The sequence below is a fragment of the Leopardus geoffroyi genome, chromosome B1, assembly GCF_018350155.1.
Source record: "Leopardus geoffroyi isolate Oge1 chromosome B1, O.geoffroyi_Oge1_pat1.0, whole genome shotgun sequence".
Lineage (NCBI taxonomy): Eukaryota > Metazoa > Chordata > Mammalia > Carnivora > Felidae > Leopardus > Leopardus geoffroyi.
The window spans coordinates 6,351,730-6,486,731 of NC_059327.1; the positions used below are offsets into that span (position 1 = coordinate 6,351,730).

At 48.1% G+C, this 135,002-nt stretch overlaps 3 protein-coding genes and 4 long non-coding RNA genes across 8 annotated transcripts; 5 read left to right on the forward strand and 2 right to left on the reverse strand.

The window, feature by feature from the left end:
- Positions 1-1,866: 1,866 nt before the first annotated feature.
- XKR5 (XK related 5) lies at positions 1,867-28,830 on the reverse strand. Of its 2 annotated transcripts, none has more exons than XM_045451961.1 (7): positions 28,272-28,830; positions 26,180-26,363; positions 17,361-17,545; positions 16,078-16,287; positions 13,990-14,159; positions 8,107-8,218; positions 1,867-5,781 (listed from the first exon to the last, which is right to left on the reverse strand). In XM_045451961.1, exons 1-7 carry the CDS (start codon positions 28,537-28,539, stop codon positions 4,670-4,672), a joined length of 2,241 nt encoding a protein of 746 aa, XP_045307917.1. In that variant the 5' UTR covers positions 28,540-28,830; the 3' UTR covers positions 1,867-4,669. The 2 variants fall into 2 exon arrangements, with proteins under 2 accessions (XP_045307917.1, XP_045307923.1); XM_045451967.1 differs by lacking the exon at positions 28,272-28,830 and adding an exon at positions 27,423-27,730.
- A 76-nt stretch (positions 28,831-28,906) lies between these two features.
- LOC123584270 lies at positions 28,907-32,420 on the forward strand. The gene is made up of 3 exons (XR_006705290.1): positions 28,907-30,943; positions 31,066-31,259; positions 32,252-32,420. It is a non-coding gene; the product is annotated as an uncharacterized LOC123584270 (long non-coding RNA).
- An 855-nt stretch (positions 32,421-33,275) lies between these two features.
- Positions 33,276-113,497, forward strand: LOC123584273. Its single transcript, XM_045451986.1, is given in 6 exon segments — positions 33,276-33,715; positions 45,827-45,972; positions 87,874-88,009; positions 112,393-112,477; positions 113,160-113,303; positions 113,306-113,497. Coding segments are annotated over 6 exon segments (684 nt in total). The 5' UTR covers positions 33,276-33,601; the 3' UTR covers positions 113,365-113,497.
- Positions 34,057-36,418, forward strand: LOC123584287. Its single transcript, XR_006705299.1, has 2 exons — positions 34,057-34,321; positions 34,600-36,418. It is a non-coding gene; the product is annotated as an uncharacterized LOC123584287 (long non-coding RNA).
- On the reverse strand, positions 38,907-52,455 carry DEFB1 (defensin beta 1). The gene is made up of 2 exons (XM_045451996.1): positions 52,318-52,455; positions 38,907-39,721 (listed from the first exon to the last, which is right to left on the reverse strand). The coding sequence occupies exons 1-2, from the start codon at positions 52,373-52,375 to the stop codon at positions 39,573-39,575; spliced, it is 207 nt and encodes a 68-aa protein (XP_045307952.1). The 5' UTR covers positions 52,376-52,455; the 3' UTR covers positions 38,907-39,572.
- On the forward strand, positions 58,770-60,147 carry LOC123584290. Its single transcript, XR_006705302.1, has 2 exons — positions 58,770-59,252; positions 59,289-60,147. It is a non-coding gene; the product is annotated as an uncharacterized LOC123584290 (long non-coding RNA).
- A 153-nt stretch (positions 113,498-113,650) lies between the features above and the next one.
- On the forward strand, positions 113,651-119,755 carry LOC123584289. Its single transcript, XR_006705300.1, has 3 exons — positions 113,651-114,373; positions 116,957-117,062; positions 119,738-119,755. It is a non-coding gene; the product is annotated as an uncharacterized LOC123584289 (long non-coding RNA).
- The last annotated feature ends 15,247 nt before the right edge of the window (positions 119,756-135,002 follow it).

Consider the following 135,002-nt stretch of genomic DNA (forward strand, 5'->3'; position numbering starts at 1 on the left):
TGGTCTCTGTCTCAGAAATAAATAAATAAGCATTTAAAACAACAACAACGAAAAGGAACTGGTCAGCTGTCTGGGGTCAAAAGGAAGGAATACAGAATCAAAACTAAGGCAAAAGTGGCCAACACAAGAGCCAGAACCATCGGTCAGGGAACCCCACTGACAAGTCTGTAGTTGAAAGGAAGCATCAAACCTCTCTCTTGACTTAGAGAAAGGTACGTCAAGACATGACATCAGCCCTCTGTCTTCAGTCATAAATGCTGAGGCTTTGGGACATGATAATGTTTCTGGATTTGTAAGTTCAGAGCCTTGTTAGATGCGCACTAACCCTTCCTGCTGTGGTAAAGCCCGCAGCCTTGACGTCAGGGGCCGTGGGACGGAGGGACAGGGTGCCAGTGAGGGGAGGGCAGCGGCCTGCGGCGGCGATGGACTTTCGTGGTACCCCTGCCCCACGGAAGTAGGTCATGGCCACGTGACTCGTTGAGGCCACAGAGCATGGGCGGGCTGGCCCATGGCACGTGTCCACCAGCTCCTCTGGAAATTTTGCACGTCCGCCCCTCCTGTCCCCTGGGATGCGGAGCACGTGTCACTTTGACCGGCAGCCTGAAGCAGAACCCCGTGGGTGACCGCAGACCCCCGAGTGAAAAGTGTTTGCGGTCTCTGGCCCCCGAGCTGTTCCTTTGGCCCTGCTTTGAAAGAAGGAACTTCACCTAATCTCATCACATCTGATTCTACTCCAGTGGTGCAGTTCCGTGCAAGTTACAAAGCAGCTGTGACATATCCAGGAATTTTCTTGGTTCTAGGCTCCCTTCTGATGTCATAGGAGTGCAGGAGACGTAAGACTTTCACTCTTATTTTTACACCTTTTTCTTTTAAGTTGAGGGATAGCTGACACACATTAGTTTCAGGTGTACATCATAATGATTTGATGTTTGCATCTATTACAAAATGATCACTGTGAGTCTAGTTAACATCTGTTACAACTTTTTTCTTTTTTTTTTTTTTAAGTTTATTTATTCTGAGAGAGAGAAAGAGAATCCCAAGCAGGCTCTGCGTTGACAGAGCAAAGCCCCACGGGGGGCTTGAACCCATGAACCGTGAGATCATGACTGGAGCTGAAACCGGATGTTCATTGCTTACCCGACTCAGCCACCCAGGTGCCCCAATTTTTTTCTCCTTTGTAATAGAAGTACCTTCAGAGATCACAGAGAGATAGTAACCATCAGCCCAGAATCTAAGCAACTAGGTAGATAGAAATAACTGTTTTCTTCTCCTCTCGTATGAGGGTGAGGAAGACACGGAGAGGAGACGTATTTACAACGGCCGTAGCTTGTAACTACGGGAGCGACAAAAATTCAACTTCTGTAGACGGCATTGGGTCCCCGTCCTCAGCACAGGTCTGACCAAGGCAGTGGGGGTAGGAGAGCCAGGCCCAGGCGCTCCCTTCCTCCCAGTCACCACGGCACAGAGCCCCCGGTGCGGACCGGACAGACTGGCTGAAGCTGGAGTGCTCGCCTGGGTGCCCCCTCGGGGGCAGAAGCAGCAAGCCGGGCTGCTCCCCCATTCCTCCTCAGTTTCTGGAACTCTAGCCCACATCGCTGCAAACAGTCCTGTTGCTGGACTCCCCATTACCCCACGCGAGCATAAGAGAGGACGTCAGTTTCTGAGAAGGTCTGGGTCTTCTGCTAACAAGGCAGGGGGTGGACAACGGTTTTACAAACACCCACGTCCAAAGTGGCTATTCAGTGGGCACCTGGCTGGCTCAGTCGATAGAGCATGTAGGCCTTGAGCTCGGGGTCGTGAGTTCGAGGACCACACTGGGTATAAAGACTACTTTAAAAGTAAAATAATAGAAAAGCAAAACCAAAATGGCTACTCAGAGGCTATGTTTATGAGAAGTCATCCCGGAAAAACCCTTAGTCATCCCGGAAAAACCTAGAAATTCAATTCCCCTTCACAGGTGTTTATGAGTGCTTGCTGGGAACCACTCATCCCGCCGGGCCTCACCAGGGCCAACAGGTGAATTAGAGAGTCTACTGCAAGCAGCTGACAATCACTGTAGAAACGTGGGAATCCACCCCAGTTTCCAGCAGGTCCTGGATGGCTCAGGCTTTCCCTGCTTTTTAGAAACAGCAGTAAAGGTAGTGTTTGTCCGGTCCGTGGTGTTTACGGATCCTATGTGGTTTGTCGCATCCAGTGTGGTTTCATGCGATAAGAAGGAAGAAATCCAGAAAACCAGCCGGGCGGGTGCAACTGCAGACATAAATGCTCTTGGAGCAAATATTATGGGAGGGACACACACGAGTTTTGATGTTCTGGATGATGGCCATTTACGGAGGCAGTGGTGTGGATAGAACAGATCCAGTATATAATGCTTAGCTTAGCGAGCAGCTGTAAAGCTACTACTAATACTCCAGTGAGAAAAGGTCAGCCTCTGACATCCGGGAGCCCATCTGGCGCCCAGTCAGGCCACGTGTTCTGCTGGAAACCAACGATCTCGTACAAGATTAGCCGCAGACGAGGCCATGTGCGGACGGTGGCCCGAGACAAAAGCCCCCGTCCCCTGAGCCCCTTCTCCCACCTCTTACTGAGCCGCCCCCATAGGGTGCACTCCCCCTCGATGTGAGGGGTCGTGAGCCCAGCTGGTTCAATTCCAGGTGGCCCCTGACGCTCTTGACCTGAAGGGCTTGGGCCCTTCCCTCTGAAAGTGTCACACTTGTGCCGAACACAAAGACGAGAAGTGCAGTGAAGCAGACCCCTGTGCCTCGTGACCGCGTCTGCAAGGTAGTGTGGGCACCCGGTCCTCGGCGAGACCTTGGCACGGGAGGGGGAGGCCAGAGTCCCGGCTCGGAAAGCACCTTTTATCGTCCTGAGCAGTCGCCGATGCTGCAATGCACACCGTCCTTGACCAAACCCTACTCAGCCTCCCGTCAGCCTTTCACCTAGGCCTGCCTGCGTGTTTCTCTCTGCTGTGTCCGGTTTTAGCAAGAATCCTCCAAATGCTCCATGGCTGACCACCTTCTGTATGTAGATGGGCAGATTCCGCAGACCCTGCCACCCCCAGGCAGAGTCCAACGGCCCGGCCTGCCTCCAGTAGGAGGCCTGTTCGGCTGCGTTGGTCAGAACCTTCCCTTACGTCTCGGGCTTCCTCAGTACATTTCCGTCCACTGACCTCTCCCCTGCTCCTGGACTCTCGGTTCCCACTCACCCGTGCTGCCTCTGGAGCTGAGCCCAGTTGTAGACTTCTCTCTTTCCCCCATTGCAATGGTCCTCAGCACCACCTGTCTGCGTGGCTGGAGCTACTGTCCAGCTGTGGTGTTTCTTGGACACTCTCCCGCCGGGCGGTGGCCTGAGGCCCCTGTCGTTACCTGTTGTACCAGGAGTTCTGAGCCACCGTCTGCTACGTCCCGCTGGAATACGCAGCCAGCAACAGGGTCGCTGACGGTCCTACAGCTCACCACACTTCCTCTTTGGGGCTTGAATACTGTCCCTGAACCCAGAGGTGTTTGTGAAGGTAGAAAGGACCACATGCAAACATGTGGGGACCGCCTTCTGCTTCGGTGGCTTATGAATGCACTTAAAAATTTATTTTTAATTTTTAAACTTGTTTTTTAATGTTTATTTTATTTTGAGAGAGAGAGAGACAGAGAAAGTGGGGTAGGGGCAGAGAGAGAGGGAGAGAGAGTATCCCAAGCAGGCTCTGTGCTGTCAGCGCAGAGCCCGACTCGGGGCTCCGTCCCCCAAACCGTGAGATCACGACCTGAGCTGAAAGCACGGGTCGGACGCTTAACCCACTGAGTCCCCCAGGGGCCCCTATGCCTGCACTTTTTACACCAGCTCTGAAGGAAGGTTTGCAGAAATGACGTGAATGCCTGCCTACAAAGAGCCCAGTTTAGGGGAAGAAGAGAAAGAAATAGAGAAGGAAATGGACAGCGGCCGCACTTCTCGCCCGGCGAGTCCAGACCACAGGTAGTGTCCCCCGTGGAACGGAGCGGGGAGCAAAGTGTGGGGGTAGAGGAAATGGAGTGTGAGGTCCGTCCGGGCTGCTGGCTGGCCGGCCTGCGGGGCGGGGCGGGGGTCTGCAGGGTCAGCAACGAACGTAGCATTTTTTTTTTCTGCCAAAGGAATCTCAGGATGACGTTTGCATTCTTCCGCTATGTTGATGATGAGAAGCACAGCTTTCTCATCTGCTTCCAGAAAGGGCTTGCATTATCTTATCATGGAGGTCCGTAAAGTGATACAGGGAGAATACATTTTTAAGGGACTGATCATCCCCTCGTGTCAGCAGAGGCAAACTGTAACGAGAACTCACAATGAAACGGAACCCTGGGCTTTCTTTACCTTTGACTTTCGTGGAAGCCACCGCAACGAAACTAAGGTTAAATTAAATTTAAAAATCGGGATCATATCGTTGGTAAAAGGAAGCGGCTGATTTTGACGGGAAGCCCCTTGCCCCACTCCCACAGCGGGACAGGAAAGTGTGTTCTGTGCACACGTGTGTACGGGGAGCTCGCCAATAATCTGGTCCAGCTCGTTCATGCTTCAGTTGTGCAAACAGGTCCGGGGGATACACGGAAGGCAGAGGTAGAACTGGGATTCTCCGGTCTCAAATGTCAAAGCCCAGGGACCAGCGTGACTCGGCCGCCTGTCGCCTTGCCCGCCGGGACTGTGGTCACATGGAGAAACTTGGCATGGTCCTCGGCCGGGCCCTCCCGCCGCAGTCCCCGTGGGCAGGCTCACACTTGGGGGTGGATGTGAGGCAAGGCTCGTCTGCGGGCCTCAGACTCACCTCTGGTAATGCCATCCGTGTCCCCGCAATGGTGGGAAGATTCGGGTCCCCCATGGGCTCCTGCTGTCCCCCACGCTCGGAGCCGCCCAGGGCTCTGCCGGGCAAGCCTGTGCTGGGGCGGAAGCTGCCGGTGCGGCCCGGGCCCAGGATCGGGCTAATGCTGGCCATGGTGGCAGGGAAGGGCCGAGTGGCCGGCCGAGCGGAGGGCTCCGAACTCCTCCCAGACAGGGGTGTCTGCGAAGTCGCCTGCCCGGCTTCCCGCTGTGGGGATGTGGCCCCCTCGGCCGTGGCACTAAAGTACAGGGTGGTGCTCTCCTGTCCTGCCCCTCCTCTCCGGTCACCTGCACCCCTGCCCTGCAGCGGAGAAACCGCCTCGGCTCCTTCCCTGGGGCTGCCCTCCCTGGGTGCAGCTGACCACCGCCGGCCAGGAGCTTCGTCTGGATTGTCGCTGGCCAAAGAGACGTAGCTTGAGGTGTCCAGCAGGTCGGCCTCTGCTTTCTGGACAACTTGAGACTCACAGCCCTTGTCTGAGGAGAGGGCGTCGTGGGGTGACGATGCGAGCTCCTTCTGGGAAAACCTGGGCGTCATCTGATGGTTGCGGTGTTGGCTCAGTCCCCACTCAGGGGGACTGAAGAAGCCAGGACCGTCTTTTCTGAAGGCTGCGTTGATCTTAGACACATTTCCTGTTTTGAGGGCAAGTTTCACCAATAGCCAGTGATGGTGACCAAGGAAGGAATCTTCCTGAACGATCTGGCTTTCCAGCCCACCCTCTGGGGGTCCCCACTGTGGGCTAGGGGCCCTACCCAGATGTGTTAACTCACAACTGTCCCCCGGGCTTCCTGGCCTCTCTCCAGCTGTGGCCGAGGCCCGGGGAGAAGATTCTCTCTCCGCTCTATCACCCACTGCAGTGCCACGGACCTCTGTCACAAAGCCCTGCCAGATGTCTGTGGACTTAGGGTGTAGCAGGCTGTAATAAACTACCAGCGAGATACTGCCTAGAAAAGAAGAAAAAGAGGAACATAAGGTCATGTTCTTTGAAGTCCTGTATCCTCCCCACGGCTTGAGAATTCCAGAGTCTGGAATTCTGGACAGAGGAATATAATTGGGATCTCAAACGTGATCTCTTGCTGGAGAACCAGATCTGGATATTTTGGGGGCATTTAAGTAGGCTCTGGCTTACGCAAGCTTGCAAATATTCCTAAACTGAAAATCCTAATAGCCAAGTCAATAACCTTTGATTCTATGACTTCTCGAGGCACCCTAGATGGGGGGGGGGGGGGGGGCACACGAGTGTGTTATGTGTGTTTGTGCTGCGTGTGAGGTGTCTCGTAGAAATGCTCATTTCACTTTCAAGTGACTGGAACAAATATTCAGAAGGCAAAACCATCCACACGCCGGCTGACGGACTCCAATGCTCGAGGAGGGGGTGGTCAGGATAACCTCAAAAACAAGCCCCAAGGAAAGGCTGACCACAGCCATCAAGGAGCCCGTATCAAGGAATTTCCATGAGCAGCAGCAACACTTCCTCTGTGCATAAACATCTTAATCACACTGTTGTCAGTGCGATTTATTTTGATCAGAAGTGTTGACGACGGCAATAATTTCTTTAGCAGAGCATTCCAGTAGCCTCCCACGTTATTTCCAGTTTCCTGTTGTACTAGATCAAGCGCCTGGTTTCAGGGCACTCATTATAAACAGCAAGAAGTCTGAAGCCGGAGCGGGGGGTCAAAGCCCCGGAGGGGCTGGCAGACGGCAGGGTGATGGAGCTGGGGGTGGAGGTGGGGCTGACACGTGGTCCCGTGGATTCTCCCCGAGGACTTCTGGGGGATGAGGCGTGGGGGGGTAACAAAGCGGGCCTGCTGCGGGGGAACGGAGACAGCATTCCCGTGGGGTGAGTGTTGGCTCTGCCGTGGGCACCCCTCAACCCATTTCTACCCGCTATTCTGAGTTCTCACGATGCTGGTGGGGGAGAGGTCACCCTTCTTTTATGATGAGCCACCCAAGGTCAGAAAGGGGAAGTAACTCCCCTCATCAGCCAAGTCCAAAGTACACACGTTTCATGGGTAGCCTTCTGGCCAGGCCATGTCATGCGCAGGGTTCTGGGTTGCGGCCCCAGGCTGGCATACAGTAGGAGCTCAATAAATGTTGGTCAAGGGCGCTCAAGATGTGACCCAGCGCTGCCAGCTTTAAAGCCTGTGGGCCTTTGGCTGGCTCAGTCGGTTGAGCGTCTGGCTTCGCCTCAGGTGATGATCTCACAGTTCGTGAGTTCGAGCCCCGTGTCGGGCTCTGTGCTGAGAGCTCAGAGCCTGGAGCCTGCTTGATCTGTGTCTCCCTTGCTTTCTGTCCCTCCCCTGCTCACACACTCTCTCTCTCTCTCTCAAAAATAAATAAATAAATAAACATACATTAAAAAAAAAAAAAAACGGTTTATAAAGCCTGTGTGCCTTTGACTAGAGCTCACTCACCATCTTCCCACTGAGGACGCCCTCCGGGGCCACTTGGGAGTCAGGGGTTCGGGCAGCTCCGGAAAGAGGGGGAGAAGGATCGGCAGGTGTCTCTGTCTGAGCCCCGGGGCTGACCCTTGTCCCCAGCTCCCTAGTCACTGTGCCCTGGGTCACCACTCTGAGAATGAAAACACCTTTCCTCCCTCCCTCCTTTATTTTCACTTCCCAAGAGCAGACAGGAACTCCCTTTCCAGCTCACGGCCATCTGTGAAGCCAGGTTAACGCGGCAGGCACGGCGTGCTCTGAGTCATACACTCATTCACAAAACCAAGCTGATGATCTGAAACTGCCAGGCACCGTGTAGACACCAGATGGGAGTAGGGTGTGAGTCCCAGCTCCGCCACCTACACCGTGTCTGACCTTACGGCACATTATTTAACTTCCTCTGTGCCACGCTGCTCAGCTCTGAATTGGGGGTAACTCAGCACCCACGTGCTAGAGTTCCTGTTGGCACACAGCACGGGGCGTCATGTTGGGGATCCCTGCTCTGCTCCCCGATGCTGGGATGCTGAGGTGGAAAGGAGAGGGCAGTCACGTGCTGGACCCCAGCCAGAAGCCCAGGGAGGAGGCCCCGCCCATGAGTCACTTTTGATAGAAGTCTACAGTGTGGGTCCGGATTTTCTCGGGTTCCGGATGAAGTCCGCATTCAGTGTCTGGGGCCCTGGTGGGGGCACAACCGGAGGCACAGTGAGCTCCACTCCTTGGTCTCCACCTCACGCTCCTGAGCATCACTTCCTGCCCTTGGAGTCAGTTTATGGTAAAGAAAAAAGTTGGGGGCGGGGAGGGAGGGAACGAGAGGGCAACGTGGGGCCTTACCAATCAGAAATCCAGACAAGACTCCAGCTATGGTCCACAGGCTGGTCCGGGAGGCCCCCTGGAGAAAGTCAGTGGCCAACAGCAAAAGGACGATGTTCTCCAGCAGCATAATCTGTGGGACCGAAAGGTAGAGTCAGCACCGAAAGTCAGGTGCACGTGGCCTCGGGGACGCTCACCCTAAACTCTGCAGCAGTGTCCTTCAGTGTTGGAGCCTCTGTCCTCAATGTCCACTGGGGTCCCCACGGCTGACCGGGCCACCCCCTCCCAACAGAAGCAGGGTCAAGGTCTGAGAGAGCTTCTCTGGCAAAGGGGGAATTCTCCCTGTTTTCAATGCAGCTCATTAAAATGTCTGCAGAATCGTAAGTGCACGTGCAAGGTAAGGGCATAGCCCACGTGGCCCGGTGGCTCCCTTCACGGAGTCAGGTGGGCTGAGGGAGGAGACTTTTATTTCCGGTTTTATACATTTCATGTTCTCACGCTGAGTGCATGTGTGTCTGAGTTTTATCGCGCAATAAATAAAAGTATGCGCAGAGCTCATAGTGCCATCGAATTCCAGTACGCTAGATCACAAACTTTGATAAGAATGTTAGTATTGTTTGTTCAATTATTTGCCTCTTTAGAGGTGAATTTGGCCCGTGGCCCAAGGGAACAGCAAGGAAAGCCTTCCTCCGCGGTCCAAAATGGCGGCCACTCTTGCAGAAGGCTCTTTGTACCCCCCATCCGGGCTGGCTTCTTAACTTTGGTTGCCAGTTTTTATATATTAAAATATATTTCTTAAAATAAGTAAACAAACTGGACATAATTAGAAGATGATACATTCCCATACTATACAGGAGGCATTAAGAAATTAAGAAATTCTAATACTGGTAGGCCAAAAGTCTTAGGAATCTTTGCCATGCTCATTCATGGGCCCCATTTTAACTCCAGGAAAGTCAAATATGGAAAGAACTAAAAATGTTATTAAGAGCTACTTAACAATCCTAAGAATGCCCACTCTCCCCAGGCCTTTAGGCTCTGGGCAGCAGGGTTTCAAAGGTCTAGCAGGCATATTGCAGCATTGAATGACATTACCCACCAGCCCAGTCCACAGACCGTGGGGTCTGTCTCTCTCTGCTCCTTACATTAACCACGTCTCGTCAGCTATCTGGTCTGTGGAGCCAAATTCTTATGTCTGTCTCAAATTCATTGCCGTTTTGCCTATCCTCACTGCCACCTTCATCGTTGTGATCCTGTCACTACCTATCCGGGTCCTATGGTTTCCTGTCCGGGTCCTTTGTTCCCTGTCCACAATCACTCCTCCACACCGCTGCCGGGCGATCTGTTTCACCTACAGAGCAGACCTTGTCATCTCCCCCAACACACCTCGAGACAGCCCCATCTCAACCCAGGGCCATCGAGACCCCATTCCCTGACAGTGTGGGCGATTCTGTTTATAGCGCATCCTGAAGTCTCCTTTCCAGAGTAACCCTCCAACATGCGGTTCCCACCGCATGGTGGGAGATGTGATGGCCATTACGGGAGACCGTAATGGCAGATGTGATGGGCCAGCCTGCCTGGATGCTGTCTGGATGCCCGGATGGTAAAACAGTATTCCGGAGTGTGTCCGTGAGGGCGTTTCCAGAAGAGGTTAGCGTTTGAATCAGTACACTGAGTAAAGACCAGGTCCCTCAGCAGTGCAGGTGGGCCCCATGCAATCTGTGGGGGGGGGTCCCCAACACACACGTTGAGAGACCTGAACGAACACTGACACAGTTCCTAGCCCCTCAAGGCTGTGTCCCGAGGGTGAGGACCTTGGCCCTGGTCCCGTTTCTGCCCAAGGAAGCAATGCTGCTTGGAAGACTTCCTCTTCGTTCCAGCTGAAATCTGGTGAAAGGCCGGTAGCCCCTGAACCCCCTCTTGGACCTGTTGCTTTATAAAGCTTGTAAGTGTAGGGGTGCCTGGGTGGCTCAGTCGGTTGAGCGTCCGGCTCTTGTTTTCGGCTCCGGTCGTGATCCCACTGTTTTGTGAGTTCAAGCCCCGCCTCAGGCTCTGAGCTGACAGTGTGGAGCCTGCTTGGGGTTCTCTCTCTCTCTCTCTCTCTCTCTCTCTCTGCCCCTCCCCTGCTCAGGCTGTCTCTGTCTCTCTCAAAATAAATTTAAAAAAAAAGCAAGCAAGCAAGCTTCGGCATACAAATCCTTTGTCTGCGTCTCTGAGGTGTAAATCGTCTGCAATCCAGAAGGACGGTTTCTTTGAGCCTTGAACATTCAAGATCACCCTCCAGGCCCCCCGGGGGCGTGGGGGCGGGGCGGGGCTCGCTCTCACTTGCATGAACTACAGCTTTCTGTCATCCAGATACGAGAAGTGGGCGCCTCCGCCAGATAAACGCCAAGCAGAACACCAGATGTCACAGTCCCATTAACCACCTCTCTCCCACCTTTGATAAATTTCCTTTCCCCTGACCCTGCTCACACGGCCCCTCCGCGTCCCCATCTTCCCTTTAAAATGCGCAGTCACGTCCGCACAAACGGACTGAGGTGGGCTCTGCTGGACCCTCTTCCCTGTTGCGGTGGGCTTCCTTAGCTCTATTTTCGTTGCCTTTATTTACTTTTTAATTTTTAAAAATATTGATTTATTTTGGAGAGACAGAGAGAGCACGAGCAGGGGAGGGGCAGAGAGAGAGGGAGACACGGAATCCAAAGCAGGCTCCAGGCTCCGAGCTGTCCCCACAGAGCCCGACGTGGGGCTCGAACTCACAAACAGTGAGATCATGACCTGAGCCAGAGGCGGACGCTTAACCGACGGAGCCCCCCAGGCGCCCCTCGCTGCATTAACTAGTTTCTTCCACACCACCACACGTATGTCCCTGACACTCTTTATTTGGCTTCTGTCGCATTTGCCTCAAATGCTCCTGAGCCCTCGCCGCCTTCAGGCCACGTTCATCTCCCGAGACCCGGCTCGAAGGTCACATCTCGTACAGCCTTCTCTGGCATTCCTCCCTCAGCCTCCGTACTCCTGAGGGGGTCTGGTGACGTCATTTCTCTGGCCCCCGTGGTTGCATTCACGGGTCTGTGTCTCTGGCCGCTGAGAGTCGACTTTTGCACACCCCGGCATCTGAATCCATTTCTGGCGCACGGAGGAAGCCGCGTGTGCAGGCTCAGGTGAGCGAATCGATGACACGTGAACCAGGGCAAACCTGGCTTCCCCGTCACATGTCACCCAGGGGCCGGCTTCCACCGTGGGAGGGAGAAGTTAAGGTGAATGGTTCTCGATGACACCGAACATCAGCACCACGTGATGCGGCTTCTCAAACGCTGATTCCAGGGCCCCACTCACACCTGTTGGCTGGAATCCCTGACAAGGCACCTGGGAATCTACCTCGAAGAGGCTCCCTGAGCGCCTGTGACAATCGCCCAGGCTGAGAAGGGGTCGCACAGAGGCCCGAGGCCTTTCCAGCTCAAACGCTCCTGGCTGCCCTGCCCGGCCACAGCTGGCCTTGTAGCAGCAGACCAGCTGGATTTGAATCTGCCTCTGTCTGACTAGATGCCTGGCCATTCTATGCCTCAGTTTCTGCATCTGTAAAATGGGTTTCGGTTCACCCGGCGTTGTGAGAAATAAAGACAGTTAATGAGCTTAGAACAGCGGCTGGTGCAGGATGATCCTGCCCGAACCGTTAGCTATTCCTAAGGATTCCGTTACGATTCCCAGGGTTGGAAGATGAGAACAGGAGGTCACAGGGGGACAGGAACACATCGTGGCACAGAACCTACAAGATTACAAATGCTTCGTACTCTTTTTTTTTTTCAACGTTTATTTTTTTGGGACAGAGAGAGACAGCATGAACGGGGGAGGGGCAGAGAGAGAGGGAGACACAGAATCGGAAACAGGCTCCAGGCTCCGAGCCATCAGCCCAGAGCCCGACGCGGGGCTCGAACTCACGGACTGCGAGATCGTGACCTGGCTGAAGTCGGACGCTTAACCGACTGCGCCACCCAGGCGCCCCCAAATGCTTCGTACTCTTGTTGAGCGAATCAATGAGAGAAGAATTGTAGAAGTTCCTGCTTTGACCTTGGAGACAGCTTTCCATGATTTAAGCAAAGCCATTAGCCATTGAAAACCAGAGCTACCCCAAGCCCCCAGGCCCACCCCCCTTAGCAAGTGGACTCCCAAGTACTCTGTACTCTTTCGGCTTTTGGAATAACAACAACAGACGAGGAGGCAGCATTAACATTCTCTTTGCCGACACTGCACTTTACCCCAAAGGAGTGACATTCCGTGGGGGCCAGGACCCGTGTCTCTTTCCCAGGAAGGCGCCTGTTGGGGAAGGCGGTCCAAGAAAGGACAGATGGCAGGCCTGACATTTGAGGGGTGTTGGCAGGAGGCTGGGACCAGACGCCCAGGGATCAGGGCGCGGCCTGGGCAACCTCGCTGGCCAGCCTGTGGCCCTGGACGTGCCTGGTCACCTCCGTGGGTGGAGTCCCTAGCTGTGATAAGCCTGCAGAGGTCTGTGAGGCAGAGCAAGGGGGCTGGACGATAAATACATGTGCACCTCAGGACTGTCCACCTTCTGTCTTTCCCGCTTAATTGCCCTTGCCCGCGGGCCCAGTGACAGAGTAAGTGGGCTGGGAAGGACCGAGTTTTCCTTTCCCTTCTTACGTAGCAGCCTCTCAGACTCCAGGGGCGAGGCTGGCGAAGGTGTGACTGTGACACAGCCACGCAGGTGACCTCTCTCTGGATGCTGCCAGCTTATCGGCCACACCCGCAGGGGCATGGACTGCTCTGCACACCCTCCCTCTTCCCGCACAGCGACATGGGTACCGTTATTCCTGGTTCTCAGACGGGGAGGTCGAGGCCTGGAGCGGCTCTATAACTTGTCCAGCACCACGCATCCTCACCGTCTGTGGACCCCGTAGCCTGCAGGGCTGATAAGCCGTTCGGGGCTCCCCTAAAAGCAGGAGGTGACCACACCACCGCTGTCTCCTGGACACCTTCCTTCTGCTCACAGCTCCGTCCTAGAGGGTCCGCTCCCCTGAAAGTCTCTTTCCCTTTCTATCATCAATAATGGCCACGACGTGTTGGTTATTCGGTGCCAGGTTAGGTATTTAATCTTCACTGGGGGCCCTGAGAAGTAGGTGGATCTTATAAAATTATCACAGCCACGCTGAGAGACCTTGCTCCTAATGTGCGATGGAAAAACAGACTCAGGGTGTTTCAATCCTTGGCCAAGTGGGTTGGTGACAGTAAATGGCGAACCACGGTCCCACAGAAAGTGCCTGATTCCAAAACCGGTGCTCTGAGGCGCTGGCCGCATTTTCTCTCCGTTGCTCTTTGCAATGCAGCTAAACTTCCACCTTCTAGAAAGGGCGCCTCTGCTCATCCGACAGGAAGTGATCCCCACCATACTCGTGAGTTCAGACCGCTGGTCCTCCAGGATTTACCCACGTTCTGCCTCGTCGTTCAGTTATTTGGGAATGGAGCCCATCCCCTCTACTGGGCTAGAAGCGGCCCAATGACAGGCATTCTGTCACTATCGTGGTTTTCCCACCGTCCTAGGAACACGCCTGGAACTCAGTAATGACAGAGCTACTAGGACGCTGTGTATATGACATTGACATAGGTGAGCTGTGATTATAGTTATCAGATGTAGACAGTGTCCAAAAAACACAGTTCTTACTACATTAACCACGTAGGAAAAACTGGAGGTCAGATTGCGATTTATAGAGCCTGTCACTGTCACGACAGTGATTCCTTTTAGAATTTTTCCTAAGACCAAGCTATTCCTCCTTCAGTAGATGTGCATGCACAAGTACACACACGCCTGCATGCACACACTTACACCCGCGTGCACTCTATACATATGAAATTTGTAACATTAGCAGTAAAGAAAGCCATCATTGCCCCACTTGCCGTATAGAACATGGCCATCCGGTTTCTGGAAGGGCTGTCCCAGAAGTTGAGGTAGCAGAGGATGTACGCGGCCCCCACGAGCAGGTTGAACAGTCTCCAATGGCAGGTGCTGTCGATGATGTCACTCTGCTGTGCCACAAGCCAGAAGGTCATCACCAGCCAGTGGGCACCTGGAGGGAGGCAGGCCGTGGAAGTCAGGGTCCCGGAGGGGACCCGGGGAGGGGGAGGGGCACGGACATGGAGACCCGGGGCTCGGAGCCGTCCTCTCTGTCCTGACCACACCTGACTCAGCATCCCAGAGGAGAGATCACAACCCAGGAGAGATTCACAGGGCACAGAAAACCAGCAGCTTTTGTCTTTGCCCGTAGTATCTCATCTGATCCTCATAAAAGGTAGTTGAACTAATTTGGGGACAAGCACACAAAGGCTAGCTTCAAGGACACTTCCCAAACACTATGTACTGACTCTCTTCCAGTTCCAGGAGGTGCCTAAGGAGGCTGTTATGAACCTCATGGCTCACTATTTTTTTTTTTTTTTTGAGAGAGGGTGCAAGTGAGCGAGAGGCAGAGAGAGAGGGAGAGAGAGACAGAAGTGGGTCTCGTGCGCACCTGATGGGGGCTTGAACTCAGGAACTGTGAGATCAGGGCCTGAGCCATAGTTGGCTGCTTAACCAACTGATAAGCCACCCAGGCACCCCTGGCTCACTATTGTTTAAATTACTAGTTCAAGAGGTGAAAACATCTGCATCCAAAGGAAAGATCTGTATGTGGTCCAGCTATAATTTTTATTCCCCTATTTTAAGATGAATAATATCTTACTGAAGTTTGAGCTGAATTTGTTTTAAAAAAATGAATAAAAAAGATCATCTCTCTCTAGGAGCACAATTTCTTTCAAAAATTTCTCCTTCCTGCCAACAGGTGTATTAATGTTTGTTCCAGGCTTCAGTGTAAATATCTGTCAGTGTCTCCTGTTCTCTTAAAACATGAGTACACTGTTCCTTCTTACAGAGTGCATTGCCTGATGGCCAGAAGAGATACCTCTGCTTGGTGGGGACACCGAGACCCCCGCAGGGCTCCCGCAGGGTCAGGCAGACCCCATAGTCACTCTCACATCCACGTACCTAGACTGAGAGAGGGGGGTGACAGGTGAGCCCAGTGGAGATGCCCTATTTGAAACAGAGAAGATGTCCAAAATCAGCATTCAGAAGAAACGGAGGGCGGTCAGAAGCTGGGCACTGTACATTTTTGTGTTAGGTCAGGACAAGCGGAACCCTACACCTCCCTCCGGTTTTTCTACAGAAAAGATCTCAGGCGTGATACAGGACATGGTCTTTCGAGGAGCTCTCACAGCGGCTGCAGCTGTGGTCTGGAGCTGGCCGGGCTGAAGACTGGGCTATCTAAGCCACGGGAGTGTGTCTCCAGAGAGAAGCGCCATATGCGGCCCCCTCCCCATACCCTCACGGGGGGTGGAGTCTACTCCTCCGTGCTCTTGACTCTAGGCTGGCCATGACTACTTTGACGGGCAGAATACAGCAGAAGCTGTGCTGATCCAGCGCTCGGCCAGTCTGAAGGGGACCGGCAGCTTCCCTCTGCTTTCTCTTGGAACCCCCGCCACCCTGTCCACAGCCCAGGCCGCTCTGCTGGAGAGAAAGGGCATGCGGGCACCCACCGTGAGAGCGAGACCACCGTCTGTGCGGCCAGCCCAGTGGAGCCTCCTTATGAATCCTACAGCACCCACCTGAGGCCCCCCCTGAGCAAGAACCCCCCAGGTGCCCAGTGGGGCCCCCCAGAACTGGGGATGATGGTCGTGAATGGTTACTTTAAGGCATTAAGTTCTTTATATGTAAGTGATGAATCACGAAATTCTATTCATGAAATCATTATTACACTACATGTTAACTAACTTGGATTAAAGTTAAAAAATAAATAAATAAAAATAAATAAATAAATAAATAAATAAATAAATAAATAAATGGTGGGGGATAAAATAAAATGCATCCAAAAAAAACTTAAAAAACCAAAAGGCATTATGTTCCGGGGTGGTCTGTTACACACAGCAACAGCCAGCCACAGCATTCGCCCTGCTTACCTCCAAACACTAAAACCCAGACGCGGTGAGCTCCGAAGAAGAGAACCAGACTCAGGACGCGGGCTCCCACCATGCCCATCCTCCAGAGCTGCTGGCAGAGCAGGGCGGCCCACGGTGTGAAGACGTGACCCGGCTTCACGAAGCCCATGAAGCAGGCATAGCACACCAGGGCCCAGGACAGCGCGGACCAGGAGCACAGGGCGCTCACGCCTGGAAGGCAAGCCGACAACACCAGTATTTGTGGGCCGTCTCACGTCCCCATACGGCCCGGCTGCTCACGGGGCATCCCGAACCCAGCACCCGGATGGGCGGGGAGTGCGGCAACTCTGTGCACAGACACGAGCACACACGCCCAGGAAGAAATGAGGACGCACGGGAGGCGGTTCCTCTGGTTCCTCTGCACAGCCCAGTGCGTGCTCTTTCCTGGCAAGCGAGTGGGGCCCTTCCTTTCTAAGCCCTTTAAGAAAAGAGCCCGGGCCACTGATCCTTGCAGCCCTCTGTCCGAGCTCTGTTGGTAACGAAGCAGCTGTAGGAGAATTCCTGAGCAGGGAGCTCCATCCCAAACGTACTTTGCTGGGCAAACTCTCTCTCTGGTCCCAGCTTTTGGCAGCGTGACAGGCGTGCGGGACACGTGTGGGGAGTGTTTTCTTGTAGCCAGTGTTCCTTCATGTGGGGGGTTAGTCAGAGAAATAAAGCCAGAACACAAATCGTGCCAGGCCCCACGATAAAGATGGACAGAAGGACGGCACAGCCTTGAGTTTTAGGTACTTCGTATAAGCACATACAAATGTGGGCGCTCAGCAAAGAGGGAGGAGGAGGAGGAGGCTGGCAGAGAATCAAGAAGTGACCAGGAGAAAAAAGAGAGAGAGAGAGAGAGAGCCGATGCCACAGAAAACGTTGACTGGTAACACTGGTGACGTTTCGTGGGCCAGACTTGTTCTTGGACGGTTAGGCCTCTGGCTGTGTCAAGTTAGGCCAGGGCCTGAGGACACGGGAGAAACCGAGGCACTGATGCCCCTGAGGAGCAGCGTGTGGTTCCTTCCCAAGGCACGTCTGGGTCATGTGACTTCGCGCAATTTCTGCCTTGTGGACTGACCCCACGAAGAAAGCCAACCTCAAACAGACACCTGTTTTAGCTGCCATCTCATGCCAGGGAGCATGGGCGGCCCTAATCCTCCCAAGCAGGGGCCGATTTGGGTTGCAAGTTTTTTCTAAGTAAGGCATCCGTTGTAACTCCCCTGGGGAAGTCGGGGGGTCTGCGCTCGGGGTTGGATGTGTCTCACCTGGCACAACATCTGTGAAGTCCGAGGCGAGGAAAACATGCGTCTGGAGGAGCAGGTGGGGCCCGGTCTGCAGGAGGGCTTCCAGGAGGCGGAGGGCGGACAGGTCGGCCTCCTGCAGCAGCAGCTGGCCTCGGCTGGAGGCTTCCCGCTCCTTCTGTAGAGCGGTGGATGCGGCGTCCCAGTGCCTAAGGATGAGCGAGGGCTCGGGGTGCAGAGTCAGACTGTGACAGCTTTAACAGGATGCCTCACCCCCTTTTCTGGCCTATCATATACAGCATCCTAAATTTTGTTTTAATACATGTGTACATTTTTTTGAGAGACAGCGAGTGAGCATGAGCAGGGGAGGGGCAGGGAGAGAGGGAGACAGAATCCAAGCAGGTTCGGCACCGTCAGAACAGAGCCCGACGCGGGGCTTGAACTCACAAACCATGACATGATGACCTCAGCCAAAATCCTGAGTCGGACGCTTGACCGACGGAGCCACGGAGGCGCCCCTCCCATGCGGCATTCTAGAGAACACCACGCTGAAGCGGGCAGGTCTCACTCAGGTGCCACGGTGGGTGACTGCTCTTCACGGGTGGCCGGGAGGGCGGGGGTGGCATGACGGGAGCCTGGACCCGACAGGCTGGCTGGGGACTGCTCAGAGCCCTGTGAGGCGTGGAGCTAACCCCGGCCTGCGTCTTCCACCCCAGGACCTGCTGGGATGGTAATTAATTCACCCAACAAATGCATATTGCAAGACACCATGCTGTCCTTGCTTTAGAGCATAAAGAAATGAGAGAACTCTCGTCCTCGTCCTCACAGAACGTGGAACTTTGTGCGCCTCTGAAACTGAGACGGGCACAGAGCTGAATAAGGAAGGACGGTGTGTGGGGGGGGGTGCTTCGCTGGGGACCGGGCAAGAGAGACGCCTGGAAGGTGACGGGAAGGTGGGGCTCTGGTGGCCCTGCGAGGTAGCTCAGGCCCTGAATTTCAGGTCATGGGGTTTGGATTTTGCCCTGGAAAAAGGACTCGGCAGACCTGTGTGTGTGGTGTTTGGGGTATGGCTGACCGTGTTCCTGTGTGTATGTGATGGACTGAATGTCTGTGTCCTTCCAGAATCCCTAGGCTGAAGTTCCAGCCCCCAGTGTGATGGTTTTAGGAGGCGGGGCCTCCGGGAGGTAATTAGTTTTCAGTGAGGTGCTGAGGTGGCCTCCATGATGGGAGGAGTGCCCTCACGAAAAGAGGAACAGCGACCACTCTCTGAGCCTCTGCTCACATGCACCGGGGCCAGGCCATGTGAGCACACACAGCAAGACGACCGCGAGCCAGGAAGCCAGGCCTCACCACGAGCCGAATGTGCGGACAACTTGATCTTGGGTTTGCAGCCTCCGGGACTGAGGAAACAGGTGTCTGTTGTAAGCCACCCTTCCAGGCCCTTACAAGTACGTGTGTAGGTGTCGTGTGAGCTGCAGAAAGAAAGATCAGGAAGACCGCTCGTCTACTAGTCCCAGCAATAACAGCTGCAGGCTTGAGTGAGAACAGAGAACGGGGGTGGGAAGCAGGGAGCAGCTGGAGGAGATCTGGGGGGTGGCCGGGGACCTGGTGACGGATAAGGGAGCTGCTGCACGGCGTGTTCCGGACAGAAACAAGCCAGAGTTTCCGGGGGGACGCCTGACGGGCCGGGAGGATATGCCGTCCTCAGACGGGAGGCATCTGAGGACGGGGACACGGCACACAGAGGCACACAGACAGCAGTGGCCCAAGGACAGAACCCTGGGGACCGTTCCCACTGAGAGGCCTGCACGAGAAGAAGAAGGCAGGCCAGGCTGGGAGGACAGAAGCAGGAAGCGAGGAGGGCAAGCTTCCGAAAGGACCGCACAGCGGCCAACATCAAGTGCACAAAGCTAACAGGACGCTGCGGGTCTGGAGACCTCCGACCGCCAACTGCCTGGTCCCAGGAGTCGGGCCTGGCCCAGAGGACAGCAAGAAGGGGAGGCCAGTCCCCAGCGGTCCGCAAGACTCCGCGGTCACAGGCCCTGGGGACACACTGGCTCCCCCAGGCTGGGCGACCTTCCTACGGTGCACGAAAAGCAACCAACACAGAAGAAAATAAATCAGGAAACGCTCCCGTTCCTGTTTTCCATAAACCCGTCCCAGAAACCTCTGCCGATACTGCCCTGTTACGAAAGCTGTCTGCACGCTGATATGGATCACCATCCTTTACCACCGGGCGCCGTGGACTTTGGGCTTCCACACAAGGGTCTCCCCCGTGCACCAGTGTCCCTCCCTCATGAGCAGGACACCTGACTGTAGCAGGTGTCCACCAACTCTAGAGGGACGCGAGCCTGTCTTGTCCGAGTTCAGAAAAACCGGAAGTCATTTCAATTTACCTGCTCCTAGCTCAGAGCACGACACACCTTCACATCACCTGAAAAGCTCCTCTCCAAGGAGCTCCCGGGGGCGCTGGCCGCAGGCCACAAGCCTCCCTGTCATCTCTGGCCAACATGTCCACGGTCAGGGCCGATGGGGCTCCTCTTTGAAACAGCCTTATTCACGGTCCTGAGGGCCCAGGAGAGATGCTTAAGGAAAAGTTTTCCTTTTTCACGATTGGGAATCCTGGATCGGACTGATTTCTTACTGCGCCTTTGAAGCTGTGACCTCTGACAGGAACACAATGGTAAGAAAACAACAACAAAGAAAGCCACAACTGTAAACATCAGGGGATTATAGCTTCCCTTTCAGTCCTGAATCATCTGTCCCCGAAGCCTTCACTAGTTCAAGGAGCATTTTCATTGGGCTTTCACCACCTGCTGGAGCTAACAGGAGGCACAAAAGGAAAGGAAAGATGTTCTCTAGAAGCCCAAGGCTCAGCCGGGGAAAGAAGCCACGTACACCTGGAACGTTTAAGCCGGAAGAAAATCCTGTGGAAATGAGCAGTGTGAATGGTGGTTCGTGTTGGAACCAGTCCGGGGACCGGGGACGTGGTCAGAGAGGGCTCTCAGGAAAGGAGCGGTGCATGCACCTTGGACAAGCAGCCCGGGAGCGGGGTCTAAGAGAGCGTCTGTGGGCTGGTGGGCTGAAGAGGGCCCCTGAAAGGGCGGCTGCATGACGGGAGCAGTGAGGCAGGGGCCGGCCAGCAGGAGCCTGTTCGGGTCTAGCTGAGGGTTTGGGTTTTGTTTCTAAGAAATAAAGAACAGCCAGGGGGAATGCAGTCCACCTGGTGTTCCGAACGGGGATCTGGATGCCATCACAGAGTCTGGAAGTCAGACAGATCACTGGAAAGCCGTCGGGGATGCCCAGGGTCAGAGCTGAGGCCAGGTGGGGGCGGCCGTGGGCAGGAAGAGGACTGGTCAGTAGCTCCCGTCACATTCCGTCCCTGGGGTTGATGCCTCCATCTGGGTCCCCCTCGCTCTTGCCCGGATTTCCCGCAGCCTGCCGGCCTTTGGTCTCTCCCCAGCATGTCCCTTTGCCTTTACTGTCCCCACAGCCATCTCCCTAAGTGCCTCATTTGACCGTGTGTGTCCTTTGCTTACACCTTTCCAATGGGTCTCAGACGCCTGGAGGGTAGAACCCAAATTCCTTCCCTAGTGACAAGTCCCTGCGGGACCCAGCCCAATCGGTCTCCCATCTAGAAAATTCTTGCCTGTGCTCACATTATGGCAAAGTGCTAGTTGACCAAGCACAGCATCTGAGCGAGCCCTTCTGCCTCTCCATGTGCCTTGGAAGCTGTCTGCTGGGTGGGCCGGGCCTCTGCGTCCAGGCGGATTGGGTCGGCCACCTCCTCGGCCCTGACACTAGGGCTCCCTCGCCAGCACCCAGTTCTCAAACTTGAACTCTAGTCACCTGGAGGCCTGTTTCAGTACAGTTGCTGGGCTCCAGGCTCAGATTTTCTGGTTAAACAGGTGCGTTTGGAGAATCACAGACAATCTGCTGTGCTGTGATGTGGGTCCGGGCACAGATGGACGACTGGGTTTTTAAGGAGTTCCCGGTGATGATCCGTGGCTGGTGCCCAACCGGCCGACAGCCACTGCTACCGCGGGAGCCTCCCCCAGGCTGTCCCCCAGGGCTGCGAACACCTTCTCTCTGTTCTTCTGAGTTCCCGGCTTTCGGTTATGTCCCCAGCCAGGCCTCAGAGACCCCATCTCAATCATGGGTATCTAGACCCTTTCATCACACACGTCACCGAGTGTGAACAAATGCATACTGGGCGGGTCGAGCTGTGTTGGTGATGGTGTGAGATTTCTAGTTGCGTCAGGAACAAACGCTTTAAACTGACCTTTGGAAAGACAGTAGTAGTTCAGCTAACGCAGGCCTTGGGAATGAAGTTTCCCAGCAAGCTGTGCTCTGTCCTCAGTAACAGCTTAAGTAGAAAGTCATACATATCCACCTCATCCAGAATAGTCTGTCACAGGCCTACAAGCTCGAAGAGTACGCACACTTCTCTCCACTTTCACACTTTTTGGCGATGTTAAACCTGAGATAGCGAGCAGCTTGAGGTCATGGCTATGGCTATATTTCTTTTAAATCTTTTTTTAAATTGGGGTAAAATACACATAAAACTTGCCACCTTAACCATTTTAACTGTACAGTTCAGTGGTATTAATAATTAATACCACTAATATATACCATTAATATATGAGGCGCCTGGTGGCTCAGTCGGTTAAGTGTCTGACTTTGGCTCGGGTCATGATCTCAGGGTTCGCGAGTCCAAGCCCCGCATCTGGCTCTCTCCTGTCAGCACAGAGACCACTTTGGATCCTCTGTCTCCCCCACTCTCTCTGCCCCTCCCCTGCTTTCATTCTCTCTCTCTCAAAAATAAATAAGCATTAAAAAGTTTTTTAAATGATTAAAGTAATAGAATTTAACACTATAATTTGATAGATCATTAATAATTTGTAGTAATTCATAACGCTGAGCAACCATCACCACCATTCACCCTCAGAACCTTTTTATCTTGTAAAACGGACACTCTGCACCCATTAAACACTAACCTCCCCATGCCCTCCTGTCCCCCGGCCCCTGGCAACACCATTCGACTTTCCGTCTCTACATGACTCATATAAGTAGATTACACACTATTTACCCTTTGGGGACTGCCTGATTTTACTTGGCATAAAGTCCTCAAGACCCATCCATGTTGTAGCACTGAAGAATTTCCTTCTTTTTAGGGACTAAATAATACTCCATCAGGTGTGTAAACCACATTCCACTCAGCCATTCATCTGCTGACTTGCTGTGCTTGGTGGTCCTTCCTGTTTTAGCAATTGCGAATAATGTTGCCATGAACACGGGCATGCAAATATCTTTTCCAGACCTTGCTTTCAACTCCTTGGAGTTCAATTTCCTAGGGAAATACCCAGAAGTACAATTGCTGGGCCACACGGTAATCCTGTTGAACTTGTGGAGGAAAATCCATCCTGTTCTCCAGAGTGGCCGCTCTGGTCTGCGTTCCCACCAGCAGCGCAAGAGGGTTCTCCTTCCTCCACATCCTCGCCGACACGTGTTGTTTCTTGTGTTAATTTTAGCCATCGTGACAGGTGTGATGCGGTACCTCTTGGCGGTTTTGATTCCCATTTCCCTGATGACGAGGGAGGTTGAGCATGGCTGTATTTTACCTACTTTTAAATATACGTAACCTTAAAATTCACCTCAACTTCCCTTTTAAGAACTTGTAGCTTCCGTTAAAGAAAAATTTCTAAGCCAGGACAGGTCCTAAGGTTGGGATGAGTTACACAGTCCTCCATTGTTTCATGCTGAGGTTCCAAATGGATTCACAGGCTTAAACATTTTTTAAAAAAGATGTCCGCAACATGTATCATCACAGTGGAAATGTAAAAGCTAAATGGAGAAAAGTGGCTGGTTTTGTTTAAACAAAGGATCACAAATGTCAGGGTCACTTGAATAGAATCAGACTTCCCATCAATATAGTATATATCATTTGGAATAAAAAAATACATATATGTTTTAAGCTCTTGTATTTTTCATAAGCTACTTTGCTTCAAGAGGTTTGTGTTTTCTTAGTTTTCCTGTTCTTAGCAGATTCTTCTGCATTAGGTTATAAAGTCACTTAAAGTGTGATCCATTCTTAAAGGCCAGTCAGGATTGTGCCAAATGCAATTGTTTTGGCTCCCCCTACAGGTGCTTCGGAAAACTGCACTTTTTCTTGAAAGGCCTCTTCACAGGCTTTAAGACAGTCTTGCAAAATTTAGGGTAGACTTAGAATAAGGACCCCACCTCACCCAGCTTTCTCTCTGGAAACCCAACTGGCCCATCCAGGATGAGATGCAGAATGGCTGCTTTCTACTTCTCCTTTCGAAGCTTTCTTCTATGGAGGTGGATTTCTGTTTGTGTGTTTGGATCTCGGAAACACGGCAAAGCTCATAGCTTCTGCTTGCACGGGCTGTTTATGAGACAGGGAGTCAAATTTGTGGCTCACCGTGAACAACTGTCTGTTTTCACTCTGTCCTGTTTTCTAGCATTATCGTTCCTCTTCCTGGCTTTTCTCATGTCTTTTTATTTTGTCCTTGTAAATTATGTGGTTTTTTTTTAAATTTTTTTTAACATTTATTCATTTTTGACACAGAGAGACAGAGCATGAACAGGGGAGGGTCAGAGAGAGAGGGAGACACAGAATCTGAAACAGACTCCAGGCTCTGAGCTGTCAGCACAGAGCCCGACGCAGGGCTCGAACTCACAAGCCACGAGATTGTGACCTGAGCCGAAGCCAGACGCTTAACCGACTGAGCCACCCAGGCGCCCCTGTAAATTATGTGGGTTTTTAAAAATTCCCTTTAAACTTAGCTTTTTTAAAATAAAAAGAGATACAGATGACAAGTTGTCTCTCCTGAGGTCTCACTTTCATGACTCTCTTCCCTTATCCATTTTAGTGTTTAAAAACACTAGTGTGTACCAGAAACTCTTAGCACCACTTACGAAATGTTGAGGGAGCATGGGGGAGAAAAGAATCCGGAATCACAGGCGACACCAGCAGAGTGTCGTGGGCCTGACCCAGCCCCATCCCTGAAGAAAACACTGGATCGGATGGGCCCAAGGGTCCCCACACAGCCCCAGAAAGCAGATTTATCGGACAATTATTCTGGAAGCTTCTCTCAAGTGACTGGCATTCACTGAACTCTCCTTTTGAATTATCAAATGTTCGGTTATCTAACCTCAAGGTCACATACGTGAGGACCTACAGGGCACCGCAGCCCTTAACGGGTTTCCTACCAGGCTGGGCTGAGGGAAGGCGCTGAAAATACCCACTATGGTGGATGGTGCCCAGCACAAAGGCCTTGAACACAAAGGCCCAGCTTTGGGCAAAACTGCCGTGGCCGCAAATGTGCTTTTGGTGCCTTCAGAGACGGAGGGCTCCAGCTGTGAGCGGCCCAGTGAAATTTGGGGCAGTTGCTTAACGTCCTTACTAGAAGCGCCCGCTACGTCCTATTCGAGATCCTGCACTGGGTGGAAAGGAGTCATTCCTTTCTGAGACTGATTTCCCTATGAGGAATCATTCCCTCTTCAGACTCAGCAGAGAAATCAGAAAACTTATTTCAGCTCCTCCAGAGAAAGCCTTGGGGGAAGGCTGAAGGCATAAACCACCCACAGCCTCCAGAAGCACAGCCCAAGATCTCAAACTCGCACTGACTTCCTGAATACCCTTCCAATCCTTGGCGTCTATAACTTAATGAACACTTGAGCTGCATGGCTTCACTGGTATGATCCCCGAACTTTTCTCTCTTTTTAAAAAAGTTTATTTATTTTGGGAGAGAGAAGGAGAGAGAGGAAGGGGCAGAGAGAGGGAAAGACAGAATCCGTGCTGTCAGCATAGAGCCCGATGCGGGGCTTGAACCCACGAACCATGAGATCATAACCTGAGCTGAGATCAAGGGTCAGGTGCTTAATCTTCTGAGCCACCCAGGAGCCCCATCTCCCGTTTTTTTTTTTTTTTTAACATTTATTTATTTTTTTGAGACAGAGAGAGACAGAGCATGAATGGGGGAGGCGCAGAGAGAGAGGGAGACACAGAATCGGAAGCAGGCTCTAGGCTCTGAGCCATCAGCCCAGAGCCCGACGCGGGGCTCGAACTCACGGACCGCGAGATCGTGACCTGAGCTGAAGTCGGACGCTTAACCGACTGCGCCACCCAGGCGCCCCTATCTCCCGTTTTTAAAAAAATTCCTGGCAGCTATGGGATTATGAGGTGGCTAAGAGCTGAAATTTGCCATTTACCTAAATTCCCTGCCAGATCGCTCCTGACCCTCCAGGTATCGAGGTACTCCCAGGGAAAACAGTATCTTACCTGCAGAGGTGAACCACAGGTAAGGCTATTGGGCACTAACTAGGTCCATTGAGGCTGCTTTTTTGTGGGAAAAAACAAAAACAAAAAACTAGCTCCCAAATGGCTTCATCCTGAAATGAAGCCTTGATGCAAACGTAACGAGGCCAGTCCTACTGCCTAGTCTGTGGTTAAATCTACATCACCTTCCTCACCTAAGGTAGTAGGGGCTTAAATGCAACTTCCCGAAGCCCGTCACTTTCTACGGCTCCAAAGCCTTGACCAACAAATGGAAACAAGAGCAAGACAGAATTCAGCCAAAGCAAAGAAAAAGCTTTCAAAGAGTCACAGCTGCTTCTGGAAGGAGCCCTCTGATGATAGAGATGCTCAAGGAAGGGCCAGCTGGAAGAGGGGATGCCCGTATCAGAGCAAGGGTTCAAAGCGGTGGTCTTGAGCATTTTCCCAGCCCTGAACTTTTACGACCCTAAGGGCAGACAATGTCCACTCCTACTGCATGTATGAAATCAGGCTCCAGAGGTGAAAGGAGGCTGCCTGTTCTTACCGCTTCCACACGCCGAGCTGAAGCAGGTGTAGCATGACCAACAAGCAATGACCTTGATGTCCATCTGCTCGGAACCACAGATAGCTCAGGCCCTGGACCAAGAAGCCAGGCAGCAGCACAGAAAGGGCCAGCCACCCCCAGAGGGGCTGTCCCGTGATGAAGTAGTAAACCACGGAGCAGAGGCCTGCAGACGAAAGAGGAAAGACGAGGGTGAATGGAAGGCTGGAGGAGGAACGAATGACCGCCAACCCTGCATCCCCAAAACTCAAAGGGCTCTCCACTCGGCCCAGCCCAGGAGCCGGCAGAGCCCGCCAGAGTTCTGGACAGGGGTGAGGTGGAGTGAGGGCACCAGGAAGTTCCAGCGGACCCCAGAGATCAGACACATGGTCACACAGAGGGGCTGTCGGGTTGCAGAGGACAGCACACACCAAATACTTGGCCCCTACCGTGTGCATTAAAAAGTGCTAATCCTCAGGGCACCTGGGCGGCTCAGTCGTTAAGCATCTTTGACTCAGTCATGATCTCACTGCTCATGAGTTCAAGCCACACCTGGGGCTCTTGACAGCTCAGAGCCTGGAGTCTGCTTGGGATTCTGTGTCTTCCTTGCTCTCTGCCCCTCTTCCATTCATGCTCTCTCTCTCTCCTTCAAAAATAAATAAACATTAAAAAAAAATTTTTTTTTTAAATGCGAATCCTCCTCTTTGGGGATTTATTTTTTTTTAATATTTGAGGATGCTAGGGTAGAGTAACAGAGGAGAGTTAGACAAATCTAGGTTGGGATCTGCAGTCTCAGTCAATGAAGTTGGGGGGGCGGTGGTGGTGCTTGAAGCTTCCAGGGCAAGTAGATACACTAATTCACTATAATCATTTTATATGATCATTGCTTGCGTTTTCCAATACTAAAGTTTAAGATGGATTTATGGGCACATAATGCTGTGAACTGTAGTGGAATTGCCCCAGGTCCAGACAGGACCCTGCAGGTCTGGACCGAGGGGGCAGAGCGGCTATTCCCTGCCCCCCCCCCCCCCCCCAGGCTCTGTCTGGGAGTTGCGACCACCCTGGGCTTCCTGCTCCCCACCCCCTCGTCCCACCGAGGCAAACAGGGTCTCCGGTACAAAGTCTCTGGGTCTCAGGAGGAGTCACCGCCCTGCCTAGGTCCAGCAACGCTGTGGCCCTAGTTTGTTCCTGGCTGGGCGGGAAGGAGGGACCAAGGTCTGCGGGACCACCGAGGGTGGGTACTGACATGGGGGTCCTGTGTCTGATGCCTGCTTGTCGCGGCGCTGGACCCGGGACATTTGCAGCAGGCCTCACTCGGGCTCCTCCCGGGTGCGTGGCCAAAGCGCCTTTGAAACAGCGCAGCGGGGACGCCACAGAGGGACCCACAGGGACAGCGGTTCAAGCTGAGACCCCGCCGACCCGGAGGCAACAACTCGCTCCCAAGGGGAAGGCCGAGAGCCGGAGCGGGCCGGGGTCACCAAACGCGTGCGTGCCGCGAAGGGCGCGGGGCTCCTGGGGTCTGGAGGCCGGGGCCCCATTAAACCCCACGCCTCCCCGCTGAAGCCTCTGCCCGGAGCCTGGCGGAAGTGGGCGGGGCCTCCTCCGCGGCGCCGAAAGAGTTACAAGTTCAAACTGCAAAGGCGCTAAACGGTGTTGCCATCTTGCATGGCGGGACCGTCTGCCCCCAGCAGGCCGCGTCTGGCCCGGTCCTGCACCCCGCGGCGGACCCCCTGTCTCCCGGGGCCACGCGGACGCCTCCCCCGCCGCCGAGACCCCCAGGCCGGCCCGGGCCCGGGAGAGTGGGGCGCGATCAGACCCGCTCACGGCACAACTCGTGCCGCAGCCCCCGCTGAGTTCAGAAGGGCTTTTGCGGAGGGAAGGGCGGAATGCACGTGCCCAGGCTCCGGGGGGGGGGGGGCGTGCATACGCGGGGTCCCACCTAGGACGGTGACGGGGGGGGGGGGGGCGGGGTGCCACCTGCTCGCAGAGCTGAGCGCGGGCCCGGGGCAGGCTGCCCGCCGCGGCAGGGGTGGCGCGGGAGACCGGAAGGGTCGGGGGGGGGGGGCAGGAGGGGTGCGCGGGGTGGGGCACTCACGCGCGCTCTCCTCGGCCGCCTGCAGCAGGGCTGAGAGCCCCAAGGCCCCCGCGTGCATCCTCCGTGTCGCCCGGGCCGCCTCCTGGCCCCCGCCCCTTCCCCTGCCCGCCCCCCGAGCCGGGGAGGCTTCCGGCCCCAGAACCGACGGCGGGGGGCGGGAGGGGCTCGGGGTCCGTGCCGGTTCCTCCCCGGCTGCTAGCCAGGCGCGGCGGCACTGAGTTTTCTGGTGCCTGGGTGGGCAAGCACAAATCAGATGAGGCCTCTCCATAGGGGCAGCAGCGTTTCTCTGCCGTTGCCCAGACTTGGTAAGGGGCCCTGGAGGGTACTTCGTGGTCGATGTGACTGCAGGTAGGCTGGTCACGAGACGGTTAAACTGGTCACGGCCTCCGGGGGCCGCTGAAGGACAGCCCTGTTAACCACTAGTCAGAGTGCGTTTGTGTGGATGGCGTTGGATTGGAGGCGTTAATTGATCTTTTCGAAATTTCACAGGGGATGTTAACTGGCATCTTCTTCCTCTGCGTCTCGCCCTCAAATTCATCTCTGTCCTCACACTTTTTCCAGATGGGCTTGAGGTTTAACCAAGATTGCAATGCGCAGGAGGGAAAGCTGCGTATCCGAAAACCTCGTCCCCGGCGACGTTAGTCTACCTATATCCGTGTGCTGTTTACAGTATAATTTATGGAAGAAGTGGTATTCAGGCATGCCGGTGGCGATGATGAATTTGGGGTCTTTAACGCCTAAAGCAGGCAATTAGCCAAACCATTCCTCCTTTTTATTCTGGGGGGAGTTTTCCAGCCACCATTCTTGAGTCAAGGACACGTTTGCCACTTCCGTAGGATCTTGCTGTACTGATCACACCGGTTTAATTCGATGGACTACTGCCCCCTTCCCTACAAAAGCCCTGTAGTAGGAAAAGCCACAGTGGAAGAACTTACCGTCTTGAAGGGGAAGCATGGAGTTGGACCACCCAGTGAATCTACAAAGCAAGGACACCTGCAGTGATTACCTACTGTGATACTTATTTGCCAAACGAAAGCCACTGAAGCCACAAAGACATCTTGGGTTCTTCCCTACAGCTCCGCTGATTGTCATGAAATGCTTTGTTTCAGCGAAGATCATGCTCGTTTGTCCTAAGAGGCTCCCGGTCCTACCTCAGCCGCTTCCATTCACTTGTCAGTGCGTGTCTGGTTTTCTCATCACAACTGCAAATTCTGCCCTCTAGGTGTCTCCCCGCTTCAGAGACTCAGCTGCAGTACCGGAGATCACAACCTCCTGTAAACCTCTTGAACTGTCTTCCCTCGAAGCCGATACAAGGGGGCAATTCTAAAGCCTGGGTTTTCATTCCTTCAGCTTCATTTTCCCCAAAACCTCACTGACAAAAGTCCCTTTTGTCTACTACAGCCTCTCCTTTTATTCACCTCCAGTTCCCAGATCCTCCTTTTTCTGGTTTTCCTGAAAAGGCAGTATGTTGCTATTTGCACACGTTGGAAGCAGGACTGTCCTCTACTAGAAGGGGAATATAAAATTGAAATCAGGTATAGAAATTAGTGTTGGGGGTAGAGAGTGTTTATGGTTGGGGAGAGGTCATTCTGGTATTCCATACTTTCTTCATTTCATGTTTAGAAAAAAATTTTTTTTCCTTGATTCCCAGGTATTATTTGAGGGATATACATGTATCCTATATTTTGTACATTACAAAAAGAATTCAATGACTTAGAAGTTTGAAGGAGGGTATGTCTCCTGGGACAGCAGCAGTTTGAACAAGAGCCACAGTTAACGTGTCCTTCCTTGAAGCTTGGTGGTGGGGGGGGGGGGGGTGGAGATTGAAAGGAAAAGTGGGAAACATCATGGAGAAAAGGTTTATTGTCCCTGGAGGCTAGCCTTCGGTCAGAAAATAGCAGTTCCCACCCCAAATGATAGCGATGGGATGACAGATGGTGAGTGGGCATGGGGTCGTGCAGAAATCTCAGAAACTGGAGGATTGTGTATTGCTAATGTGTAAATGCCCTACCCTGCATCTGACCCTTTTGTGTTAGACTGGACAAGGCAACCACAGATTCTTTCCATGTTCAGGTGCCCACCTTTCTGCCATATGACTTTGCTACTCTCTCCGTGAAGAAGTGGAAGGTGCAGCATCCCCAGCACCAGCACATGGCACCGTACGAGGCACCAGAGTGGCAGTGTTGGCCGTGTGGGGCTCCTTATAGTTTCTGAGAGCCCTGAGCTCTCTCTCTTCTCCCAGTCCTTGGGGTGGGAGCTGCTGTGCCTTTTTGGCTTTTCCATTTCTCCCAGTTCATTTAGCCAGTTCCCCACATTAAATTCTCTTTGTTAAAATACCCAGTGTGGATTCGATAGACACTGTGTTCAAACTCTATTGGCCTTAAGACGGCTCCTAGGTTGGTTGCTGCATGGAGCTAACTTTGCTTAAGAAACCAACCCTATCTGCCTTGCTCTTAAGGGATCTCTTCCTAGGATCCACAGATGGGACAGTCTGGATTGCAGATTTGTAGAAAATCTGATTATGTGGTCACAGCAGGAGAGGACATGAAACGCCTCAAACCCAGTGGGAGAGAGTAAATGCTGAGAAATGTGCATGGTTTCCACCTTTCTCCACATCACAGAGTTGTGCTTCCACACGGTCTCCCTGTAAGTAGAGGAACCCACAGCTCTTGGTAAGTGTGTGACACGTAGAACAGAACATGAGCATGGAGAAAAGCCACCTGTGTCCTAAAGGAAGGACTGAGGGGGCGGGGGTGTGCTTTCTCTTCTTTGATCCTGTCTTCTCGAATTTTAGGTCACAAATTGCCACTATGAGCAGAGAAAGGTGTGAGAGGTCACAGAGGCCGGGCCCAAGCTCACGGGTGTGCTTTGCTGTGGGTGAATTTGGAAACACACCCCTCTGGGATCTGCAGGGCATGGCATGTGTTGGGAGCAATGGCCGTGCCCCTCTGTTCTCACACACCAGGCCGTGTCCCCCAGGGGAAGCAGGTGCAGTCTCTTATACAGTGCAGCGAGGTTCGCGGGACCTTGGGAAAGTGAGGGAAGAGTGCATGGCTTGGCCGCTGCCCTCGAGGAACCCGTAAACAGGCGATTCCATCACTGGTGTCTGTTTCTAGGGTCTAAACAAATTGCCGTGGTCTCCTACTTTCTAAGAGCCAGCAAACAAGGTGGTGGAATTCGTAGGTGCAGTTTCCACTGGACGTGTTAATAACAAACTAACATTAACTAACATCCGGGAGGAAAAAAAAGCCAGGGTTTCGCTTGGCTTCTCCGGGTGTCGTGTTGACCATGGATCCATTTTTGAGGCGCGTGCCTCACCCTGTATCATTGAGGGGAGTTTAATGCTGTCTGTACTCCCAGACATGGGCCTGAGGACAGCCTGATTCAACAGATGCTCTGGTAGATGAGGTTGTTCCTTGCCTCGAAATACAGTGAATTGATAGAAAATTTGAGATGCAATGAGGCCAACAGATCAGGAGACTGTTGCCATTGAAAAGATAGTTTGTTGTTCACCGATCCCATGAGGAAGGGTATACCACTCGGGAACATCTGGGGTGGGGAGCAGGGCCAGTCAGCGGGCAGAAGGCACAGGGGACTGTGGGCATGGGTCTTTATTGGGGTTTCCATGGGAAGGAGCAGATGAGGCAAGGGATGCAGGTTTAGGACTGGGGAGTCTGAACAACCGGCAGGCTCCCGGGCTTGGGGCCGCCCCTCCTTTTCTGGCCCCTGCCCTGGGGTCGTAGGGCAGGTGGAGAGTGGCCTGGGGTGTGAGAGCCTGATGGAGGAGGTGGTTGGGGTGTGGGATCTGGACTGGGTGGTTTGCACTAGAAAAGTCCACGGGCAATTGTTTGCCGTCCCTAGGAAATGGCCAGCTCCGGGAGGGGGGTCCCTACAGGGTGATCAAGGCCCCAGCATCAAAGCATCTGGGTAGAGAAGATGAAAATCATGGCTAATACATGCTCTAACATGCCTTCTCTTAGCCATGCTCTGCAATGCCTCTCAATCGATGCAGTTTACAATCCCGTCTGCTGACTCAGGGCCTGACCGGAGGCCAACGGAGGCCAACGGGGACGAAGTGACCGCGTCATGTCTCAGCTCAGCCCCTCGGCACTCAGCTTCCATGAGGAGAGCGTGCCAGCGGCGGCCACCGGCCGGGACGTGTGCGTCTCGGATGAGAGATGCGTGGAGCCAGCCTGCCTCCAGGGGAAGAGGCCGCATAGCCAGGTGCACACAGACCTCTGGCTCTGCTAAGACACTGAGATGTGCAGACGTTTGCTGTTGCAGCCCACGGTGATCAGTACAGTCACCTGGGATTTTTGATGTACAGGGATCTCCAGGAGCTGGTTGGGTCCCCGTTCCTCAAGAGGTGTTTAGATCTGTATGGAAGACATCGTGCCTGAATTCACCTGTCACCTTGAAGGCTCCTCCTCTTCCCAGTCGTTCAGTCTCACCTGTGAAACTTTTAGGTGTACCGTGTGTCTTCACCGTAGGAGTTTTGTTGCTATAGTTTCCCCCCAGTCTCTGCTTCATGGTTCATTCAGACACTCACGTGTCTGTTTCCTAGGTCAGTTTGTGATCCTCTCCTTAATGAAGTTCCGGACTCCAGTGCTGTGTGTCTCGTCTGCCTCTGCTCTGCATGTGCTCCCGCTTCTGTTCTTGTGCTCCTGCTAGTGTCTAATCTACCATCCTGTGTCCCCAGTCCTGATCCCTGACCTGTCACCCCACCCCCATCCTAGCCCCTGACCTGTCACCCCACCCCCGTCCTAGTCCTTCACCCCTTAGTCCCACTCTTTTTTTTTTAATCTTATTTTTTATTTTTTAAAATTTACATCCAAATTAGTCAGCATATAGTGTAACAATGATTTCAGGAGCAGATTCCTTAGTGCCCCTTACCCATTTAGCCCATCCCCCCTCCCACAACCCCTCCCATTAACCATCAGTTTGTTCTCCATATTTCTAAGTCTCTTCTGTTTTGTCTCCCTCCCTGTGTTTATATTATTTTCATTTCCCTTCCCTTATGTTCATCTCTTTTGTCTCTTAAAGTCCTCATATGAATGAAGTCATATGATTTTTGTCTTTCTCTGACTGCCCTTAGTTCCACTCTTACCCTCCTTTGCCTTGTGGCAAAAGGACTCTGATGAATTGTTCGAGGCAATTTAAACTTATGCCAAAACGTGTAATTAGGGGAAATCGTATTCAGCGGATTGGTTTTGGAAATTAGATCATGGAGAGTCGGTTATTCAGAGCTTTGGCTTTGAGGCATTGAGAAAATCCCAGCGCCCGGACGATGCTGTTGGAGGGGTAGCCCCCGTTACACTGAGTGCCGCTAGATGGCGCCCAAGAAGGCAAAGTCCTCATCCGGGCCCCTGGGTCCCTTGCAGAAGGAGAGCCTGCAGGTTTCCGCTTCCTCTGGTGAGATACAGGTCGGCCCTCAGAATTGCACGGTGAGTTCATGGGCAGAGCTGGAGACCTGCAGCTTCCTGCCTTAAAAATGTGGTGGAAGAAAGAATTGCGAATGAGGCGGTTTCCTCTGGGTGGTCAAGCAGGAGGGTTCCGATGGGGCTTTGGGGAAGCCGCTAAAGAGCAGTCGCTGGAGGCGGTCCCGGAGGCGCGGGGATGTCCAGCCTCGCTGAGTGTTTGGCTTCTGCTTCTTTCTTGGCCAGGTGGCGGCAGGGCTGTTCACTGGCAAGCGGAGGGAAAAGGGAAGGTGAGTCCCAGCTGCGTCTTACGCAATCACTCTTGCCCTCGGTTTCTCCTTTCCCTGCATCGCCACCGGCCACTCTTCTGGAAGAGCAAACGTAATGCACCCCACCCCCATCCAGGGGACCAAGTATGAGGAAGAATGGGGCCCAGGTAGGACCCCCTTCCCAGCCCTCACACACCCCACTCCTCAGGTGTAGCCTGTTCCGGGGAAGGAACGTCCAACAGGATGTGAGACTGAAGTTTGAAAATAGATGAGCCTACGCCTTAATAACCAGAGGACATTCTTTAATAACCGGAAGTTTCCCAAACGTGATGGAATGGGACTGAGACACCATTAGCGGCTTTTGGTTTGTGACCTGGTACGTTGAGATGTTTCAGTCGAACCAGTGATAGTTTGCTGGGTGAATTTTCGTAAGCATTTCATGCTTTAATTAGCATGTTGGGCATGATCTTAAAGGAAGAAGAATAAGGGTCCGGGAGGGGGTGGCGAGGGGCACAGACCATCGTCTCCTTCCCATTCCCCACCACGAATGGCTTGCGAGGTCTTTTTCACTTTCGACTCCGATGGCTCTAGCTGTGATCTTCTGAGTCTCCCCCTGCGGGAACCTTCTCTCTTCCTGCTCAGATATTCTGATTCAGCCCTGAGTCAGACTCCTTGTCACGGGTGGAGGCGCTTGAACCCACACAAGCAGAAAAACCAGCTCGATAGTGACCCAGACGGGCGAGGTGACGGAGGGCCACGTGCAGATGGCCAGCCAGGCTCCTCACCGCTGACCCCTGGACGAGATGACGTGTCTCCCTCCTCGACGCTGCGCCTCCAAGAGCAAGACAAGAGGAAACGAGATTTCTGTCGCGCTGAGTCGGCGTTCTGCACAGCTCTCTCATTGAGTCCTTGTATCAACCCTGGGGGCAAATTTCCTCAGCCAGGAAGACTCTGCAGGTATTCTGGGGGCGTGGAATGAAATATTCCTTCTCCTTTCCCTTTTTTGTTGAATGCCGAGCCACAGTCCCAAGGGACCCGTGACAGCCCGTGGGATCGGGATACAAAGTGCAGCAGCGACAGGACACGCAGAGGAGAAGGGGCTGCAGCAGCGATGACCCTCCTGGGGCCCTGCGGGTGGGGGGAGGCTTCCCTTGAAGGAACACCCCTCACTGGCTGGGAAGAACACGAGGAGGATGAACGTGAACGCGGTGCTCATCCGCTTGAGCAATGTCACGGGCACCCGGCCCTCATCCGCCTACAGATCAGCCCACAGCACCTGACCCCCAGGGAGCCGGCAGGGGAGCCCCTCCCTCCGGGGGAGCCTCTGTGATAGTGGTAGCCTGTGGTGCGAGCCTCGTGGGGGAGGGCAGGCGGACCTCTCCCCCTCCCGCTGAGCCAGGACTGACTGGAAACGGGGCCCGAATTCCAGGAGGAGGTCCCCGATTTCAGGCCAGAAGCCTTGTCAGTGCCCCAAAGAGGCAGCACAGAGCAGAGCGGCTCATGGAACACCAGCAGCCACTGAGCCTTCGCAGAGGGCAGAGCCCAGTGGGGGCGGCCAGTCAGCCAGCCAGGCCATCGTGGGGCACCTCCTGAGTCCCCTCCGGGCTGTGACTGGACGTGCCGTTCTTGACCCTGAGTGTTTGGTCGTCTTCCCCGAGATGATCAGTCAGGTGCAGTCACAGGGAGACTGAGAAGAGGCTCCAGGACACAAGGTTTATGACACTCACGGGTCCTAGAGATGGCACAGCACACCGTGCGGGGGCCCGTGGAGACACCTGCACGGCCAGGAGGCAGAATACGGAAGGGCGGGGAGGGGTTAGGCCCCTGCTTTCACTGGAGTTTCAGAGGGTAAGGCAAAGCAGGGCAGGATTCACCGTTTGGGACTGGCTTGTTTGAATGATTTCGGAAGGCTTCAGGCTGGAGGGGTAGACTCCGGTAGCCTGGGACCTTGCCCTGGGACGACACAGGCGGAAGAATGTTGCCTCCTTGGGTGCGTGGGCCGGACAGAGGAGTGCGGCTCTGGATGGGTTATTTTACACATGGCAGGATGCTCCTGGCTGGGGCTCTGCTCTCTCTAAGAGTCAGCTAGCCCTGGGAGGGGCAGTCTTCCCCACCAGGAACGTTTTTCTGTTTGTTTGTTTGTTTTGTTTTTCATTTTTTATAGATATCAAAACATAATAACGTACATATAACACATTTAAATCAGTGGACTTTGAGTATAGCAGATTGCCTTCCTTAATGTGGGTGGGCCTCATCCAATCAGGTGAAGGCCTTCCTAAACCAGACTGACCTACCCCAAGAAAGAAGGACCTCTGCCAGCAGACAGCCTTTGGACTTGAACTGAAACTCTTTTCTACATCTCCAGCCTGTTGGCTGGCCCCGTTAGATTTGGGGCTCACCAAGTGTCCACAATTGTGCGAGCCAATTCCCTGAAGGAAATCTCACTCCATGTTTATACACACATCCTGTTGGTTCTGTTTCTCTGAAGAACCCTGACCGATACAGACGCCTTTACTCTGAAGACCCCCATGTGCCTGCAGAGTTCCTGTTGTTTCCTGTTCGTTCATTTTTATCAGAGAAAAGCTTGGAGTACTGGACTATTGCAGGGGACCCCTTTTGGGGAAACCTATGACGAAATCGTGAGTGGCTAACATGTATTAGTGCCCGTCGAAGCGAGAATGCTTCTTTGGTTCGTTCCAATTCCATGACACATCTCTCTGCTGCATTTGGTGACGTGCCTTATGGGCCCATGAGCCACAGAAATCACGATGCCGCATTGCCTTCTGTATGAGACCATATGATTTTACTATCAAACGCTGAAGCAGGGGCGCCTGGGTGGCTCAGTCGGTGAAGCGTCCGACTCTTGATTTCGCCTCAGGTCATGATCTCACCGTTCATGGGATCGAGCCCCGTGTGGGCTCTGCCCTAACAGCGCAGAGCCTGCTTGCGATTCTCTGTCTCCCTCTCTCTCGGTGTCTCGAAAATAAGCAAATAAACATTTTTTCAAAAAGCCGAAGCAAAGCTAGGATGTGTTTTAGATGGTAGGTGACATCCCCCCTTTCTCTGAAGCACCTCTGTGACCAAGGTAGATGCTGACAGCTCCCGTGTGTGTCCGGGCTGGTTGACAAGATGCCCTAGTGATACGTTGCACCGTTTTCCCAGGATATGGGTTGCGGTGTCCAGCTTTGCCCAAACACTGCAGAGATAGTAAAGGCCCTCCCCAACTATTTCACGTTGACATGCCAGTCACAGTGCCCTCTGCGTTGTCACCATGGTCTCGTGAGCAGACGCACTGAGCGTAAGCTAGGTTTCTATCTACCACGGCACCCTGGAGGGCAAAAGTAATTAGGAGGTGGGAGAGATTCCTTAGAAGGGTAACTGTGCAAAACCAATCTAGTTCAGTGGACATGCCCCACTTGGAGTCAGCATGTTGACCGGCTATAAAGGACCATGACTCAGTAATCCCTGAAGGACAGCCACGGTAATAAAGCTGGGCCTGGGACTGTCGTTGAGCTCATTCAAATCAATGCTTCCTTTTCATCGACGCAAATGCCATCCTAGGGGCCAGAAATTGGTCCTTGCAACCGTTCAGAAGTAAAATGGGTTGTAGACAACCGTACACAGCCCCTTAACTCTAGAACCATCTTCCTTCAAGGATGGCTCAGCCGATATTGTTTGCATTTGAGTCTTATCAGAGGGGGGTGCTGCACCGGTGGGTGTAGTGGTGAGAAGGGTGAGGAGTGTGCATCATTCGTGGGGGGAGACGGAGGGAGAGGCGGGAAGCTTCTATGGTCCCGCTCAGGTGGGGGAGCTAGAAGCAGCAAGGGCCTCATCGCAGGAGCGCCGGGTCTAGAGGGTTCTGGCCGCTCTGTCAGCTCCAAGCCTGCAAATGTCCTGGGCACACGGGGACAGGTGAGTGCGTGTGCTCAGAGGACCTTTGGATGGAGGGGGGAAACGTGGAGTGGAGGGGTGCAGAGAGCAGATGAGAATGTCGTCAGCATCAGTCTCTTAAAATGTGCAGTCATGGGGCGCTCAGTGGGTGGCCCAGTGGGTTAAGCATCTGACTCCTGCTTTCAGCTCGGGTCATAATCTCATGGTTCGTGAGTTTGAGCCCCGCAGCAGGCTCTGTGCTGACTGAATGGAGCCTGCTTGGGATTGTCTCTCTCTTCCTCTGTCTCTGCCCTCCCCTACTCGTGCTCCCAAAATAAATAAATGAATATATTTTTTAAACGTGCAGTCAGGACTGCTACCCACATAGTTATGGAAGCCCTGGGACCACATGTCTTAGGGATGGATGGGCTGCAGGAATCCTGTTAGCTTTTCTGGTTTCTGGGGACGGTGGCATCCTCTTGCCCAGGACAGTCCCCTCCCTCTCTGTGGCTTGGTCACTTGAGCTCCTGGCAGGGCAGGCAAAATTACCACAACCTTGTAAACCAAAGAATGTGAGGTAAACCCAGCATGTGGGCTTTTTTTTCCGCCTGAGGACCTGGGTCTTGGGAAACCCAAACATCGGCTGCCCTAAGTGGGAAGGCTTCTCCGGGAATCCATCTTTGATTTAACACCCAGAGAAATGCTGCTGTGGGGGGAGGTGGGGGGAGGCTTCCGTATCTGGAAGAGGGAAGCTGACAGCAGGCCTGAGGTTTCTTTTCAAAATGGAACGTCTCTGGATTATTAGCTTTTCATGAAAGGGAGAGGCCCAGATGTCCTGGGGTCCTTGACCATGTATTGCTTGTGTGTCACAGAGAAGGCCCGGAGGAGGCTAATGTCCACAACACCGGTGAGCCTCCCCTCCCTCCGCCTTTCCGTCACAAACAAGGGCTGTTCTGCCGAAACCTGCCGCTGGTTTCATAATGTTTTTACAATGTTTGATTTTCATTTGTGCTTATAATGTATTGACGTGGAGAATGAGACTGTTGTCAGATAAGGAGACCACAGCACCATGTGCGTCGTCAAGAGTGGTAAAAAATTTATTGGAAAAAAGGGAGAGCGACCCATCTCCCTCACCAACAGGTGTCTACAGGCCGAGGGAGTGAGATGAGACGTTGTGGCCGTAAGAGATGCTCTTGGTGGCAGTGTGCGGCCAGGTGGTGTGGTTGTGGAGTGGGAGTCTGGGCACGAGAGTGGAAGTTACGGGAGGAGCTCTGTCCTCATGACAGAGGGTCTCCAGTGCTACGGTGAACCAACCCACTGCCCCAGGCCCAGGGAGGAGAGAAGGCAGCCATCCGGGCTCTGCACAGGGGCCGTTTCCCTGGCCAGGCTGCTAAGACGTTGAGTTTGGGATGACGTTGAGTTGCTTCTAGGATCAGGGAAGCTTTCCTCTGCAGCATTTCCTCCTCGTGTGTCCTGGGTCTCATTGCCCGCCTGTTGGTTTGGTGATAAAATGCTGTGGTCAGCATCTCCCATCCTTGTACTGGGCAGGCTCCGTGGCCCGGCCCAGCTCTGCTCTCCTAACCCCCTTACTTTCTCAACCTCTTCCAGAAGGAGACACAAGATTCATTTTGGTCTGAAGGAGGGATGCTTTAAAAAAAAAAAAAAAAGTCTTCTTTTATTAAAACAGCGGTTACAAAGACTTCACTTGACTTCCACATGCTTTGTCCATCGCTCCCAGGCCAGAGTCAGCGCATGCAGCACTTGGCCTTTCCACCATAGCAGGTGCCATCGATCCTGGTAAAAAGTGGGCATGGAGAAAAGTTACAGGTTCCTCCTTTCCTGGCACATATGTAGTGGTCAGACCGCTGGCCGAGACCCGTGAGAAAGGCAGCACCTGTAAGAAGGGAGAGAAAACACTTGAGACTCATGGCTTGTGGCCACAGTGACTTCAGAACATTAGGTAAAGCAGCTCTTTGCAAAGCAGTTCCACGGGTTCTCTCTTCCAAGAACTTTGCACTCCGTGTGTCTCCGGGGCTGCCCAGGAAATAAGACACCTGCAGAGCGTCCTCCGTCTGAGGTCTGTGCCAGCCGGTGATGAGCAGTAGGGTTCTGAGTAGGGTTTCCTTGAGAGCTTTGAGGTGTGCAAGGGATTCAAGTTAGTCCCCGCATAAAGTATTCTACCACGTCATAGTGTTGCCCAAATACACGCCTCATGTTTCAGGAACGCTAAAACTCCCTTCTAGCCCCATGAGCATTCCTGTCCATGCCCCCATTCCCATGCTGCCTAGTTATACCATCCTCTCCGAACGGATTCCCTGATCCATCGTCTTTCCTGTCACCAAGTCTGTGGTCCTTCCATGGCAGGTGCCCGTATGCAGAGCCCGGATGGCTGCCTTCTCTCCTCCCTGGGCCTGGGGCAGCAGGTTGGCTCACCTTAGCATCGGAAGTACAGCTGTGCTATAATGCTTTCCCTCTTTTGCCCAGTTGGAATCTATTCTGCCTTCTTCCTGGTATCCCAGAATCTCGTAATCACAAGGTCTCTAGACTAGTCTCATATTCTATCTAATAGAGAACAAAGCTACCCTACGATATCCCGGATAAGTGACCGTCAGGCCACTGTTTTGCATGCCTTCGTTGATAGGTGTCGTGAATCGAATTGTGTCCCCGCCACCAGAATGAGTATGTTGATGTCCTAACCACCCAGTGCCTCAGAATGTGACTGTATTTGGAGATAGGGCCTTTTGACAGGTAATTAATGTTAGATGAGGTCATGAAAGTAGTTCTAATCCAATACGGCAGGTGTCCTTGTAGGAAGAGGACGTTTGGATATATAAAGGGATATATACTCAAAGAGAAAAGGCCTTATGAGGACACAAGAGTAGGCGGCCATCTGTGAGCCAAGGAGAGAGGTTTCACCAAACCTGCTGACACCTTGAACTTGAACTTCTAGCCTCCAGAGCTGTGAGGGAATTCATTACCTCTTAAAGGAGCCCACACTGTGCTATTTTATTACGGCCACCACTCGAACTAACACAACAGGCCATCATGACTCTGGGGAACAGTCCATTCCGATGTCATGTGTCTCTGCTTATTGGAAAGATAGTTTTCATACCGGTTGAAATTGTCCTCTTATTTAATCCATATCCCTGTTACAGCTACCTCATCTGATCTGGAATCATGGTTGTCTGGTGACTGGGTATTTGACAATGTTTGGGGACATTGCTGGTTGTCACACCTGTGGGGGATGCAGGGCGGATGTTTAGGTATCTAGTGGGTGGAGGCCAGAAGTGCTGCCAGATACGTGCAATGCACAGAGCAGCCCTCGTAACAGAGAATTTTCAGGCCCAAAATGTCAATAGCACTACGGTTGAGAAATTGTAGCATAAACCAGTGGTTCTCCATGCTGCATACCTATGAAATCAGCTGAGATCTACTTAAAACTATTGACTTAATTGTCCCGGGATGGAGTTTATGTACTGGCATTAAAAGAAGAAATAATTCCTTAGGTGAATTTAATGTCCAGTAAAGAATGAGCATTACTGGACCATTGGTTTTCAAATTTTAGAGCTAACAGGAAAGAATTACCTTGTCAAGATTGGGAGCAGACAGGAAGGAAAGCCAGGACAACATATTGTATTAACATAAAAAATTAAAAGTAGTATGAACCTTACAACTTGAATATTTAGTTGAAATAGAAAAATTAGAAATATTTTTCTGTTCATATAGAAAAATGGAATACTAGTTTGAACAAACTTGAAAATTGAGTTGAAATAGAAAAGTCTTTTTTTCTTGAGATAGAAAGGTTCTTAGAAAAATATAACTTACTGAAATAAATGGGAATTAGAAAATATGAATAGTTTCATAGCTATCAAAGCTGTTGGGTCCATGAATGAGACTCTAGGCCAAAATGGCTTCATTCGCAAATTCTACCAAACAACAAATAAGAATAACATCTACACGACGCACTGTTTTTCAGAATCACAAAACAGAACATTTGCCATTCCTGTTGTGATGTCAACGTGATCTTAATGCCACTGTCTATAAAGGTCAAGAATTCAGGGAAAGGAAAGGAAAACTATGGTTCAATCTCCCTGATCAGTAGAGAGGCAAAGATCCTCTGTAAAGTATCAGCAAACAGGATAAAACCAGCCTCAGTTTATTTCACAAATTCCAGCTTTCATTTAACATTTGAAGATCAGTCAGTGCCTATTAACAATTAAAGGAGAAAATCATATAATCACCCCAACAGATGCAGAAAGCGTTGGAAAAATTCAACATTGATTTATGATAAAAATTTTTAACAGATAACCCTGGAGGGAACTTCCCGAATCTCATTAAGAGTATCTGCAGAAGTCTACAACGAGCAGTACTCTTAACGGTCAAACATTGAAAACTTTTCATGTGAGATGGCCAACAAGGCCAGCATAGTCACTGTCGTCAGCTGCATTGAATGTTGTTGTACTTGAGGTACTTGCCAGGGGACTAACAGAAGAGAAAACAAAAACAAATGGTATAAAGGTTGGGAAAAAAATAAAATTGTCACCATTTGCAGGCATTCTGATTATAGGTAGATAGTCCAAAAGGAATTAACAAGTGTAACTAGTTTGCTTTATATGATATCAATACATACAAAAAAAAAAAAATCAACTTTACTTCTGTGTATTAGCAACCAACAAATTAAATGAAATTAAAATAAATCACTATATTGAAATATCAGGTGCGTAGTTGTAAATCTAAGAAAATGCAGTACTTCTGTATATAAAAAATGTAATATTAAAAAAATGCAATATTTTTTTGATAAGTTAAAGAAGAACAGAAGAAGTGGAAATTCTATGTTTAAGCACTGGAAGATTAATTATTTTTCACAGGTTAATTCCCCCAAATTAATCTGCAGATTTTTTTTAAATGTTTATTTACTACTTTGAGAGACAGAGACAGAGCGCTAGCAGGGGAGGGGCAGAGAGAGAGGGAGACACAGAATCTGAAGCAGGCTCCAGGCTCTGAGCTGTCAGCACAGAGCCCGACGCGGGGCTGAAACTCGCAAGCTGCGAGATCATGACTGAGCCGAAGTCAGATGTTTAACCGACTGAACCACCCAAGTGCCCCTAATCAGCAGATTTAACTCAATATCATGAAAATCCCAAGAGATTCTTTCAGTGAAACTTGACAAACTTACTCAAATTCATGTGGAAATTCAGAGGGACCAAGAATAGCCAAATCACTCTTGGAGAAGGTAGGAGGACTTGCTTTACTGGATTTCAAGACTAATTATAGACCCACTGTAATTAGACTGTGTGCTGGTAACACAAGGATAAACACAAATGGAACAGAATGCAGGGCATAGAGAGGGACCCATGCATATACGGAGGATTGACGTAGACCAACAGTGGCTCGGGAGAACAGTGCGGGGGACATGGTCTCCTTAGAGGTGGTTCCAGGACAATTGGATATTCATACTGAAAAAAAAAAAAAACCAAAAAAAAAACAAAACAAAAAACACAACTTTGCCCTTAACTCACACATTAAAACAATTGCCAGATGGGAGCACTTGGGTGGCTCACTTGGTTAAGTATCCGACTCTTGATTTCAGCTCAGGTCCTGATCTCCCAGTAGTGAGACAGGGAGCCCCGTGGGCTCTGAGCCGGGTGTAGAGCCTGCTTGGGATTCTCTCTCCCTCCTTCTGCCCCTCCCCAATTTGTGCATGCATGCACATGCATGCTTTCTCTCTCTCTCTCTCTAAAAAAATCAGAATATTAAAAAGATATGGGGCGCCTGGGTGGCGCAGTCGGTTAAGCGTCCGACTTCAGCCAGGTCACGATCTCGCGGTCCGTGAGTTCGAGCCCCCCGTCGGGCTCTGGGCTGATGGCTCAGAGCCTGGAGCCTGTTTCCGATTCTGTGTCTCCCTCTCTCTCTGCCCCTCCCCCGTTCATGCTCTGTCTCTCTCTGTCCCAAAAATAAATAAACGTTGAAAAAAAAAAAAGAATATTAAAAAGATAAAAACCACTGACAGATGGATTAGAAGTCTAAATGAAAAAGGAAAAATAATGAGCCTTCAGAAAACAATGCTGTAGACTTTATTCATGTTTTGGGGGTAAAGAAAGACTTATTTTTTTCCTTTTTAAATTTTTTATTTTGAGAGAGAGTGAGCATGAGCAGGGGAAGGGCAGAGAGAAAGGGAGAGAGAGAGAATCACAAGGAGGCTCCACACTCAGCACTGAGCCAACGCAGGGCTCAATCCCACGACCCTGGGTTCGTGACCTGAGCCGAAATCAAGAGTCAGGTGCTGAACTGACTGAGCCACCCAGAAACCCCAAGAAAGATTTCTTTTTTTTTTTTTTTTAAAGTTTTTTTTTTTTTTTCAACGTTTATTCATTCTTGGGACAGAGAGAGACAGAGCATGAACGGGGGAGGGGCAGAGAGAGAGGGAGACACAGAATCGGAAACAGGCTCCAGGCTCTGAGCCATCAGCCCAGAGCCCGACACAGGGCTCGAACTCACGGACCGCGAGATCGTGACCTGGCTGAAGTCGGACGCTCAACCGACTGCGCCACCCAGGCGCCCCAAGAAAGATTTCTTAAGATACAAAAAGCATTGGGGCGTCTGGGTGGCGCAGTCGGTTGAGCGTCCGACTTCAGCTCAGGTCATGATCTCGCAGTCTGTGGGTTTGAGCCCCGCGTCGGGCTCTGTGCTGACAGCTCAGAGCCTGGAGCCTGCTTTAGATTCTGTCTCCCTCTCTCTCTGCCCCTCCCCTGCTCATGCTGTGTCTCTCTCTCTCTGTCAAAAATAAGTAAAAATAAAAAAAAAAAAGATACGAAAAGCATTAACCATAAAGGACAAGATATGACACATTTAGCCACATTGTGATAATGATATAAACTTCTGTGTAAGGAAAGTTTCCATTAGGAGACAAGTCAAAGCACAAGAGAGCAGTAGAGATTTGTAATGCTTACAGCTGACAAAGGGCTCCCATGCAGAATGTACAAAGAACTGCTACAAATCACTAAGAAAGGACAGGTAATCTGTAGGAAACATAGACACATAGTTTCACATATCACAAAAGATATCCACATGGCTATAACTGTATACAAAAGTGGTCAACTTGTTATTTATTGGGAAAATGCAAATTAAAACTCCGAGCTGCCACTACAGTCAGCAGACTGTTATAATTTAAAAATGATTGTTGGCGTGGATACGGAGCAGTGGGAACTGTCATTCCCTGGAGAGCAGTGTGGCATCTATCACGTCAAATATGTGTACATCCTGTTTTTTTGGAAGGTGCGCTTTTTTTTAAATTTATTTTGAGAGAGAGAGAAAGAGTGTGCATGGGTGCAAGCAGGGGAGAGGCAAAGAGAGAGGGAGAGGGAGAATTCCAAGCAGGCTCCTTGCTCTCAGCACAGAGCCCAACGTGGGGTTCGATCCCACGAACCGTGAGATTATAACCTGAGCCGAAATCAAGAGGCAGATGCTTAACCAACTGAGCCCCCCGGGCGCCCCTGTGCATATCCTATGACACACAATGTCCCCTATCTCTTGGCATCTCGCCCATTGAAAGGCAGGCAGCACCCAAGCTGTATTATTCAGCACGAGTGTTGACAAGGTAAAAGCGTAAGAAATAAAGGAAGTCATTGCCATAAAAGTCAAGCAATGATTACCGTTGGGGGAAGGCGCAAAGGGTGGGTGACCGGGAAGGCTGGAGGGGTATTTCTTGGGCGCCGGCCAAGCCCCGCTTCTTGACTAAAACCCTCGGTACAGGCTGCTTGTGTATAATAGTTCATTAGGTTGTACTTCATGCTTTTGCACTTTTCTGGATGCATGTCCTATTTGGCAGGGAAAAAAGGAAGAGCTGCTTCTGAAGAGGTCTCTGCATACTCCCAGAGCTGCTCACGTCCTGCTCCACACGCAGCCGCCAGTGCCCTCTCCTGTCCCCGCGCTGGTCCCCCTCCCTGCCCCCGTGAGCTCCGCAGATAACTCAGCCTGCTCTTTCCTCCCCTTCCCCAAGGGCACCAACTCTTCCCTGAACTTGGTGCTCATTCCCACCTGGGTCCTCACGGAGCGGCCTGAGGAATGCAACCCAGCACACCCCATGGCAGCCCGCTGGAGCGCCCGGAACCAGAGGAATGTGGAAGAGGGACAACCCCCTTCCAGGTAAGAATGAGGGGTGAGAAGGAGAGAAAGCGGGTTTGTGCCGGCTTCTGTGCTTGAGGCAGAAATGGGGACTCATTCAGATGTGCACACGTTTCAGCCAGTTACAGCTGGATTGTCCCTAATCCCACCTAAATGCAACGGCAACTAGTCAGGGGGGTAATAACAGGCAGGAGACTAACTAGGAAATATGTGCCCACGCATGGGCCAGGCACGGAAGAAAACAAGAGGGAGGAAGGAACGGTCGGGGCAGCGAGCACCGGAGAGGCTGAAGTTTGAGAGTCATCAGAAAATAAATCTGCATCAAGCAGGAACCCCAACTTTCCACGCTGCCGACAGGCAATATAACCTGTGCAGGTGACAGGCTGATGGTTCAAGGGAGAGTAGGCGGGACGGATCATAAAGGAGATAAACGCAGAAGGGGATCTTTAGACCTTGCATAGAAGAGCCATGAAAATAACATTTCCTGAAGAGCCTTTCAGGGAATGGGAGACAGAGAGGGGAGAGAATCCGAGCACGGGAGTGCGGCTGTCAGGCTGCTGAGAACGGAGCTCGCTCTGTGCCCTTCTGCTCTGAAGCAAGGGCACAAAGGTTGCCTTTGTGTTCATTAGAGCCCCAGGTGAGGCTTTGGAACACCGTTGGAAGGCAAAACTGTTGAATAAATAACTATACAATTCTTGGGCTAAAGAACCACCGGGCGGAGGCGAGAGCAAATCGCCAACATGATAAGCGTTTCAGAAAAGACGAGGCCCACCTTCGCCATGCGCCAGGATCCGCGCCCCCGTCTCGGGCTGGCACCACACTGTGGAATGTGCAGGAAAAGGCCAGGCTTGAAGAAAGTCAGGAGCCAGGACACCACCTACGTGACCGATCAGCCTGAGCTGCTTGAGGAGCAAACATACGTACGGATACACGGAGCTAAAGAATGCAGTCTGGATTTTCGCAACACCGACGGCAGAGCCCCGTGCCTACGGGGAGGCATACAGGGACGTGGTGGTAGGGAGTGAGCGAGACTGGGAGATCGGCTGATGGGAGCCCTCTGGGCCTCAGCAAGTCAGCTTTGGGCCTTCCCCGGTTAGGACAAGGTGGTTGGGTGGGGGTCGTGTCAGGGGGAGGCCTGCCCACGAGCAGGTGGGGCACTGAAAGGGAGGCTGCTTGTCGGCGTAGGAGTCTGGTGCTGTTCAGGGGCTAGAAAGGGTCAGACTTCACTCGCAAGGTATCTGGGGACAAAATCAAATACACAAGCCACTCCTGCAAAACAAATAACAAAACTCCAGACTGAACTAGAGCATAACTGCAGACCAGAGACTGTCGTCTTCAGACAAGTAGCTCATGACCTCCCTGCTCGCCAACTCCCACTTTGGAAATCGGCAAAGCCTCTTATAAGTGTGTGAGAAGTTTTAACTCAATTCCTGTCTAGATTATTCTTTTTTTTAATTTTTTATTTTTTTCATTTTAGACAGAGAGGATGTGAGCAGGGGAGAGAGGCAGAGGGAGAGAGAGGGAGAGAGGGAGAGGGGGAGAGGCGGGGTGGAGGGGAGAGAGAGAGACAGAACCTTACACAAGTTCCATGTTCACAACAGAACCCAGCATAGGGCTCAATCTCAAGACTCTGGGATCATGACCTGAGCTGAAATCAAGCGTTGGATGTTCAACCAACTGAGCAACCTATGAGCCCTCTGTCTAGATTATTCTTAAGATCGATCCTTGTGGGGTGCCTGGGTGGCTCAGTCGGTTGAGCGTCCGACTTCAGCCAGGTCACGATCTCGCGGTCCGTGAGTTCGAGCCCCGCGTCGGGCTCTGTGCTGACAGCTCAGAGCCTGGAGCCTGCTTCCGATTCTGTGTCTCCCTCTCTCTCTGCCCCTCCCCTGCTCATGCTCTGTCTCTCTGTGTCTCAAAAATAAATAAAACGTTAAAATAAAAAAAAAAAAACTTTGAAAAGATCGATCCTTGTGCCTGGTGATGCATCCAGAGAGGTCTTTGGGAAGCCTGTGGAAAGAGTATGGGGTTTGGAGGCACAACTGAAGTCAAATACTTGCTATTTTCTGGCTGGGACATGTGGTGAGATGATATTCATAGAACTGCTTTTCTCCAGCTGTGAAGAGCCACGTGTGACATTCTGTGAGGACAGCTCAGTTTCCCGTGCGGCACTGACCAGGTGGCTTCTGCAAAGCCTGGTTTGGAGGCCGCAGGGCCCTTATGTCTGAGGCGCTGGGGAGCGTGTTTTTCCGGATAGGACCCAGAGGCCATAGCACGCACATTCCTGGTGGCTGTCGCCAGAGGTCAGACAGGTGGAAGGAATTCAGGCAAGCAGGTTGGGGTGGGGATCACAGAGTGCGATGCTCAGGTGTGGGCAAGGCAGGGCAGAGACCGAGGGTCATGGAATGAGGGAGCTGGGAGTCATTTTGCCTAAACCATCATTTTCAAGATGGTGAAAACCGAGGCCCAGACCTGCGGGAGTGCCAGCCGTGTCTCAGAGGGACAGGAAGGAGGGGTATCGAGGAGTGGCCCGTGACTCTGTCCGGGGGCTTGGTTAGTGTTGCTATAGTAACGGGCTGACCACCTGGGACAAAGGCGCAGCTAGGAGAGAAGGTCCTGTCTGCATCTCTGTGTTTGTGCGGCTGTCCCCTGACCAACGTCCACACTGTGAACACAGCCTCTGAAGAAGCCATTTCTGATTCCTTCACTGTCTCGGCTGAAAAGTCTCTGGGGCTCGTCCACACCCAGGTGGTTTCCTGCCATGGAAGGCCTCACTCAATGAGGCCCCAGAGCCTCTTGTCCCCGTGACTCCTCTCTGTGCTGACACCCTGGGCCCCGAGGGCGGGCAGTGCCGATGGCCTGGGTTGTAGTCCTCCCTCGGCCTGTCTCCAGCCCTGTGTGAGTCTGGCTAAGCCATGTATCCACAAAACGAGGATAATGATTCTTCCTTCCCCACAGGGGCCTGGGCGAAGCACTAAGTTAACAGACAGCTTTGGGGTTTCTGTTTCTCTTCCTCTGTGGGCCTTCCCACCTGATTTCCTTTCTGTCCAGCTTGTCCTTAGTCCCTTTCACCTGCCCTTTCACCTTTTACCAGTGTATTTCCCTCAGGACTGCGGACCCGGACATGCACGGCAGCCAGGTGAGATGCTAGATGTCGGTGCAGTGATCTGAGGGGAGGCGATAGGGAGTAGTAGGGTCTGTGGTGATGTGGACACAAGTGTCCATCTGGGACAGCAGCCACCACGGCTGCAGCTCCCTGGTGCTATGTGGGAATGTGGCCTCATTCTGTGTGTGTGTTTTTAGAGTTTATTTATATACATATTTATATATATATAGAGAGAGCAAGCATGAGTGGGGAAGGGCAGAGAGAGAGAGAGAATGCCAAGCAGGCTCTGCACTGTCAGCTCAGAACCCCACTCGGGGCTTGAACTCACGAACTGTGAGATCATGACCTGAGTCAAAGTCGGATGCTTAACTGACTGAGCCACTCAGGCGCCCCTCATTTTTTGTGTGTGTTTTTTTTTAAATTTTTTTTTTTAACGTTTATTTATTTTTGAGACAGAGAGAGACCGAGCATGAAGGGGGGAGGGGCAGAGAGAGAAGGAGACACAGAATGGGAAGCAGGCTCCAGGCTCTGAGCCATCAGCCTAGAGCCTGACGCGGGGCTCGAACTCACAAACCGCGAGATCGTGACCTGGCTGAAGTCGGACGCTTAACCGACTGCGCCACCCAGGCGCCCCAATTTTTTGTGTGTTTTTTTTTTTTTTTTTTAATTTTTTTTTCAACGTTTATTTATTTTTGGGACAGAGAGAGACAGAGCATGAACGGGGGAGGGGCAGAGAGAGAGGGAGACACAGAATCGGAAACAGGCTCCAGGCTCTGAGCCATCAGCCCAGAGCCCGACGCGGGGCTCGAACTCACGGACCGCGAGATCGTGACCTGGCTGAAGTCGGACGCTTAACCGACTGCGCCACCCAGGCGCCCCCTTTTGTGTGTTTTTAAGAGAAGATAAAAGTCTGAATTTTATGCAACACATCCTGCGTTTTTAATGTCTAGAAGGAAGTTTTATATATATATATATATATATATATATATATATATATTTTTTTTTTTTTTTTTTTTTTTTTTTTTAAATACCGTGAACACCAAAGTGACCTCCATCTTTTCTTCCCATCTCTGCTTCCTCAAGAAAGCCTGCCTGGCCCCTCAAGACCAGGTCAGCTCCCACTGTGACGTGTTCTGTTACCACCCTGTACTTAATGGCATTTCACAACACGATGGTAATCAGACAATTAATTATAAAATTGGGTTTCTTGTCATGCTCTGCTTCTACGATGTAAGGCCATGACATCGAGGGCTGTGTTTTCCGGGACAATGCTGGCACACAGTAGCTGTTAACTAAATAGTCACTGAATTGGTGAGCAGACAGCCTCAGACTCCCCTGATTTCTGTACCCCTTGGCTGGGTTCTCGTCCAGCTGATCAGGGACCCGAGTTGCCTTGACATTTTGACATCATTCTGTGCTCCCAGGAATAAGACATAAGATTTGTAGAAGATAAGAGGAAGAAATGATTTTTTTTTTTTCTGATAGAGATTAAAAACTGCTAAAAGAGGGGCGCCTGGGTGGCTCAGTTGGTTAAGCGTCTGACTTCAGCTCAGGTCACGATCTCGCGGTCCGTGAGTTCCAGCCCTGCGTCGGGCTCTGTGCTGATGGCTCAGAGCCTGGAGCCTGTTTCCGATTCTGTGTCTCCCTCTCTCTCTGCCCCTCCCCCGTTCATGCTCTGTCTCTCTCTGTCCCAAAAATAAATAAACGTTAAAAAAAAAAAGAAAAAAAAACTGCTAAAAGAGACTGTCAAGTCATGGTTTCCTGCAGTGACTCCACAACTGTCATTCGCCTCGGGGCACGTGGGCCTCGGTTTCCCCCCGTGTGACTAGATGAACCTACCGGCTTTCCCAGAAAAGGGAGTGAACCGATCCCACGTGAGGGCTCAGGGTGAGTCACTGTGTGAGGCTGGGACCCGAGCAGCACGTTCCAGGAGCTCCACTGAGCAACCTTCAGACAGTAAACTTAGTCCCGTCCCCATACTGAGAATCCATTTCCTGGCAGGGCTGTGCAGACGGGCTTTACGTGCTGTCGGGAGGGCAGCACGGGGTAGATCCCCCGGGGAGAGTCTGAGTGAATCCTGCAGACGCTAAGTGTTCAATCCTGTTCGCCACCATTTGTCTAACTGCTAGGTCCGGTTGTTCCTGCACATCCTTGGAAACACTTTTATATTCTGTGCTTTGAATGACATGCTTAAATCGTATTGAGAGGTGACGGACTGATTGATAACTCTTCGGGTTAACCTAGTGGCTTCCCAACTTTTCTGAGTTGGCACTGAACCACAGTAAGCGACTTCGCACGGCCACCGAGAACAAACACACACATTCACACACCCGCGGGAGTAAGAGGACGGCGAAACGGCACGGATGCGCGCTGTGTGGCGTGCACTAGTATTTTCTGTTCTTTTGAAAAAATGTGGTGGCAACTCATTCAGTTGATTTCCCCACCCCTCCGATAGATCCCGGCTGGAAACACTCAAAGTCTGCCTTAGAATATTTTGGACCCAGTTTTCAGATGGGGGACTGAGTCACGTTTGGAGAAGCCACGTCTATGTGATGCCCTGCAGAGAAGCACAATCTGGTCTTTGAGAGAATTCCGGAGCTTTGGTGCTCTAAGGGCCACCTGCAGTGGCCCACTCATTTTGCAGATGGGGAAACTGAGGCCCAGCATGCATGGGTTGCTCAAGGCCACTCAGTGAGGGAGTGGCGGGGCCAGGATCAAACATGTCCCCCAGTTGGCTGCACTGCCTCCTCTTACAGCAGGTGCACTGCTGTTTTGACCCGGAGGAACTGGCAGCTTCTGGCCGTGGCATCTGGGAGGCCCTACCCAGTGACCGGGGTGAGCCGGGGTGGCAGCCTGCCACTCCCTCAGCTGGAGAGGGAGCTGGCCCCTCAGTGCGGGGAGCCATGTTGCTGGTGGAGTGGGTGGTCCCCTTCCACACGGCAGACTTCCTAGATGTCCAAGGCAAACACGGGGCTGGGAGATGCTGCAGCTCCCCGAGACCGGCCCCACATCCCTGCCAAGCACCGACAGCAAAGAGCCCCCCGCCCCCAAGCCACAGTCATTGGGGGAGATCTGAGTCTGTCACTCCCGGGGGTGGCCCCCAGCCCCAGGCTCAGCAGGCCTGCCCGTTGCCACCTGCCCAAGCCGGCCGCTCAACCTTGGGGATACTTTTCCGTCCCTCCATCCCCTGGGACACAAGGGCAGCTGTCCTCCGAACTCAGCCCCTGCTTCCTGGCCCAGGGCGAGGGTGTCCCAAAGCTCACCTGGGGCCAGGCGGGAGAGGAGGCACAGCGCCAGCAGCAGGAAGCAGAGAGCCTTCATGGCGGCCGGCGGGTTGGGCCCGGATGCCTGGCCAAGGAGGCTCCTCGGAGGCCGAGCTGACAGAGGCTTCCAGAGGCGGGAGTGTCTGTATTTATAGGGCAGAGGGTTGCATAATCACATGGGCGATCTGAAGGCTGGTGTCGCAATCCACAGAGTGAACTTCTAATAAATAACCCCTGGTGCCATTTGCCCCGAGTAGGCTGCGAGTCACGTGGACCCACTTTTCTCCATCTAGCTGCGACCGGATTCAGCCTTCAGCCTGGAAACCTGGGGTTGGCTCCTCCGGCCAGTTCTGTTTGGTTTTGAGGCTGGACAATGCTGATGGGGTTCCCGGAGAAGGCAGCTCAGGCTAGCGGCCCCACTGGAGCGGCTCCCAGGGCCCGAACAAGCGGCCTCAGGGGACACTAAGTCACCAGCCGGGGCGAGTGTATGTAGCCGAGCTGTGTTCCCTGTCAGACGGCCCCAGACATCACCCTCTTCCCTGATCAAAGCCGAGCTGGTTGCTTTTCATTTAGCCTACGGGGGTGGACTTTCCGACAGGCCAAGGCTGCTTTCTCAATTCTCTGCTTCTGCTGTGAGCGTTCTCCTCAAGTAACCAATGTCAGTCTCCCTTCTCCCTTCCCTCCCCTCCCCTCCCCTCCCCTTGTGTTTCTCAAATCTTTTGTAATCTATGGGCCTCTTCTATCATTGAAACAGTATATTTTTATCAAGACTTTATTTTTTTTTTTAGAGCAGATGTAGGTATACAGCCAAATTTAGGAGAAGGCACAGAGATTTCCCGTATACTCTCTGACCGCTCCCCACAACCTCCCCCCATCAGCATCCTCCACCAGAGGGAACATCTGTTAAAATTGATGAGCTTAAATCTATCATTATCGCCCCAGGTCCATAGCATTAACGTTCACTGTGGGTGTCATACATTCTGTGGGCTTGGACACACGTATTCACCACTACAGTGTCATGCAGAGCAGTCTCTCTGCCCTAAATGTCCTCCGTGCCCCATCTATTCATCCCTCCCTCCCCCCTCTCCCCTCTGGCAACCACTGATCTCTTTCCTGGCTCCGTAGTTTTGCCTTTTCCAGAATGTCACAGAGGTGGAAGCAGACAGTCTAGTCTTTTCCGATTGGCCTCTTTCACTTGTGATAGGCATTTAAGGTTCCTCCGTGTCTTCTCATGGCTTCATAGAGCATGTCTTTTCCGCGCTGAATAATATCCCATTGTCTGGATGAACCACGGTTTCCTTATCCGTTCACTTACTGGAGGACACCTTGATGGCTTCCAAGCTTTGGCAGTTAGGCACAAAACTGCTGTAAACATCCGGGTCAGGTTTTCGTGTGGGGATAAGTCCTCACATCCTTTGTGTGCGTATCAAGGAGTGCAGTTGCCGGGTCACATGGTAAGAGCATGTTTAATGTGTGAGAAGTTGCCAAACTGTCTTCCAAAGGGGCTGCACACTTTGCATCCCCACCGGCAGTGAGCGAGAGTTCGTGTTTCTCCACGTCGTCCCCAGCATTTGGTGTTCTCGGCGCTTCCAGATTCTGGCCGTTCTCACAGGTGTGCAGTGGGGTGTCTTGTTTTGGTTGGCATTGCCCTGATGACAGACGATGTGGAGCGTCTTGTCAAGTCCAGCCTTTCCTTTTTCCAACTGGACATATGTTGCCCGGAAGTGCTCGCCCACGGCTTCCGAGGAAGTGGTGTGGCAGCTTGGGGTCAGAAGGCCTGGTTTCCAGACTGGGCCGAGTCTTCCTGAGCTGCAAGGATTGGAAACCCAGTCTTTCAGCTGTCACACTGGGGGTGTTGTGTCAGCAAATATCGAAGGCTCTCTCGAGTTCTCATCAATTGTAAAGATTTTTTACATGTTTTATTTATTAGGAGTTTTCATAATTCTATAAGCAGCTTTCCTAATGGTCAAAGCTTTTCCTCTTGGTCAACGTTCTTATCTGGGCAACACAATCAGCTTTGGCTGTTTAAGCAAGAGACGAGTTTCTTCTTCTTTTTTTAATGTTTGTTTATTTTTGAGGGAGAGGGGAAGGGCAGAGAGAGAGAGAGAGGGAGACAGAATCCCAAGCAGGCTCCAGGCTCTGAGCTGTCAGCACCGAACCCAAAGCGGGACTCGAAGTCACAAACTGTGAGATCATGACCTAAGCCGAAGTCGGATGCTCAACCGACTGAGCCACCCAGGCACCCCTAAATAAGAGAGGAGTTTCTTGGGGCGCCTGGGTGGCGCAGTCGGTTAAGCGTCCGACTTCAGCCAGGTCACGATCTCGCGGTCCGTGAGTTTGAGCCCCGCATCAGGCTCTGGGCTGATGGCTCAGAGCCTGGAGTCTGTTTCCGATTCTGTGTCTCCCTCTCTCTCTGACCCTCCCCCGTTCATGCTCTGTCTCTCTCTGTCCCAAAAATAAATAAACGTTGAAAAAAAAAATTTAAAAAAAAAATAAAAAAAAAAGAGAGGAGTTTCTTAAGAGGATATTGGGTAGGTCACAGGATCGTCGATGGGGGGTCCTGGAGAACCAGCCTACAGCTCAGCTTCCAGAACACTGTCCAGACTGTGCTGCACAACCGGTCAATGAGGGCCCTGTGCTGTGGCCACTGTGCATGAGACACCAGGAACTGGCCTTCACTGTGGCTGCCACCTCAGAGCACAGTCTGTACCTAAGCACGACCTTCCAGATACTTCCACGGCAGCCCTGCCAGAGAGAAGGACAGAGAGATACATGCACGCACCGACTGTCAGAGACAGAGACTGAGAGAGACAGAGAAATTAAGAGAGAGAAAAGGAGGGGAGAAACCATGACAGAGAGTTAACATAAAGAGGTAAATACAAAGGTCAGAAAGAGACAGAGACAAAAAGAGAAGAGAGAAACAGAGAGGCACACAGAAACGGAAGGACGGGCAGATGAGGGTTTGGCGCAGGAGCCCCCTTCCCTGCCCTTCTCATCCTGAGCCCCACCCTTGGTCCCAGTGTCCCAGCTGCCCTGGGTCCGGGACGGAGAGCCTCGCTCACAGGGCCAGCCGCAAGGGAGTCTGGGAAAGCAAGATCGTCACACACTCAGCACCTGCCGAGGGGCGTTTTTGCCTCCTATGAAGCTCTGAAGTTAGAGCTCCCTAAACACTCAGACGGGCCAAGGTGTTGGGTGAATAAAAACATACAAGTGTTCGTTACACTCAAGTTTATTGATTGTTTCATTGGCTGAGTCAGGTGCATGAACCCAGTTCCCATGATGCACCAGGCGATGTTCAGGGGGTTGGGGCACAGGGAGGAACAGGTTTTGTGGAGGCTTGCTGCATAAGCCCAGCTGGGAAGACAGGGGAGCAGACAGATGGTGTGACAACCCCGGAGAGGTACTCCGCTGGGGATGCGCTTCAGGCGTGGGATGGGCCAGGACAGCGCTCGAGGTGTGCGGACGCGTATTTCGGTTTTTAAACGTAGCACTGAACAGTTTGGGGTTTCTCCTTAGCGAGAGGGAGGCTTTGGAAGATTTGAATCTCTGGAAATGAGTGGAGGAGCTGGCATTCTAGAAACAGCCTGAGGGAAGTGTGGGAGACGGGTGGAGGAGGGCAGGACTGGACTTGGGAAGACGAGAGGCTGGTGGCGGAATTGAGGTCTTCGCTGAGGCCGTGAAGAGGAACGGACAGAAACTTAGATAACAGGTGACGTCGTATCCCGAGCCGGAGTAAGCAGGAGGTGCAGCTGCTTCGGGGAAAGGGTGGTTGAATAAATGTTGGAGTGTGAGGCTTTCCAGGAGGCATGAGCAAACGTAGTGACTGGGAAATGTCAAGAATATTAGTAAGGTGGGGGAGAAATGATGTGGAGGAGGCAGGACAGCCTCTAAAATGTGTGATATTGAGGCCACAGGGGATGCTCGGAGCTGGATTGTGTAGGCGGTCTCGGGAGGACAAGGCCCAGGGTTCCCAGGCCAGGGGATGTGGGAGCCGGGGTGTCCATACCCCGGCTCCCTCACCCAGGGGTTCAAGGGAGCAATTTCCCAGGCATTCACGGAGGTGAGTAGGCTGTGGTGCCTTGTGGCAAAGAGGCGGGTATGGGGTTTTGGAAGGCGGGTGATTTGCGTGGAAATGGTAAAGGTGGCCGTGGTAGTGAATGAAACCTGTAGGGAAAGAAGGCTTTTAACAAATCCCGGAGAAGACTGACATTTAAGGGAGTATGAAAGAAAACCATGAGAGAGGGGGTGGAGGTCAGGGGAGGGATCCTTTCAGAGGAGGGAGGGGGCCGCCTAATGCAGCAAACTTCATAGGAGAAAAAAGCATCACAGGGCGTCCACTGGGTTTGCCGTCCAGCGAGGCTGTGAGAGCAAGCCCCAGACTTGCTCTAGGGGGCTGCAGCCAGGTAGGTATCTGCGACGTCCGTCCTGCCTGATGTGGGCACTGACATTCCTCCAGCCCCCGGGGTCCGATCTGCGTCCGTTATCTGTCTGCTTCCCACGGAAGCAATGTTCCTTCACCCCTGGCTCCGTTTCTACTTTATTTCTGGCACCTGAGGGTTGAAGCTCTGTTCTTTTACCCTTGGCCCTGTGTCAACACTGGCTTTCAATGTTTTCGGTCCTTTTTTGTGTTTACGGTGTTCGCTGTTCGGTGGGAAGCCCCCAGCGGCAGGGTCCCAAGTAGCCACGATGAGAAGGCACCGCCACCAGAGAGCCTCAGGTCAGGGGAGAGGGCGTTGGAAATGGGAGAGCAGCCGCACAGCCCCTGAAGAAGAGGCAGGAAATTGGAGCGGTCCATCTGTTTGAAAGGATGAGGGGTCCCAGAGGACAAAATGGGGAGAGAACCTGGCTCCCTGGCTCTGTTTGGCTGGGGGTATGTCGGAGTGTGTGCAGGTGAGATGCAGGTGTCTGTGTTTGCAGTGAGTCTCTGCCTTCCTGTTTCCCTTTTCCCGTGGCCGTCAGGAAGCTCCAGGCCGGGGGCAAGGCCACCTTTCCTGGTGAGGTCCGGCCCTTCGTGTGTCTCTCCCGTCTGTTCTCTGTGTTTAGAGCCAGGTGGGCCTGGCACCTGCCAGCCGGGACACTCTGTCTTGGCTTGTGTTTCCCCAGTCATGAGCTAGAGAGATTGGAACAGGGCTCCTAGGGGTCAGGTGCGCTGGTGCTTGTGGTGTTTCCACTGGCAGAGGGATGCCCCATACAGGGTGCAAGGAGTGTAAGAACAGCTACATTTACTGACAGCTCACAGGCACCGGGCTGATCCACACACTTTATGTGGATGTCTGGATCATTCCTCATCAAAGATACACTTGGTTGCATTTTAACAGTATTTATTACATAACTATGCGCTGAGCACTGGAGGGGCGAAGATCGTGCCCAGCTCTCTGGGGGCTCCCGTCAGTGAGCTGTGTTCATGTTCCCCGTCACCTCCTCCGAAAAGCCCTCCCTGACTTCTGCTCTTGGCTCTAAACATGGCTGGGGGCCTCTGAGCTGCTCCCTCACACCTCCTTCCCTGTGATGTACTTTACAGACTTGTCACTACCCCCACCCAGCTCAGTGAAATCTGGGGGAGGGACTGAGTAGAAACCCCATTACCTCTCCTCCCGGGGGGCTCCGCTATCTATCTGCCATAGATACCCAGTCACTGTTTGGAAGAAATGAATGAACATAGTAGTGTTGCTAAGGACTGAATTGTGTCCTCGCCAAATTCCTATGCCGAGGCCCTAACTCCAATGTGGCTGTATTTGGAGAGGGGCCTTTAAGGAGGTGATGAGGGTTAATAAAGTCATGAGGGTGGGGCCTGATCCCCTGGGACCGGTGGTCTTATGAGAAGGGGAAGAGGGAGACCTCTCTCTTCTCTCAATGCCAGGTGAGCACAGAGAAGAAAGGGATCATCCGAACCTGCCTGCACCTTGATCTTGGACGTCCTGCCTCCAGAACTAGGACAGGTGAATGTTTGCTGTTTTAAGCGTCCAGCCATGGCTGTTTGGTTAACCTTCATTTCCTCCAGGGCCCCATTCCTTCCGTCCCCACCCCCAGCTTGCTCCCTCCTGGCACCTGTATCAGGTTCCCTCTCTGCATCCTAATGGCAGTCCCTTTCCATTCTACTCTGTCCCCAAAACAAACTCAAGGCCTCAGGTTGACAGCCTCAGGCCTCTTCTGGAGGGCACCCTCTCCATTGCTCTTGCTTTCTAGAGAAAGGTAATCGTAACGCATTTTAGGACAGAGAAGCGTGAGTCAGGTTATTTTCAAGGAGGAGCCTCCCATTTAAGGACCTTTCTGTGGGGAAGAAAGAAAAATCTATGTGTGTGTGTGTGTGTGTGTGTGTGCACGTGCATGCGTGCACACACACACTCACATATGTAAATGCAAAGCAAAAAGCCCAGGACCTAAAAAAAAAAAAAAAAGCTCCAGTGGTAATGGTATTTACCTGTGGGGAGGGGAAGGAGGCTTGAAGGACGCGTCTCCTAGGCCGCCTTGCTGGCCGCTGTCCAGAGGCAGGACTCTTTGTGTCAGGTGCTGGTCACACCTTGGGGGCCTGAGACCCGGGTGCAGAGGTGAGGGGAGGGAGGTGGGGAGGGGCGGTGCTGGGTAGCACCTGCCTTGGGGCTCACCTGCCAAGATCAGATGAGACTTGGCCTTTCATCGTGGGGTTGAACTGATTCAGGCCCAGCTCAGCGCTCCTCCGAGGTCGGGTCTTGGCTGAGTATGTGGGGGCTGCTCCTGAGTCCGGGGTGGGGGAAGAAGAAGGAGAGAGCCTGACTGAGCAACCGCCCCCCCCCCCAGGCCACGTACAGGTGGGGCCTTTCACACCCGAGCAAGTGTCTAGTCTGCAGAGCCACGAGAGGCCACGAAGGGGGTTGAATGAGCCCCCGAGTTAGACAGACCGGATGTCAATTCTGAGGCTCTAGGTGGATGTGGATGTGGCATTTAGCTGCCCCTCTGTTAGGTAGGAAGAACAAGCAGTCAAAACACCAGAGGCTCCTGTGCCTTTCCTACAGTCAAGGAGAGAAAGTAATGGACAGATTAGGGCGGGGGAGGGGGTGTTCAGTAACTGACGATGTTCGGTAAGTGATATTTCAGACAGCTCTTGCTTTTTCTTTCTTTTTTTTTTTTTTTTCCATTTAGCAGTTTTACTTAAGTTCTTTAGAATAAATATACCTACCTATGGTACTAACTGAAATTTGTTATGAAGAATCTTCTTTAAAATACGTGCAATTTAAGCAGCCACTCTCTCATTTGAAGGGGAGCATTGATAGATGCTCTAGAATTCAGAATGGCATTTCGAGGGAAATCTGGCCGGATGTCTGATTCTGCAGTACCCTAAGCACAGCTCTGGCTTCTGCTCTTTGTGTTACGAGCACATGGCTGTCCCCATTTCCCTGGAGGAGACACCCAGACTGGCACAGAGTAATCGACAGTTCATGAGGGATGGGCCCAGGATTGAACCCAGGCGGAGTGGACCGCGTGGGGGGTGCTTGCACAGCCGTCTTCCCTGCCGTTGCCTTCCTTTCCACAAACAATATACGTGCTGTGAAAAGCTAAAACAACACTGACGCGTATCAGCAGAAAATGAAAGTCACCTTGAATTCTACTTCCCACAGATGTTGGAATGGCTCGCCATCAGTGTGGTTTCTCTCAGTCTGTGACATTTTCCTCTGCACCTGTACAGCCATCTATTCACGCACGTCGTCAGACACACGTGTATTTTTAAAGGCACCATGCTGTGATACTGCTTTGCAGCTTGCTTTATTTCCAATTTTCACTGGGACGTTTTTCAATATCATTGGATCAACTTCATTTTTATAATGCATTTATAATATATCTGTGTTCCATCGATAGTGGAATACTTTTTTAAAAAAATTTATTTTTGAGAGAGAGAGAGAACATGAGCAGGGGGAGGACAGGGAAAGAGGGAGGGAGAGAATCCCAAGCAGGCTCCACACTGTCAGCACAGAGCCTGATGCAGTGCTCAAACCCAGCAACCGTGAGATCATGACCTACGCTGAGATCAAGAGTCGGATGCTCAACCAAGTGAGCCCCACCCCCCCCACCCCCCGCCAGGTGCCCCTACAGTGGAATACTTTTGAAAAAATACTTCTGAAAGTTGTGGTAAGGTACAAATAATTAACCATTTTTGAATGCACAGCACATTAAGTGTATTCGCACTGTTGTGCAACCACCACCACCATCCGTACCCAGAACTATCCATCTTTCCAAAGTGGAACTCTGTGCCCGTTAAACACTCACTTCCCCTTCTCCCCACCCCAGCCTCCGGAAACCTCCATTCCACGTTCTGTCTCTATGAGTCAGACCACCCTGTACTACATGTGAGGGCAATCACACGGTGTTTATAACTCCTCAGGGTTCACCCATGCCATGGCGGGTGTCAGAGTCTCCTTTGTAAGGCTGAGTGAAGTTTCAGTGCGCTCTGAAGAAATAAAAGCAATACTAGTTCTATAGTCTAGGAAAATCTCTAACTAAGGACCTTCCTCTCTTCTCTCCACTCACACTCTCTCTTCCTATACTTTGTAGGGCAAGCCTCTGAAGGAATGTCCTTGACCTGCCCCCCAGCTGCCAGTAACCCTCCCCGAACGGGTTACCTCGTCTGTCAGAACTGAAGGTTGGGCAGTGCCCCTCACTAGAATGTAAACACACTTCATGAAGGTAACATTTATGGTCACGGCCAATTGCTTCCCCTCAGGCTGCTGTAAGCCTGTGCTCGGGCATGGGACTGAAGGCAGAGCCCTGCGTGGATGCCAGCTTTTCACAGTTATGCCCAGAACTGCCACGTACAGCCAGCGAGAATCGTAGCCCCATGACAGCTGAGGGGGAAGGAACGAGAGCATCGCCTCCGCAGAGTTCACGTGTTCCATGGAGACTTCGGGGCTCTCCCGGAAACCAAGACCTGCACTCTGGACCTTGTGACCACTTCAGCCAGAACAACCCAGATATATCCACTCTCTGTGTCAGGCCTGGGGAATGAGCTTCTGTGTGAAAAAGGGTTTCGGGGAATGAGGAAAGGAGGGGCCGAATGAATCCAGCTCAACACAATCCGATGTTTCACACATGCAGAAACTCGGTGCCGAGTGGAGGCGTGTGTTCAGAACCCTAAGACTTTGGTGAAATGGGGACCGTTGGTGGTTTCGCCCGTGTGTCTGTGTCTGGACGCCGGGATCTGGCCCCTCTGGCCTGGCTAGGGTGGCTGGTGCTGCCCAGAGGGTCCAGCTAGTCTCTGTTCGCTTTTGCAGGTGGTCTTTGTTTCCAGAATCTCTGAATCTGAGCACACAGAGAGATCCTCGGTTTATGGGGACTTGCCTCTGTTTCACAGTAAAGCCAACCACACCCACCTGTCGCTGAATGCCTGCCGGGCTGATTTTTAGCGTTAGCCTTGTGTGAAAGTGGAGGCAATTGGAGGCATACCGGAAACTCAAGGGGAGTTTATTTCGGTATGTGAAGCGAAAGAGTTACTAGACCCTAAAGGAAGTAAGACCAGTTTTGTGTGTGCAACTGTCAGTCCCCAACAGAAATCCCCTAGACCATCTCCGGCTGTAGCCAGCTCTTCCCATGGGTGATTTGTGCACAGACTTTCCTTCTTGAGAATAGATAATGATGCAGGAGTCTGGAACTGTCAGAGTCATCAGGATCTGGGAAAGCCTGAGCTGGAGCCAGAAGGAGGCAGTATGGTCTGGTAGGAAGCCCCGGGGGATAAAGAGGTAGGAGGCCAATCCTGAGTCAGAGCTTAGGTACGACCTACTGACTGTCGGTGTGACCTGGGACGAATTATAGGCTACGTACCATCCTTAGTTTCCTCTCTAGTAAAAGAGCGGGGTGGATTTTATGGGTTTTTTTAGTTCCAAACTGGACACCCCTTCTGAATAACTGGAGTATCTTTATTTCCAAAACAGCCCCTGAATTAGAATTGCCAACAGTAAATCTAGAATCCGTCTTTTTAATCTGCTCCCCGCAATAACCACCAATCATGCCATGCTATTTGCTCTGTGTTGTCACGCATCTTAATGGATTTCTTAGATTTGTCGATGTACACCTTTTCATTTTAGCATCTTGAAGTTATAGTTAATATAGTTATTTGCGTTAATAATAATTATGTTGATATAAAATTTCTATGGAATTGTAAAGGGTACTAAATAATAATGATAACAATGAATGTGGTCTCCCGCCTTCCACTGAAATGTAGGTAAAGAAATGTGAATCTTACATTTAGTGGCATTTTTTAAGTTGAGGAACGCCTAATCTCATTTCCATTTTTATGGGAACCTTATGAAGTAGACCTTGAGGGGATGAACAGCTCCCTTTTCATAGCAAAAGCGGGCTTGAGTAGACTAGACAGATTATTTGATTTACGTATTTAACCAATATTAACAATAAGCATCTTCCCTAGGAGAGGCTCCAGGCTGGGTCTGAGGTCTCCTACTCATACTGGTTGTATGAATCCGGCATAAAGAGGCTTAGGTGGTGAGGATGGTAAGAAACGGAAGGCTTAAGAGCTACTTAAGAGGAGGAATCGAAAAGTTTGTTTGGGTGTGGGGGCCACGGGAGAGAGAGAGTCAGGCAGATAGTATCCCAGGTGGATGGGGCTGCCGTGTGCAAGGATGAAATGCAGAGGAAGACTTAAGCTCTGAATAAGTGGAGTTTGAGAGGCATGGGTGCCATCCAGGCAGGGATTTCTAAGTCCAGAGTTCAGGTATAAGCTGGCCACTCCCATGGAGAAGTCATCAGCCCTGAACTGATAATTGAGGTCCAAGGTGTGCACATAATTCCCCAGAGCAAGGGTGCAGAGAGAAAGCAGAGGGGTCAAAAAAAAAAAAAAAAATCCGTGAGAGACTTCCATGTTTATGGTCTAGTAGAGTTGGATCAGCCAGCCAAAAACAATGAGAGAGAACATTCAGAGAGGACAAAACCAGAGGAGTGTGGTATCACGAAAGCCAAGGGAAGAAGTGCCTTCAGGAAGAAGGTGTTTGGTAAGACTGAAAGAGTGTCCGTTGATTCCAGCAACCCAGGAGTAACTAGTTAACACTGGGAAAGACGATGTGCAAGGAGCGTGGTGCATCCGTCGGGCAAGGGCTGATGGAGAAACAGGAAACTGAGCTAAGGGGCGGTTACCGGCTACGTGTCCTTGGTCTAATTGTTCGAGTTCTCTGAGTCTTTATTTCCAAATCTGCACAATGCTCAGAAGCCATGCGACAACTCACCCCGGCTGTGCATTCAGGTGTGGTAGGTTGAAGGGATATAGCTGTCAACAGAGTTGAGGCAAAGTCCTGTTGGCACAAGGTAAGTTCCTTGACCTTGTGCCTGACTCCCTGCTCTCCCTGCAAGCCAACAACAGGAACAACAGGAATCTTGAGGAGTTGGCCAATATCCTCAACACTTGTGCTCTGGACTTTTAGGGGACGGGAGACTGAGGATTAACATGGGGGGCCAGCCTCTTCTGCTGCAGACAAATACCTCAAGTACTTTTAGTCCCCGTCTGGTGTTCAGTTTTTGGGAGCCAGTGGCAGGAGGGAGGAGACCCTGACTCTGGTCTCGGGTCTGTGGGAGACTGGCCGTGTGGCTTGGCAAGCCACTGCTTCCCACCTCTGGAGTTCCTGGTCTGTCAGATGGCATCTTCTCCAGTTAGATAATTCTGGAATGCATTTCCTCACTGCAGGTGTGTTTGTATTGCAAAGAAGTCCCTACCAGAGAAGGAAGGTTGCTGTGATCCCTTGGACAAAAAAGATGCGTCTCCAAGCCAAGGACTCACATAGCTATTGTCACTGTTAATTCCCAAAACATATGTACGGTCCCGGTTAATCCCGTCAAATAGATGCTGATGCATAGGTTTCAGAGGCCAACGACCTGTTTGAGTGGAAGACAGAGCATCTATAACAGGCAGCAGTAAGTTAGGTTTGGGCAAGGAATCATGGATTTATTTTAAGTTTGCTTATTTTGAGAGAGAGAGAGAGGAAGAGAGAGAGAGGATGAGCATGGGAGGGGCTGAGAGAGAGGGAGAGAGAGAATCCCAACCAGGCTCTGCACTGTCAGCACAGAGCCCAGTATGGGACTCGAACCCATGAACTGTGAGATCGTGACCAGAGCCGAAACAAAGAGTCGGACACTTAACCAGCTGAGCCACCCAGGGGCCCCAAGGAATCGTGAATTTAAGCCATAATTAACTGCTCCTCCTGCAAAAGGAGCCAGTTGAGCAGGTCAATGCCTGGAAGAACCTCATGTCTTCTTTCCTGTCCTCAGAGAAAGTCTACAATCCTTAGCAGATATTTGGAGACATCCATTCTTTGGATTGAAGCAGGCTTCCCTGGAGTATCTTTCATTTCTCCCCTGCACTCCCATCCGTGTCTACGCTGTCGTGTCACTGCTCCCCTCCCCACCCTGCTTCCCTTGGGCCTGGGAGACCCTTCCTAGTGACATGGGCTAAAATTCTGTGCATCCTTCGAGGCTCGTGAACCTTTCTCGACCTCCCAATAGCTGTAACACCTTCCTCCTTTTGAAGCTGTTTTTTGCACGTGGGGCCTCCCCCACAGTACTGTTCCTCCTCTGCCTTGAATTAAAGTTGTTTATCCCCTTCGTATTAGAACAGTTAGCCTATGAGTTTCACAGAAACTAAGCCCGTGACAACAGTTGGCACATAATAAAAGCGCAGTGGCCGCTTGGCGGTTGGAAATGCATCCATCCTTAACTGGTTCCGGGTTTGCTTTTGCACGCATCCACCTGGCAACTGATCATTAGGGCCTCGCGTGAGACCTCATGCGGGGTGGAGTGTTACCACAGTGAATGAGGTGTTCCACCGACTCTAGCTTGGGAAAAATATCCCATTGGGTAACCACTTGTTTGTTCTGGATGCCACCTACCCGCCATCGGTCATCCTGGCCTGGTACGTTCGCACAGTGTGTAAAGCTTGTAATGGTCGGCCGACCCCACACTTGTGTGATGATCACGTCAGCCCCGTGAAATGAGTACAGTAGGTCCATTATACCCAAGTCCCCATTTTCTAGATGAGGAAACAGGTTCAACCACGTTAAGCTGACTTACCGGGGACGTCACAGTTCCTGGGTCGAATGGCTGCTGAGTCTTCTGGTCCAATGATTCCCAAGGATAGGGAGAGACGGTCAAGAACTACGCAGATCAGGACATGGCAAGTGGGGAAGAGGTGCCCAGGAACAGTGGGGCAAGAAGAAAGAATCCGAGGATGAGAAGGAGTGGTCTTTGTGCAGGATACGTGACTCCTGGGGTCCCCGCCAGGTTGGCGACGTGGAGGCAGAGTGTGGCCTCTGCTCACGGACCTCACGCCGCCCAGGCTGGCGTCAGGGCGAGCCCCTCCGAGCTGGGCACCAGCAGCCACAGGAGGCAGGTCTCCTTGCACGGTGTCTCTGCACATCTGTTCCACCTGCATCTGTGGACTTCACGATCCTCCTTCCTTGCTAAGTGTTCAGACCCAAAGCAGGTTTTACGTTCTAACAGTGTCGAGAGTGCAGTGTTTCAGAGTGGTGACGGAGCAGTTGTTTTAGCAGGACAAATTGGGGATGCACTACCTCCCCCAGTACCCCAGCCTGCCCCCACACAAAGCTGCTTCCCTGTCCGGTAGGCTGTGAAAGGCCAGGCTCGGTGCTGAACGTGGGATGTGGGTCCCTGTGCCTCAGTACAGCATTGACCCCCGGCTCCAAGCCAGGCGGTCCAGTCACGGCAAACTCTGTTGTCTCCACGGGCGGGTGCTGCTGGGCCCTTACTGCTTTCCAGAAAACCAAGCTGGGTTCCCCAACCAGGATCACACCGAGTCCCTTCCTGGGCCTTGGTGTCCTGCTTATTAAGAGGTGAGTTTGGGGGCGCCTCAGTCGATTGAGCGTCCAACTTCAGCTCAGGTCACAATCTCGCGGTTGGTGAGTTCGAGCCCCACATCCGGCTCTGTGCTGACAGCTCGGAGCATTGGAGCCTGCTTCAGATTCTGTGTCTCCCCCCCCCCCCACCTCCACCCCCGTCTCTTAGAAATAAACACTATAAAAAGTTCTTTAAAAAAGGTGAGTTTGGGTCATTTGATTTCTAAAGTCTTTTACCTCTGTTCTGCTAGGGGTCTGTAATCCGGAATGGGTCCCCTTCTTCCGGAGAGTCTGTGCATCACACTCATGTTCTGGTCATGCCTCCTGCCTCCATCCTGGACCCACCAGTACAGCACGGCATAGTGCGCCCATAGACTCAGGAGTCCAAACTCCTACTGCCCTCCCAAAGGAACTGGGGGGGGGGGGCCTTCGGGCAACTTACCTTCTATGCCTCAGTTTCCCCATTTGTAAACTGGTGGCAATGACAATACCTACTGCCTCAGATTGTGGTAAGAAATACATGATCTTACAGAATTAGAACAGTGCCTGGCACTCCGGGCTGGTGGGTCTTCCTGCTTCTATTCTTTGTGTAGGTATCTTGCCCCCTCACCTTCCTTGAAGGTGGAGACTTAACCTGAATGGAGTTTGGATTTCTACTATCTGCCCAGGGGGTGGCCCCCACTGGGCTCTCTCGAGTCGAGGTTGGTTGAGTTCATTGTATCTCAGGCCATCGAGAGCCCCCATTTTGGGGTTCCAAGCACTGGGCTCAGAAGGTCAGGGCCCTGGAGCTGGAGTGACTTTCAGGAAGCCGTCTGCCCTCATTCTTGGCTTTGGGTAGTTGTTATCTATCCTCAGTGCAGAACAAATGTGCCGATATATCAAATGCAAATACCACGTCTACATTGTTTTCGTTTGTGTGTGATCGTAGGATTTGCTAACGTTAATACGTGGTTAAACATAGCTGAACCCAGCCCATAAAAGGTTTTTGTTTTTTTTTAAACATTAAAAATTTTATAATAATCCATGCTGCTGTGCTTGTCAAATAAGCAAACAATAAAAGTCTACAGAATGCATAATGGCAAGATTTATTCACTACCTGCCCTTCCAAGCTTCCTTCTCTCTCCCAGAGATAAATGCTGTGAACGTTCGGTAATTTTCTTTTTTAGGCTCTTGGCTTTTTTTCTCTACACTGACTTATGTGTGCACACACACGCAGATTTCCTTTTTGTTCTTTTCCTCACACCAGTGTGATCATGCTACACCTTATTCAGTGAATTGCTTTTGTTACTTGACATGATTATGGAGGGTTTCCGTGGCTGTCCTCACTTTACGATTCACCTATACATTTGCACAGCCTTTCCCGTGACCCTGCAAGCCTCCCCTCTGACTCCTGAGGAAGGAGCCTTGTGAGCCCTTCCAGTACCTTCCACAGCCTCCACCGCTGCAACAAGCCATGGCGGGCACAGGAAGGGCCCATGTCCCCCGGAGGGGGGCTGGGTCTGGGAGGGTTTTCAAGCAACTAGAAAGCTGGGTGGGTCGATTTGCCTTGTGTAACCCACTGCAACGTTCAAAGGGCTTTCAAATCCGTTTTCGTTCCCATGCTGCACAGACACACTGTAAAATTTCCATTTTCTTATTTTTTTTAACGTTTATTTATTTGAGAGAGAGAGAGAGACAGACAGCACGAGTGGGGGAGGGGCAGAGAGAGAGGGAGACACAGAAGCTGAAACAGGCTCCAGGCTCTGAGCTGTCAGCACGGAGCCCGATGTGGGGCTCGAACTTACGGATCTCGAGATCATGACCTGAGCTGAAGTCGGACACTTAACCGACTGAGCCCCCCAGGAGCCCCCTTAATGTTTATTTATTTTTGACAGATAGCGTGAGCAGGGGAGGGGGCAGAGAGAGAAGGGGAATCGAGAATCCCAAGCAGGTTCTGCGCTATCTGCCCTGACGTGGGGCTCGAACTCATGAACCGCGAGATCACGACCTGAGCCGAAATCAAGAGTCTTAACCGACTGAGCCGCCCGGGTGCCCCTCCACTTTCCGAGTGAGGAAACGGGGTGGAAGAAGGGGCTGGAGCGACTGCCTCGTGCTGGAAGAGCTGTGTTTTGGCCTGTCTCTGGGAGAAGTGGAGGCTTTTTTCTTCCAGATGAAGGCGGGCAGAGTCGGCCGGGACTTTCCTCCAGTCAGCACTCAAGTTTTCTTTTCGTCCTCAGGATTTGTGGTCCCAGAAAAAGCTGGCCAGACTGGCTGAAGCCCGCTTCCTGCACCGTCCTCCTACCCCTGACCTCCTCACCCCCGACAGGCCAGACCACACCTGCGCTGGGCCACCAGTTGGGGGGACCCACAGAGAGGAAGCTGTCCAAAGGTGGGTCTTGGTCTGAGGTCTTGGGCTTGAACCCTTTGCTTTAAGGCAGCATCTCACACCCTCGGCATAGTGGGCGTCTCAGACTGGACAGTCCTCTGTCGTGGGGGGCTGTCCTGTGCATTGTGGGACATTGAGCAGGATCTCTCACTAGATGCCAGCGGCACCCTCAGGACAGCCAAAAATGTCCCCAGGATTGTCCACTGCCTTTCAGGGGGCAGACGACTGCCGGCTGAGAACCTCTGCTCTAAGGAGTAAAGGTATATCATTCTGGTTCAGCGCTGTGCTACGAGCATGTCACCTGCTGTCAGCCCCGGCGTGGCCCGGTGTATTCATTGTACCATCAGTGGAAACAGCTGGGGGTGTCGTGGGCTCGACCTTATCAAGGCTGATTATAATGGAGCAGACCACGCACAGATTTCTTCCTTTTTACTCACTCGGCCCTTGCGGAGCCCCGGCTCTGTGCTGGCTGCATCTGTGTTCTCAGACTTGCCCTGCAGGCCCCGCCCCGGGGCAGCGGCCCCTGCAGGTGGCCGAGACCGTAAACAAGGTCTGCCCACAACACGGTGAGGTAAGGGCTGCGGGAAGTGGGTGCAAGACGGTCCTGCTCTAGTTCCCAAGTCATGAGCAACAGCCAGCCTCCACAGATAAACGTGGTCACCTGCATTGTGATGTTCTCCGCTGCTCGGAAATGGTGCACACCGAGTTAACAATGAGCTTTCCCGCTTACACGGATATGCCGTGCGTTGCTCTTAAATAGCCAAACACAATTTTTGGTTGTTGGAAATCATATTCTTCTAATTTCCCAGTGCCTTTTTTAAAAGTTTATTTACTTTAAGAGATAGAGAGCATGAGAGGAGGAGGGGGAGAGACAGAATCCCAAGCAGACTGCCTTTTTAAAGTTTGTTTATTTATTTTGAGAGATAGAGAGCATGAGTGGGAGAGGGGCAGAGAGAGAAGGAGAGAGAGAGAGAGAGAGCGAATCCCAAGCAGGCTCCACGCTGGCAGTGCAGAGCCTGAGGCAGGGCTTGAACCCATGAACCATGACATCGTGACCTGAGCTGCAACCAAGAGTCAGAGGCTGAACCCACTGAGCCAGCCAGGCACCCCCAAGTGCCTTTTAATCAATCTGAGTGTCACTGGTTCCTTATTAGTTGGTCCGTTCATTCAAAGACGTTGATGGATCACCCTCATTGTGTCTGAGACCCTCTTTGGCTGGGGCATCAGCGGTGAGCTGGAGGGGCGGGCTGTCTGTGGCTCCTTCGTGGGTGGCCTAGGTCTGGGTTTTTCACTGTGGGGATTGCCTGGGGGCTTTGAGGGGTGAGAGTGACACAGAGGGAGACTGGAGGTTTCTCAGGCTCCCCGTGAGTGTGAGCGTGTCCTCTCCAGCCCCATGGCTCGGGCTGCAGCAGTGACAGAAGTTTCTGTGATGGTGGCTGTGGCCTTGTGGGGACACTGTGCCAGCTCCTCCCCGTTTGTACAAGCGGAGTCCCTGCTGTCTTCTCTTTAGTTATTTATCTACTGATTCATTTATTTATTTATTTATTTTTAATTTTTTTCTTTAATGTTTGTTTCTTTTTGAGAGAGAGAGAGAGACAGAGTGCAAGCGGAGGAGGGGCAGAGAGAGAGGGAGACACAGAATCCGAAGCAGGCTCCGGGCTCTGAGCCGTCAGCATAGAACCCAACGCGGGGCTCAGACTCACAAACCGCGAGATCATGACCTGAGCTGAAGTTGGATGCTCAACCGACTGAGCCACCAGGCACCCCTCACCGCTGTCTTTCTTTCTTTCTTTTTAATTTTATTTTTTTAACTTTACATCCAAGTTAGTTAGCATATGGTGCAACAATGATTTCAGGAATAGATTCCTTAATGCCCCTTACCCATTTAGCCCATCCCCCCACCCATAACCCCTCCAGCAACCCTGTTTGTTCTCCATATGTAAGAGTCTCTTATGTTTTGTCCCTCTCCCTGTTTTTATATTATTTTTGCTTCCCTTCCCTTATGTTCATCTGTTCTGTGTCTTAATGTCCTCATAAGGGTGAAGTCTTATGATATTTGTCTTTCTCTGACTAATTTCACTTAGCACAATACCCTCTAGTTCCATCCACATGGTTGCAAATGGCAAGATTTCATTCTTTTTGATTGCCGAGTAATACTCTGTTGTATATATAAATCACATCTTCTTTATCCACTCATCCAGCGATGGACATTTGGGCTCTTTCCATACTTTGGCTGTTGTTGATAGTGCTGCTATAAACTTTCCCCCCTGCTGTCTTCTGATTCAACTCAGATTCAAGGACAACCAGGGTCCCTTGTCCTTTATTTCAGTGGATGAGGTCAACTGCGGACAGCAAACACAAACTGCACACGCACGTGTGTGTGTATGTGCGTATGCACCCGTGTGTGTGCACGTGTCTGTGTGAGAGATGTGCAGGTAAGGATCGGTGTGTGAAAGAAATTAAGCAGCATCAGAATGTGGAGGAGTTAGTTCAGCGGACTGGCCAGGGAAGGTGTCTCTGAGGAGGCAGCGTTTCGGCTGAAACCTGAACAGGATGAGAGAGCTCTGTGAGGGCTTGGGGGAAGGGGTCGCTCGATTACTGGTTAGCAATGTCATACACGTGCACGCACACGCACGCACGTGCACACAGGCATACACATGAGCACCCACGTGCACATAGGTGAGCACACGTACACACGCATGCACACGTGCACGCCGGTCATTCCCTCTTTCCCCAGCTTTGCCACGCTGTCTGCTTCACCGTGTCCGCAGGCCCCCGCTCCTGCACCCCTGCGGTGCCTTGTGCAAAGCCTGGCCTCTGAGCTACAAGGCAGGACGGGACGGGGCCTGGGGCAGATGCTATGGCTGGCTGAGAGGATACCTCCGGAGACGAGACTCGGGCTTGGGCAGGTACGTAGCGGACGCCGAGGTCCTGGGGGAGAGGAAGGATGATTGGATGGAGCCCCACGTCTTTCGGGCCCAGGATACCCCTTCCTTCATCCCCTGCCACGCCCAGTGGGCATCTGCCCTCAAGGACCCTGTGAGTTGAGTGTCTGAGGTGCAGCTGTGGGTGTCAGCAGGGCTAACTCCTGCTGCAGGAGTGCTGAGCATTCCTGGCTTCTGCTCAGCCCCGGTCAAAATTCCCAGAAATGGAACAGAAGGAATCTGACGTCCGTTGGTGGGTGTTCCCAATGTTGTCAGGAGGGTAGAGCTCTTGGGGGTGCGTGGAGGGCGTGGGGGAAGGGGTCGCACATCCTCCCTGGCCTGTGCGACTGAGGGAAGATGGCCTGGCAGGCTGCTGGTTGTGGCATCTGGCCATCGCTGTCCACTTGGCCAGGCTTGAGGTGCCACACGGCAAGAACCCTGGGCTTTGGTGTTCGGGAAAATGAGAGCCAGACCCTGAGTCACTAATTACTAGATGTGTGACCTGGAGCCTATGACTTACGTGCCCCACTCTTATTTCCCTTTACCGTAAAACAGTGCCTGTTCTGCCCAAGGGCAGGTGGCAGAAGATAAGGGTAAATGTTTTACTCAATGCAAATTGTGGGCGATCCGCTCCACGGCCTGCACCCAGGGCAGCCGTAATGGGGTGAGTGCCTTTCACATCTCCCCCTTGCAGGAAGCGTGAACTCAGCCGGGAGGCCTCTCTCCTGGTGGAGACAGCAGGCGAGACGCCCGTCTTAAGAGAAAGCTTTCCAGACAGAGGCTGGGGGATACGTGTGGGAGCTCCTGGAAGGCGGGGACCACACCCTATTTCCTTTCTTTTCTTTTTTTTTTTAATTTTTTTTTTAACGTTTATTTATTTTTGAGACAGAGAGAGACAGACCAGGAATGGGGGAGGGTCAGAGAGAGGGAGACACAGAATCTGAAACGGGCTCTAGGCTCTGAGCCCGACGCGGGGCTCGAACTCACAGACCACGAGATCATGACCTGAGCCGAAGTCGGCTGCTTAACCGACTGAGCCACCTCCTTTCTTTTCTTTAAGGGGCACGATGCTGATTTAATACACGTATACACTGTGATCACCACGATCCATGAACACATCTCCATCACCTCACATAGCTACCTTTCGTGAGTGAGGGGAGAACATTTAAGACCCATCCTCTTAGCACATTTCAGCTCTGCAGTACGGTATTAGTAACTGCAGTCACCATGCCTGCATTAGATCTCAGAACTTATTCACCCCGTGAGAGTTTGTACCTGTTGGGTGTTTTTTATATGCTAGGTGCTCAGTAAAACACTGAATGTGCATGGCTGAGGGTGAGATACGGCTTAGCTGTCAAACAAAAGTAGTTCCTGATCCACAGCTGGACTGAGACACCTGCACAGCTGGACCCCACTCATTCCATGGCCCTTGCTTCTCCCAGTTGTCCCCCCTCCTGTGGGCACGGTGGCCTCCAAACACCCCCTTCTACTCAGACCTCCGTTACCCACACCATCACACACCCTGTGGATCTTTCCAGAATTTGCAAATGGCCAAATCCCCAGGGTACTGGGCTGTATGACACACGCTCCTGAGGGAGTGGTAGAGAGGGTGAAGCCACCACGAGAAGTTACTGCAAAGGGGGGAGGCCACGGGGAAGAGGAGAGGGGTGTCCGGGGTCATTTGTGCCCTGGGTGCTTTGAATATCTTTTTTCATTTGATTTCAGAACACATAATCCAAACAGCACTGAGTAAAAACCAGTTGAAACCAGAACACATAATCCAAACAGCACTGAGTAAAAACCAGTTGAAACCATCGGGGCACTTGAGCGGCTCAGTCGGTTGAGTATCTGGCTCTTGGCTTTGACTCAGGTCATGAGCTCCAGGTTCATGAGTGAGAGCCCCGCATTGGGCTCTGTGCGGAGCCTGCTTGGGATTCTTTCTCTCGCCCTCTTCTCTGAACTTCCCCTGTTCTCTCTCTCTCTCTCTCTCTCTCTCTCTCAAAAAAAAAAAAAATAATAATAATAATAACCATATCATTTCATGAAAGGTAGAAATAAAATTGCCAAGACTGCTATCATTTCAACAGTTCTGGTAGAACTTGAAATAATGTTTTCTAAATCCCTCTGGCATACCTGAGAGTTATTTGTGGATTACCAGTGATCCAGGGAATAGGAACATAGTTTCAAAAACAGCCCGCAAAGGATTTGCCAGCAGAATTGGGACTGGCTGAATGCTTGAAAGGCTACGTCGAGGTCACAAGGTGTGGAGCTGTTGAGTCTTCAGTCTTGGCTCGAATTCTGCTGTAAACTCAAGCTATCTTTTTGGTCAAATCGATGGATTCATGAATGTTTACTAGCAACTCCTAGGTACTGCGTCGTCTGTTAGGCACTGTGCGAATTCATAAATCAGTAAAATCGTCAGGGGAATGGACATAGGTGCAGCTAATGGTAAGATAAGCTGCCCTGTTAGGTTCCTGCTTCTGCCTCTGGAAGAATGTTTAGATCAAGATGAGTAGAGAGAAAGATATTGCTATGATGCTCATAATGTACCAGCCGTATTGCAATACTGTAATATGTGCACATTTTACTGTTAATTTCGAACCATGCGTCAACTTTTTAAAAATAGTGAAAGAGTAGTGTAGAAACCTATGTTTGAGTCTAATAATCTCTGTTAAAAACTTCAACTTTATCTCTCTTCACCACAAAGGCTTCTGGGAACATAGTTTTAAAAATTGCTTTCTTAACCAACCCCCTTCACAGAACAAATTAACTAGAAACAGAATCCGTGAACTTGTTGTTTTGTTATTGCAAATCACACCACTTGACCAAAATTCTATAAATTCTGACTTGGGAATAGGACTTGAAAATTTTTAAGAAGACAAACTCTAGTCAGCCCTCTCCAAATCTACCATTGTTTGTATATTTCTATGAGAGTACGTTTTGGTGATGTCTCTGATTCTCAGTTCACTTCTTTTATTTTTTTTAAGTTTATATACTTATTTTTAGAGAGAGAGAGAAAGACAAAGTGAGATTGTGTGCACGAGTTAGGGAGGGGCAGAGAGAGAGAGAGAGAGAATCCCAAGCAGGCTCTGTGGTAGGTTCAAACCCACAAACCATGAAATCATGACCTGACCTGAAACCGAGAGTCAGATGCTTAACCGACTGAGCCACCCAGGTGCCCCTCAGCTCACTTCTAAGGGTGACACATGAGCCACTGAACACGGACCACTGAAGCAGACCAGTGAACACGGGCCACTGAATGTGGACCACCAAACACGGACTGCTAAACACAGACCACCAAACATGAGCCCATGAACATGGGACACTGACCGTGGACCATCACACATGGGCCGCAAACATGGGCCACCTAACATAGGCCACTGAACATGGGCCACCAAGTGTGGACCGCTGACTTTCACCTACTCATCTTGAGGTCAAGGCCAGAAAGAGGAAGCTTTGGAAGGGATGGTGTAAAGGGAACATTCTAGAATAAGATCTCTGACCTGGGCCCTGCTTCTCGCTGATGTGTGGTATCATGGCTGTGATTCCCATGCTCGGCAAACATGTCTTCCTGTCTCTGGGGAAGGATCTGGGTACAAGTGTCATCTTCCTGTTGGTCGGCTGCACAGCCTCCTGTCTGGTCACCTGCTTCCCTCGTTTCTCTCTTCAACCCCCTCTTCAACCAGCAATCAAAGTGATTTTTCTGGGGTGTCAATCAGAGCATGCAATTTCCCTGTTTGTGACTCACCCAGGACTTTTCATGATGCCTAGAAAAACAGCTTATGGCCGTCAAGACAGTACACGCTCAGGCCCGGCCCTTTGTGTTGGATCCCGTCGCCTACCCTTCCCCCTCTCACGTGGGTGTGCCAAGCCCGTGAGCCACGGCACGCGCCTTAACCTCCATGGTGCTGGTCTGCCCGCACCTCTCTGTGCACCAGCCCCTCCTCACTCGGACCCGGGCACGCCTGTCCTGACCCCCCCGGAACTGATAAAGCGCCCCACGGCCCCGCAGCCCTGCCTGTCCCGACGCGTCACATCAGAAACCTCAGGGATGACTCATCCTCACCACTTTCTGTTCCCTTGACCTGCTTTGGTTTTTTTGGCAGTTTGTGTCTGTACCTACAACTCCATTTTACGTTTGCTTATTTTAGACCTTTCCATGTTTTACTGCTTAACTGCTCATCTCTCCACCTGAGTGTGCGTCCCACAGGGCAGAGGCTTCTTGTTCCATTGGTGGCTTCCCCTTCCCGTCAAAAGCGTAAGCTCCCAGAGGGCAGGAAGCTTGACTTTCTTGCCCATCGGGGTATCAGCAGTGGCTCAGGCAGTCCCTGGTACAGGATAGATCCTGATACATTTCCTTTTTTTAATCAAAAAGACGGTTTTTTACTGCAGTGGAGAAAATAGGGAAGTAAGGGTTTCAACTCAGCACCCCAGTCCTTGATGGAGAACATCCCTGTTTACTCCATCTGGGCAGTGAGAGGATCTCGGACTTCGGGAAAAACTTCAGCTGATCTCACACACCCCGCCTGTCGCGCCTTCCAAACTGGCCTGCAGCCCCTGTTTGTGTGTATAAGGCACACCCCCAACTCAACTCCATATCCTTCAGAATTCAGCCTGCTGTCACTTCTAGGGGGCCGCTCCTAGAAACTTGCCCATACGCCCTTTAAGCACGCACCAGGCTGTTCTGGAACCGCTCACGCTCCTGTGGCCACCTGCAAAAGCTCTCAGGAGGCAGGTATTGGCCCCCCCCCCAGGAGCCCCGATTGACCTTGCCCATCACAGGGGCTCAGCAAACACCTAGGGAATGAGGAAGAAGACAAGTGACTCTGTCAACGAAGCCCCAAACAAACAGAAGGACACAGGATGGAAAGGCAATACAGTGGCCCCCACTGTAAGCGTTTGAGCTGAGACCGTGTTTACTCAAACTCTAGTGACTACGTTTTCTTACTTCTTGTCTTCTTGATGCTCCGGCGTTCAAGATCCTGATCCTGGAGAGACTCCCAGGGCTAGCCAATTCCTAGAGTGAACAAATGAGTCCCCCAAGTATATGGGTCCTGTACAAACCAACCCATCCAGAGTCCACAGACCCAATCGTCTCTTTATCAAGTATACCCTGTGCTCTAAATCAGTGCCTGCCAGGGACCAGGCAGCCAAGGAGTTTAGGTTTTGAGAATCTGAAAGATGATTATCAACAACTGTGTGCAAATTACAGCTTTCAAGAGGAAAAGTTCTGCCAAAAACATTGAACCAATGGAACACTTAAATTTTCCGTAGGTGAAAAAATAAATGTAGTCACATTATTTTTTTTAAGTTTTTTTTTTTTTAATGTTTATTCATTTTAGAGAGAGAGAGAGAGAGACAGAGTGCGGGTCAGGGTGGGGGGGGGGGGGGGGGGGAGGGGGGAGGGGCAGAGAGACAGGGAGACACAGAATCTGAAGCAGGCTCCAGGCTCCAAGTTGTCAGCACAGAGCTCGACGCAGGGCTTGAACTCACAAGCTGTGATATCATAACCTGAGTCGAAGTCAAAGGCTTAACCGACTGAGCTAGCCAAGCACCCAGGTCACATTATTTTCATACTGCCAGTTGATCAGTCAGAGTTGCTTATTTGCTTGATATATGCAGTGTTGTTTTTTTTTTAAATCCAGTATAGTTAACATACAACATAATATTAGTTTCAGATGTACGATACAGTGATTCAACACTTCCATACATCACCCAGTGCTCATCACAGCAAGTGCACTCCTGAATCCCCGTCACCTATTTCCCCCATCCCCCTGCCACCTCCCCTCTGGTGACCAGTCTGTTTCTTGGTTTGTCCCGCTCTCTCTCCCTCTCTCTCTGTTTTTCCTTTGTTTGTTTTGTTTCTTAAATTACACATATGAGTTAGATCATATGATATTTGTGATCTCTGACTGACTTATTTCACTCAGTATTCTACTCTCTAGTTCGGTCCATGTTGTTGGAAATGGCGTGATTTCATTCTATACCACATCTTCTTAATCCATTCATCTACCAAGGGACACTTGGGCTGCTTCCGTATCTTGGCTATTGTAAATAGTGCTGCTATAAGCATAGAGGTGCACGTATCCCTTTGAATTAGTGTTTTGTAGTTTTGGGATAAATACCCAGTAGTGTGATTACTAGATTATGGATAGGGTAGTTCTCTTTTTAACTTTTTGAGGAGCCTCCATACTGTTCTCCAGAGTGGCTGCACCAGTTTGCATTCCCACCAGCAGAGGTATCACCTCTGAGTGATACCTCATTGTGGTTTTGATTTGTATTTCCCTGATGAAGAGTGATGTTGAGCATCTTTTCACATGTCTGTTGGCCATCTGGATGTCTTCTTTGGAGAAATGTCTGTTCATGTGTTCTTCCCATTTTTTAAAACTTATTTTTAAATTTTATTTTTTAATTTTTAAAATTTACATCCAAATTAGTTAGCATATAGTGAAACAATGATTTCAGAAGTAGATTCTTTAATCCCCCTTACCCATTTAGCCCATCCCCCTCCCACAACCCCTCCAGCAACCCAGTTTGTTCTCCATATTTATGAGTCTCTTCTGTTTTGTCCCCCTCCCTGTTTTTATATTATTTTTGTTTCCCTTCCCTTATGTTCATCTGTTTTGTCTCTTTTTTTTTTTCAACTTTTTTTTTTTTTTTTTTTTTTGGGACAGAGAGAGACAGAGCATGAACGGGGGAGGGGCAGAGAGAGAGGGAGACACAGAATCGGAAACAGGCTCCAGGCTCTGAGCCATCAGCCCAGAGCCCGACGCGGGGCTCGAACTCCCGGACCGCGAGATCCTGACCTGGCTGAAGTCGGACGCTCAACCGACTGCGCCACCCAGGCGCCCCTGTTTTGTCTCTTAAAGTCCTCATATGAGTGAAGTCATATGACTTTTGTCTTTCTCTGACTGACTCATTTCACTTAGCATAATACCCTCCCGTTCTATCCATGTAGTTGCAAATGGCAAGATTTCATTATTTTTGATTGCCGAGTAACACTCCGTTGTATATATATATACCACATCTTCTTTATCCGTTCATCCATCGGTGGACATTTGGGCTCTTTCCATACTTTGGCTATTGTCAATAGTGCTGCTATAAACATGGGGGTGCATGTATCCCTTGGAACACCTGTATCTCGTGGGTAAATGCCTAGTAGTGCAATTGCTGGGTTGTAGGGTAGTTCTATTTTTAGTTTTTTGAGGAACCTCCATACTGTTTTCCAGAGTGGCCGCACCAGCTTGCATTCCCACCAACAATGCAAAAGAGATCCTCTTTCTCCGCATCCTCACCAACATGTGTTGTTGCCTGAGTTGTTGATGTTAGCCATTCTGATAGGTGTCAGGTGGAATCTCATGGTGGTTTTGATTTGTATTTCCCTGATGATGAGTGATGTTGAGCATTTTTTCATGTGTCAGTTGGCCATCTGGATGTCTTCCTTGGAGAAGTGTCTATTCATGTCTTTCGCCCATTTCTTCACTGGATTATTTGTTTTTTGGGTGTTGAGTTTGATAAATTCTTTATAGATTTTGGATACTAACCCTTGATCTGATATGTCCTTTGCAAAAATCTTCTCCCATTCTGTCGGTTGCCTGTTAGTTTTGCTGATTGTTTCCTTCCTGCGCAGAAGCTTTTTATTTTTGCTTCTGTTTGCTTCCCTTGCCTCCAGAGACGTGTTGAGTAAGAAGCTGCTGTGGGCAAGATCAAAGAGGTTTTTGCCTGCTTTCCCCTTGAGGATTTTGATGGCTTCCTGTCTTACATTGAGGTCTTCCATCCATTTTGAGTTTATTTTTGTGTATGGTGTCAGAAAGTGGTCCAGGTTCATTCTTCTGCAAGTCGCTATCCAGTTTTCCCAGCACCACTTCCTGAACACTGTCTTTGTTCCACTGGATATTCTTTCCTGCTTTGTCAAAGATTAGTTGGCCATATGTTTGTGGGTCCATTTCTGGGTTCTCTATTCTGTTGCATTGATCTGAGTGTCTGTTCTTGTGCCAGGACCATACTGTCTGGATGATTACAGCTTTGTAGTATAGGTGGAAGTCTGGGATTGTGATGCCTCCTGCTTTGGTTTTCTTTTTCAAGATTGCTTTGGCTATTTGGAGTCTTTTCTGGTTCCATACCAATTTTAGGATTATTTGTTCTAGCTCTGTGAAGAATGCTGGTGTTACTTTGATAGGGATTGCATTGAATATGTAGATTGCTTTGGGTAGTACTGATATTTTAACAATATTTGTTCTTCCTATCCAGGAACTTGGAATATTTTTCCATTTCTTTGTGTCTTCTTCAATTTCTTTCATAAGCTTTCTATAGTTTTCAGTGTAGAGATTTTTCACCTCTTGGTTAGATTTATTCCTAGGTATTTTATGGGTTTTGGTGCAACTGTAAATGGGATCAGTTCCTTGATTTCTCTTTCTGTCGCTTCGCTGTTGGTGTATAGGAATGCAACCTATTTCTGTGCATTGATTTTATATCCTGCAACTTTGCTGAATTCATGAATCAGTTCTAGCAGTTTTTTGGTGAAATCTTTTGGGTTTTCCATATAGAGTATCATGTCATCTGTGAAGAGTGAAAGTTTGACCTCCTCTTGGCTGATTTGGATGCCTTTTATTTCTTTGTGATGTCTGATTGCAGAGGCTAAGCCTTCCAATACTATGTTGAATTAACAGTGGTGAGAGTGGACATCCCTGTCTTGTTCCTGACCTTACAGGGAAAGCTGTCAGTTTTTCCCCATTGAGGATGATAATAGTGTTGGGTCATTCATGTATGGCTTTTATGATCTCGAGGTATGCTCCTTCTATCCCTACTTTCTTGAGGGTTTTTATCAAGAAAGGATGCTGTATTTTGTCAAATGCTTTCTCTGCATCTATTCAGAGGGTCATGTGGTTCTTGTCTTTTATTGATATGATGTATCACATGATTGTTTTCCTGATATTGAATCAGTCCTGTGTGCCCCACTTGGTCGTGGTGAATAATTTTTTTTAATGTATTGTTGTATCCAGTTGGCTAATATCTTGTTGAGGAGTTTTGCATCCATGTTCATCAGGGAAATTGGTCTATAGTTCTCCTTTTTAGTGGGGTCTCCTGTCTGGCTTTGGAATCAAGATCATGCTGGCTTCATAGAAAGAGTTTGGAAGTTTTCCTTCCATTTCTATTTTTTGGAACAGTTTCAAGAGAATAGGTGTTAACTCTTCCTTAAATGTTTGGTAGAATTCCCCTGGGAATCCATCTGGCCCTGGACTCTTGTTTTTTGGCAGATTTTTCACTACTAATTTGATTTCCTTACTGGTTATGAGTCTGTTAAAATTTTCTATTTCTTCCTGTTTCAGTTTTGGTAGTGCATATGTTTCTAGGAATTTGTCCATTTCTTCCAGATTGTCATTTTATTGACATATAATTGCTCATAATATTCTCTTATTATTGTTTTTATTTCTGTTGTGTTGGTTGTGATCTCTCCTCTTTCATTCTTGATTTTATTTATTTGGGTCCTTTCCTTTTTCTTCTTGATCAAACTGGCTAGTGGTTTATCAATTTTATCAATTCTTTCAAAGAACCAGCTTCTGGTTTCCTTGATGTGTTCTACTGTTTTGTTTTGTTTTGGTTTGGTTTTGATAGCATTAATTTCTGCTCTAATCTTTATTATTTCCTGTCTTCTGCTGGTTTTGGGTTTTATTTGCTGTTCTCTTTCCAGCTCCTTAAGGCGTAAGTTTAGGTTGTGTATCTGAGATCTTTCTTCCTTCTTTAGGAAGGCCTGGATTGCTATATACTTTCCTCTTAGGATCACCTTTGCTGCATCCCAGAGGCTTAGCGTTGTGGTGTTATCATGTTCATGGACTTCCATATACTTTTTAATTTCCTCTTTAACTGCTTGGTTAGCCCTTTCATTCTTCAGTAGGATGTTCTTCAGTCTCCAAGTATTTGTTACCTTTCCAAATTTTGTCTTGTGGTTGATTTTGAGTTTCATAGCGATGTGGTCTGAAATATGCACGGTATGATCTTGACCTTTTTGTACTTACTTAGGGCTGATTTATGTCCCAGTATATGGTCTATTCTGGAGAACGTTCCATGTGCACTGGAGCAGAATGTATATTCTGCTGCTTTAGGATGAAATGTTCTGAATATATCTATTAAGTCCATCTGGTCCAGTGTGTCATTCAAAGCCATTGTTTTCTTATTGATTTTTGGATTAGATGATCTATCCATTGCTGTGAGTGGGGTGTTGAAGTCTCCTACTATTATGGTATTACTATTGATGAGTTCCTTTATGTTTGTGATTAATTGATTTATATATTTGGGTTCTCCCACATTTGGCATGTAAATGTTTATAATTGTTAGGTCTGCTTGGTGGATAGACCCCTTGATTATGATATCATGCCCTTCTGCATCTCTTGATACAGTCTTTATTTTAAAGTCCAGATTGTCTGATATAAGTATGGCTACTCCGGCTTTCTTTTGTTGACCATTAGCATGATAGATGGTTCTCTATCCCCTTGCTTTCAATCTGAAGGTGTCTTTAGGTCTAAAGTGGGTCTCTTGTAACCAGCATATAGATGGATCTTGTTTTCGTATCCATTCTGTTACCTTATGTGTTTTGACTGGAGCATTGCATCCATTGATGTTTAGAGTGAATACTGAAAGATATGAATTTATTGCCATTATGATGCTTGTAGAGTTGGAGTATCTGGCAGTGTTCTCTGGTGCTTTCTAATCTTTTGTTGCTTTTGGTATATATATATATATATATATATATATATATATATATATATATATATTTCCATCTTTTCTCCCCTCAGAAAGTCCCCCTTAAAATTTCTTGCAGGGCTGGTTTAGTGGTCACAAACTCCTTTAATTTTTGTTTGTCTGGGAAACTTTTTATCTCTTCTTCTATTTTGAATGACAGCCTTGCTGGATAAAGAATTCTTGGCTGCATATTTCTCTGATCCAGCACCCTGAATATATCCCACCACTCCTTTGTGGCCTGCCGGGTTTCTGTGGATGGTCTGATGCAAACCTGATCTGTCTTCCCTTGCATGTTAGTGACTTTTTTTCCCTTGCTGGTTTCATGATTCTTTCCTTGCCTGAGTATTTTGTGAATTTGACTATGATATGCCTTGTTGATGGTCGGTTTTTGTTGAATCTAATGGGGATCCTTTGTGCTTCCTGGATTTTGATGTCTGTGTCTTTCCCCAGGTTAGGAAAGTTTTCTGCTATGATTTGCTCACATAGCCCTTCTACCCCTATTTCTCTCTCTTCCTCTTCTGGGACCCCTATGATTCTGATGTTCCTCCTTTTTAATGTGTCACTGATTTCCCTAATTCTTAAATTGTGCTCCTTTGCCTTAATCTCCCTCATTTTTTCTGCTTCGTTATTCTCTATAAGTTTGTCCTCTATATCGCTGATTCTCTATTCTGCCTCATCTATCCTTGCCACCACTGCATCCATCCATGATTGCAGCTCAGTTATAGCATTTTTTGTTTCATTCTGGCTAGTTTTTACTTCTTTTATCTCTGCAGAAAGGGATTCTAATCTATTTTCAACTCCATCTAGTATTCTTATTATCAATGATTCTAAATTCTGGTTCAGACGTCTTACTTGTATCTGTCTTGGTTAAATCCCTGGCTTTCATTTCTTCGTGCTCTTTCTTTTGGGGTGAATTCCTTCGTTTTGCCATTTTGAAGGGAGAATAGGAATTAATCAGGTAGAAAAATTGAAATTAAAAAAATTAAAATAGAAAAATATTAAAATTAAAAATTAAACACACACACACACACACACACACAAATCAAATAGATGATGCTAGATCCTAGGTGTGTTTTGGTCTGGGTGTTGAAAGTGGTTTGACAGATTAGAGAAAAAAAAGGGGGGGGGGGAGAAAAAAAAGGAATTTCTTTGAGAACTTAAAAAATGAATACACTGAAGTAGACTAAAATAAGATAATGGGGGTAAAATAGAATTTGAAAAAATATATACAAAAGTAAAGAATGTAGTAGAAAAAAAATTAAAGAAAAATATTTTAAGAAGAATTAAAAATAAATATGAATTTTTTCTTTTTCTGTATTTAAAAAAGAAAAGAAATAAAGATAAAAAAGATAAAAAAAGAAAAACAAAGAAATCGTTTGAAAATTTGAGGAAGTGAATACACTGTAGTAGACTAAAATAAAATGATGGAAGCAAAATAGAATTTGAAAAAATTTACATAAACAATATAGTAATAAAAATTAAATAAAAATTTTTAAAAGAAATTGAAATAAAAATGAAGTTTTTCTCTTTCTGTATTCAAGAAAAAGAATAAAAATGAAAAAGAAAAAAAGAAAAAAAAAGAAATTGTTTGAAAATTTGAAAAGGTGAATACACTGAAGTAGACTTAAATAAAATGATGGAAGTAAAGTAGAATTTGAAAAAATTTACACAAAAGTAAAAATATAGTAATAAAAATTAAAGAAAGATATTTTTAATAAAAATTGAAAATAAAAATGAATTTTTTCTCTTTCTGCATTCAAGAAAAAGAAAAGAATTGTAAAAGAGAAAGGAAAAAGAAAAAAAAGAAAGAAAATTGAATAGATGGAGTAGGACTGCTAATAGATTGAATTAGGACTGAAATTGCTTCGTTTTCCCCTAGAAGTCAGTCTATGTAGCTCTTTATAGTCCATAAATTAAGCCGGCGGTGTGACTTGTGTTCTTGAAGAGCGAAGTCAGCCCAGTTGGGTGGGGCTCAGTGTAACAGCTCCGCTCTCCCCTAGATGGCGCTGCTAGCCTACTAGGGTGGAGTGTTGTGGGGCTCGTACGTGCATATGCGCATGCGTAGGAGTGGTAAAAAATGGCACAACCCAGCCACCCAGTGTGTTCTCCCGGATCAGCAATCGCTCACCGGTCCTCCGTCTTCAGCTCTCCTCCACTCCCTGCTTTTCCACTCTCCGTGACCAGGCCCCAGGCAGTACCTCTCTCCCGAGTTTTGTCTCAGATGCGGCTGTTTTCCCCGGCCCCTTACTTCCGAAGGACTGCGGCTTTGCCTTGTTCCGCCCCTCTGCGGGAGGGTCTCACCGAGCAATGGCCGAATGTTGGCTGCACCCAGGAACAACCGCTGGACCCTGCTGCTGTTGGTGCCCCAAGACTGCGGCCAGGTGCCAGCCCGTTCCAGAAAAAGTTCACGAGACAGTGTGGCAGCAGCGTCTCAGGGATTATGGAAAATCCCAACACACATCCGGCACCTGGCTTCACCCTTAACGACCTTGCCCCAGCACTGGCGAATGTGGCTGCCTTCCGGGGTCTGCTGGGACCAGGTGGCTTCAACAGTCTCTCCCAAATGCCCTTCCAGCAGTGGAACCGCTTTTCCCCGTGTGGTCCCAGAACCTCGCGGACCCCACTCTGTTCCTGGGGACTCGCCCTTCCCACCAGAGCACTGCCAGGTATGGAGCTGTGGAGTTGCAGCCTTTGCACTCCCATTGTTCACAGTCTTAATGGAATTTGAACCCTCTCCTTTCTCCTTTCTCCCTTTTTAGTTTAGTCCCTGCGGCTGTTTCCAATTTTCCACTTTCTCTCTAGCTGCTTTCGGGAAGGGGTGCTTTTCCCGTATTCTCCCCGCCTCCCCAGTCTCTGTCCTCTCTCCGCCCTCAAAAGCGGTTCTCTACCTTTTGCGGCTTCTTGCTCCCCAAATTCACCTGTCTGTGCCGCATACCCGCTGAATTCTGTGGTTCAGGTCGTGCAGATTGTTGTGTTAATCCTCCAATCGGTTTTCTAAGTATGTAGGATGGTTTAGTGTTGGTCTGGCTGTATTTCACGGGCGTGAGACACACAAAAAGCTTCCATGCTGTTCAGCCATCTTGGATCCTCCCCCTACATTCTGTTCTGCCCATTTTTTTTTTTTTCAACGTTTATTTATTTTTGGGACAGAGAGAGACAGAGCATGAACGGGGGAGGGGCAGAGAGAGAGGGAGACACAGAATCGGAAACAGGCTCCAGGCTCTGAGCCATCAGCCCAGAGCCCGACGCGGGGCTCGAACTCACGGACCGCGAGATCGCGACCTGGCTGAAGTCGGACGCTTAACCGACTGCGCCACCCAGGCGCCCCGTTCTGCCCATCTTTTAATCGGATTATTTGTTTTTTTGGTGTTGAGTTGTACAAGTTCTTTATATATTTTGGATACTAACCCTTTATTGGATATGTCATTTGCAAATCTCTTCTCCCATTCAGCAGGTTGCCTTTTAGTTGTGCTGATTGTTTCCTTAATCTTTGACAAAGCAGGAAAGAGTGCCCAACATAAAAAGACAGTCTTTTCAAGAAATGGAGTTGGGAAAACTGGCCAGCCACATGCAAAAGAATGTAACTGGACCACTTTCTCTCACTCTACACAAACATAAACTCAAAAATGGATTAAAGACCTGAATGTGAGACCTGAAACCATAAGAACCCTAGAAGAGAGCACAGGCAGTAATGTCTCTGATATTGGTCTTAGCAACATTTTTCTAGATATGTCTCCTGAAGCAGGAGGGGAAAAAATCAAAAATAAACTGTTGGGACTACATCAAAATAACAAGCTTCTGCACCGTAAAGGCAGTGTTTTTTTAATGATCTTAATACTTTCAGACCATGAAGGCATGAAAATAAGGGGCAAAAATTAAAGTAAAACGCCTGGAAGAACAGAACAAGTGTTATGACATTTTCATAAATTAACTGCACAACGGCTAAGAGTTATCACTGAACAGCCTATGGTGTAGGTAGAACATTCTAATTTTAAATTCCTTCAAATAAGATATGGGCATTGAAAATACAGGTCCAGAATCAATTTATTTCATGGAAAGATAATTCAAATCAAACCTTTAGTTGTTGGAAATGTGGAAGGGTTAAGGGCATCTAACAATACAGAATAACTGTCTTCATTTTGCACAAAGTTTAAGAACGAAGATTCTGAGGTTGCTGAAGGGCTTGCTAATTTTTGACACCCCCTGCTTTCATTCCTGTCAATAATCCCGTGAGACATTTTTTTTTTTTAACAATGTCTTGAGACAAAGCATAAGAATAGTTAGATTCGGGTATTCACTGACAGTAGAACTATTCTCATATTAATGTAAATATTAACCAAAAATAAGCAAACTTTAACTCCAGATGTGTCCAGACATTTATAGGCCTTTCCTGTGGGTTATCACTGTGTCACTAATAATTTTTGTTTAATCCCAGGTAAGGAAGTACAGAATGTTACAAACAGAACAATGATTGTCTATGTTCAGGGCCTGTAAACTCACTTCTAGCAAACAATGTGTGTGTGGAGACATTCTCTTTCTTGTCATTTCTGTTCTGATTATTGAAATTATATTTATTGCAATAATAACAATACATGCAATAAGTTATTACAATACATGTATTGCAAGAACTTACATTTATTGAAATGTTCTTTTATGTCTGTTGGATCTAATAATAGAAATAGGATTGATCATTTGTACGTTTTCAAAGGACATCAAGAGTTGGCACACACACTTCAAAAGAAAGTGTTTTCACCAGGGGGCGACTGGGAAGTGTTGCTCTGAAAGATGTGGTTGCCAGGAGGGAGGTGGAGGGCAGACCCGGGTTCTGTTGGCAGGTAGGATGGGGTGGATGTCGCCTTGTGTATGTGGTAACATCTTTTCTCCAATGTAAGTTTCCCTCGCGTTTTGGATTCTTCTGTTTTCTCCAAAATCACTTTCTCTTTAGTGGGCACAGTGGTAAACCATCTGGCATCCCTGGCTTGGTGCCCAGAAAGCATCATTCCCAGGAGTAAATGATCCCAGCTTGAGGGGCATGCTGTCGCCCCCTAGTGGCGGGAGACGCACTGCCACTCCATCACCAGGGGGATGGCCTTCCTCTCTCATTGTTCTGCAGCCAGAAAAACTCATGTCCCTTCTGATAAACATGAAAACCCCACACTCGTATCCTCCCCTCTTCCACCCAAGGATTCTTGGGAATCATTGAATTTGCTCCATATTTTCGTCAGGTGAGATTTGGTCCAAACCTCCTTGAAGGTCGTAATACAAAAACAACAATAAAAATTGTTTTCGTTTGTCAAATACAGATAATACCGGAGCCTTGAGTGTGCTTATGTAAGCAGCTACCTCACTTACAAGAGTCGTATTCCCTTATGGGGACACACCTTCCTGATTGCCCATTGGTATTCCAGGTCACGCTGAAGGTCCCTTGAATAATCCTGGGGACTTACTATTTTTAAAAAATGTGTATTTATTTTGAGAGCGAGAGAGAGAACAGGAGCACGTGTGAGTTAGGGAGGAGCAGAGAGAGAGAGAGGGAGAGAGAGAATCCCAAGCAGGCTCCGTGTTGCCAGCGTGGGATGGTGACCTGAGCCGAAGCTGAGTGGTTTTCTTATTATTTTACATTGTGGGGTATAAAGTGCAGTGATGTTAGCTTTTCGTTGGTCTTGCTTCTCTCCCTTCCCTCCCTCTCTCTCTCCTCTTTCTGTAGCTCGCCCTCGACCTGTCTGGTCTTGGGGACGGACCGTGATGTGCATCGTGATCCTGTAGCACCGAGTGCATACAGGCAAGTCAGGACAGCCACCTGGGTCACCTCCTGTGATCCACGTGCCAGTGGGAGGTGGGAGGTGAGTGCGTGGAGGAGGTGGGTGTGCAGGGAGCAAATGAAGCCCCACAGCTGCTGGCCGCTGGGCTTCAGGGAGACCCCAGTCCTCCCCTGTTACCCTACAGTCTCCTGGGAAGCAGTGCCCATGGCTCTATTTCCCTCTCCGTTTGTGTAGGGAAGGAAATGAGATGACACAGGGAGGGGCTGTTTGAAATGGGAGGCGCTCCTGGTGTTACTGTCCTGGAGTGCTCTTACTCCGTCCCGTTTGGGGGAAGGCTTTCTCTGTTTGCTTACTGCTGGGGGCTCATCTACAGAAATATCCGAGCAGGGGATATCCGGAGAAGGCACAGCGCGGCTCGGGCAGGAGCAGGTGCCTAGAGCACACCTGTGCTGATTCAGGAGTGTCCGGCTTAGGAGAAAGTTGGTGTCGTGAGACTGGGGCTGGGGCTCCTTGGCTTTGACGTTGACCTCTGCCCGCCCACTGCAGCTGGGCTGCCCCTGGGGCAGCCCACAGGTCATCACCTTCAGCTATGACTCTGGGCAGGGAAGTCAGGACACAAGACGCCACTTTCCCCTCCGCTCCCGTTGGCAGCGTGCACTTGAGGTCTGGGAGCTGCACGGGGCCGTCTACACGCATGGCTCCACCACCGGTCTGTGTTCCTGCCCCAGGCGGAGGGGCTGAGGCGTCTGAAGCCAACGTGCCAAGGACCTTGACGAGTTCTGGCTGCACAGGCGCGTCCTGCCAGGCGGAGCAAAGATAGCAGGAAACTTCGCAGAGAATTTGGCGAGAAGTCCAGTAGAAGTGATCCTTGACGCCCCTCCTCCACCTCCTCCCGTCCTCTTTTTATCCATTTTTAACGTCTAGACATAACGGACATTTTTACAAAGGCTACACCAGGTTTTGATTGAAGCGTGATTTGCAGGACATGAAAAGCACAGATCCTGAACGTCCAGTAGGATGAGTTGACAAATGCGTTCACCTCTGTCACCCACATCGCCATAAGATATGGGATGTCTCTGCGGAGCCCCGAGCTTCCCCTTCGACTCTCTGCAACTCACTCCCCACCCGGCTGGATTCTGCTCATGATCTGGCTGTGAGGTCAGGACAAGTCCCTAGCAAGGCAAAGACCCTACGTTTCGTAATCTGATCAGTGTGTTCCTATATTTTGCTACCAGTAGTTCTGAACTGTCAGCTCACACAGCCTTCTATTGTGGTTTCTTTTTCTTTCTTCTTTTTTTTTTTTTTAATTTTTTTAATGTTTTTATTTATTTTTGAGACAGAGAGAGACAGAGCATGAGCAGGAGAGGGGCAGAGAGTGAGGGAGACACAGAATCAGAAGCAGGCTCCAGGCTCTGAGCTGTCAGCACAGAGCCCAATGTGGGGCCCGAACTCATGGACCATGAGATCATGACCTGAGCTGAAGTCGGATGCTTAACCGACTGAGCCACCCAGGCGCCCCGGTTTATTTTTCAATAATAGTTCCCTACGACCTTTGGTGCAACAGTGGGCATTAGCACCCCAGGAAGAGCGAACCCTGTTCCCTGGCTCAAGACAGGGAGGGAGGCACATGTGACCTGTCTTGTGCTTGGCCCAGTGCAGGGACTCCATAAATTTCCTTGAAACAGTGACTAAGAGTCAACGCTGAGAACAAAGAAGGGCTTAATCATTTACTGGGCTCAGATCTTGCGGCTCACCTCTGGAGGTGAGCCGAGAGTCAGAGGCATCGCCCGGGCGGCAAGCAGGAGTCCCGGCTTGTGCAGCACGAGCACGGAGCCTGGGAAGGGCGAGAAGGCTGTGTTTGTCAGGAGGTGGCGAGCCGCTGAAGTAAGGCGGGCGGTCGGTCTCCTGCCCTCACACAGAGGAGGGTCTGCTGCTTGGACACCTGGGGCCTGGCTGACCCTGGAGGGCCTGTCCCTACTCCAAATGCTTTCGTGTGCAAGCCCACCAGACCAGAGCCCACAGCGCAGCCACCTCCACCATCAGACTCTCACACTCGGGGCTACTGTGCACCTGCTGTATTAACCCCAGGGTAGGGGCCAGACAAGGAGGGTCCTGAAGCCCACTGGTTATTCAGACCACCCAGTCCTAAACCTGTGTCCCCCACCTCACCCACTCCTTCCCGTGGGAACCACCACGAAAACCCGTGCCCACAGTCCCCTGCACCTCTGCCCACTGACTGGCCCTGCTCCCCTCATGACACAAGGGATGCCCTGTTCCTTTTGGGAATAGTAATAAAACTCTGTTTATGATGGCACTCATCTCCTGATCAGTTGACCTCATCATTCCTGAATAATAATAAAACCTTCCTTTTAAAAACATGGATGTAAACCAACTATTCATTTGCCCCTAGTTCCCCCACTTTGGAAGGGCTGGAGCTCAGGGGGAAGCTGTGACTGGTACACATTCTGCTCTAGGGAACAGCAGCATAAGGTTTGTGGAGGTGGCCGAAATTGTGGCCGAGGAAAGCCCTGTGCTGGACAAGTAGCTGAGGGCAGCCGTCTCCTGGGACTCTCTCCAGTGGGCTCAGGGAGGCCAGAGAGACTTTCCCAGGAATGGGCTATTCCCACTTAGCTCTTAAAGGCAGAGACAGCAGAGAAAACCACAGAAGGATGAGTAGTCAAATTCTGGTTAAAACGGCCGTGGGACTTTGTGGGCTTTACACGTTCTTCGAGGAGCTCCGGGTCCAAGGCAATACAGCAGGTGGCCGCAGCCATGATGATGTCATAGTAGTGACAGTAACAAACACTCAACGCAAGCATTCTGCCTGCCCTGTGCCAGACCTGTGCTAACACCACCCCCCTATGGTGGTAACTCGTTACTACTGTTAATAGTAACTAGGTGCTATATGATTCCCTTTTAAGAGGAGGGAAACAGAAGCACAGAGACGCAGTGATCTGTTCAAGCGCACGCAATGAAGGAAAAGCTGGGCTCTGAGCCCAGAATGGTGCCATCCGCTTGTCTGCTCTGGAAGATCGGGGCTCCTCACACACAAGGCTTAGTCTGTGCTCACAATTTTAAACATTTGAGTCCAAACTTCAGTGGAACGAATGGAGAATTGCTAAATGGCTTTAATCCTCAAGTTTTTAGACTTGCTTTTATCTTGAAAAGCTTGTGGGGCTGGCCCACGATGCCCGGGGGACATGTTTCAACAGAATTGCAGGCTAGAGCCATGTCATATGAATGTGGAATTTCAACAGGGATGTGGTCCCTTGAGCAGGTAGACGGTCCCAGCTGGAACCACAGTCCCTGCCCTCACAGAAGTTGGAGGCTGTGGAAGCAGGACTGAACAAGGAGACACATAAACAGGACCATTTCAGATGCCGGCCAAGTGTCCTGAAGGAAACAAGCAGGATGATGTGATCGAGGATCCTGGGGGTGCATACGCATGGCGCTTAAGGTCCCATGAATTTTTTTTTAAAGTTTGTGTATTTTGAGAGCAAGAGAGAGAGTGTGTAAGCGGGGGAGGGGCAGAGAGAGAAGGAGGGGGAGAGAATGAATCCCAAGCAGGCTCCATGGTGCTGTCCGCACAGAGCCTGATGTAGGGCTCGAACCCATGAACCGTGAGATCTTGACTTGAGCCGAAATCAAGATCAGACCCTCAAACGACTGAGCCACCCAGGTGCCCCAAGGTCTGATGAACTTAAGTCAATATATGGAGAATTCCTCCCTGAATGAATACTTGGCTGCTGGCTGGCAGGCGGGAGAAGGGAAGTCTAGGGGGATGCTACTGTGCACACGTGGTCAAGGACGGGAGACTTTCATCCTGCAGCACAAAGTGTGTAAATTTCGGCACCCAGGGTGGTCCAGGAACTCCAGCAAAACCTGGTTCCATCTGGAGGGTCCCAGTCCTTCCTTCCCACATGACTGGTAATTTACACCTTGTCCACAGGCCGCTCTAACGTAGGATACCCCAAACGGAGCCAGCACCTTACTTCCCAAATCTCTTGCCACCTCTTTCCCCAAGCCCCAGGCTTCATGGAGGACATGACCACACACCTGGGTATGAGTCACCATCGATGCCTTTCTCTCTCTCACCTCCCAGTTCAAGCCATGACTGATTCCTGTTCATCGTGTCTCCCGATGGTTCTGGGATCTGTCCCAGCCTCCCCATCTATAAGGGACAGACTCTACTACCTAGTTGGGAAGTTTGTCTTGCAAGAACCATTGTACTTTGTAGACTAACTTGGGTATTTCTGGATTAAAGACTTAAATAACGTTTGTCTCTCACTATAGAACTTGTGAAAAGCATTTGGGGGTAAGGAGGACGGAGGCAGGACAGCACTTCCCCGGGAGAATTTTTGGGAGAGTCTGTGGTAGTGGTGTGGGCATGTTTCACGACTCCTGGAAAGGCGGCACCCTTAAGCAGCACCCCTTTCACGTTGCACATGCTGTTGGACTATAGACTCTTCCTGAAGAATTTGCTCTTGTCCAAAGCCAAGGCCAGTGCTCTGAACTGAGCGGTGAGGCCCCTGAGTGACGGCATCTGTATTAGCTAGCAGAGCTGCATAACAAAGTCCCAGAGACTGGGGGGCTTAAACAACAGAAATTTATTTTCTTGAAGTTCTGATGGAGGTCTGGGGTTGCAGTATTGACAGGGCTGTTTCCTTCTGGGAGCACTGAGGGAAGGATCTGCTCCAGGCCTCTCTCCTTGGTTTGTAGGCGACCGTCTTGCCCCCAAGTCTGCACATGCTTTTCCTTCTGGATGTGTCAGTGTCCTAATCTCCTCTTAGAAGGACACCAGCCATATTGGATTAGCACCCACCCTGATGGCCTCATTTTAACCTAATTCCCTCTTCAAAGACTGTAAGTAGTCACATTATGAAGTGTTGGGAGTTAGGACTTCAACATATGAATTCGGGGAGAACACAATGTAGACCACAAGAGTATCCTCGAGGAAACTCTGGTGGCCGGTGTGGCTGGAACAGAGTGACTGAAGTAGAGAGGCGGGAGGTGAGGCCAGAGGTAGCTATGAGCCAGTCTCACAGTCCCTACAGCTTGTGGTAATTACTTGAGATGTGAAGAGGGATGGGAAACCATTTTAAAGTTTTGAGGAGGGAAGTGATGTGATCTCACTGTGCCTGCTGTGTGGGAGATGGGCAACAGTGGCCCCCAGTGTCAGCCCGGAGAGCAGTGACGGTAATTACGACAGCCCAGGTGAGAAGTGATGGCAGTGGCAGATAAACGTCCAATTCAGGGTTTATTTTGCAGGTAGAGGCAGTGGCACCTGCCGATGGAGAACGTGGGATGAGAGGCATTAGAAAAATATTTTTTGGTCATGACCAACTGTGGGAGTGGTGGCTTCACAGCCTGAGATGTGGCCTCCAGGGGAGGGGTGAGCTGGGGAGACGCAGGGCCAGGAGTTTACTTTCAGGCACCAGGAGTGAGATTCTCAGGACTGTGTCCAGAAAAGATGTGCTCGAGACTGGAGTTCAGCGGGGTGGCTGGAGCTGATGATACAAATGTGTAAGTCATTCCAAAATTGACCGTCTGGGGGCACCTGAGTGGCTCAGTTGGTTAAGTGTCTGACTTCAGCTCAGGTCATGATATCATAGTCTGTGAGTTCGAGCCCTGCATCGGGCTCTGTGCCTAAAGCCTGCTTCAGATTCTGTGTCTCCTTCTCTCTCTGCCCCTCCTCCACTTGTGCTCTGTCTCTCAAAAAATAAAAAAATGTAAAAAAAAAATTCAAAATTGACAGTCTTTAGCACCCTAAATTCGAGAAAGGTTATCTAGGCAATGAAACTTGTTAGAAAAGATTGACATTTGAATGATATTTGATCAGTGCCCGAATGTATTGTATGGACTTTGGGGTTCAGAATTTAATATTCAAGGACACTGTGGGGGCTGAGAACTTTTGGCAGGCTGTATAGAAGTCCTCAGTGGTTGTCACCTGCTGCCTGGTGACCTATGCCTACCCAGGGGGAAACTGTATATTAACATCTTGCCAGAACTCCATTTCTGCTCTGTTCCTCCCCTACCCTAGCAACGTCTCATTTAGGTAAACCAAGGGCAACACCCTAAATCTGAGAGTTCTCTGCAGATTAGCAATTCTGGGAGAGACTAAGTCAGAGCCTGGACAGCCTGCACACTTCCTGCAAGGTGGAAAGCAGGCAATTTTTCTATTTTTTCCCAATCTACTTTGTGAAGTAGCCTCTTTCTGTCTTCAAGCCAAGATGCTATAGCGAGGTGAGTGGTTTGTCCCTGGGTGAATTCAAACTGTCTTTATCTTTCCTAAACATTTTTATTGGGCAAAATAAAAGAGGAACAGTCTTATTTGCATCATAATAAACTCGGTGTAGGTGGCAGGGGACGTTCTCCTTGACACTTCCTGGCTTCCTGACTGTTCAGGCTCCACACCAGATCTGCGCCCCATCCCAAGACTTCTGTGGGAAGCCAGATCAGAGTGTGAATCTACTCATGGGGATTGGAGAAGACCCCAGGGGTTGTCCCATAACCCCTGCTGAGGCTCAGAGAAGGGAGCTGACCTGCCAGGTACCATTATGGGGAGAGGGAGTGTGAGCCACATGATCAGAATCGGTGCTGTTGCATACTAGCTTTGAGACCCTGGGCAAGCCCCTCAACCTTTCTGTTTCTTGGTTTCCAAATTCTCAAAAGAAGGATACAGACAATAGTTCGTCTATGATAATGGTAGCTCCTTCACAGGATCATTTGAGGATTACAAGAGATAATGGTGGTGAGGTTCTTAGCACAGCTGGGGCATCCAGATGGTAGCCCTTGAGGCTCCGTCATCATTTTAGGAGAATTTTGAGGTCTTTGTGCCCCAGCTCGGATGTTCTTGCACACACCATCCTTCTGTGAGTCGTACTTAGATCTAATCCCTAAAGGCAGGGCTCCTTACAGATGTATTAGGGTGGTGTGCTGGCCACAGGCTATGCAGTCGGCCAGGCTAGTGCTGCTGTTCCACATTGTATAAATGACACCTGCCCTTGTCACTCTACTGTGTGACAGGATCATAAGCAGTGGGCAGAAGCCTAGCGTGGGCCCTAGATACTGACTTGGGGCTTAGGAAGTTCAACATAATTCACATACCTCCAATGACACATCTTTATTGAAATGCCAGAATTCTGTGTAACACTAAGAACGATACAACAAAATAAAAAGATGTATGGTCTCTGCTCTTGGTTTATTCACTATTTGTATTCGTTTGACTTCCCAGAAACATTAGGAAATAAATCATTTGGGATGTCAAAGATTTTTGGATAGATGGAAGTCTATCCCTGAGAATTGAATTTCAAAGACATAGTCATAACATTTTTGTGTGGAAAACTGGATGGGTTACAGTTTCATTTCAATTTCTTCTTAAATAGACACCACTGTATGTTAATTCAACTTTTTCTTGCACAATTAAATAACTCATTATGATTATACATTATTGTTCTTTTGATGCGTAGGGTTCTGTGTCCCTATAAAGATAGTCTCACGGGGCGCCTGAGGGGCTCAGTCCATTGAGTGTCTCACTCTAGATTTAGGCTCAGGTCATGATCCCAGGGTCATGGGACCCAGCCCCAAGTTGAGCATGGAGTCTGGAGCTGAGTAAGATTCACTTTCTGTCTCTCACTCTCTCTCTCTCAAGTCTCACAGCAATCATCTTTCTGAGTTCTTAGGTCTGTTGTTCTGCATATCGTTTGGAAGGAGGCCCAGAGAGAGGAAGACAGAGAATCCCAAGCATGCTCCACACTGTCAGCATGGAGTCTGACGTGGGGCTCAAACCCACAAAACCATGAGATCATGACCTGAGCTGAAACCAATAGTTGGATGCTTAACCAACTGAACTACCCAGGCACCCCTATTCTGTATATTGGTCTATTTCCTTCTTCATATCCGTGCTCACAGACACTGCTTGCTTCAGGTAGAACAGCTTAAAATCTGCTTAAATGTGCTTTAAAGAAGTGTTTGAAACTTTATGTTGTCCACCTTCTCTGTCTTTTTCTATGGTTCCTGATATTTGTGACATTCTTAGAACAATCTACCCTATATCAAGATCACAAAGGTATTTTAATTGATTTTTTTCTTTACATTTGAACCTCTGTGATAATTGGAGTCTATTTTGATAGAAGGAATGCATTGGGAATCACGTTTTGTTTTTCAGGTCAGATGTTTACTCGGTTTCCTTAAACTAGTGATTAACATGTCTGAATTTCCCCCTTTGCTTTCAAATGCTGAATTCTCACCTAGGTGGCTGAAATTCTATTCCTTTTGTTTTCACTAAAGCACCTCTTTTCTTCACTCTTCCTCACTGTTTAACTTCTGTATGGTAGCTATTCTTTTAAAATATATCAGGGCAAGCCTTATCATCCTCCTTTTTATTATGCTCCTAGCTAGGGTCACAGTTCTATCTAGTTCCCAATGAACTAAAAGAAATGACACTCAAGCCGTTTTGAGAAAGCTCATTTGGATTTTGATTGGATTGAATTAAATTTATATATTCATGCAGGGAATAGGTAGTTTATAATATAATGTCTCTTTAACATCGAGGAAATTGTGCCCCTGACGCGTAAGTGTTCTTTATTATCTGCAGGATAGTTGTATCCTTTTATCCATCCAAGTTATGCAAATGTATTTTATGAATGTTGTAGGTATTTTATGGATTTTATGGTTGTCGTTAGATGTGGTGGTGTAATTTGGTTTGGGACTTTATTTGCTACTGTGATTGGGACGTTTTGTGTGTATGGGAAGAGGCTATACCCGTAGACACAGAAATTGAAATATTTGATTTATAAAAAAATTTCAGCCTCTGTAGATTCAGACTGGGTAAGTTGGAAAAGCTTGACAAGACCTAATGCGGTGGGGGAGGGGGGGGAGGGGGGAGGGTGGTGGGTACATGGAGAAAGACAAACATTAATGCTCTCCCAGTGGGACTGTGAATTCATGCAAATTTTCCTATGGAGCCTTTGACTATACACATATTTATAATATGCATACCATTTGACTTAGCAATACCAATTCTAGATATTCATCCAAAGGAGTATACTGGACAGTTCACAAAAAGTATGTCCAAATATTCATCATGTTATTGCGCATAACAATAGAAAGTTGGAACTAATGTAAATATGTGTCAGGAGATTTATTAAATAAATCATGATATAGTCTTAGGATGCAATTTCTTGCAGCCATAGAAATGGTAATGTATCTAAATGTATATGCATACATTTACATATCTACATGGAGAATTGGTTATTGAATGAATAAAGCAGGTCTTGATCAGTATATATTCTGTGGTACCACTCGGAAAATGTGTGTATAAATATGTTCTGTGTCTGGAAAGATGTTAAACATCTAATTGGGATTTCAGTCCACTTACACTCTCTTTTTCATACTCTCCTTTTATACTTTTTTTTTTTTTAATTTTTTTTCAACGTTTATTTATTTTTGGGACAGAGAGAGACAGAGCATGAACGGGGGAGGGTCAGAGAGAGAGGGAGACACAGAATCGGAAACAGGCTCCAGGCTCTGAGCTGTCAGCACAGAGCCCGACGCGGGGCTCGAACTCACGGACCGCGAGATCGTGACCTGGCTGAAGTCGGAGGCTTAACCGACCGCGCCACCCAGGCGCCCCACTTTTATACTTTTTAAAAAAGCTTGAATCATTTTAAACTCTCTTCCACTCCCCCTTCCCCCCCCCCACCCTATTCCCCCAGAATTAAGTTATACCATTGTAAAAACAATAAAAAAATTAAAAGTTGCTAATGTGTCCTAAAGCAAAGTGCTGGAAATAAAGAGTAGCTTGGAATAACATTTAGGTCAAAATAAATAGTCCCTAGAGGGCACTTTTCCCCCCTAACTCACAATAGCTATTGTTTAAACTTGCGTTCTAGGCAATGGACTGACGACTTTAGATGACTGATGTCATTCAGTCTCAGGACTGGCTGTGTCAGGCGGTATATTGTTTCCCCCTTGTAGGAGCTGGAGGGTGCTCACAATTGTGGAGTACAGCATACAGCAGGTGGGGCAGAGCAAACTTGCATGAGGGGCGCCCCACTCAAAATACCAGTGGGGAGTGTGTGGCCTTCCACATCCACTTTTTCTACAACCCAGCTGTCCTGCTTCTCCTGTCTGGAAACAGCCTTCATGTCCAGCAGCACGAGATTTAGAAAGCATTTTTATAGAGGGGATCGTTCAACTCCTGGTTTCAGGGTTGTGAGTTCGAGCCCCACATTGAGAGATTACTTTAAAAAATAAAAATCTTAAAAACACATGTTCTAGAGATTGATAAATTACATGTACAGTTTTCATAGAAAAAGTCCTAGGAACGGATGATGTGAAAATTTATTTTATTACCAGTTTTCAAAATTGAAAAAGCTATGCAAATACTAGGCATAGCGGCCCCAACTGGGCTTAAAATATTAAACATAACGCGAATCGATCTCAGATCCTTCTTTTCATTTTTCTTGTTTGTTTTATTTCTTCCATTTCTTTTCTTATCACAAAAGCAATTCATGCTTAACATAGGAAAGAAACCTGAAAATATACATTGAAGGAGAAACCTGAGAACCACCTGTAACCCAATCCTTCCAGGAGGACTATTATTTCATGAATATTCTGTTGGAACCTGTTTTGTATATATTTATTATACTTAAGTAAAAGCGACATCTTACTATTTATGCTCTTTTGTGACCAGTGATGATTTATCTGCTGCATTTTCTTTTATTGGATGTTTGGTTTGTATCTTTAAAAAAAAAAAAATTGCTCTGGGGTGCCTGGATGGTTCAGTTGGTTAAGCATCTGACTCTGGCTCAGGTCATGATCTCACAGTTCGTGGGTTCGAGCCCCACGTTGGGCTTTCTCCTGTCACCACAGAGTCTGTTTCGGATCCTCTGTCCCCCTCTCTCTCTGCCCCTCCCCTGCTCTCTCTTTGTCTCAAAAATAAATAAACATTAAAAACATAAATTAAAAAATTGCTCTGATTAAAGTTAGCACAGGGAAATGAAAGCAATAAAAGGGCAAAGGGGGAATTAAAAAACAGGAAAAAAAACTTAAAATTCTGAAAAACTAACGAAAATGGTTAAAACCCAGGTAAGATGATGACGCTAATGATAAAACTAATCAGTAGCGCACCAACGTTACCAAGACTGGGCAAACCAGAGACTGGGGACATTTGCTTCTGACAAATTAATGTTTAAAGCTGCTTGGTTTTGTTCACATTGCTTCTGTCTCTCTCTCTCTCTCTCTCTCTCTCTGTCTCTCTCTGTAAAATATATTATATGCTCTGGGGCGCACCCTCTGGCTCCAGAAGGTTCAGAGTCTACCTGGCGGGAAGACTCGTTTTCCAGGAGGGGCCCCCCAGCTTCAGAGAGTAGAATCTCCCTCGTCTGTAAGAGGCCAAGAGAGTCTCCCTTCTCCCCATCCTCATCTTCTCTCCACTCTGGCGTCACTATAGCAGCCAACGTTGTTTCATTTGTTTGTTTTTGTTTTCAGCATGACTCTGTTCTGGGTAAGCTTGGCCTTCTCCAAGAAGTGCTCACTGAGTTCGGTGTGGATTGGGGGCTCTGGAGGGAGCCACTCTCCCGTCTCCCCACACAGGCCCGGCCTCTCCCTCCTGGCCCGAGAAGGCCCAGAGGAAGCCTGGAGGCATGCTGAGGCCACTGGGGAATGCACTGTCCACCCCCACACCCTCGGCCTGCCCACACCAACGAGGTCTTAAAGATGTGCAAACATCAGGGGCACCCTTGAAGGGGAAGATGAGTCATTGCTGGCTCGGGCCTCCGGGTGTGTCTGGGGAGCATCAGGCGCTCCAGCTGGGGTATGACATTGCTTATAGTCCCGCTCCTGACACGTCTGCTTCACTATCTCCCAGCTTCATGGTGTCGCTGAAGGAAGCCCATGGTGGTCACGTGTGGCTCTGGAGCTCTCAGGGAGACTGTCAGAAGAAATATCCTGCCTCCACACTCTATCAAGAGGGCTTCTTTTGTTCTGATAACTGTGTGGGCTCCAGCGGCAGGTGTGCGGGTAAAGAGCGTCTCTGGTATCAGACTTGGATATCTGGCAACCGGAGATAGTAGCAGGCCTAGCCAAAGCTAGACTTACAGGTATGCCAAGTAATGGCGTCTTCCCAGCTCCAACAGCCCTGGAGAATTCTGGAAAGAGGCAGGCAATCCAGGAAGTCAGTGTCTGGTTTCTCCAGCATGCAGGAACCTGGCCACTGCACTGCTGATGGGGCCAGACCCACCATTTCCAGAGATGAACCGGCAGGTGTAAAGAAAGGCTCAGGTTTCAAGACACAGTGGAAAAGATCTGAGAGTGATCTTGAGGCTTGGTTTGGCGATCAGCATGGCATGACTCTGAGCCCCAAATTTTGGGGTCTGAGGCTTTTGAAAATGATGTTGAGAGAATATTTTATTATAAGGGAAATAAACCAAAGACAGCATATAAAAATGCAAATAAAAAAAGCAGTAACAACTTTAAATCTACACGGCAGCTCTGTGGATGAGTTAAGAAAAAAGGAAAAATGTATTTCTTCAACAAATGTTTATTCAGTTTCTAGTTTCCTCTATATTCCAAACACAGTATTAAGCACTGGGGATACAGCAGAGAACAAAATGGACAAAAGTGCCTGCCATCACAGAGCTTACATCCCAGTGTGTGGGAGAGAGGGAGACAGGAAGACAAGCATGGGTGAGGAAATCATCAAATAGTGTTATGGGATGAATGGCATCCCCCAGAATGCTTATGTTGAAACCCTAACTCCCAGGACCTCAGAATGTGACTGTATTTGGGGCCTTTAAAAGGTGATTAAGTTAAAATGAGGCCAATAGAGTGGGTCTACCCCATTATGAGTGGTGTCCTCATGAGGAGAGGAAATATGGCCACAGGAAGAGATATGAGCACACAGAGAGAAGGCCATGTGAGGACCCCACAAGAAGGTGACTATCTACAAGACAAAGAAAGTGGTCTCAGGAGAAACCAATCTTACGGCACCTTGGTTTTAGATTTCTAACTTCCGGAACTGTGAGAAATACATCCCTATCGTTGAAGTTACCCAGTCTGTGGGACTTTGTGATGGCGGCTCTAGAAAACGAATACAAATAGTTTATAAGATGTTAAGTGTAATGGAGAATAGGGAACAAGGTCAGGGGTATGGGGCCATGCACATCTGTGGGGGAAGTATATTCCAGAAGAGGGTGCCAAGGCCCAGGGTGGGAGGGGGCAGGAGCAGGTGAGGAGGGGGAGAGCAGCCAAGTCAGAGCTGTATGTGCAAAGATTTTGGATTTGCTCTGAGTGAATCCATTTTTGTAATTAATAAAAGTCCTTTTGGTTTTCTTTATTGGGTTTATGAGATAGTAAGTTAACTAGATGGATGATAGATGATAGACAGGTAGATGATAGATTACATCACATTTAAGAAAATTTGACTTAGGGGAGCCTGGGTGGCTCAGTTGGTTAAGCATCCAACTCTTGATTTTGGCTCAGGTCATGATCTCATGGTTCTTGGGATCGAGCCCTGCATCAGGCTATGTGCTGACAACATGGAGCCTGCTTGATATTCTCTCTCTCTTTCTCTGCTTCTCCTCTGCTCGCATACACCCTCTCTCACTCGAAAGAAAGAAAGAAAGAAAGAAAGAAAGAAAGAAAGAAAGAAAGAAAGAAAGAAATTAATTTTGACTTCTATGATATTGAATTTATAAATCTCTGAATATGCTATTCCTTTGTATTTATAAAAACCTTATTTTGTGTCCTCACTAAATTTTAAATTTTATTCATATGCTTCTTACACATCCATTATTAAGTTTCTAAATATTTTCTGTGTTAATATTGTAAATGATCTCTTTTTCCACTGTAATTTCAAAGAAATCAATTAACCTTCTTCTCTGTTGGTTCCCTATTGTGCACAATGCTCTAATTACCAATTTTCACTATAGCCTTTACTACCCAATTTTACTTGAGAATATCACTTTTCTTTCACTTAGGTGTGTGTTCATTGATTCGTCATGTTTACGTGATGTCTCCTGATTTCCAGCTATAAAAGCAGGGAAGTGGGGGAGAGCATCAGCCGACATTTCCTTCCCTTCCTTCCCATCATTCACGAGTTGTAGAATTTCACATTTCATCCTCTGTAACATTTGCAGTGGGTTCTACACCTGTCCTCACTCTGTGTTCTTCTCTGGTTCTTCCATTACACCAGCTCACCGTTCACTCCAACACCTGTACCCTACACTGCATCCTTCTTGCCTTTGGCTGAACTCAGTCCTCCAGCACACTTTCCCAAGTGGAGCTTCTCACTGGAGCTATCCTTCTTGAGTCCTTTTGTGTTGAAAAATGCCCATTGCATTTATAATGGAAGGGCAAGTGTTTGAGTAAAAAACCGTATGGGCTCACATCTCCTCTTCTTGAGGACTTTGCTGGAATTGCTCACCATCTTCTAGTGTTGAAGGCTCCTTTGTACAGGTCTGGGCCTTCCTGATAATATTGGCAACTTGATTGTTTCACCTTACTATTCTGAATATTCTTTATATTAAAAATACAGGAATTGTATGGAGATATTAATTTGTTATTGATTGTTCTGTGTCAGATTTTCTTAGGATACCACTTCGGTTTAGCAGACTGGAGTCTTATCAGCTGACAATCCTTTTTAAAATCTTATCCTTAAAGTGTTCCCAATTGCTTCTCAGAGGCACTGATTATGTGAATGCCAACTCCCTTTTCTCTTCCATGTCTGTCATTTCTTCCTGCTCATCCACATGAACTCTGATGTATTTCCATAACATTTAACCTATGTCACTCCATCCTGTTCCATCGTCCTCTGCTCTTTTTCCAAAACTACGCTGTCTCTTCTGTGTGCCTCCATTCTATTGTGGTTTTATTTCCTTCTTTCACTTCCTACCTTCGTTCTATAAGCTCAGATTTCTTATCTTATCTCAAAATACCTTTTCTGAGTTAATGTGTCTCTGATTTGTGTTCTATCCCTGTTTCAAAACAAGTAATTTCTTCGTCCTCTTTATTAAGTTATGGTGCTCACTAAGTCAGAATTTTTATCCATTTCATGGTGATATTTTCAGTTGGGGGTTACTATTTTAACATTTTTTTCTCCTGTTCCTTCCTCACTTAAAAATTTTGGGGGGGGGGCACCTGGGTGGCTCAGTCGGTTGAGCGTCCGACTTCAGCTCAAGTCATGATCTCACGGTTCGTGAGTTCGAGCCCCACATCGGGCTCTGTGCTGATGGCTCAGAGCCTGGAGCCTGCTTCGGATTCTGTGTCTCCCTCTCTCTCTGCCCTTCTGCCGCTCACACTCTGACTCTCTCTCTTAAAAATAAATAAACATTAAAAAAAATTTTTTTTGGTAATATCTTTGGAAAGGTTAGGTTTGGTTTCTGTTTGATGGTGACTCATCTTTGTCCAGGTGAAACATTCTTGGACTATCTATTTTTAAGAGGCTTTTGTAGGGAGTAGACAGAAGTGGGTTTCAGGGCGCCAGGAATCCTCCCTATGACACAAGATTATAGAAATGAATACAATCTTTCAATGGCTAATCCACCAGGATGGCATACCATGTGCCATCTTATAATCAGACTCAATACTGCTGCCTCATAATCAGACTGCTTCCTACAAATACAGACTCTCATGTGATTCCTTATTCAGCATGTTCCTTCCTCCTTTTTGAAATGTGGTGCCAGTCTGGGTTCAGAGAATCTCCCACTAACTGCCCACTCACCTGATCCCACTGTTTCAGGTAAAGGACTGTTGGTGTGTCTTTTAGGGTAAAGGCATGATTTACAGAACTGTGATCTGGCAGCATTTTCTGGGGCCTGCATGCACAGGTAGCCTTTCTTGTCTCCCTCTAATCTGGCCACATCGTGAATTTGATGACAATTCATTATTATTTATACTATTCTGGAGTAATACATATCTACTAGTTTTGCAGATAATAAAATTTACATCTCTATTTCTTATTTCCTTTTTCTTTTTGTTTTGCTTTTGGGGAGTTCTTGAGAGAGGAAGGGGAGAATCACCATCTTTACTTTCCCACTTTAAAACCAGAAGTTTCGGGGCGCCTGAGTGGCGCAGTCGGTTAAGCGTCCGACTTCAGCCAGGTCACGATCTCGCCATTCAGAGTTTGAGTCCTGCGTTGAACTCTGTGCTGACAGCTCAGAGCCTGGAGCCTGCTTTGGATTCTGTGTCTCCCTCTCTCTCTCTCTGCCCCTCCCCACTTGTGGTGTCTCTCTCTCTCTCAATCTCTCTCAAAAATAAAAATTAAAAAAAAAAACACAGAAGTTTCTGGTCGATAAGAGTCCTTTACCTGGGCTTCCTGAATCCATCTTACATACTACCACCGAGCTATTTCTAAATTGCATATTTGACAATGTCACCTTGTTTAAAGTCCTTCAGTGTCTTCTCTTTACATCTGGACAAATTCAACCATCCAAGATCTGATTCTATATATCCTACAATATTTTCTTTTTCCTGTACCTCAGCCAAAGGACTCATTTATGATTTCCCAAATTCACATTTAAATCTATGCTTGTAGATCTTTGCCCAGAATCTTGCTTTCTCCTGGATGAGCTTCACCACGGCGCCTGCCTCATAAATGTCAACTCATCTCTTAGGACATAGATCAAGGGTTAACTCCATAGCAAAAGGTTTGCCAATTTCTCCCTTCCACGCCCCTACCCCCACAACATAGAGCAACAACTGTCCTTTCCTGTAAGACCCTTTGGGCTTACTACACTTGACAGTCATGAACTGTAACAGCGTTCATCTGTTTAATCGAGCCCAAGGCCCCTCGTGTTCTGAGATCGTATTTTGTTCATTTTGTACCCTGGTTCTGGATAAGTAACTGGCAAACTGTAGGAGCAGAGGGACTGATTTTCCTGATGAATGGTGCTGAGTCAAGCATACTGTGTCCTTGGAAATGGGGCCAGGAGAGAGGGAGAAATTGAGAATTTGTGAGGGCTGAGGGTGCTCACCTGACTGACTTCTGTCTCTCTATAATTCCTTTCACTTGATTGCTGTGCTGCTCCTGTGAATCTGCCCAGAAATTCCAATTCAGTGCTCTCATTTTCAAGATGAGACACTAAGGCCCAGAGCTGAGAAGCTACCTGCCCAGGGAGTGTCGCTGGAGCCATAACCCAGGTATTCTGGCTCCAGTGTTTCTCTTCGTTAATTCAAACTTGACCCGTGTGTGTGTGTGTGTGTGGGGGGGGGGGGTTAGGAGAGACAACATTCCAAGCAGGCTCCACCCTATCAGTGCAGAGCCCGATGCAGAGCTCGAACCCACAAACTACAGGATGATAGACCTGAGCCAAAACCAAGAGCTGGAGGCGTAACCAACTGAGCCACCCAAGTACCGCAGTGAGCAGTTTTTAATAATATTCCCAAATGATTTTTGTAGTTTTCAACCCAAACTGTTTTTGTCCACTTATTTCCTGTGTACTCCTACGGAGCACCTGCCCCACACTGGAACACACAGGAACACACCAAAGGCAGCAAAACTCTTCACTCTTCCCGGGTGGACGACTTTACTGACTTTACAGCTCATTCAATGGCTAAAGCTTTGGTCTAGTCGTGGTTTAATGCCTTGTTTCATTATCTGTCTCCCCTCAACATGTGTCATTTCTTTTTTGCTTCTGCTATGTTTCACTATTTCCTTTTGATTTCCTCCATTCTACACAGAGATCTTACTTTTTCCACTTGTTTATCATCTTAGCCCTAATAAAGTCTGACAATTTCATAGAAGTTTGCTCCTCCTTCTTCTCATCTGCTCCATGTCTTCTAGTTCTCACAGCCTCAGTTTCCCCTCTTGCAATATGCTCTCTAAGGCAGCACCCTCCATCGCACCTCACGCCTCCTAAAGGAGGGCGCCTGCTCAGCTCTTGGTGGAGGCAAGTGTCTTTCCCGTGACCTTCCTGAGAAGCAGTGACAGCGCTAAGTTCTCTGTTCCCTAAAACTTTTGCTGGTCAGTCTCCACTGGGGAAACCACATTCACAAATGCTAATAGGAGAACCTGTCGCTAGCCCTTGGGTGACCGCCAAGGGCTAGCTGCTCCTCTGGAAGTTGCCCACTCAACAGTTTCTCTGGTTCACTAGCGCAATGTGATCAGAACAAGGTCAGGCCATTAGGGGCACCTCCAGGAACAGGTGCTGGAGAATGAAGAAGAGGCTGAGGAAGCTGCCCTGCTGCCCACAGGAGGGAGAGGAGGTGAGTGAGTGCTTGGCAGAGAGCAGACTGGGGAGGATCTGGGACAGGGCTGTGTGTTCAAGACCAAGTTCCCTCATTATCAGGCAGAAGGTCCCATTAACCTTCCCACGCACACTTGATTCCCTTCCCGTGGGCACACGCACACCTCTCCCAAGTGCCTTAGGACCACCCATCTCAGAGCCAAGGCGGGGGGGACTTTGGGATGTCACCTACCCCAGTTCTGTGATTTTGCAGGTGAGGGATCAAGGAGACGTGACTCATAAGTCAGAGGCAGAGCCAGGACTTGAACCTAGCATCCCAAATCTCAACGTACCACTTATTTTTCTGCATCATATTCCTAAGACACCCGAAGCTATTTCTGTGGAAGAATTTAGGCTCCATGAAGTGAATTTGCATGGCGGCTAGGAGCATAGGTTTGACTCAGACTTGAGTTGAGTTCCTGCTTGGCCACTGTGTGGCCCTGTCGCCTCATCTGTAGAACACAGTCATTGTGAGAACCTACCTCTAAGGGTTGTCTTAAGGATGAAATGCAGTGATCACGGAGAGCAGGTAGCATAAAGCTTTGCTCTTGGCGAGGGCTTGATGCTTGTCACCGGTTACTGGGCCCATCTGGTGTTCATTTTCATATTTAAAGCTCTGCCTCAGAAGACCAAAAGCCACCTATCTACATGTATAAGATGATATAGTTCGTTTAAACTGACCTAAAGTAAGATATCGGGAGCTTGAAGGCCACCTGCCTGGATTCTCCCTCGAAGCAGGAATGTACTGAGTGGTGGGCGGCGAGACCCCTGTCTGAGTGAATTCATTCCCCTGTGTGAAGTGTGAGGTTCAGAGGCCCAGAAGGGAAGGCTCAGGAGAGCCTGGGAAGCATCTGGAGAGAGGTGACCCATTAGCACAGGGAAAAGACATGAATTCCAAGTGTCTATGGTTTGGGAAAGGAGTTTCCTACTCCTACTGAGGCTAAAGTTATTGTCTGCCTGGTTCATCCAGAAGGATTCGATACTGAGGAGACAGAGTAAACAGACCCAGTCTGGAATTTTCAAGACTTCATGGTCTCCTAGGTGAAATATGGGTCAACAGGTAATAGGACATCCAGCTGGTTCATGATGGCAAGAAGATAGTTCTTTTTTTTTTTTTTTTTTCTAGCTAGAGAGAGAAAGAGTTCATTCAGTGAGACCATCTTGTCAGAATGTTGTCAGTAAGCTCAGACCTCCGCAGGCCAGGGAGTGGGCTGAGAACACAGCAGCCAGTATTTTGTTTTCTCATCGTAGAAAAGAGAACAGAAGTGCTGACCTGGGGCCATCTGCTCTGGTGCCTGCCCTTCTCGAGGGCGCCTTCCGGGAGAACAGACCTTGGGGCATTTGCTGCCCCAAGACTCAGGGAGAATTTTGCTAGAATCATGTGATCTATCTATCTATCTGTCATTCTCTCTCTTTCTCTGCCACACACACTCATCTCTCTCTCCCTCTCTGCCTGTCTCTCTCCCTCTCTCTCTTTCTCTCTCCTTCTATTCCCCTCCTTCCCTTCATTTCTACTTTCTTTCCTTAAAGATATCAATGACCTTTACTTTGGACAGTTTTTCTCCCATTTCCTACATCCTCCAGAGATTGCTCTCAGGGCTTATAAAGAGTGGTAGCCCAAATTCCTTGACCCAAAGTGGATTTTCTCTGGCTCTCACTAGTCAAATGGAAAACTTGATATAAACGAAATCAGCTCAATTTTGGACACTCAGAGAGTGGTGGACTCAGTCCGGGGACACGGAAGCACTGGATGATCATGTTGTCATTAAAACACTCTCAGTTCCTTCACTGGACACACACTGGTTTCTGATGCCCAGAAGACATCTGGACTGAAACCACAGCCTGTGCTTAATGCATGAGTTGAAATTCGTAATCAAGTCCTGGAACAAAAATCAAAGGTTTTCATGGAAGAGGTCACATGTAACAATTAACTACTGAAGCATCCATTTTTTAAAAACTTTTTTTTTAAATCTAGTTTTGAAAAATCTTGTTAGGTTGTTGGGTATTAAGGAAGCTGATCTTTAACACAGGAAGGGAGGAAAAAGAGAGCAAGAAAGAAGAAAATGGGGGAAATAGGACAAAGTTTGCATTGTGGTGACCGGGAGGCATCTCCTGCAGGCTTGGCTGTGACACTGTCTTGACCTAGGTTGACCATAGCTCCCCCACTGTGAAGCAAGTAGGTTGGGTGAAGTGATCTCTGAAGGCTCCAGTAATTGTGAGTCTATGCAATTCGATGAGAGGAGAAAATAAGAAATATGTACCTCAGAATCAAAGGGGTTAAATCATAATTATTATAGATTTATGATTTTATGCTTGCGAATCCATTGAGAAATAATCACAAGAAGACCAATACAGTCCAACCGGGGGGGCCAGTGACAAAATTATTGTCGATCATCAATAGCATTTTCTATGCAAATAGTAGCCAATTATAAAATACAAAGAAGATTATAACTCAAATAGAAAGAAAAACCATAAAATATCTAGAGATAAAGTCACAAGAAATGTCCTGGATCTAGATGAAGACCTGTATTGAAGGTCTTAAAAAAGTTATGTTGAAGAAAGGCAAAAACTAGTAAGTTGAAACCTTGTTCTTAGAAAGACTCAATTATCCATTTTTTCTTAAATAAAACCTGTCATTTCAATGCAGTGTCAGTTAACAAAGCAATAAAATTATTTTTAACTTGAGTAAATAGTTGAAAAGTTATTTTGTAAAAGTGAATCATTGAGAGTGGCCGTGAATCTTGGCAAGAACTATAAGCGAGGTCTTGACTCTTTTTTTCTGTTTTTTAATGCCACATTAAAAAAATTTTTTTACACAGTTGACCCTTGACCCCTGAAAAGAAGCAAATAATTTTTTTTTTCCTTTTAAGTTTTTATTTAAATTCCAGTTAACATACAATGTAATACTAGTTTCAGGTGTACAATAAAGTGACTCAGCACTTCCATAATCCCCAGTGCTCATCACAAAGGCGTCCTTAATCCCCATCACCTATTTCCCCACCCCCCACCCACCTCCCCTCTGGTGACCATCTGTTTGCTCTCTGTAGTTAAGAGTCTGTTTCTTGGTTTGCCTCTCTTCACTTTGCTCATTTATTTTGTTTCTGAAATTCCACATGAGTGAAATCATATGGTGTTTCTCTTTCTCTGACTGCCTCATTTTGCTTAGCATTATACTCTCTCGTTCCACCTACATCATCGCAAATGGCGAGATTTCATTCTTTTCATGGATGGGTAATATTCCATCGTATGGAATGCCGGTTAACATCGTGCAGCACCTAACAGGAAGAGACACGCAGGAGAGCGGACAAGAACGGAGTTCACCCCACGACCTGAGCCTTTCTGGGCACTTGATACCTGCTGAAGTTAGGATTTAGGTGCTCTGACTAGTATGCAAAATGCCCCATCTGTTCTCTCCAGGGTGTCCCGAGGTACTGTCACATCAGGGTAGGTCTGGTCATCGTCCGTACCTTCCCATCATGTGTGGTTTGGTTTCTCTTCCGTGCAAGCCTCCGTGTTCGAAGAGAACAGAGACATGAACTCAAATTCGTGCCTCTTCTCTGAGGCAGCACAGGACTAGAGAGTGGGGGCATCTCTGTGAGCTCGGGAAATTCCCATTTCTGAGTGGAGCACGAAAGAGTCTCCATGTCACTGCTGGGAACTCAGGTCTGTCACAGCTTTTCAAAATAGCTTCCACCTCTGCGCCAAAGAATCGAGGACAGACCTCACCAGGAATACAGACATAATTAGGTAAACACACAGACAAAACCTGTCTTTAAGAAAAACCAAACATGAACGAAGTAAAAAGTAATCATTCAAGAGTAGCCATGAATTCTGGCTACTAGATGAGTGGGTACAGGGCAAAAGGGAAGCCAGAAACAGTTTTTGTAACACACGTGATAAAAGATGAGCGACCTTAAATATTTATAGAGTTGTCAGAAATCAGTAAGAACAGATGAATGGGAAAATAGAAAACCAAGTGAAGTGTATAGACAGGTAACAAGAGACAAAAATAACCGAGGAACATTGTTAAAAAATGCTCAACTTTTTCAGAAATAATTTTAACAAGATAGATACTAAAGCAAGCAGGAATAATAATAGTAATTATTAGCAGGAATAATAATAATTATTATTATTTTAAGTTTATTTATTTATTTAGAGAGAGAGCACAAGCAGCAAGGGGCAGAGAGAATGGGAGAGAGAGAGAATTCCAAGCAGGATCTATGCAGTCAGCACAGAGCCTGACCTGGGGCTCGAACTCACCAACCATGAGATTATGACCTGGGACGAAACCAAGAATTGGACGCTTAACTGACTGAGCCACCAGGTGCCCACAGACAGGAAGGTATTATTATTCACTAATGTGATTTGCAAAGATTGAAAACATTGATAATAACTAGTACCAGTAAGAAGATCAAGAGTCCAAAGATATTTTTGCACATTGTCAGTAAGAGGATAAAGTAGTAACAACAGTTTCTGGAGCGGGCACCTGGGCAACACCTATCACACTTGAAATATGCAGGCAGTTGACCGTCCATGTGTAGTCATTTATATAAACGTTGAAAATCCTGTGAATTTCTAAAGATACATGTACAGGCCTCCAAATATGTGAAGCAAATGTATTTGAATAGACATTAAAGAATTTCCAGGATAATATTTACCATGGGGGGAAACCCACCTATATGAAGTATGATTCTATATTTTAAATGTGAAAATTAGTATTTACATCATTTTATTCACAAGGGAAAAGAATAAAAGTACTCTGAATTGTAAATAGCATTTATAATTGAAAGGTAGGGCTATGGGTTGTTTTTTTTGAACCTTCCAGTTTTTACATTATTATTTGTAATTTTCCAAAGTGTATTTTTTTTAATGTCAGAAAAGTAACTGAAGTGAAAATAAAGGATAAAATTCAAATCCTAGGAATAATTTGGCATATTTCCCCCTATTTTTTGAAGTTTTAAAAAAATCTATTACTTATTTTGAGAGAGAGAGAGAGAGAGAGAGAGAGAGAGAGAGAACCAGTGGGGGAGGGGCAGAGAGAGAGAGGGACAGACCATCCCAAGCAGGCTCCATGCTGACAGCAGAGAGCCCAATGCAGGGCTTGGACCCACGAACTGTGAAATCATGACCTGAACCGAAGTCAGACGCCCAACTGACTGAGACACCCAGTGCCCCTTTCCCCTATTTCTTCCTTCAACATGGATTCTCCAGAAAGGTTATAGCCAATCCATTGCCGTTCTGAATCTTCTGTAAGGAGCACTGGACCATCCCATCAGCTTGCCTCAACGAACTGTCTTACCTGTGAAGAACTCTCTTCATTCTCCTTTCCTAGCAGCTTGACTGCCGGCCCCTACCACTCACCTGCAGGGGCTATAGCTTCAATGCTGCCTGGACCCCAGCGTCACTCCATGTGGTCAGATAGCAGTGCCTCTAAAAACAGAACCACCCGACGATCCAGGAATTACACTGCTGGGCATTAATCAAAAATAGAAAAACACTAATTCAAAGGGATACATGCACCCCTATGTTTATAGCAGCACTATTTACATTAGCCAAGATATGGAAGCAGCCCAAGTGTCCATCGAATGGATTTTTAAAGAAGATACGGGGAGTATATATACAATGGAATATTATTCAACCATAAAAAAGAATGAAACCTTGCCATTTGCAGTAACATGGGTGGAACTAGAGACTGTTATGCTAAGTGAAATAAGTCAGAGAAAGACAAATACCATACGATCTCACTCATAATATAGAATTCAAGAAACAAAACAAACAAGCAAAGGGAAAAAAGAAAGAGAGAGGCAAACCAAGAAAGAGACTCTTAACTCCAGAGAACACACTGATGGTCACCAGAGAGGAGGTGGGTGGGGGATGGGGGAAATACAGGCTGGGGATTAAGGCTGCACTTGTGATGACCATTGGGTATGGTATGGAATTGCTGGATGAATATATTGTACACCGGAAACTAATCTAGCACACTGTATGTTAACTATACCAGAATTACAATAGAAAACTTAGCAAAAAAGAAAAAAGACAGCACTGCCTCAACTTACATGTGGAGAGAAACACGAGGCAAGCAGCGGGGGCTCAGGGACCAAGAAGGGCCAGAGCCGATGGAGGAGTGGGGCCTCGGGCAGAGGGTGTTCATCTCGACGCCAACCCCTGGGCTGCCGTGACTTCCTCTGACACAGAACCTTGGGCTTCTGACCTCGTCCTCCTGATTTTCACCATCAGGCCTTCGGGACCCTCAGCTCCGTCACCATGAGACTTCTCCAGGTGGTCCTCGCTGCTGTGTTTATCATTTTCCAGGTACTGCCCGGTAAATACCAAGCACGACGCCCGTTCTTATCATCACTTTGTTGTTTCCCTTCCCTCAGTCAACCACAGTTGAAGAGTAAAGCATCAGGCAGCTACTCGGAGGCCATGTCTACATCCCAAAGTTTAAGAATTCCTTCGGAGGGAATTCCAAACATCCTGTTAAAAGGGCTGGTTAGGTAGCTGTCTTCTCCTGCCTCCCCTTCCCTGTGGATGAACTGGATGATTGGAAACAGAATCCGCTGGCTCACGTGTTGGTATCACCTGGTGTGGAGACAGAGATCCTTCACACAGGCTCCGCCTGGGGACCGCTTGACCCTCGTGTCATGGTGTTGGCCTTGAGTTTCTTCTGAAGGGCGAGGCTTCCTTCAGATGGTTCCGTGAGGGTGGGGATGGGTGCGGGGTGGCGGGAGGTGGGGGGATCAGTGAGGAGCACCGGGTGGCACAGGTTACCCTCTGGTTAATGCCCAGTTGTCCCCACCTCAGGAAGAACCATCCATCCAGTGGTTGTCACCAACCATGATGTCTCATGGAAAAATGAGAGGGGAAGGCCTTGGAGCTGAATCACTCATTGTAGATGTCCAGCGGGGAAATTGAGGGCTTCCCCCGACCCCCCCAGGTCCCTGGCATGCCCCCCACCCCTGCCCCAGACCTGCGGCTTCATACAAACACCTTTTCATTTCCAGCTGCCACCAGAGCGTTCAACTTTGAAAGACCCTGTTACCTGCGTGGTGGAATCTGCCTGAAGCGAGGGACCCCAGACTGTGAGCCTTTCCGAGGGCCCTGCCGGGCTTTCACTGTTTGCTGCAAAGTGAAGGGCTTATGGGGGCGGGCAGCAGCCGAGAAGCCCTGACTCCCAGGTCCGAAGCAGGGCCCCCTCTGTCCGAATAAAAGCAAACAACGTTCAGGTCTAACTAATCAGTCATCTTATCTTTAGGATGGATTAAAGGAAATCGTTGTTTTTTGGGAAGGGGGTGTCAGGGAGAGGGAGACAATTTAAGAATAAAATTTTTATTATGCTTTACATTTTGCAAAGCCTTTTCTTTCTTTTTAAGTTCTATTTGTTTATTTTAAGACAGAGAGAGAGGGCAGGAGAGGGGCAGAGAGAGGGAGAACATTGATCAGGCTCTGTGTTGCCAGCGCAGAGCCCGATGTGAGGCTTGAACTCGCACAAAGCTGTGAGATCATGACCTGAGTGGAAACCAAGAGTCGGGTGCTTAACCGACTGAGCCACTCAGGGGCCCCACACAGGCTCTTCATTCACAGAACATATGTCATCCTTAGAGTGTTTCGGTTTATCAGCCCCACTTTGCTGATGTAGAAACCACACTCAGATGAGTTACATAACTGACCCGAGATGACACCATCAGTAAAAAGAACATAATCTAAGATTTTTCTTTTGGCTGGTCTACAGTACTCTGTCTGCTTGGAAGGGAAGTTATGGTTTCCTTAACAATTGCAGGGAGGCTGGATAGGAAAGGATCCCCCATCGTGGGGTGAGGCCATACAAGGACAGAGCTTTGTCCTGGGACCTGCCGGTGCAGTGGGCAACCCGCCCAGTGGGAGGACGCTGTGGAGGGAGCACAGCGCCCAGCATGTGGTGGTGGTTCACGCAGGTGCACAGGGAGACCATCCAGAAAGGAGCGTCAGGTGCAGGTCAGAAAGCTCTAGTGTGGATTGCTGTGATTATTCTGTGTCTTCCTTGTTCACTTTTCTTGTTCAGGGCGTGACGTCTGCTGTAGTATCCTGCGTAAGTCACTTCTCCACGACAGGTGTCACTGTCTTGCCTCTGCAGAGTGGCTTTCTACAATGTACAAAGCAAACCTGGAGGCGGGGGTGTGGGGAGAGGAGGCAGGAAGTAGTGCGAGGTGCCCGGGAGGCTGGAGGACAAAGAGGAGAGGTAAGTTTTACTAGCGTTCTTCCAAAACCGGAAGAGTCACATGGGAAAGAAAAGAGTGTGCTTGGAGCTATGGTCAGTAACAGTGTGGACCATCTACATGACCGGGTCCCCGTCACTGAACAACTAAAGAAAATTCAGTGCAAGTGTGTACACGAACAATAGACTATTATCAGCTGTAAATGAGCGTCTGCAAAGCCATTCGGATCCAGATACAAATGTTAGCCTCCTGGGTGTTCTCAGTGGGCACTGGCTTCCCACGGGGTCTGCATACAGGACTCACAGGACTTGGACATTCCTTGTGTCTGTGACATCAGTCCACAGTGTGCCCCATCAGAATGGTTCTGGGTCCAGTAGTCAAATGGTCTCCCACCACCAGGAGAATTTAGGAACCGACTTGTACCCCAATGTTTCTAGCAGCACTCTCAACAATAGCCAAATTACGGAAAGAGCCTAAGTGTCCATCAACTGATGAATGGATAAAGAAATTGTGGTTTATATACGCAATGGAGTACTACGTGGCAATGAGAAAGAACGAAATATGGCCTTTTGTAGCAACGTGGATGGAACTGGAGAGTGTGATGCTAAGTGAAATAAGCCATACAGAGAAAGACAGATACCATATGTTTTCACTCTTATGTGGATCCTGAGAAACTTAACAGAAACCCATGGGTGTGGGGAAGGAAAAAAAAAAAGAGGTTACAGTGGGAGAGAGCCAAAGCATAAGAGACTCTTAAAAACTGAGAACAAATTGAGGGTGGGTGGGGGGTGGGAGGGAGGGGAGGGTGGGTGATGGGTATTGAGGAGGGCACTTTTTGGGATGAGCACTGGGTGTTGTATGGAAACCAATTTGACAACAAATTTCATATATTAAAAAAATAAATAAATACATAACTCATCTCCTTATTTGTATTTCTTCACCACGAGGTGCAAACCCTCTTTGCTTTCCAGTCTCTCTCTCCCACCATTCACTGGCCCACAGACATCCCTGTCTTACACACTGTCTGGAAAACCCCAGCACGGCCCTGTGCCTCTACTCCATGCTTTTCCATGCCTTTTGAATTTGGTTCAAGCACGGAGGACTGGCTTGGTAACAGAGGAACTAGAACCCTGGAGGGGAGGGCAGGGGAGGGGAGGGGAGGGGCGGGGAGGACCCCCAACGGGGCATGTGGAACTCTTTGTCATGGGGGAAGAGAAAGAAGAGGTGGGAACACCCAACCTGAGTTCTGTTTGTGTTGCCGCATCTCCGACTATCCTTTTCATGGTAAACCGTCTGGTTCTGACTTGGCCACCAGAATTGCTGGACTACTTGGACAAAATTCACCCATTATGTCAACTTTCATTCATTCATTTTCCTTAACTCGTATTTATTAAGCAGTAAACCAAACAAAAAACATTCCTACCTTCGTGGTGCTTATATTCTAACAGGGGAGATGGAAATAAAAACATGTGATACTTTAAATATTTATAAGTGCAAAATTTGGAAAAAAAAATCAGGAAAAGGATATGAAGTCCTGGGTATGTGGGAGGGTGTGCAGGGAAGGCCCCACAGGCAAGTTCATGAGTGGCAAAACAGTCTTTCTGGATCTGACTGTCTGGTGTGCAGTTTAGTTGGTTATTCCAAGTCTGAGTTTGTGCTCACTCTTGGGAAATCCCTAGAAATTGTTAGGTCTTTTACTTTTTTTCCTGGGGGCATGGGCAGAAGGAGAGAGAGAACCTTAGGCAGACTCCGTCCAGCACAGAGCCAGATGCAGAGCTCAATCTCACCTGAGATCATGTTTTTAATCTCATCTCAACTCATCTCATCATCTCATCTCATCTCTTCATCTTACCCATCGACGCCCTTAGCCACTCAGAAGGATCTACAATAAATTTTTCAACACATCAAAGATGATACAGGTGCTACCTCAACAACATCATGCTTTTGGGGCAGACATCCATGTGCAAATACTGGCTTGCTCTTACTCTGGGACACAGACTCAACAATCTATGCCATGCGCTCTAGAATTACAGTAAGAAACTCTTGGAGGAGATAAAGCCATCTTTAGTTTTCTGGCCTTCTGGTTCACAGTTATCCACCACTTAAGTTATGCTAAGCTAACCTGTGCATTTAGTTGATGCCGCTAAACAATACTAGAAATAAGAGTACATGCAAAGAAATTTCTTCCTCAAAGAATGGAAGTTGCTAGTAATTGGGAGACTGAACAGGTAGGACACAGAGAAATATTTATAGGAACCTACCTCTTACCACAGAGATGCTCCAGTTATGTCCCAGGAAACACTCAGGGAAACATTTGCCCCATTTCTACCATGATCAGAGGGATATGGTTAGCAGTGTCTAGGCCAGACTGACATTTTTTTTTTTTAAGATTTTATTTTTAAGTAATCTGTACATCCAATGTGGAGCTCAAAGTCACAACCCCTAGATCAGAGTCACATGCTCTACCAACTGAGCCAGCCAGGCACGCCCAGATTGACATTCTTAACTAGAGACCACAAATATTATAACAACAGACCATATTAACCATTATTTTGATTCCAAAGATTCCTCCACATTTGCTTTGTCCTCGTCTGTTTTCTCTACAGTTACCTGGCTCTTGAATTCATGTTCTCAAGATAGATGGTCAGACAATATGAGGGATCAGCTTCCGGGAGAAATGGGGCCAACAGTAGAGTTTTCCAGAGGTGCCAGGTACGAGTGGGGTCCTTAGTCTCCTGCAGAACCCATTGATATCTGGCAAAAACTAATTAGAGGAAAAGGGTTACAGATTCACTGTCACAGGTCAGATTTTAAAGAGTCTCATCAATCATATGTCTATTACATATTTTGTATTTGGTATGTGTCTTAGTGCATTTGGGCTGCTATAAGAATACCATAGACCAAGTGGCTTGTAACCAACAGTGTATGTATTTATTTCTTACCATTCTAGAGGCTGGAAGGCCAAGATCAAGATGCTGGCAGATTCCATGGGCAAGGGGCCATGTCCTGTTCACAGATGGTTGTCTTTTTGCTGTATCCTCACATGGTGGTAGGGACAAGGGAGATCTCTGGGGTCTCTTCTGTAGACACCTGATCACCTCCCAGAGGCCACCCAAATACCATCACACTGGGGCTTCAGCTTTAACATATGAATTTTAGGGGGACATATTCAGTATGACTCTAAAAACCCTAACATATTTAGTCCTCTGAAATTTTAGGAATTGCAATAATAAATATTAAGACTTTTGATTTTTTTGTTATATAAGCTATGCATACTTTTTCTCTATGAAACACTGAAAAATCTAAAAATACATACAAAAAAGTTATAATCTCTTTTCATGCTCCACTTAGTTTATCAAATAGTTTTCCTTCAAATGAATAGTTAATCAACTCTATATGATTTATCCACCGCCCTCTGTCACCATTCACATGAAAGCCACCTTTATTGTGAACTGAATGTCAGTGTCTGCATGGTGGCTTCTCTGTTTGGATGTCTGGGTTTTTTTGTTTTGTTTTGTTTTGTTTTGTTTTGTTTTTCTGTTTGGGGCCTATGCTTCATATTTCAAGCTTCACCATTATTTATTTATTTATTTTTATTTTTTAAGTTTATTGATTTGTTTTGAGACTAAGTGCAAATGGGGAAGGCACAGAGAGAGAGAGAGAGAGAGAGAGAGAGCAAATCCCAAGTAGGCTGCATACTGTGAGCACAGAGCCTGACGAGGGGCTAGATCTCACAACAGTGAGGTCATGACCTGAACCAAAATCAAGGGTCGGACACTCAACCAACTGAGCCACCCAGGTGCCCCCAAGCTTCAGTGTCATTATAAACAATAATAACTGGTAGTGGAAGTCACCATTGTTACTCTTTATAAAAATATCCTTATTTATTCTTGCACATTTCCCCTATATAATGAATTTTTTACATGGACTGTGTTAAGATCATAAACATCTTTAAGTCCTAATTCCTAAGTGATCACTAGTCCATGGAAAGTTACTATTAGCCAATTTATTATCCTTTTAAAATGTATAATTTTTACTGGATTCTAAGAGCCAGTCCTTATGTAAAGAGACTAGTGGACTATCCTGCAGTGGTAAAGAACTCAGAATCTGGAACCAGACTTCTGACTCTCATTTTGATTTCACCACATACAAACTTTATCACTATATACCAAGTATCTCTAAGTATCCTCATGTGTACTTTTAGGGATCATATTAGTACCTGCATAAAGTAAGGCCACTTTGCTTCTGGCTTCAGGAAGACGATAATAATCCCCTTCATTATGGTCTTCTTGATTGGTTCTACTCGATTACATAAATGTAAGATATCAACTATGATCCAGGGAGAAGAGGGAAAGATACGAAAATCTGCCACTTCTGAGGACGTTTATTGTAGACAATGGTTCATTCAGGATCAGCAGATCATTGTTTTTTGAGGAACCCAAGATCTTCTGGGTGAAGAAAAACTGAAATGTCATGCCCTGCTCCCCGAGATTCTGAGTCAGGGTCAGCTGAGCCAAACCCCAGGAACAGAGGAGATAAACAGGAGGTTGAATAAAATTTGAGGGGTTGGTTACACTAAATCCCCTGCTTCAAGGCAAGGGCCTAATTTGGGAAGAGACCTTGTTTTTCTTCGGTCTGTGGCTAAGAAGGAAAGCCCTTGGCTTTCCCCTACACTGGGACTATGTTTCCTTGGCAGTACCAGAGCCAAGAGCACGAGGTTTTCTCAGTCATGAGACATGACTGTGGCGGGGTCAGGGACCTGAATCAGCAGGGTAATCACTGGGACAGTAGACTTTCACTGGTCAGAGTAGACAGGACCAGTCCTTATTAAGAACACAGGACATGGCTGAGCCGAGCCTGGATTTCAACTCTTTGGAGAACAGAGGGACCACCTCTTCAGGGAGCACAGAGTCTGGCGACGTAGGTGATGGTTTTCATTCTCCTGAGCACTTGAGAGATTAGTGGAAGAATATAAGGACTTCGTGTGACTGTATTTGTACTCGGAGCTGAAGGAGCAGATTAGTTCCATGAGAATAATTGGAGAAAAAAAATTCTACAAACCACCCCAGGTTTTTCATAGAGTAAATTCTCCATCGATCCTAGCCGTTTTGATTTGACCACTACTATGACTGTTCTTCCTCAGGCCTTGATTCATCAAGCGCTCACAAAAGAAATTCCCCCAGCTCTGCACCTAACATTGGTAATCATTACCCTTGTTTATTTCACGGGCGTTCATTGTCCAGTGAGTGGACATTGTCAGTGCTCTGATCACAATGGACATTCTCTTCTGTGTTTAGTCACCCTGATCAGACTTATAAATGAGGAGACTTTAAACTACTTTTTATTCATAACCTTATTACACCTGCCATTTGTCTTTTCTTTTCCAGGAGCTTCCGAGGAGGCCTCCACTGACTCGGCGCTATGAGACTGTTTTCCCTTCTCATCTTCATCATCTTCTTCATCTCGCAAGTAGCTCCAGGTAAACTCTCTTCGGCATCTCCTTAAACTGTGACCTGCTCTCTCGTCCAATCTGATGTCATTCATACAAATAGGCTCTCCTTTCTTGAAGCCTCCACCCGCTGAGATGTGTTTGAACTAGAATTCACCATCGTCATTCTCTGGGTATTGCATTTAGTGACTGCCTGTGAGAGCTGGCAAAGAGGACCCTTAGAGGTTTTCTAGAAGGAGGCAATTCATGTATTTAGAACCATGGCCTTTTGGAAGAAACTTGAAGTGTATTTTGCTCCACACCTTGAGCAAGTGGTGGTAAGAATAAAGAGAGGGGGAGAGGGGCACCTCACTTCCTGCCTGGTGTTCATTCCTGACACCACAGAAGTGCTGAGTATCACTGAACAGCTCAGGTGCTTTACAGAATACTACAGCTACTTGGATTTGGTGGGGGCGGGGGGAGAAGATTGGCCTATGTGGGTGACCATCATGAGGGTTTGGCAGGTCACTGAGGGTTTGAACTTGCTTCCCCCAGAAAGACAGCCACGTGGTGTTTTGTGGTCCCCCCCCCCCCAAATCCTCTGTCACTACTTTTCTTCTCCTCCTCCAATATTCTATCTTTATATAAATAAATCCACCCAAATATTCCATGTCTGTGTCTTACTGCTCGGGGCTTCTGTGCCTTTCGGAGCACCAGGGGACAGGAACTGGGGAGGGCTGTGTGCCCCCAGCCACTGCCCTCCTTTTGTTTGCTTTGGGTCAACAAAGTCTGTTGACTGTGGACCCACCGGGCATGACGACTGATTTCAGTGCATCACTCAGAGTAGTGACCCAACCTCCGTTTCCTCAATGGGCTGTTTTGTTTTTTTTTTTAAAGTGTGTTTATTTTGAGACAGAGAGAGACAGAGACAGAGTGAGTAGGAGAGGGGCAAAGAGAGGGAGAGACAGAATCCCAAGCAGGGCTCTGATGGCACAGAGCCCAACGTGGGGCTCGAACCCATAAACTGTGAGATCATGACCTGAGCTGAGATCACGAATCCAATGCTTAAACAACTGAGCCACCCAGACGCCCATGATCAGAGAAGAGAAAAAATACATTATGGTGGGCTGTGAGGGAATGTCTTTGGGGGAAGAATAAGGAGAGAATTACAGGACTTCTAACAGCATGACTCTTGGTTACAGCACTAGGGTAAAGAGATACAACTGTTTCCAGGGATGGGTGGCCTCAATGTCAGAGCTGCTGTGGTGACAGCTGCTCTGATGAAGACAGGATGGGCAGGGGGCCTTTCGTGATCATGTGGCATGAAGTCAGGGTGCAAGAGCCCATGATAAGCAGGTTTAGGAAAGCTCTCTGCTGACAGCTCAGTTCTAACTACTGAGTAGAAGGGGACAGGTTGAAGAAAGTAGAAATAGGGCTGAGACCCACAAATGGGGAGAAATCAGGGAGAGAACTTACCACCCCCCATCGAGTTTTTCCACAAAGGGTGTGCATGGCCCTGTCACTAGGCCCCATGACATCTGTAGCCTGGGTTCCAAAGTTGCTGACTTCTGCTAGTGACCCATGCTGGGCAGGCTGGACTATAGGGACCATGGGGGCCCTTCTTTCTCAGGGCTGAGTGAAAGCTTTCTCTCTCTCATCTTTTAAGAGGCAGGACAAGAAGACTTCTTCAGGCCTGGCTTTGAGTCAGGGAGGATTTTTTTGTTCCTCTTCTGGAAACCTCTTACCTTAGCCAGTGCCCCCTGATTATTCTGGGTCCTTTCTTATAGGGACTTGAATTTTTAAATCTTTAATTTTAGTTTCAAGACATATCTGGTAAAACCTGAACACAGGGATTCTAAGCCTGGGAATTGTGGGTGAACTTGAGGGCTCGTCACGTTCCTTAAATGCCTTGGAGCATACTGTGAGTACATTTTTATATTTGACCGAAGATGTATGTAGATCTTCCTTCTTCAGACAAGGGACTGTAGGATTATCTTATTCTCAGTGAAATCCTGTCCTAGGAAGACAAAAACCAAAGTTTTAGGGGCGCCTGGGCGGCTCAGTCGGTTGCATGTCTGACCTCGGCTCAGGTCATGACCTCCCGGTTCATGAGTTCCAGCCCCACATCGGGGTCTGTGCTGTCAGCACAGAGCCTGCTTTGGATCCTCTGTTCCCCATCTCTCTCTGCCCTTCCCCGACTTGTGCTGTCTCGAAAATCAAACACTGAGAAAAAAATCTTTCAAAAAACCCAAGTATCAAGGTACTGCTTCCAAAGGACATTGACAATCCCGTAACAGACCTCTGGGGGGCACACTTGCTGCTCTGTGGTAATGTCAGCCCAGGAGGAGTATTTGAAGTCTTTTATCTCAGCCTCCAAATTACATCGCAAAATTTCTGTTCTTAACAAGCTCTTACAGACTGACATTGTCCTCCTGTGTAACAAGCAAGCCAGAGCCACGAGGCAGAGAAGAGACGGTGCAGATGACAATATACATTCTTTAGCAATAAAGTTTGGGGGTCCCTAGGGAAGGCTGAATGACTTCTTCCCCTGCATGGGGGGCTTGAGTCTTTCTTCCAAGAATAAGTCATTTCTGCTCTTTCTACAGGCTATAGGCACGGTGAGATGTCTCGTTTCTGTGACTCACATACAAGCGTATGCCTGAGGAGGAAAAGAAATTGTATTTTTCGTATGCCAGGGCTCTGCCCTGGAAGGAGCTTCTGTTGTTTAAGAATGAAGTGAATGGAAGGATTCGTGTTTAATGAATCTACCCTGAATTAAGTGACCTGAAGAATTCACGCTGCATGTATCTACCCAGGATTAAATTGAAGGCTGAGGCTTTATGATGCCATTTTCTTCATTCGTGGATTCCTTTATTTTGTTAGTATTTCTCAGCACCTACTCTGTACTGGGAAAGGGACTGGTGTACTGGGGCCTGGGGGTGTGGATTCAAGGCATGTTCTGCTAAGAAAACTCACAGACGTGGAAATCATAGCCGAGTTGGGTGGTTCAAAGATGTCTTCCCAGTGAATGCCATATATGAGCTGGGTCTTAAAAAAATGGGGTAAGAATCAGTGAGGGGAAGTGGTGTGGGTTCCAATGTGCACAGAGCAAGATACTCAAGGTCACTATAGTACAAACATGCCTGGAGTTATATTAGGAGGTGGTTTGAGAACCAGAATGTGAGGAAATGAAGCTAGAGAATGTACGGCCAATGGATAGAGGGCTTTAGACCCTGAAGAAATTTTATCTTCGAAGCTTTAGGGAAACATCAAAAAATGTTAAATGGAGGTGGGGAAGAGGGACTGACTCACACCAATATGGTCCTGTGGCTATTTGTTTTATGTTTGGGTTATAATTCAACACTTCATTTTTTTTTTTATGAAGTTGTTTCAGGTTGGCCACCGGGAGCTCTTTTAGGTCTCCCTTGGGTACTCGCCACGTACGTGCACACGGGAGCAGTAGGAGGGGTGCAGAGAGAGAGGGAGAGAGAATCCCAAGAGATTCCTTGCTGTCAGCACAGAGCCTGACTCGGGGCTTGAACATGAGATCATGGCCTGAGCCAAAATCGAGAGTCAGACGCCTAACTCACTGAGCCTCCCAGGTGCCCCTAAAATTTATATATAATAAAAATCAAACTTTGTGGTGTAACATTCTAAGGGATTTTCAAATGCAGAGTCAAGTATCCACTACCTTATGTCTATAGGGAACAGTCTTATCACCCCCAACTCCCTCATACTACCCGATTGTCATCCCCCCTGTAACATCTAACTCTTGGCCACTGCAGATCTGGCTTCTCACCCTATAGTTTTGCTGCTCAAGAGTGCTATATAGATGGAATAAAATGACTTATAGTCTTTCTATCTGGCTTCTCTACCTCAGTGGAAGACCTCATGAATGAGGTTCATTCATGTTTTTGCAGGAATCAATCATTTGTTCCCTTCTATTGCTGCATAGTATTCCATTCTGTGATGAACTGCAGTTAATCCACTAGTTGAAGGACATCTGTGTTGTTTCCCATTTTTGGCAAACATAAATTAAGCTGCTATCGACATTTGCATACAGGATTTTAGTAAGAACATACGTTTCCATTTCTCCTGGGTAAATACCCAGGAGTGGGATTGAGGAGTGGTATGGCCAGGGTACGTTCAACTTTACAAGAAACCGCCAAATGAACTTCCAAAGTAGACTTACAACTTTGTGTCCCCAGCAGCAGTGTCAGAAACTTTGATTTGCTACCAAAAGAAAGTTACTAAGAGAACAAATGACAAATTGTATTCTGTTTTTTTTTTTTTTTTAATTTTTTTTTTCAACGTTTATTTATTTTGGGGACAGAGAGAGACAGAGCATGAACGGGGGAGGGGCAGAGAGAGAGGGAGACACAGAATCGGAAACAGGCTCCAGGCTCTGAGCCGTCAGCCCAGAGCCCGACGCAGGGCTCGAACTCCCGGACCATGAGATCGTGACCTGGCCGAAGTCGGACGCTCAACCGACTGCGCCACCCAGGCGCCCCTGTATTCTGTTTTAAAACAGGAGATAGTGACTACTGACGGTGGTATGTCCCCTTCCAATCAGCAGAATTCTGCTACACATTCCAAATCTTCTCTGTGCAGAAAACCATTCCTTGGGTTCTAAGAAAATGAGTCTAAAGGAATCTCACTACTGTATTTGGAAAGGCATCTTTGGAGAGAAGAAAATAATCACTACCTTGCTAAGTCTTGGTTCTCTGTGAAACCATGGGTTGGTTTCTGTAATCTCTGGGTTCCAATTCCATGGCTTGATGCCTGGGTACCAACTTTGATCTTTCTTCACCTTTAGACCTTCTGATTAATTTATATCCTTGGCTCTTCAATAACTAACAGGAGCCATTCCTTTGTACCCAAGAGTCCTTAAGGGGTATGAAAATGAGAACAAAACCTCAGCGACTTTTCCTATATATCATCAATACATACACATATGCACGAGCACACGTGCGCACGCACACACACACATGCCCCTCAAGCTCTTACTCTCAATCCATCGATTAATAGACATACATGCACAGATTATAGGTGGCTTGTAGAACCATTTGAATAGTGACAGGTGTAGAAGCTGAGACACAGAAAAGGAAAGGCCTTGTCCAAAGTCAGTGAGGTAACGAGTGGTGGGGACCAAGTTTAGAACTTAAATCCCACAAACCCCTCCCCTCCACCAGATCAATGACCCGCCACTTAAGCGTGCCTTGCAAAGAGCTGACACAGGGCCTGCGTGAGTGCAGTTGCTTTTATTCAGCAGAAGTCATTGGTGGTGAGTCTGTTGTGCGGCTCCGAAGACCCTCCGGGCCGCAGCTAGATTCTACAGCAGTGTTTGTTCCGACTTTTGCATTCTGCAGGCAGGATGGAACATCCGTGGGTTTTCTGGTGCTTGCAGACACCACCCATTTTTTTACATTCAAGGGATTTCCCCCTTTTTTCATGCCCTATAACGGAAGGAGAGGTGAGAAGAAACAACACAGGAAGCATGTTTAACCAAAGCTACAGGAAGCCATCTTGTATAACAAGGATCTGCAGCCTACAGTCTGTAGGGACAAAACTGGCCTCTACCCGCTTTAGCGTGACCTATCAACCTATGGTTGGTTTTGCGCTTTTTTTTTTTTTTGAACTGTAGCCAAAACTTCAGAAGAAGAAAAATACTTCACGATATATGAAAATTATATGAAACTCAAATTCTAGTGTCCATAAATAGGAAGACATTCACACCCGTTCATTTAGATATTGTCTATGGTTGCTTTTCGTGGCAGAGATGAGTTGTCATGACAGACCTCATGGCCCAGAAGCCTAAAAGATTTATTTATTACATGGTCCTTTACCAAATAACGCTTATTGACTTCTGCACTATAGTGTCTTTCTTTTTCAGATGAAGGAACTTCAGATCAGGGAGAACAAGTGACTCGGCTGTGCTCTGAGATTAGGGATATATTCTACATGTTCTTCATGAAAGCTTCCTAAGGAGCTGTCCTCTTTTTCAAAAGGGCAAAATCTTACAAGCACATAGCACAAAATAGACAAAAAGCTTTGGACAGAAAGTGAGCATCCTCAGTGCTGAATATTCTGCCTCCCATCTCCCATGCAATGAGAGTCATTTCGTGCACTGTGACATTTTAAACGGCACCGCCAGGGGCGCCTGGGTGGCGCAGTCAGTTAAGCGTCCGACTTCAGCCAGGTCAGGATCTCGCGGTCCGTGAGTTCGAGCCCCGCATCGGGCTCTGGGCTGATGGCTCAGAGCCTGGAGCCTGTTTCCGATTCTGTGTCTCCCTCTCTCTCTGCCCCTCCCCCCTTCATGCTCTGTCTCTCTCTGTCCCAAAAATAAATAAAAACGTTGAAAAAAAAATTAAAAAAAAAATAATAAAAAAATAAATAAACGGCACCGCCATGGCACGCAGTGAGCACCTGCCTTCTCAGGCTCCTGTGAGTTAAGCTGCAAAAAAAATGATAGGCCATCAAGTTGGTTGACTATAGCCATTCAGGAAGCAACTTGAGAGTAGCGAGAACTCGAATGATGCCTAAAGTCAAGGGAGCAAGAAAGAGAATGGCAAGCAGGAAGCTATGAGTAAGAAGAATTTCCATCAGGGGTGATGGCTTTTAAAAGCGCCATGCTGTGATGGAAGGCATGCTGGGTCCAGAATTAGGAGACCTCGCTTCTGGTTCTTGTTCCCCCAGGTCCATAGTTTTCCTTTGGGAGGCATAGATTCTCCTAGTTTTTCATAAGAAGGCAAGGTTAAAAAAAAAAAAAAAAATATATATATATATATATATATATATATATATACACACACACACACATATATATGTAATTTATAAATTGTACATATAATACCTACACTTATAAATAAATATGAATGAATGTATGTGAATATGTTGTGTTCATATATATTTATAATTAATATCACTTATATAAATACAAATGTATATTCATATCTACATCTCTCTATATATCTACATCCAACTGTTTATCTCCATTAGGCTGTTCACCAAACAGGTCTGTCTCTCTATTTTCTTGACCCAAAGTAGGATTTATCTTTTGTGTGATGGGGTGGCGCCAGAAGCCTTGCTCAGTTAATAAATTTTAATCAGAAGAGATGTGTCCTGTTAGGGCTGGAGCCTTTCATTGACAACGTCAGATTCCTCAGAGCTCTTTTCTTTGACCCAGCAACCAGCAATATCCATGGTGGTGGCTGCTCCCTCAGGTCTGAGCAGCGACAGTGAACAGAGCACCCCTGCGGCCAGGATGGGCTTGTATCATTTGAACAAGAATTGAACCATGACTCTTCAGATGCCATGATTCAGACCACAGCGTAACGCAGCACGTGCTGACATATGCACTGGGGTGCCAGGTAAGATGTAGGGCATCCAGTCAACTTTGAAATAACATACATAAGTATATTCCAAATATTGCATGGGACACACTCAAAGTAAAAAAGTATTTGATGTTTATATATAATGCAGTAAGTAAATGTATTCCCTGGGATTGTTGAATATTTAATGAAAACATTGTCTGGAACCAAACCCTCATGAGCTTGAGTCAAAGGCTCCACTACATACAATCTGACTGACTTTGAACAAGTTACTTCATTTCTTAATCTCATTTGCAAGACAGGGAATACCTACCCAGAAATAGTGTTAGGAGGTACACGTGGGACAGGACATGAAAAGTTTTTGTTGTGATGTCTGGTAAAGAGGAAGTGTCACTATTATCTGCTATTGTTATTAGTGTTGTTGTTATTCACATGGAAATAATTTGTAAGCTGTAAAGTCCCTGTAAATATTATCTATCGTCAATTACTAGTTATGGGCTTGCTATCAACCAGTTAAGAGCAATCTTGGGAAACTCTTTTAAATTTTCTTAAATTTCCCTTTTCGTTATTCTCAAAAGGGAGTGTGTAGTATATGTATGCTTCTTTCAGCCGTGAAATGACTCCGTTGTTACAGACTTCGATGCATCACTGGATTATGAATCAATTTGGCCCTATTCTTCTCCAAGGCCATCTGTCATATCATCCTACCAACAGGAGCCACAGCTTACCTGATGTCGTCTGGATAAGACACACAAGGAGGAGAAACAGAAGGAACAGTAGCCTCATGATGGGAAATTAACTCTTGGGATTCTAAGAGGAACTCGCAAAGTCTGACGGTGTCTCTCCGGTGCACCTCAGTGGGGGCTGGTGACCTGGGGAAAGAGTAGAAAGCTCAGCTAGAGAGAAGAAGCTTCTATTCCTAGTAAACATGTCCCATCAAGGCCTGGGTGTGACTTGAGAATGTTCCATCCATGGACACATGGTTACGGATCCATTGCCTCCTGGTAAAAAGCAAGACCTTTACAAAAAGTCAACATTTTCTAGTTGATTTCCATTTCTGCTTAGGACTCTGAGGTTTGGTGCCTTTTTTTTTCTTTAGAACTAAAACACGGATTTTTTTTTTTTAGCAAATCATCTACTCATTCACCTTTATTGCAGGTCTCTTAAACACCTGTCAGCTTTCCTTTAGGAATACAAAGAGAGGTTCCCTTTTTAGAAGTTAAAAAAGGAGAAGGAATTGTAAATGGAAATGATCGTCTCTGCTTTCTTACTCCAAATAATTTCTTTTTCTGCTACCCATTTAAAAGATAGAGTTGATCCCTTCTAGCCAGGCAAGCTCTTACAATGCCAAGTTCTTGCATAGATCAAATGAGATGAGACTTTAGGGGCCAAAGTATTTCTTTTTAATTTTCTTAAATGTTTATTTATTATTGAGAGAGAGACAAACCAAAAGCATGGGAGGGGCAGAGACAGGGGTAGACACAGAATCCAAAGGAGGTTCCAATAGTTGAGCTGTCAGCACAGAGCCCGACGTACGGCTCGAACTCACAAACTGCGAGATCATGACCTGAGCCGAAGTTGGACGATTAACCGACTGAGCCACCCAGGCGCCCCCAAAGTATTTCTTTCTTTTTTTAAATTTAATTTTAATTTTACATCCAAATTAGTTAGCATATAGTGAAACAATGATTTCAGGAGTAGATTCCTTAATGCCCCTTACCCATTTAGCCCATCCCTGCTCCCACAACCCCTCCAGCAACCCTGTTTGTTCTCCATATTTATGAGTCTCTTCTGTTTTGTCCCCCTCCCTGTTTTTATATTATTTTTGCTTCCCTTCCCTTATGTTCATCTGTTTTGTCTCTTAAAGTCCTCATATGAGTGAAGTCGTATGATTTTTGTCTTTCTCTTCACTTAGCATAATACCCTCCGGTTCCATCCATGTAGTTGCAAATGGCAAGATTTCATTGTTTTTGATTGCCAAGTAATACTCCATTGTATATATATCTACCACATCTTCTTTATCCATTCATCCATCGATGGACATTTGGGCTCTTTCCATACTTTGGCTATTGTTGATAGTGCTGCTATAAACATGGGGGTGCATGTGTCCCTTCGAAACAGCACACCTGTATCTCGTGGGTAAATGCCTAGTGGTGCAATTGCTGGGTTCTAGTTTTAGTTTTCTGAGGAACTTCCATAGTGTTTTCCAGAGTGGCTGCACCAGCTTGCATTGCCACCAACAATGCAAAAGAGATCCACAGCCTCGCCAACATCTGTTGTTGCCTGAGTTGTTAATACTAGCCATTCTGACAGGTGTGAGGTGGTATCTCATTGTGGTTTTGATTTGTATTTCCCTGATGATGAGTGATGGTGAGCATTTTTTCATGTGTCGGTTGGCCACTGGGATGTCTTCCTTGGAGAAGTGTCTCTTCATGTCTTTTGCCCATTTCTTCACTGGATTATTTGTCTTTTGGGTGTTGAGTTTGATAAGTTCTTTATAGATTTTGGATACTAACCCTTTATCGGATATGTCATTTGCAAATATCTTCTCCCATTCTGTCAGTTGCCTTTTAGTTTTGCTGATTGTTTCCTTCCTGCGCAGAAGCTTTTTATTTTGATGAGGTCCCAGTAGTTCATTTTTGCTTTTGTTTCCCTTGCCTCCAGAGACGTGTTGAATAAGAAGTTGCTGCGGCCAAGATCAAAGAGGTTTTTGCCTGCTTTCTCCTTGAGGATTTTGATGGCTTCCTGTCTTACATTGAGGTCTTTCATCCATTTTGAGTTTATTTTTGTGTATGGTGTAAGAAAGTGGTCCAGGTTCATTCTTCTGCATGTCGCTGTCCAGTGTTCCCAGCACCACTTGTTGAAGAGACTGTCTATTCCATTGGATATTCTTCCCTGCTTTGTCAAAGATTAGTTGGCCATATACTTGTGGGTCCATTTCTGGGTTCTCTATTCTGTTGCATTGGTCTGAGTGTCTGTTCTTGTGCCAGGACCATACTGTCTGGATGATTACAGCTTTGTAGTGTAGCTTGAAGTCTGGAATTGTGATGCCTCCTGCTTTGGTTTTCTTTTTCAAGATTGCTTTGGCTATTCAGGGTCTTTTCTGGTTCCATACCAATTTTAGGATTATTTGTTCTAGCTCGGTGAAGAATGCTGGTGTTACTTTGATAGGGATTGCATTGAATATGTAGATTGCTTTGGGTAGTATCAACGTTTTAACAATATTTGTTCTTCCTATCTGGAGCATGGAATCTTTTTCCATTTTTTTGTGTGTCTTCTTCAATTTCTTTCATAAGCTTTCTAAACTTTTCAGTGTACAGATTTTTCACCTGTTTAGTTAGATGTATTCCTAGGTATTCTATGGTTTTTTGTGCAACTGTAAATGGGATCGATTCCTTGATTTCTCTTTCTGTCACTTCATTGTTGGTGTATAGGAATGCAACCAATTTCTGTGCATTGATTTTATATCCTGAAACTTTGCTGAATTCATGAATCAATTCTAGCAGTTTGTTTGGTGGAATCTTTCGGGTTTTCTATATAGAGTGTCATGTCATGTGCAAAGAGTGAACGTTTGACCTCCTCCTGGCTGATTTGGATGCCTTTTATTTCTTTGTGTTGTCTGATTGCAGAGGCTAAGCCTTCCAATACTATGTTGAATAACAGTGGTGAGAGTGGACATCCCTGTCTTGTTCCTGACCTTAGAGGGAAAGCTGTCAGTTTTTCCCCATTGAGGAGGATATTAGTGTTGGGTCGTTCCTATATGGTCTTTATGATCTCAAGGTATGCTCCTTCTATCCCTACTTTCTTGAGGGTTTTTATCAAGAAAGGATGTTGTATTTTGTCAAATGCTTTCCCTGCATCGGTTGAGAGGATCCTGTGGCTCTTGTCCTTTCTTTTATTGATGTGATGAATCACATTGATTTTTTGTGCATATTGAACCAGACCTGCATCCCAGGTATAAATCCTACTTGGTTGTGGTGAATAATTTTTTTAATGTATTGTTGGATCCGGTTGGCTAATATCTTGTTGAGGATTTTTACATCCATGTTCATCAGGGAAATTGGTCTATAGTTCTCCTTTTTAGTGGGGTCTCTGTCTGGTTTTGGAATCAAGGTCATGCTGGCTTCATAGAAAGAGTTTGGAAATTTTCCTTCCATTTCTATTTTTTGGAACAGCTTCAAGAGAATAGATGTTAATTCTTCCTTAAATGTTTGGTAGAATTCCCCTGGAAAGCCATCTGGCCCTGGACTCTTGTTTTTTGGCAGATTTTTCATTACTAATTTGATTTCCTTACTGGTTATGGGTCTGTTCAAATTTTCTATTTCTTCCTGTTTCAGTTTTGGTAGTGCATATGTTTCTAGGAATTTGTCCATTTCTTCCAGATTACCCATTTTATTGGCATATAATTGCTAACAATATTCTCTTATTATTGTTTTTATTTCTGCTGTGTAGGTTGTGATCTCTCCTCTTTCATTTTTGATTTTATTTATTTGGGTCCTTTCCTTTTACTTTTTGATCAAACTGGCTAGGGATTTATCAATTTTGTTAATTCTTTCAAAGAACCAGCTTCTGGTTTCATTGATCTGTTCTACTGTTTTGTTTTTTGGTTTTGACAGCATTAATTTCTGCTCTAATCTTTATTATTTCCTGTCTTCTGCTGGTTTGGGGTTTTATTTGCTGTTCTTTTTCCAGCTCCTTAAGGCGTAAGGTTAGGTCGTGTACCTGAGATCTTTCTTCCTTCTTTAGGAAGGCCTGGATTGCTATATACTTTCCTCTTAGGACCGCCTTTGCTGCATCCCAGAGGTTTAGGGTTGTGGTGTTATCATGTTCATGGACTTCCATATACTTTTAAATTTCCTCTTTAACTGCTTGGTTATCCCTTTCATTCTTTAGTAGGAAGTTCTTCAGTCTCCAAGTATTTGTTACCTTTCCAAATTTTGCCTTGTGGTTGATTTTGAGTTTCATCGCGATGTGGTCTCAAATACGCATGGTATGGTCTTGATCTTTTTGTACTTACTTAGGGCTGATTTATGTCCCAGTATATGGTCTACTCTGGAGAATGTTCCATGTGCATTGGAGCAGAATGTATATTCTGCTGCTTTAGGATGAAATGTTCTGAATATATCTATTAAGTCCATCTGGTCCAGTGTGTCATTCAAAGCCATTGTTTTCTTATTGGTTTTTGGATTAGATGATCTGTCCATTGCTGTGAGTGGAGTGTTGAAGTCTCCTACTATTCTGATATTACTATCAATGAGTTTCTTTTTTTTTAATGTTTATTTATTTTTGAGACAGAGAGAGACAGAGCATGAATGGGGGAGGGTCAGAGAGAGAGGGAGACACAGAATCCGAAGCAGGCTCCAGGCTCTGAGCTGTCAGCACAGAGCCGGACGTGGGGCTTGAACTCACAAACCATGAGACCATGACCTGAGCCGAAGTCGGAGGCTCAACCGACTGAGCCACCCAGGTGCCCCTCGATGAGATTCTTTATGTTTGTGATTAATTGATTTATATGTTTGGGCTCTTCCACATTTGGCACATAAATGTTTATAATTGTTAGGTCTTCTTGGTGGATAGACCCCTTGATTATGATATCATGCCCTTCTGCATCTCTTGATACTGTCTTTATTTTAAAGTCTAGATTGTCTGATATAAGTATGGTTACTCCAGCTTTCTTTTGTTGACCATTAGCATGATAGATGGTTCTCCATCCCCTTATTTTCAATCTGAAGGTGTCTTTAGGTCTCAAGTGGGTCTCTTGTAAACAGCATATAGATGGATCTTGTTTTCTTATCCATTCTGTTACCCTATGTGTTTTGATTGGATCATTGAGTCCACTGACGTTTAGAGCGAGTACTGAAAGATATGAATTTATTGCCATTATAATGCTTGTAGAGTTGGAGTTTCTGGTGGTGTTCTCTGGTCCTTTCTAACCTTTTGTTGCTTTTGGTATATATATATATATATATATATATATATATTTTTTTTTTTTTTTTTTTTTTCCCATCTTTTCTCCCCTCAGAAAGTCCCCCTTAAAATTTCTTGCAGGGCTGGTTTAGTGGTCACAAACTCTTTTAATTTTTGTTTGTCTGGGAAACTTTATCTCTTCTTCTATTTTGAATGACAGCCTTGCTGGATAAAGAATTCTTGGCTGCATATTTCTCTGATCCAGCACACTGAATATATCCCACCACTCCTTTGTGGCCTGCCGGGTTTCTGTGGATGGTCTGATGCAAACCTGATCTGTCTTCCCTTGTATGTTAGTGACTTTTTTTCCCTTGCTGGTTTCATGATTCTTTCCTTGCCTGAGTATTTTGTGAATTTGACTATGATATGCCTTGTTGATGGTCGGTTTTTGTTGAATCTAATGGGGATCCTTTGTGCTTCCTGGATTTTGATGTCTGTGTCTTTCCCCAGGTTAGGAAAGTTTTCTGCTATGATTTGCTCACATAGCCCTTCTACCCCTATTTCTCTCTCTTCCTCTTCTGGGACCCCTATGATTCTGATGTTCTTCCTTTTTAATGAGTCAGTGATTTCCCTAATTCTTAAATCGTGCTCTTTTGCCTTAATCTCCCTCATTTTTTCTGCTTCGTTATTCTCTATAAGTTTGTCCTCTATATCGCTGATTCTCTGTTCTGCCTCATCCATCCTTGCCGCCACTGCATCCATCCATGATTGCAGCTCAGTTATAGCATTTTTTATTTCATTCTGGCTAGTTTTTACTTCTTTTATCTCTGCAGAAAGGGATTCTAATCTATTTTCAACTCCAGCTAGTATTCTTATTATCGTGATTCTAAATTCTGGTTCAGGCATCTTGCTTGTATCTGTGTTGGTTAAATCCCTGGCTTTCATTTCTTCATGCTCTTTCTTTTGGGGTGAATTCCTTCGTTTTGTAATTTTGAAGGGAGAATAGGAATTAATCAGGTAGAAAAATTGAAATAAAAAAATAAAATTAAAAAATATTAAAATTAAAAATCAAACACACACACACACACAAACAAAAATCAAATAGGTGATGCTACATCCTACGTATGTTTTGGTCTGGGTGTTGAAAATGGTCTGACAGATTAGAGAAAAAAAAAGGGGAGGAGAGAAAAAAACGGAAGTCATTTGAGAATTTGACAAAATGAATACACTGAAGTAGACTAAAATGAGATAATGGGGGTAAAATAGAATTTGAAAAAATATACACAAACGTAAAGAATATAGTAGAAAAAAATTAAAGAAAAATACTTTTAATAAAAATTTAAAATAAATATGAACTTTTTCTTTTTCTGTATTTAAGAAATAAGAAACGAAAAAGAGAAAAAAGATTTAAAAAAGAAAAAAGAAAAAAGAAATCATTTGAAAATTTGAAAAAGGGAATACATTGTAGTAGACGAAAATAAAATGATGGAAGTAAAATAGCATTTGAAAAAATTTACATAAAAGCAAAAAATATAGTAATAAAAATTAAATAAAAATATTTTAATAGAAATTGAAAGTAAAAATTAAGTTTTTCTCTTCCTGCATTCAAGAAAAAGAAATGAAAAAGAGAAAAAAATAAAAAGAAAGAAAAAAGGAAATTGTTTGAAAAATTTGAAAAGGTGAATACACTGAAGTAGACTAAAATAAAATGATGGAAGTAAAGTAGAATTTCAAAAAACTTACACAACAGTAAAAAATATAGTAATAAAAATTAAAGAAAGATATTTTTAATAAAAATTGAAAATAAAAATGAATTCTTTCTGTATTTAAGGAAAAAGAATTGGAAGAGAAAAAGGAAAAAGAAAAAGAAAAAAAAGAAAATTGAATAGATGAAGTAGGACTGTTAACAGATTGAATTAGGACTGAAATTGCTTCGTTTTCCCCTAGAAGTCAGTCTATGTAGCTGTTTATAGTCCATAAATTAAG

Coding starts and splice junctions, on each gene's coding strand:
- DEFB1 (XM_045451996.1), bottom strand. CDS start 52,375: ATGAAGGCTCTCTGCTTCCTGCTGCTGGCGCTGTGCCTCCTCTCCCGC. Junction 39,722..52,317: donor CCTCTCCCGCCTGGCCCCAG/GTGAGCTTTGGG, acceptor CCCTTCTTACAG/GTGCTGCCTTTCTCACGGGT.
- XKR5 (XM_045451961.1), bottom strand. CDS start 28,539: ATGGAGAGGCCTCATCTGATTTGTGCTTGCCCACCCAGGCACCAGAAA. Junction 17,546..26,179: donor CAGCTCGGCGTGTGGAAGCG/GTAAGAACAGGC, acceptor GCTCATCCTTAG/GCACTGGGACGCCGCATCCA. Junction 14,160..16,077: donor CTGGGTTTTAGTGTTTGGAG/GTAAGCAGGGCG, acceptor GCCTCCCTCCAG/GTGCCCACTGGCTGGTGATG.